At 53.4% G+C, this 138,530-nt stretch overlaps 5 protein-coding genes and 1 pseudogene across 10 annotated transcripts in view; all 6 read left to right on the top strand.

Moving 5' to 3' along the window:
* Positions 1-2,509, top strand: part of BCL3 (BCL3 transcription coactivator) — a 12,170-nt gene extending 9,661 nt beyond the window's left edge. For 2 of the 3 annotated variants that reach the window (XM_063620043.1, XM_055247374.2), the window contains exons 6-9: positions 57-134; positions 661-828; positions 1,142-1,259; positions 1,896-2,509. In XM_063620043.1, coding sequence (XP_063476113.1) covers positions 57-134; positions 661-828; positions 1,142-1,259; positions 1,896-2,083 — 552 coding nt within the window. In that variant the 3' untranslated portion in view covers positions 2,084-2,509. The remainder of the gene's footprint in view (positions 1-56; positions 135-660; positions 829-1,141; positions 1,260-1,895) is intronic. The other variant, XM_055247375.2, reaches the window with a different exon arrangement.
* Positions 2,510-7,521: 5,012 nt separating this feature from the next.
* On the top strand, positions 7,522-7,646 carry LOC129467139 (uncharacterized; annotated as a pseudogene).
* Positions 7,647-20,681: 13,035 nt separating this feature from the next.
* CBLC (Cbl proto-oncogene C) lies at positions 20,682-42,459 on the top strand. Of its 2 annotated transcripts, XM_055249515.2 has the most exons (11): positions 20,703-21,097; positions 22,712-22,858; positions 23,024-23,180; positions 23,850-23,971; positions 25,656-25,793; positions 31,333-31,420; positions 33,692-33,823; positions 34,801-34,947; positions 35,669-35,746; positions 42,188-42,257; positions 42,358-42,459. In XM_055249515.2, exons 1-10 carry the CDS (start codon positions 20,745-20,747, stop codon positions 42,248-42,250), a joined length of 1,425 nt encoding a protein of 474 aa, XP_055105490.2. In that variant the 5' UTR covers positions 20,703-20,744; the 3' UTR covers positions 42,251-42,257; positions 42,358-42,459. The 2 variants fall into 2 exon arrangements, with proteins under 2 accessions (XP_055105491.2, XP_055105490.2); XM_055249516.2 differs by lacking the exon at positions 25,656-25,793 and having other exon boundaries at positions 20,682-21,097; positions 42,358-42,452.
* An 8,211-nt stretch (positions 42,460-50,670) lies between these two features.
* On the top strand, positions 50,671-64,533 carry BCAM (basal cell adhesion molecule (Lutheran blood group)). 2 transcript variants are annotated; one of them, XM_063620042.1, is made up of 15 exons: positions 50,671-50,795; positions 52,819-52,940; positions 54,357-54,585; positions 54,672-54,742; positions 55,460-55,556; positions 55,648-55,830; positions 56,358-56,413; positions 56,810-56,966; positions 61,320-61,435; positions 61,539-61,680; positions 61,854-61,990; positions 62,144-62,288; positions 62,380-62,524; positions 63,825-63,942; positions 64,036-64,533. In XM_063620042.1, the coding sequence occupies exons 1-15, from the start codon at positions 50,714-50,716 to the stop codon at positions 64,039-64,041; spliced, it is 1,806 nt and encodes a 601-aa protein (XP_063476112.1). In that variant the 5' UTR covers positions 50,671-50,713; the 3' UTR covers positions 64,042-64,533. The 2 variants fall into 2 exon arrangements, with proteins under 2 accessions (XP_063476112.1, XP_055105558.1); XM_055249583.2 differs by having other exon boundaries at positions 56,358-56,494.
* Positions 64,534-79,351: 14,818 nt separating this feature from the next.
* Positions 79,352-122,764, top strand: NECTIN2 (nectin cell adhesion molecule 2). 2 transcript variants are annotated; one of them, XM_055249505.2, is made up of 9 exons: positions 79,352-79,695; positions 98,137-98,526; positions 105,502-105,798; positions 107,572-107,689; positions 107,949-108,097; positions 115,526-115,679; positions 119,166-119,229; positions 119,362-119,448; positions 121,651-122,764. In XM_055249505.2, the coding sequence occupies exons 1-9, from the start codon at positions 79,602-79,604 to the stop codon at positions 121,918-121,920; spliced, it is 1,623 nt and encodes a 540-aa protein (XP_055105480.2). In that variant the 5' UTR covers positions 79,352-79,601; the 3' UTR covers positions 121,921-122,764. The 2 variants fall into 2 exon arrangements, with proteins under 2 accessions (XP_055105480.2, XP_055107124.1); XM_055251149.2 differs by lacking the exons at positions 115,526-115,679; positions 119,166-119,229; positions 119,362-119,448; positions 121,651-122,764 and adding an exon at positions 111,843-112,561 and having other exon boundaries at positions 79,365-79,695.
* A 1,988-nt stretch (positions 122,765-124,752) lies between these two features.
* TOMM40 (translocase of outer mitochondrial membrane 40) lies at positions 124,753-137,701 on the top strand. Its single transcript, XM_055249543.2, has 10 exons — positions 124,753-124,864; positions 124,960-125,239; positions 125,931-125,998; positions 126,370-126,462; positions 127,313-127,414; positions 127,494-127,599; positions 134,876-134,998; positions 135,134-135,210; positions 135,314-135,416; positions 137,093-137,701. Exons 2-10 carry the CDS (start codon positions 124,966-124,968, stop codon positions 137,230-137,232), a joined length of 1,086 nt encoding a protein of 361 aa, XP_055105518.1. The 5' UTR covers positions 124,753-124,864; positions 124,960-124,965; the 3' UTR covers positions 137,233-137,701.
* Positions 137,702-138,530: the final 829 nt, after the last annotated feature.

The raw sequence follows: 138,530 nt of genomic DNA, 5'->3' as shown, positions 1-138,530 counted from the left end.
TCGCCGGCTGCTGGAGCAGAGCTTGGAGAAGCTAAGACCTTCCCTCCCCGCCGCAGGACATTAAGAGCGGCCGCTCCCCGCTCATCCACGCCGTGGAAAACAACAGCCTTAGCATGGTGCAGCTGCTGCTGCAGGTGCGTACAGCCCCCCTGAGCCTCGCGCCCACCCTATCCTCTGACCCCCAACCGGCTCTGGCCCCAGCCCCTAGCTCTGACCCCGCCTTCCAGTTCTGGCTTCGGCTCCTGCTCCGCGTCCAGCTCTGATCCTTCCTTTAGGGCCTAGTTATCTCGACGCTAGGGCTCCACGCCCCTGGCTACGAACTTGTCCCATTCCTCCCCTGCCACCTCAACGGCCTAGGCCCCGCCCTGCGATGGCCTGGCTGACCTCGCCTTCCAGCTAGGCCCTGTCCACGCATTGTCCTTCCCCCCTCCAGCCCCCCGGACCCTTTGGGGCGCGGGCCTCGGTGTCCAGCCCCAGTTCATTCAGCGCCGCCAACGCAGTCCCGCTTGGCCCGCCCTTGGCTCTCGCTCCTACCTTCCTGTGACCCCACCCCGATCCGGTGCCGCCCCACGTGCCGGCCACCCACCCGGGCCTCCAGCCTCTGTTCCCTTGCCCCGGGTGGCCCGCGCGCCCTCTTGACCCGGCCCTCCCGCCCCGCAGCACGGCGCCAACGTGAACGCGCAAATGTACTCCGGCAGCTCCGCCCTGCACTCAGCGTCCGGCCGCGGGCTCCTCCCGCTGGTGCGCACGCTCGTCCGCAGCGGCGCTGACAGCAGCCTCAAGAACTGCCACAACGACACGCCACTCATGGTGGCGCGCAGCCGCAGGGTGAGCCGGGGCAGCTGTGGACATGCCCCTTGCACACGTGTGTCCGCGGGCTGGTGGCAGGCGAGTGTGCCAGAGCGCAGAGGAGTGCGGGTGTCTGTGCCGTTGCGTGGAGGGGAGTGGGTGAGCCTCTGAGAGCGCGGGTGTGAGTTCCAGAAATGAGGAGAGACTGGCACCAAGAATAAAAGTGCCTTGCCCAGCTTTCCTTACTGAGAAATGGAGAGGCCACCACCTGGATCCGGTGAGCTAGGAGGGATAGAAGGAGAGAGGGCTGTGAGGCATGGGTGGCTCTGTGGTCACGCCCATCTTCCTACAGGTCATCGACATCCTGAGGGGGAAGGCCACCCGGCCTGCTTCCACCTCCCAGCCAGACCCCTCCCCTGACCGGAGCGCCGACACCTCCCCCGAGAGCAGCAGCCGCCTCAGCTCCAATGGTGAGAAACCGTTCCCAACCTCCAGCCCTGGCGCCTCCTCCCTCAGACCCAGGAATCCCAACCCACAGCCCCTCCTCCCTCAGATCCAGGAGTCCAGGCTCCTAGCCTCCTCCCTCTGACACAGGAATCCCAACCCATAGCCCCTCCTCCTTCAGATCCCTGGCCCCTCCTCCCTCAGACCACAGCCCCTCCTCCTTCAGACCCCCCCAGCCCCTCCTCCCTCAGACCTCAGCCCCTCCTCCCTCATACCCTCAGACCCTCTTATCTCAAACCTCAGCCCCTCCTCCCTCAGACCCAGGAGTCCAGATTCCCAGACCCTCCTCCCTCAGACCTCAGCCCCTCCTCCTTCAGATCCCCGGCCCCTCCTCCTTCAGACCCCCAGCCCCTCCTCCTTCAGACCCCCAGCCCCTCTTCCTTCAGACCCAGGAGTCTAGGTCCCCAGATGCCTCTTTCCTCAGACCCGGGAGTTTAAATCCCCAGCCCCTCCTCCCTCAGACCCAAGAGTCCAGACCCCCAGCCCCTCCTCCCTCAGACCCCCAGCCCCTCCTCCCTCAGACCCAGATCTCAGGCCCCAGCCCCTGCTCTCTGGGTCTAGCCTCTCACCACCCTCCCCTTCTGTCTCTCTTCCTTCCTCAGGTCTTCTCTCTGCATCACCATCCTCCTCACCCTCCCAGTCTCCCCCTAAGGACCCCCCTGGATTCCCCATGGCTCCTCCCAATTTCTTCCTTCCTTCCCCATCTCCACCTGCCTTCCTGCCCTTTGCTGGGGTCCTCCGAGGCCCTGGCCGGCCGGTGCCCCCCTCCCCAGCTCCAGGAGGCAGCTGAGGGGGATGGGGGGGCAGATCTTGGACTCATGAGGAGGGGCCCCCCTGCCCTGTGGGGTCAACCCTTCTGGAAACTGTGAAGATCTCACTCTGCCCCCCCCCATCTTCGGGACCAGGATTTGCACAGAAGCACATGCACCTACCCATACACTTCCACTTCTGAGCACAGATGTTCCCCCATCTCGCTCCCTCCCAGGACTCTGACCCCAGCATTCTCAGGCACCAGTCCCTGTCCGGAATGCCACCCACATCTTCCATTTCCATGTCCCCTCCCAGAGCTGGTGGACCCAGGAAACAGCCACTCCCCTCCACTCTCTACCAGATAACTGAGGAGGGGAGAGGTGAGCCGTAACGGGCACGAATCACGATGTAAATTATTAAGCATTTTGGTTGGATTTCTTTTGTAATAAACTATTTTTGTACCATATCCCTTGGGTGCATGGGCCTCTTTCATGAGATGGACCTGGCGGAAGTGCCTTCGTGTGTGTGCACAGGCGTGCACTGAATCCAGCTGACTCCCACAGTGATGTTGTGAGTCTCAGACAATCTCCTGTGTGTCACTCTGGGACTTCTGGTGTGTTTGGTTGTGAATGTTGCCATCATTGTCACTGTACCATTGTTTCTAAGGAGGACATGGTGTGTGATATCTTTTTTTTTTTTTTTTCCGAGACAGAGTCTTGCTCTGTCGCCCAAGCTGGAGTGCAGTGGCACGATCTCGGCTCACTGCAACCTCCACCTTCCCGGTTCAAGCGATTCTCCTGCCTCAGCCTCCCGAGTAGCTGGGATTACAGATGTGCACCACCATGCCTGGCTAATTTTTGTATTTTTAGTAGAGACAGGGTTTCACCGTGTTGGTCAGGCTGGTCTCGAACTCCTGACCTCATGATCCTCCTGTGTCGGCCTCCCAAAGTGCTGGGATTACAGGTATGAGCCACAGCACCTGGCCGGTGTGTGATATCTTTCCAGGACACCCTGCTGGATTCCGTAGTGATCCTGGGCATGTGTGTTTCTGTAGTGTGGGGGTCCCGGTGATAACCCACAGTTGACTTCAGCCCCAATCGTCTCTGGCTGTCCTAGTGCGTGGTGTTTGGGAGTGTTCCTAACATTGAGATCCGGGGTGATGCTGTGATTGTTGCCCTGTGACTGCCTCACATGGTGTGACACAGTTTTACTCAGTGGTTCCACAGGGCCCCTCTAATGGACCACATATGTGGTTTTTTCGTTGTTTTTTTGTTTTGGGATGGAGTCTCACTCTGTCGCCCAGGCTGGAGTGCAATGGCGCGATCTCGGCTCACTGCAACCTCCGACTCCTGGGTTCCAGAGATTCTCCTGCCCCAGCCTCCCGAGTAGCTGGGATTACAGGCACCCACCACCATGCCTGGCTAATTTTTGTATTTTCAGTAGAGACAGGGTTTTGCCACATTGGCCAGGCTGGTCTCAAACTCCTGACCTCAGGCAATCCGCCTACCTTGGCCTCCCAAAGTGCTGGGATTACAGGCATGAGTCACCGCGCCCAGCCACACATCTGTGCTTTGACTCTGGGGTATGTCTCTGTGTGTCAGTCAGGGTTTGTAATGGTTTCCTGTTGCCACTATAACAAATCACAAATGCAGTGGCTTGAAATGATGCTAACTTTTTTTTTTTTTTTTTTTTTTTTTGTGAGACAGAGTCTCACTCTGTCGCCCAGGCTGGAGTGCAGTGGCACAATCTCAGCTCACTACAAACTCCACTTCCCTGGTTCAAACCATTCTCCTACCTCAGCCTCCCAAGTAGCTGGGACTACAGGCGTGCACCACCACACCAGGTTAATTTTTTGTATTTTGACTAGACACAGGGTTTCGACATGTCGGCCAGGCTGATCTGGAACTCCTGACCTCAAATGATCCACCCACCTCAGCCTCCCAAAGTGCTGGGATTACAAAAGGTGTGAGCCACCATGCCAGCCAAACAATACTAATTTATTCACTTACAGTTCTGGGCATAAGAAGTCCAAAATCAGCCGGGCGCGGTGGCTCACGCCTGTAATCCCAGCACTTTGGGAGGCCGAGGTGGGCGGATCATGAGGTCAAGAGATCGAGACCATCCTGGCTAACAGGGTGAAACGCTGTCTCTACTAAAAATACAAAAAATTAGCAGGGCATGGTGGCGGGCACCTGTAGTCCCAGCTACTTGGGAGGCTGAGGCAGGGGAATGGCGTGAACCCGGGAGGCAGAGCTTGCAGTGAGCCGAGATCGCACCACTGCACTCCAACCTGGGCGACAGAGCGAGACTCCGTCTCAAAAAAAAGAAGTCCAAAATCGAGGCCAAGCATGGTGGCTCACACCTGTAATCCCGGCACTTTGGGAGGCTGAGGCAGGAGAATCCCTTGAGACCAGGAGTTTGAGACCAGCCTGAGCAGTATAGTGAGACCCTGTCTGTACAAAAAAAAAAAAAAAAAAAAAATTAGCTGGGCATGGTGGCAGGCACCTGTAGTCCCAGCTACTCAGAAGACTGAGGTGGGAGGATTGCTTGAGTCTGTGAGTTCGAGGCTGCAGTGAGCTATGATCGCACCACTGCACTCCAGCCTGGGCAACAGAGTGAGGCCCTGTCTCAAAAAAATAAATAAATAAAAGAACCATGGTGTCAGCATCTGCTTCTTGTGGTGAAGGCTTCAGGCTGCTTCTACTCATGGCAGAAGGCCAAGGGAACCACACGTGTGCAGGGATCACGTGGCAGGAGGGGAAGCGAGAGAGAGAGAGAGAGAAGAAGTGCCAGGCTCCTTTTAACACCCATCTCTCATGGGCGTTAACGGGGAGAACTCATTCACCCGCCAGGGAGGACATTAATCTATTCATGAGGGATCTGCCCCCATGACCCAAACACACCTCACATCAGGCCCACCTCCAACCTTGGGAATCAAAGTTCTTTTTTTTTTTTTGAGACAGAGTCTCGCTCTGTCACCCAGGCTGCAGTGCAGAGGCCCAATCTCGGCTCACTGCAGGCTTTGCCTCCAAGGTTCAAGCGATTCTCCAGCCTCAGCCTCCCAAGTAGCTGGAATTACAAGCATGCATCACCATGCCCAATTAATTTTTGTATTTTTAGTAGAGATGGGGTTTCACCCTGTTGGCCAGGCTGGTTTTGAACTCCTGACCTCAAGTGATCCACCCGCCTCAGCCTCCCAAAGTGCTGGGATTACAGGTGTGAGCCACCGCACCAGGCCCAAATTTCTTCATTTTTGTGGACACAGAGTCTTACTCTGTCACCCAGGCTGGGGTGCAGCGGGAGATCCTAGCTCACTGCAACCTCGACCTGAGGTCAAGTGAGGGGATCAGATTTCAACATGAGGTTTTGAAGGAAAAAATATTCAAACCATAGCACTGAGTGTTTTTTGTTTGTTTTTATGGGGTTTTTTGGTTTGTTTCTTTAATCTGTGGGGGCTTCTCTGGGTCGTCACATGAATTGCCGATAGTGAACATTTAATCCCCATCACTCTGTAATGTAGTTGCATCTATGGGGCCAACTGCCTTAACGACTTCCTGGATGGCATCACTGGGGTCCGTGAAGGGCTGTGTGTGTGCACACAAACACTCGTGCACACGCACTTCTGGATGGCCTGTGTGAGCACTGACCGGGTGACCTGTGTGTGCCTGGCCCGCCTGACTGGGACGTCCATGCATCTTTCTTTTTGCAATTGTGTTTCAGTGTTTCTGACCCAGACCCTGTGCTCTGGTATCTCTGAAGCTGCCAGGCTTGAAGGGTATGTTAATGTCCTGTTGCTGGCCAGGCATGATGGCTCATGCCTGTAATCCCAGCACTTTGGGAGGCCGAGGCGGGCAGATCACTTGAGGTCAGGAGTTCGAGATCAGCCTGGCCAACATGGTGAAATCCCGTCTCTGCTAAAAATACAAAAATTAGCCAGGTATGGTGGTGTGCACCTGTAATCCCAGCTACTCAGGAGGCTGAGGCAGGAGAATAGCCTGAACCCGGGAGGCAGGGGTTGCAGTGAGCCAAGATCACGTCACTGCACTCCAGCCTGGGAGACAGAGCGAGAGTCCATCTCAAAAAAATAAAAAATAAAAATAAAAAAATCCTGTTGCTGCCATACAAACTGCCACAAACTAGGTGGCTTAAAACAACAGAAATGTATTCCTTTACAGTTCTGAAGGCCAGAAGCCCAAAATCAAGGCATCGGCAGGACCACGCTCACCAAAAACTGCAGGGGACAATCCTTCCTTGCCTCTTCCAGCTTCTGGTAGCCCCAAGCATTCCTCAGCTTGTGGCTGCATCAGTCCAGTCTTTGCCTCTGTCTTCACATGATCTTCTCCTTTGTGTGTCCATGTCTTCTTCTCTGTCTCTTATAAGGACATTTGTCACTGAGCACAGTGGCTCACACTTGCAATCCCAGCACGTTGGGGAAGGCAAGGTGGGAAGATCACTTGAGGCCAGGAGTTCAAGACCAGCGCAGACAACATAGTAACACCCTGCCTTGAAGGGAAGGGAAGGGGAGGGGAAGGGAGGAAAGAGGGAGAGGAAGGAAGGAAGGAAGGAAGGAAGGAAGGAAGGAAGGAAGGAAGGAAGGAAGGAAGGGAGGGAAGGAGGGAGGGCGGGAGGGAGGGAGGGAAGGAGGGAGGGAAGGAGGGAGGGCGGGAGGGAGAGAAGATTCTTTCTATGTTTCCTGGTCAACATAGTGAGACACTGTCTCTACAAAAGATCAAAAAATGTATTGGCTGAGCATGAGCATGGTGGTGGGTGCCTGCAGTCCCAGCTACTTAGGAGTCTGAGGTTCAAGCATCACTTGAGCCCGGGATGTCAAGGCTGCAGTGAACTATGATCACACCACTGCATTCCAGCCTGGCTGCCAGAGGGAGATCCTGTCTCTGTTTTGTTTTGTTTTGTTTTGTTTTGTTTTGTTTTGTTTTGTTTTGTTTTGTTTTGTTGTTGTTACCAAGTCTCACTCTGTCACCCAGGCTGGAGGAGTGCAGTGGTGCAATCTCGGCTCACTGCAACCTCCGTCTCCCAGGTTCAAGTGATTCTCCTGCCTCAGCCTCCCAAGTAGCTGGAATTACAGGCATGCACCATCATGCCCAGCTAATTTTTTATTTTATTTATTAATTTTTTTTTTTGAGATGGAGTCTCACTCTGTCGCCCAGGCTGGAGTGCAGTGGCGCAATCTCAGCTCACTACAAGCTCTGCCTCCTGGGTTCACACAATTCTCCTGCCTCAGCCTCCCGAGTAGCTGGGACTACAGGTGCCCGCCACCATGTCCAGCTAATTTTTTGTATTTTTAGTAGAGACAGGGTTTCACCATGTTGGTCAGGCTGGTCTCAAACTCCTGACCCCAGGGGATCCGCCCACCTCGGCCTCCCAGAGTGCTGGGATTACAGGCATGAGCCACCGCACCCAGCCAATATTTATGTTTAATCCTTAGAGCAATTTACAGGTTTGCTCCAAGGTTTAAACATGAATACTAGTCAAGCTAATCGTGCTCCTCTCCTCGTATGCAGTGGCGGCAAACAGCAGTGCCCTCAGTAGTATACGCAGCCTGCTGTGTGTAGGGGTGGCCTTAAGGGACCTTGGAGATAGCCCTTTCCAATGTATGTTCATGTTTCTGATCTTGACCTCACCCCAGTCTAGACTCCAGACAGGTATGGGAGGCGCCTTTGGAAAGCCCCAGGGTGTGGTGGCCAGGGTTCACGTTGGCTAAGGCATCACGTCCGTCCGCACCAAGCTGCAGAACATGGAACATGTGACTGAGGCCCTACCCAGGGCCAAGTTCAAGTTCCCTGGCCACCAGAAGACCCACATCTCAAGGCAGTGGGACTTTACCAAGTTTAGTGCAGATGAATGTGAAGACACGGTGGCTGAGAAGTAGCTCATCCCGGATGGCTGTGGCATCAGATACATCCCCAATCATGGGCCCCTGGAATAGTGGCGAGCCCTGCTTACTCACACCCATCAATAAATCCTGCTTCCTGTCCAAATCGAAAAAAAAAAAAAAATGAATGGGACACAGTGGCTCACGCCTGTAATCCTAGCACTTTAGGAGCTGGAGGTGGGCAGATAGATTGAGCCCAGGAGTTCAAGACCAGCCTGGGCAATATAGTGAAACCCTGTCTCTCCAAAAAAAACAAAAATTAGCCGGTGTGGTGGTGCACGCTTGTAGTCCCACCCACTGGGGAGGCCGAGGTGGGAGGATCACTTGAGCCCAAGAGGTCAAGGCCGCAGTGAATCAAGATTGCGCCACTGCATTCCAGCCTGGGTGACAGAGAGAGACCTTGTCTCAAAAAAAAAAAAAAAAAGCGGAGGGGAATAAATTTGTGCAATATTTATTACAAGCCATGGTGCTGAGTAAGAACTTCATAAATGGGAATTGCTGTTGCCATCATCTAAGAATTTTTGACAGTTTTGAGGTCAGAGGAAACAAAGTAGAGATGATGAGACCTATTCTTTGTCCTGGTGCAAAAATGGAGCAGTGAGGTCATAGCCTAGATATGTGTTTTCGCTACATTTTTTTATTCCACGGTTGTAACCAAATTAAAGAATATAGCTGGGCATGGTGGCACACACCTGTAGTCATAGCTACTCGGGAGGGAGGCTGAGGCATGAGGATCACTTGAGCCCAGGAGTTTGAGACCAGCCTGGGCAACACAGTGAGACCCCATTTCTTGAAAGATTGAAGTGGCTCGCATCTGTAATTCCAGCACTTTTGGAGGCCAAGGCAGGAGAATTGCTTGAGTCCAGGAGTTTGAGATCAGCCTGGGCAACATCGCAAGATCCTGTCTCTAAAAAAAAAAAAAAAAAAAAATTATATTAGGTGCCTGTGGTCCTAGCGATTCAAAGGCTGAGGCAGGGCGCAGTGGCTCATGCCTGTCATCTCAACAGTTTGGGAGGCTGAGGCGGGCGGATCACGAGGTCAGGAGATCGAGACCATCCTGGCTAACATGGTGAAACCCCGTCTCTACTAAAAATACAAAAACAAAATTAGCCAGGCGTGGTGGCAGGCACCTGTAGTCCCAGCTACTCGGGAGGCTGAGGCGGAAGAATGGGGTGAATCCGGGAGGTGGAGCTTGCAGTGAGCAGAGATCACACCACTGCACTCCAGCCTGGGTGACAGAGAGAGACTCCATCTCAAAAAAAAAAAAAAAAAAAGGATGAGAGGAGTTTGAAGCTGCCATGAGCTATGATTGCACCACTGCACTCCAGCCTAGACAACAGAGAGAGACCCTATCTTTAAAAAATATATAAAACAAAAAGCCTGAGTAACATGGCAAAAGCCTGGGTAATATGGCGAAACCCTATCTCTACAAAAAAAACACAAAAATTAACCAGGCATGGTAGCATGCATCTGTAGTCCCAGCTACTCAGGAGGCTGAGGTAGGAGGACCACTTGACACCAAGAGGTCAGGGCTACAGTGACCTATGATTGCACCAGTATGCTTCACCCTGGGTGACAGAGTGAGACCCTGTCTTTAAAAATATAATAAATAAAAGAAGAAATATAGTAGCTTTTTTTTTTTTTTTTTTTGAGACAGAGTCTTGCTCTGTCACCCAGGCTGGAGTGCAGTGGCAAAATCTCAGTTCACTGCAACCTCTACCTCCCAGGTTCAAGCGATTCTCCTGCCTCAGCCTCCCAAGTAGCTAGGATTACAGGCCCTTGCCACCACACCTGGCTAATTTTTGTATTTTTAGTAGTGATGGGGTTTCACCATATTGGTCAGGCTAGTCTTGAACTCCCGACCTCAGGTGATCCACCCACCTCGGCCTCCCAAAGTGCTGGGATTACAGGCGTGAGCTACCATGTCCAGCCTATAGTAGCTTAAATAAGATGAAAGTCTATTTTTCTCTCACGTAAAGGCCCAGTGAACACCCACATCTAGAATAGTAGCCAAGGATGTCAGAGATCGAGGCTCCTTCTACCTGGTTGTTCTGCTGCCCTCACCGCACACTTCCATTGTGTGGTCCAAAATGGCTGCTCCGGCTCCCACCATCACATCCACATTCCAACAATTGGAAAGAGGAAACAAAAGTCAACTGTATGCCCCTACCCTTTAAAGCTACAACCCAGAAGTCATACACATCATACACATCACATCCTATTTGGCCAGAATTTAGTCACATGACCACACCTATCACAACAGACGCTGGGAAATGTGGTTTCATCTGGGCGGCATGTACCCAGCCAAAATTCAGGGGTTCTGTTACAAAAGGAAGAGAAGAGAATGGCTATTGAGGGGCCACACGTGTATCTGTCACAACCAGGGCTCTGCTACCAAATGACTGAATGACTCAAGATGAAGTGACTTCACCACACTGAGCCTCAGTTTCCTCACCTGTAAAATGGGAATCCCCCCGACCCCTTGGGGTTGATGGGTTGTTGGGCATCTAACAAGAGTGTGGGTGTCAGGCACTTAGCACAGGACCTGGCCCATCATCAGCCTGGAGTGTGTTGGAAGTCCTCTTGTGCTTGTGGATCTAGGCTGTGGGTGATGTGGCTTTTCGTGTATGAGAAACTGTCCCCGGGCCTGAGAGCTGAACCCAGCACTGAACTTTGTCAGTAACTTCTCTAAAACAAGGGATCTGGCCTCTGTACACATGGAAATCCCCTCTCAGCCTCCTAGACCTTGGGACTGGCCACATGTCCTTCCACACTCTTCCCCCTTCCGCTGGAGAAAGGCAGACTCCAAAGATGGGGGAAGGGTTCTGCTTGGGGTCTCCAGCCTCCCAGCCTTCATAGAATTAAGCACTCATAGCCTGGCCAACATGGTGAAACCCCATCTGTACTAAAAATACAAAAATGTGCTGGGTATGGTGGCACACATCTGTAGTCCCAGGAGACTGAAGTGGGAGGATTGCTTGAACCTGGGAGGGGGAGGTTGCAGTGAGCCAAGATCGTGCCACTGCACTCCAGCCTGGATGACAGAAAAATAATAATAATAATTTAACCACTCGCCCCTCAACTTCCAAAGCTCCTCATGGGTGACTGTCCTAGCATTCCAGGGACAGCTCCTACGCCAGAAGTCATACCTTCAATGCATTTCTCGGGGCCCCACTCACTTGTTCTCACCACATTGAGTAAACCCAGAAAGGCAGAGGACATCTCTCCTAGATGCGTGCATGAAATCTGCCAGATTCTAAATGCCTGTGACATTCCAAAAAATGACTTTAAGAGCATTGGCCGGGAGCAGTGGCTCACACCTATAATCCCAACCCTTCGGGAGGCTGAGGTGGGAGGACAGACTGACCCCTGGAGTTCAAGACCATCCTGGGCAACATGGGTAGACCCCGGCTCAACCCCAAACATGGTGGCACGTGCCTACAGTCCCAGATACTCAGAAGGCTGAGGTGGGAGGATCGCTTGAGCCCAGGAGGTTGAGGCTGCAGTGAGCTGTGACCATGCCACTGCACTCCAGCCTGAGTGACAGCGAGAGACTTTGCCTCAAACACACACACACACACACACACACACACACACACACATAGAGTCAGGGCACAGTGGCTCACACCTGTAATCCCAGCACTTTGGGAGGCCAAGGTGAGTGGATTGGCCAGGAGTTCAAGACCAGCCTGGGCAACATGGCAAAATCCCATCTCTACAAAAATTAGCCAGGTATGGTGGCACCCAGCAACTTGAGAGGCTGAGGTGGAAGGATTGCTTGAACCCAGAGGCAGAGTTTGCAGTGAGCTGTGATTCAGCCACTGCACTCCAGCCTGGGCGACAGAGGGAGACTCTGTCTCAAAAAAGAAAAAGAAAAAAAAAAGAGTGTGAGAGGTAAACAGAACACATCTTTTGTTTTCATTGTTTGTTTGTTTTTTGAGACAGAGTCTCGCTCTGTCGCCCAGGCTGGAGTGCAGTGGCGCGATCTCAGCTCACTGCAAGCTCTGCCTCCCGGGTTCATGCCATTCTCCTGCCTCAGCCTCCCTAGTAGCTGGGGCTACAGGCGCCCGCCACCACGCCCGGATAATTTTTTGTATTTTTAGTAGAGATGGGGTTTCACCGTGTTAGCCAGGATGGTCTCCATCTCCTGACCTCGTGATCCGCCCGCCTCGGCCTCCCAAAGTGCTGAGATTACAGGCATGAGCCACTGCGCCTGGCGAACACATCTGTTCTTTATGTGTGTTTGCAGACCTTCACATAATCCAGACTTTTATTTTATAGAAAGGGAAACTGTGGCCCAGGGATGGAAGAGACTGACTTGGTGAATCGAAAGGTCTGGGATTCCATGATTCACCATAACCAACCGACCAAATCTGTCAGCATTCATGGGACAACCAGTATCATGTGCCTCCCAATATCGTGTACAGAGAAGAACACAGCATCACTTCTGTAACACTCCTGCCACCAGAATCTAATCACAAGGAAACATCACACAAACCCAAATCAAGGAGACCTTCTCCAAACAACTAGCCTATAATCTTCAAAAATGTCAATTCCATGAAAAACAAAGAAAGGCCAAGGAACTACACCAGACTGAAGGAAACTGAAGAGGTGAAAACTTTTTGCTATGACAGATAGTTTGGGGACAGCTGGCAATTTGCATACAGGCTGCACTGTTGGATAGTAGCGTCACTGAGAAATGTACACTGCTCCTCTGTACTGTGGTGGTGTAAGAGAGCATCCTTACACTTGGAAATGCAACTGAAGCATTTAGAGGCAAAGGGACATAATGTCTGAAACTATTCTTGCAACTTCTCTGTAACTTTAAAATAATTTCAAAAGAAAAACAAATGATTTCAAAGTAAAAGTCATGGTTTAAGAGTCTGTGATTCTGGCCGGGTGCGGTGGCTCTCGCCTGTAATCCCAGCACTTTGGGAGGCCGAGGCGGGCAGATCACTTGAGGTCAGGAGTTCGAGACCAGCCTGGCCAACATGGTGAAACTCCGTCTCTACTAAAAATACAAAAAATGATCCGGGCGTGGTGACATGCGCCTGTAATCCCAGCTACTCAGGAGCATGAGGCACGAGAATCGCTTGAACCCGGGAGGTGGAGGTGGCAGTGAGCAGAGTTCATGCCACTGCACTCCAGCCTGGGCGACAGAGTGAGACTCCGTCTCAAAAAAAAAAAAAAAAAAAAGGCTATGGTTTAAGGTTCTGTGTTTCCGCGGATCTCTAAGTCTGTGCAAGCATTTGTGGTCAGAGTCTGGGGAGTTGGGGGCGTGAATGGGCTGCTTCAGACACTGCTTTGAGGGTGTGACCAGGACCTTAGGGTGTGGTTAAGGTGTAGGGGTGGGGCTAGGGCCTTGTGGGTGTGACCACAGTCCCAGAGGCGTGGCCAGGGCCTCGAAGGTATGGCCACAGTTTGAGGCGTGGCCGAGAAACTCCGTTCCCAAGGGAGGAGGTAACCCTGTGCTCAGGGCGCCCTCTTGTGGCTATCCTCAGGTCTCCACTTTTTATTTAATAGCTGTATTTCTTTTTTTTTTTTCAACTTTCATTTTAGATTCAGGGGATACATGTGCAGGCTTGTTACCTGGGTATATTGCATGATGCTGAGGTTTGGGGTACGATTGATCCCGTCACCCAGGTACTGAGCATAGTACCCAACAGTTTTTCAACCCTTGCCCCCTCCCTTCTTCCCTCCCCCTTTTAGAAGTCCCCAGTTTCTATTGTTGTCATTTTTATGTCCCTAAGTACTCAACGTTTAGCTCCCACTTACAAGTGAGAATGAGCGGTATTTGGCTTTCTGATCCAGCCTGTTTTATTGAGATATAATGTGTATACCATACAATTTACCTCTTTAAAGTGTACAATTCTGGCGGGGTGAGGTGGCTCACGCCTGTAATCCCACCACTTTGGGAGGCCGAGGTAGGAGAATTACTTGAACTCAGGAGTTCAAGACCAGCCTGGGCAACACAGTGAGACCACGTCTCTATAAAAATAAAAATAAAATTTTAAAAAGTGTACAATTCAGTGACTTTAGTATATTCACAGAATAGTGCAATTATCACCAGAGTGTTTTTGTTTTGTTTTGTTTTGTTTTTTGAGATAGAGTCTCACTCTGTTGCCCAGGCTGGAGTACAATGATTCAATCTCGGCTCACTGCAACCTCTGCCTCCCAGGTTCACGCCATTCTTCTGTCTCAGCCTCACGAGTAGCTGGGATTACAGGTGCATGCCGCCATGCCCGGCTAATTTTTTGTACTTTAGTAGAGACGGGGTTTCACTGTGTTGCCCAGGCTAGTCTCGAACTCCTGAGCTCAAGCAATCCACCCGCCTCAGCATCCCAAAGTGCTGGGATTACAGGCGTGAGCCACCACGCCTGCCTCACCAGATTCCATTTTAAAACATTTGTTCACCCCCAAAAAGAAACCTCATACCCATTAGTAGTCATTCCCTATTTCCCTTCAACACCCTTCCAGCTCTAGACAACCCCTAACACACTCTCCCTTTTTTGCATTTTTTGACATAACATAGTTGTACATATTGTGGAGGTACATGTGATGTTTTGATACATGTATACAACGTGAAATGATGAAATCAGGGTGACTGGGATATTCATCACCTCGTTTATCTTTTCTTTGTGTTTAGAACATCACAATTATTCTCTTCTAGCTTTTTTTTTTTCTTTTTCTGAGATGGAGTCTCGCTCTGTCGCCCAGGCTGGAGTGCAGTGGAGCGATCTTGGCTCACTGCAAGCTCCGCCTGCCGGGTTCACGCCATTCTCTGCCTCTGCCTCCGGAGTAGCTGGGACTACAGGCGCCCGCCACCACTCCCAGCTAATTTTTTGTATATTTAGTAGAGACAGGGTTTCACCCTGTTAGCCAGGATGGTCTCGATCTCCTGACCTCGTGATCCACCCGCCTCGGCCTCCCAAAGTGCTGGGATTACAGGTGTGAGATACCACGCCCGGCCCTTTTTTTTTTTTTTTTTTGAGATGTAATCTTGCTCTGTCACCCAAGTTGGAGTGCAATGGCACTATCTCAGCTCACTGCAACCTCCACCTCCCGGGTTCAAGAGATTCTCCTGCCTTAGCCTCCCGAGTAGCTGGGATTACAGGCGCATCTCACCATGGCTGGCTAATTTTTGTTTTTTAGTAGAGAGGGAGTTTCACCATGTGGCCCAGGCTGGTCTCGAACTCCTGACCTCAGGTGATCTGCCTGCCCTGGCCTCCCAAAGTGCTGGGATTACAGCTGTGATCTGCCCAGGCTGGCCAGTGACTGGCTTCTTTCACTTAGCATTATGTTTTCAAGGTTCATCCACATTGCAGTGTGTAACGATACTTCATTCCTATTAGCGGGGAGTGACATGCACCTGTGGTCCCAGCTACTCGGGAGGCTGAGGCAGGAGGAGTGCTTGAGCCCGGAAGATCGAGGATGCAGTGAGCTGAGATTGTGCCACTGTGCTCCACTCTGGGAGGCAGTGCAAGACCCTATCTCAAAACAAACAAACAAACAAAAAATCATTCCTTTTAATGGCCAAAGAATTTTCTGTTGTATGAGTAGACCACATTTTGTTTATCCATTCTTCAACTGATGGACATTTAGGTTGTTTCCACAAGTCTTTGGGTAGATATATGCTTCCAATTCTCTGGGATATATATACACGTAGGAATGCTCTAGCCCTGTGTTTAACATTTTCGGGAGCTGCCAAACTGTTTTCCAAAGCAGCTGCAACATTTTACATTCCCACCAACAGCGTAGAGGGTTCCAATTATTTCTCCATACCCTTGCCAACACTTGTGATTGTCTGTCTTGTTTATGACAGTCATCGTAGTGGGTGCAAAGCAGCATTCACTGTGGTTTTGATGTTCATTTCCTTAATGGATCACATTGTGGAGCATCTTTTCATGTCATTCACTTCATTTGTATCCACTTTGAGTCAAATCTGGAAAAAGAGTTCTTATAGTTGCAAAGTGGATACAAAAAAACCTGTCAAATCTGGGAAAAGAGTTCATATAGTTGCAGATTTTTTTTTTTCTTTTTTAGACAAGATCTCACTGCGTCATCCAGGCTGGAGTACACAGCAACACAATCATAGCTCACTGAAGCCGAAGCTGGGCGCGGTGGCTCACGCCTGTAATCCTAGCACTTTGGGAGGCTGAGGCAGGTGAATCACAAGGTCAGCTGTTCGAGACCAGCCTGGCCAACATGGTGAAACCCCGTCTCTCCTAAAAAGAGAAAAGAATTAGCCGGGCATAGTGGCAGGTGCCTGTAATCTCAGCTACTCGGCAAGCTGAGAGGCAAGAGAATAGCTTGAACCTGTGATGCGGAGGTTGCAGTGAGCCAAGATCACTCCACTTCACTCCAGCCTGGGCAACAGAACGAGACTCCGTCTTAAAAAAACAAGAACAAAAACAAAAAGCTCACTGAAGCCTCAAACTCCTGGACTCCAGCAATCCTCCCACCTCAGCCTCCCAAGTAGCTGGGACCACAGGCAGCATCCCAGCACACCCAGTTTTTTTGTTGTTGTTTTTTGTTTTTGTCTTTTTCAGACGGAGTCTCACCCTGTTGCCCAGGCTGGAGTGCAGTGGCATGATCTTGGCTCACTGCAGCCTCCGACTCCTGGGTTCAAGCGATTCTCCTGCCTCGGCTTCCTGAGTAGCTGCGATTACAGGTGCGTGCTACCACACCCGGCTAATTTTTGTATTTTTGGTAGAGATGGGGTTTCACCACATTGGTCGGGCTGGTCTCGAACTCCTGAGCTCGTGATCCGCCTGCCTTGGCCTCCCAAAGTGCTGGGATTACAGGCGTGAGCCACTGTACCCAACCACTTTTGGTTCTTTGGTTTTGCTTTGTTTGTTTTTGTTTTTGTTTGTAGAGACAGGGCCTTGCTATGTTGCCAGGTTGGTCTCAAACTCCTGGCTTCAATCGATCCTCCCACATCAGCCTCCCAAAGTGACAGGATTGCAGGCGTGAGCAGCACACCTCTTCCAGCTTGTGGTGTTCACTGGTAATCTTTGGTGTTATTTGGCTTATAGATGCATCATTCCAATCTCTCTGCCGCCATCATCATATGTTGTGTGTGTGTGCACCTTAACTGTATCCAAATTTCCTTTTCATAAGGACATCAGTCAGATTTAGGACCCACTCTAATCCAATAGAAACTTATCCTGATCTGATTACATTCGCAAAGACCTTATTTCCATATAGGGTCACATTCATAAATTCCGGTGAACATGAACTTGGTGGGGAGGGGAATGATTCAACCCAGGCCACTCATTATTATATGTTTATGACACACACTGTTGGTATTTGTGTCCAGTTCATTCACCTTGATTGCTGCACAAGAGTTTATTGTGAGAGTACACCACAATTTATGTCAGGCTGCTGGTGGTGAACACCCACCTTGTTGCCACTTTCCTCCACTTCCGACAAGAATGCAGTTGACATCCCTGAACACGTCTCTTGGAGTTTCTTAGGGCAGTATTTTTCAAATGGCCCAACAAGATCCATTAGTGGGTTGTGAAATCAATTTAGTGGGTTATAAACAATTTTTCCTTTAATGAAATGGAATTAACTAGAAGCTATTAGAGTGCATGCTCATAGAGTGAGGGATCTTCTGTGAAACTTTTGCTCCAGGTGCCTATAGCTGTATTAATGTCCGGCAAAAGTGTTTACGAGCCACAGCTCTGAAAGAGGTAGCTGGATAAATGACCTGTCCGTTTGTCCAAAGGTCTCGTGGATGCTGCTAAATTGCTCTCCAATGTAGTTTGTCCATTTGCACTCACGGCAGCTCCTTGACAATACTTGCATAGTCAACACTTTGAACTTTTTCAGGCTAATGGGTTTTCATCCTGTTTTGTTTTGTTTTGTTTTTTGAGACAGAGTCTTGCTCTGTCGCCCAGGCTGGAGTGCAGTAGCATGATATCAGCTCACTGCAACCTCTTCCCCGCCCAGGTTCAAGCAATTCTCCTGCCTCCGCCTCATAAGTAACTGGGATTACAGGCACACCACCATGCCCAGCTAATTTTTGTATTATTTTTATTATTTATTTATTTTTATTTATCTATTTATTTATTTTTGAGGCAGAGTCTCACTCTGTCGCCCAGGCTGCAGCACAGTGCCGCAGTCTTGGCTCACTGCAATCTCTGCTTCTTGGATTCAAGCGATTCTCCTGCCTCAGCCTCCTGAGTAGCTGGGACTGCAGGCACGCAACACCAAGCCCAGCTAATTTTTGTATTTTAATAGAGAGGGGGTTTTGCCATGTTGGCCAGGCTAGTCTCGAACTCCTAACCTCAAGTGATCCACCCACCTCGGCCTCCAAAAGTGCTGGGATTACAGGCATGAGCAACTGTGCCCAGCCTAATTTTTGTATTTTTAGCAGAGATGGGGTTTCACCATGTTGGCCAGGCTGGTCTCGAACTCCTGAACTCTAGTGATCTGCCCGCCTTGGCCTCCTAAAGTGCTGAGATTACAGGCTACAGGCATGAGCCATCGCACCTGGCCTGATCTTTTTTTTTTTTTTTTTGGTCGTTTTTTAATTTAAAGAAAAATTTTTAAGATTTTCAATTCCTACAAGATGGGGGTGGGGCTAAGGAGGGGCTCAGGGTATATTGGGAGTTTCAGCTCTCATCCTATGCCCCCTACCCTCCAACTTCAAAGGACTTTTGAGAATTCAGCGTGCAAATGTTGGCAAAGCATTACACACAGGGCCTGATAGACAGCAAGCATTCAATAAATGCTAGGTATGGCCAGGTGTAGTGGCTCATGCCTGTAATCCCAGCATTGTGTAAGGCCCAGGCTGCAGAATCGCCTGAGCTCAGGAGTTCGAGACCAGCCTGTGCAACACACTGAGACACTGTCTCTACTAAAAATTAAAAAAAAAAAAAAATGGCCAACGTGGCAGTACATGCCTGTAGTCCTAGTTACTACAGAGGCTGAGACGGGAGTATCACTTGAGCCCCGGAGGCCAAGGCTGCAATGAGTGGTGATCAAACCACTGCACTCCAGCCTAGGAGACAGATCAAGACCCTGTCTCAAAAAAATAAAATAAAATAAAAGTTAGTTATTCCTATTATTCTCTGATTCAAAGTTTTCTAGATATGTGCACATTTGCAGTCAGAACTTGGCCTGGTCTGACCACGCATGGTGGCTCACGCCTGTAATCCCAGCTCTTTAGGAGGCCAAGCAGGCAGGATTGATTGAGCCCAGGAGATCCAGGCTGCAATGAGCTATGATTAGGCCACTGCACTCCAGCCTGAGCAACAGAGCAAGACCGAGCAGAACCCTGTATCACAGGAAAAAGAAAAAAAAAAAAAAAAAACCTTGGCTTGGCCTGGGATGGGGCGTGGCCAGAATGCCTTGCTTAGGAGGCGAGGCCCACAGCACCCCGATGGCTGCCCAGCGAGCAACCGAGCAACCAGGCTGATGTTACAGGTTCTACAGGTTGGGTGAAAGCCACGCCCGGCCACCCCTATACAAACGAGTTGCTCCCCGCCCCTGCAGTCTTGAACCCCATCCTCCCGCCTGGCTTCTTCGGGACTCAGGAGTATCTTAACTCTGGCCTGATTTCTCCCATGTCACACCATTACGGGACCCAGAAATCTTGTTGCCAAATTCCTGTCCCCGCAGACACCCACTTTCCAACCCTTGCTTCTAGGGAACCCACGGGCCTGGTGGCTCTGTGCCTCCTTCCTCGGAAACAGAGAGATAACAATGCCTCCCTGACCGTTTCCTCCTTGAAATCTCAGTTATCTGACCTTTAACCCCATGCCACGACCAAAGTCCCATACCACTCGACAAAGTGCTGTGTCCAAGTCCCACCTCTGGGCAGCTCCCAGCCCTTCCCCTCCCCTCCCCAAGAAGAGACCCACGGCAGGGCAAAGTGGCTCACGCCTGTAATCCCAGCACTTTAGGAGGCCGAGGCGGACGCATCGCTTGAGCTCAGAAGTTCAAGACCAGCCTGGGCAACATAGTGAGACCCCCGTCTCTACTAAAAATACAAAAAATAAAATAAAATAGCCAGAACTGCTGACGCGCGCCTGTGGCCCCAGCTACTCAGGAGGGTGAGGTGGGAGGATCACTTGAGCCTGGCAGACAGAGGTTGCAGTGAGCTAAGATCTCACCACTGCACTCCAGCCTGGGTGACAAAGCAAGACCTTGTCTCAAAAAAAAAAAAAAAAGTCCCAGGCCTCCCCTAGCCCTTTGCCCCTCTCTGAAGGGACCCAGACATCCTACCTGCACTTCCCACCCACCCACTGAGAAGCCCCCTCCTACCGCTACCCACCAAAGCCACCCCACCCTGCCCCTTTTTGAGAATCAAACTCAAACCGCACCAGCTAATTTTTTTTTCTTTTTTGTATTTTTATTAGAGACACGGTTTCACCATGTTGGCCAGGCTGGTCTCGAACTCCTGACCTCAGGTGATCTGCTTGCCTCAGCCTCCCAAAGTGCTGGGATTACAGTTGTGAGCCATCGCTCCTGGCCACATTTTATTTTTTTTAAAAAACATTTTTTAGAGATGGGGCCTCACTGTGTTGCCCAGGCTGGTCTTGAACTCCTGGGCTCACGTGATCCTTCCACCTCGGCCACCCAAAGTACTGGGATTACAAGCGTGAGCCACCGCTCCCGGCCTCCAAATCCCACCTCTTGAAGACCCACGTGCCAGGTCCTCCAGTCCCCGCCCCCTTTGGAGACACTGGTACCTGCAGGCCCCTCCCCGGTTCTCTAGGACCCGCCCTCTCCTTTCACTCTGGGCGAGGCCGTGCCTATCCCGGGCGCACCGGTCCCTGCCGGCACACGCTAGGCTCCCATGGCTCTAGCGGTGGCCCCGTGGGGGCGACAGTGGGAAGAGGCCCGCGCCCTGGGCCGGGCAGTCAGGATGCTGCAGCGCCTAGAAGAGCAGTGCGGCGACCCCCGGCTGTCCGTGAGTCCCCCTTCGCTGCGGGACCTGCTGCCCCGCACAGCGCAGCTGCTTCGAGAGGTGGCCCATTCGCGGCGGGCGGCCGGCGGAGGCGGCGCCGGGGGTCCCGGCGGCCCCGGGGACTTTCTACTCATCTACCTGGCCAATCTGGAGGCCAAGAGCAGGCAGGTGGCCGCGCTGCTGCCTCCCCGGGGCCAAAGGAGTGCCAACGACGAGCTCTTCCGGGCGGGCTCCAGACTCAGGTGAGCCTTAGCCCCAGAACAAAGTCCTCAGGGGTGAGGTCCAGGTCTTGCTGCCAGCTCCTCCTCCCTCAGACCCAGGAACTCAGGCCCCCCACCCCCTCCGACCCAGGAACTCAGGCCCCCATCCCCTCCTCCCTCAGACTCAGGGGTCCAGGCTCCAGTCCCTCTTCCTTCAGACCCAGGGGTCCAGCCTTCAGCCCCTCCTCCCTCAGACCCAGGGGTCCAGGCCCCAGCCCCTCCTCCCTCAGACTCAGGGGTCCAGCCCCCAGCCCCTCCTCCCTCAGACCCAGGGGTCCAGCCCCCAGCCCCTCCTCCCTCAGACCTAGGAATCCAGGCCCCAGCCCCTCCTCCCACAGACCCAGGGGTCCAGCCCCCAGCCCCTCCTCCCTCAGACCCAGGGGTCCAGCCCCCAGCCCCTCCTCCCTCAGACTCAGGGGTCCAGCCCCCAGCCCCTCCTCCCTCAGACCCAGGGGTCCAGCCCCCAGCCCCTCCTCCCTCAGACCCAGAGGTCCAGGCCCCAGCCCCTCCTCCCTCAGACCCAGAGGTCCAGGCCCCAGCCCCTCCTTCCTAAAGGAACCTGGAACATGGGCCACCCAGTTTTCTCCTTCCTTGGGCACCCATGCCCTCAGCCCCATTTTGCCATTTCTTTGGTCACCCAGCAGCCCAATTCTGGTTCCCACTATCCCACTATCTCAGAATTCGTGGACCCCGTGGGGCTTCCTACATTGAGGATAAAATAAAAGTTAGCTATTACTATTATTCTCTGATTCAAAGTTCTCTAGATGTGTGCACATTTGTGATCAGAACTTGGCCCGATCTGGCCGGGTACAGTGGCTCACACCTGTAATCCCAGCTCTTTGGGAGGCCCAGCTGGGAGGATCAGGCCTCAGAATGTGGAGACCCCATGGGCTCCTAGGTGGAGGAGAGGTAGATGGACACACCCAAAGAAACTGATCATTAGGCCCCCATCTCGGTTTCTGCCTGGACTACCCACTTGGTCTTTAGTTCCTGAGGAACAGCTGGCTGCAGACCCAGGACCTGCCTGGAGGCCACCCCTCTGCTGTTCTGCACTGAGGAAGGCATCTCAGAGTGACAGGGCAGACAAGGTTTGGGGCCCAGAACCCAGAACAAGGTCTAGTTCAGTGACCCATGCCACTTCTTTATATTAAATATTTTGTAGTGTCTCTTTATTTTTTTGGACACAAGGTCTGGCCCTGTCGCCCAGCCTGGAGGACAGTGGCACCATCATGACTCACTGCAGCCTCCAACTTCTGGGCTCAAGTGATCCTCCCACCTCAACCTCCCATGTAGCTGGGACCACAGACGTGCACCACCATGCCAGGCTAATCTTTTTATTTTTTTGGTAGAGAGGAGGTCTTGCTCTGTTGGCTAGGCTGGTCTCAAACTCCTGGCCTCGTGCAATCTTCCTACCTCAGCCTCCCAAAGTGCTGAGATTACAGGCGTGAGCCACCACACCCAGCAGGAATGGACTCTTACCTTACACTGATGAGAGAGAGTCCAGAACCTTATCCCTGCAGGTGTTCCCCATGAGGGGAGGAAGAGGGTGTCAGTGGGAGCCCCAAGGATAGCTGGAGTCCTTGCCCATCCCCACAGGCGACAGCTGGCCAAGCTGGCCATCATCTTCAGCCACATGCACGCAGAGCTGCATGCACTCTTCCCCGGGGGAAAGTACTGTGGACACATGTACCAGCTCACCAAGGCCCCAGCCCACATCTTCTGGAGGGAGCGTTGCGGAGCCCGGTGAGTAAGCCCTTGTCCTCAGGGACCCTCAGCTCCCGGAGCTCCATCCTGCCCTGGCCCAGGGACCCAGGAGTCCGGGCCCACAGCTGCTTCTTTCCTGGAGAGCCTCCCATCATAGGCTCCAGGAGGCCTCAGCGGTGTCTCTCCCACCCCTCTCCCACCCAGGTGTGTGCTGCCCTGGGCTGAGTTTGAGTCCCTCCTGGGCACCTGCCACCCTGTGGAACCAGGCTGCACAGCCCTGGCCTTGCGCACCACCATCGACCTCACCTGCAGCGGGCACGTGTCCGTCTTCGAGTTCGACGTCTTCACCAGGCTCTTTCAGGTCAGGGAAGGCCAAGGCTGGGAGCTAGACTCGTGTCCAGGAGGAAGAAGAGGGCTGAATCCTGGATTCCTGGGTCTGAGGGAGGAGGGGCTGGGGCCTGGACTCCTGGGTCTGAGGGAGGAGGGGCTGGGGGTCTGGACTCCTGGGTCTGAGGGAGGAGGGGCTGAGGGAGAAGGGGCTGGGGGTCTGGACTCCTGGGTCTGAGGGAGGAGGGTCTGAGGGAGGAGGGGCTGGGACCTGGACTCCTGGGTCTGAGGGAGGAGGGGCTGGGACCTGGACTCCTGGGTCTGAGGGAGGAGGGGCTGGGACCTGGACTCCTGGGTCTGAGGGAGGAGGGGGCTGGAGGCCTGGACTCCAGGATCTGAGGGAGGAGGGGGCTGGAGGCCTGGACTCCTGGGTCTGAGGGAGGAGGGGGTGAGGGCCTGGACTCCAGGGTTTGAGGGAGGAGAGGGCTGGGGGCCTGGACTCTTGGGTCTGAGGGAGGAGGAAGCTAGGGTCCCAAACTCCTGAGTTCTGGAGAAAGAAGAGCTTGGGGTCTTGTAAAAGGGGTATGCCTGAGGCCCACCATGGGTGTGAAGGAGGTGGTTGGATTCTCGGGCCCTAGGGACTACTTAGGGATGTGAGCTGCTTCCCTGGTCTCTCCTTGACCCAAGTCCTGCCCCACCCCAGCCATGGCCAACACTCCTCAAGAACTGGCAGCTCCTGGCAGTCAACCACCCAGGCTACATGGCCTTCCTCACCTATGATGAGGTCCAAGAGCATCTGCTGGCCTGCAGGGACAAGCCAGGCAGGTAAAGCGTCCAGGGCTCAGCAGAACAAGGCTGCAGGGCTCAGGGATCTGGGCTCTGGGCTGGTGCGTGGTGGAGACCAGATGTCCTTCCAAGAATGGGAACAGAGGTACCCAGGACCCCAGAGAGTTGATAACTCGGAGGCAGGACACTGAGTGCCCCTCCCAGCCCGCCTCTTCTCTCGAGGCCTCCTGTACTGTCCCATAATCCTGCAGCTAAGGGAGAGTGCCCGCTCTAGCAAGGAGCCCAAAGACCCTGCTTGAGGGTAAGGTCTGTTTCTGGTAGGTCAGAGCCGTGTTGCACCATCTGTTCAATATTTTGAGTATGAATTTCCTACCTGTTGGCATAGGAGACTGAAAAACAAGACATATGAGTCCTTACATTATTTCAACCAGGAGTTTTGAGCTGTTGGGTCCCCCTAGAGGGCTGAGAATTGAGCTGTCTAGGTACCAAGAGAATAGAAGGTCAGGTTTGTGAGTCTCTGCAGGGCTGAGGTGCAGGGGTAGGACGGTGAGTGCATTAGCATTCTTCCAGTTACACTTCAAACTGATTTAAGGGGGAAAAAAAAGGAAAGAATAAATTCCTGTAATTGAAAAGGCCAGGCCAGGCACAGTGGCTCACACCTGTAATCCCAGCACTTTGGGAGGCCGAGGTGGGTGGATCACCTGAGGTCAGGAGTTCAAGACCAGCCTGACCAACATGGTGAAAACCCCATCTCTACTAAAAATACAAAAAAATTAGCCAAGCGTGGTGGCATGTGCCTGTAATCCCAGCTACTTGGGAGGCTGAGGCAGGAGAATCACTTGAACCCGGGAGGCGGGGTTGCAGTGAGCCAAGATCACACTATTGCACTCCAGCCTGGGCAACAAGAGTGAAACTCCATCTCAAAAAAATAAAAAAAAATACAAAAATTAGCCTGGCATGGTGATGCGCGCCTGTAGTCCCAGCTACTTGGGAGGTTGAGGCATAAGAATCACTTGAACTCAAAAGGTGGAGGTTGCAGTGAGCCAGGATCCCGCCACTGCACTCCAGCCTGGGTAACAGAGCAAGACTCTGTCTCAAAAACAAAAAGGAAGAAAAGAAAAAAAAAGAAAAGAAGGCCAGGGTGTGGGTTTCAGGCACAGCTAGATCCAGGTGCTCAACGGCTACTGTCAGCAATCAGTTCCTGTTCATCCCCTTTCTCTGCTTTCCTCTGTTTGCTTCATTCTTAAACATAGTTTCTCCTCATGGTGGCAAATGACTTCTAGAAGCCCCAGCTGTGTACCCTACCTTCTTAGCAACCTCTGTAAGAAAGGGGGCACCTTGCTCTGACGCTTCCAGCAAAATTCCCAGAATGGACTCCTATCACTGTGAGTCCATGAAATGCACTGATTGGCCACCCCAGCCTTGGGTGGTCCTGAAATGCACTGATTGGCCACCCCAGCCTTGTTTAAACTCCAGTGAAGCGGGGAGAGATCTCCAAATGGAAGCAGGGCTGTTTTTATCATAAAAGAGCCAAGCAGGTACAAACAGCATATATCCCCTACAGAGGCAGGCAGGGATCTCGCACATGCCATTGCCTACAAGATGGGAAGCTGGGGGTGAGGACTTAGACACCTGGATTCCCAACAGGGCGGGGGACTGGGAGTTTGCAAAAGCGACGGCGGTGACCACTTCCTCACCCCATCCTACCTACCTCTCCCTCCAGCTACATCTTCCGGCCCAGCTGTACTCGCCTGGGGCAGTGGGCCATCGGGTATGTGAGCTCAGATGGCAGCATCCTGCAGACCATCCCTGCCGACAAACCCCTGTCCCAGGTGCTCCTGGAGGGACAGAAGGACGGCTTGTGAGTCTCCATTCTGGTAGGAGGAGGGTGTCAGCAAAATCTGGTTGGAAAGATCTTGCATGTTGAGCACTGCCGGCGGCCACCACGTTTGAGGGTGCAACCATTCACATAGGGGACATCTCAAATCTGCAGTACTAGAAGGTTCCAGCAGGTGGCAGTCAAAGGTCTTGAGGAAGGGGCTCCTCTGAGGTTTGCACAAAATGGCCATAGGTCGGGCCCAGCCACAGCCCCGAGAAGTGTGTGGGGCATTGGGCACAACCGCAAGAGCTCCATTCCTTGGAACTGAGCTCAAGAGCGTTTGTTTCTATTTTCTTTCTCTTTTATTTTAGTTAATTTTTTAAAAATGAGATGGGCTTTCGCCATGTTGCCCAGGCTGGTCTCGAACCCCTGGGCTCAAGCCATCTGCCCACCTTGGCCTCCCCAAGTGTTGAAATGACAGGCGTGAGCCACCGTTCCCGGCCAGCTTTTGCTTCTAGATATCAGATCCTGCTCTAGAATCTAGATTGATGGGGCAGAAACAGAACTGGAGAACTTGCTAGACACGTGGGGTTTTTTTGTTTTTTTTGTTTTTTTTTTTTTGAGACGGAGTCTCGCTCTGTCGCCTGGGCTGGATTGCAATGGCATGATCTCGGCTCATTGCAACCTGTGCCTCCCGGGTTCAAGCGATTCTCCTGCCTCAGCCTCCGGAGTAGCTGGGATTACAGGCACGCACCACCACGCCCGGCTAATTTTTTTTTGTATTTTTAGTAGAAATAGGGTTTCACCATGTTGGTCAGGCTGGTCTTGAACTCCTGACCTCGTGATCCACCCACCTCGGCCTCCCAAAGTGCTGAGATTACAGGCGTGAGCCACCATGCCCGGCCCTAATTTTTGGATTTTTAGTAGAGATGGGGTTTTGCTATGCCAGGCTGGTCTCAAACTCCTGACCTCCAGTGATCTTCCCTCCTTGGACTCCCAAAGTGCTGGGATTACAGGTGTGAGCCACCGTGCCTGTCCAAGAAGGCAGGTTTCTTTTCAAAGTTTCACCTTTAGCCAGAACTTTCTTATCAGTCATATCTATATGACTGACATACAAGAGAGGAGATAGGAGGGTAGGTAGCTAGCTAGATAGCTAGCTAGATAGCCAGATAGATAGATAGACAGATAGATAGATATGCTGTTATTTGCAATAATTGTTATTTATTTTTCAATATATAATTTTTTAAACATTTTTGGCGGGGCACAGTGGTTCATGCCTGTAATCCCAGCACTTTGGGAGGCCAAGGCGGGCGGATCACCTGAGATCAGGAGTTCAAGACCAGCCTGGTCAACATGGTGAAACCCCATCTCTACTAAAAATTAAAAAAAAAAATTAACTGGGCGCAGTGGCGCGCACCTGTAATCCCAACTACTCCGGAGGCTGAGGCAGAATTGCTTGAACCTGGCAGGTGGAGGTTCCGGTGAGCTGAGATCACGCCACTGCACTCCAGCCTGGGTGACAGAGTGAGACTCCATCTGAAAAAAACAAAACAAAACAAAAAAATTTTATTGTATATTTCGTAGAGATGGGGGGGGAGGTCTGACCATGTTGACTAGGCTGGTCTCGAACTCCTGAACTCAAGCAATCTGCCCCCCTCAGCCTCCCACAGTGCTCAGATTACAGGTGCGAGCCACACGCCTGGCCAATTTGCAGTAATTATCTTCTATAAAGTCACCACACACCCTGAATTGTTGAATACCAAGCCATTGCTCCCAGGGGAAATACATTCTTGGGTCCTGAGTAGCTAGGACTACAGGTGCACGCCACCACGCCCGGCTGGGTCACGACATTTTTGTCAACCAATCACAACATAGTAACCTTTATGTATGTTTTTGTTTAAAAACACTTTTTCAAGGCCAGGCGCGGTGGCTCACACCTGTAATCCCAGCACTTTGGAACGCCGAGACGGGCGGAACATGAGGTTAGGAGATCGAGACCATCCTGCCTAATACGGTGAAACCCCGTCTCTACTAAAAACACACAAAAAAATTAACCTGGCTTGGTGGCGGGCACCTGTAGTCCCAGCTGCTCAGGAGGCTGAGGCAGGAGAATGGCGTGAACCCGGGAGGCGGAGGTTGCAGTGAGCCGAGATCATGCCACTGCACTCCAGCCTGGGCGACAGAGCGAGACTCCATCTCAGAAAAAAAAAAAAAAAAAAAAGACACTTTATTCAGTACCTATTGTTGCTTCATTAACATTGAACTCACAACCAACAACAGTATAACTTGTGTCTCAGCGAAGCTTATACGACACACACGTTTTCTCCATAAGACACATCACAGCCTTCTTTCACTTAGGAACAGGAGACAACACTTCAGCTACTCTTGGGGACCATTTAAAACAGAAAAATCAGACGCTGGGCATGGTGGCTCATGTCTGTAATCCCAGCACTTTGGGAGACTGAGGCAGGCAGATCACTTGAGGTCAGGAGTTCAAGACCAGCCTGGCCAACATGGTGAAACCCGGTCTCTAGCCAGGCGTGGTGGTGTATGCCTATAATCCCAGCTACTCGGGAGGCTGAGACAGGAGAATCGCTTGAACCCGGGAGGTTGAGGCTGCAGTGAGCCAAGATCACGCCTCTGCATTCCAGCTTAGGTGACAGAGTGAGATTTCATCTCAAAAACATAAAAATAAAGTCAATCATAAGCCAGGCGCAGTGGCTCACGCCTGGAATCCCAGCACTTTGGGAGGCTGAGGCGGGTGGATCATGAGGTCAGGAGATCGAGACCATCTTGGCTAACGCTGTGAAACCCTGTCTCTACTAAAAATACAAAAAATTAGCTGGGCACAGTGGCGGGCGTCTATAGTCCCAGCTACTTGGGAGGCTGAGGCAGGAGAATGGCGTGAAGTCAGGAGGTGGAGCTTGCGGTGAGCCGAGATCACGCCACTGCACTCTAGCCTGGGCGACAGAGCGAAACTCTATCTCAAAAAATAAAAATAAGAATAAAATAAAGTCAATCATAGAAGTCCCTTCTTATTGGGTGTTTATGCACAGAGGAGGATGCTGCATTTAAAATTTTTTTTTTAATTTAAAAAATTTATTTGCACCGGGCACTGTGGCTCATGCCTGTAATCCCAGCACTTTGGGAGGCCGAGGTGGGCAGATCACCTGAGGTCAGGAGTTCAAGACCAGCCTGGCCAACATGGTAAAACCCCGTCTCTACTAAAAATACAAAAATTAGCCAGGCGTGGTGGCAGGCGCCTGTAATTCCAGCTACTTGGGAGGCTAAGGCAAGAGAATCGCTCGAACCCAAGAGGCAGAGGTTGCAGTGAGCCGAGATCACACCATTGCACTCCAGACTAGGGGATGAGAGTGAGACTTCATCTCAAAAAAAAAAAAAAAAAAAAAATTATTCACCAGGCGTGGTGGCTCATGCCTGAAATCCTAGAACTTTGTGGGAGGATCACTTGAGCCCAAGAGTTTGAGACCAACCTGGACAACATAGTGAGCCCCCATCTCAATAAAAAGAAAAAAAGAAAAAAAAATAGAGACAAGATATCACTATGTTGTCCAGGCTGGTCTCAAACTGCTGGGCTCAAGCGACCCTCCCTCTTTGGCCTCCCAGAGTGCTGGGGTTACAGGTGTAAACCACTGCACCTGGCCAGTGCTGCTTTTTTTTTTTGGGGGTGGGTTTTTTTTTTGTGTGTGTGACAGGGTCTCACTGTCACCCAAGCTGGAGTGCAGTGACATGACCACGGCTCACTGCTGCAACCTCGACCTCCCAGGCTCAGGTGATTCTCCCACTTCAGCCTCTCCTGAGTAGCTGAGACCACAGGCACATGCCACCATGCCCAGCTAATTTTTTTAATTTTTTTTTTTTTTTAGACATAGTGTCTTTCTGTGTTGCCCAGGCTGGTCTCGAACCCCCGGGCTCAAGCAATCCTCCCCCTCAGCCTCTCAGAGTTCTGGGATTCAGGCATGAGCCACTGCTCCCAGCCAGGGCTGCATGTTTTATAAGCACTAGCTTTCTTATTTATTTTTAAAATTTCTTCTTCTTTTTTTTTTTTTTTTTTGAGACAGAGTCTTGCTGTGTTGCCCAGGCTGGAGTGCAGTGGTGTGATATCCATTCACTACAACCTCTGCCTCCTGGGTTCATGAAATTCTCCTGCCTCAGCCTCCCAAGTAGCTGTGATTACAGACACGCACCTCCATGCCTGGCTAGTTATTATTTTATTTATTTATTTATTTTGCTATTTTTAGTAGAAACGGGGTTTCACCATGTTGGCCAGGCTGGTCTCAAACTCCTGGCCTCAAATGATCCGCCTGCCTCGGCCTCCCAAAGTGCTGGGATTACAGGTGTGAGCCACCGTGCCCGGCCAGCACTGTCTTATTTAATCCTCATCACAAATCTTTGCCTCAGGCGTGATCATGTCCATGTCACAGAAGGGGAAACTGAGGCCAGAAAAGTAGAGTGGCCCCAGCCAGGTCACACAGTGTGTTAGTGGGAGAGCCGCTGCGGGGCTCAGGTCAGGGATCCTGCACTGCTCCACATGACAGGCCAGGCAGGGCCACTAGCCTCAGGGACTCATGACCCCGCCGGGATAATTGGAGTAGCGTTGAGACGTGCCAGATAGGCCGAGGAAATGGTCCAGTGGGAGACCCAGGGAGCCCAGAGCTTGCTTCTCCGGCGTCCTGGAGCCCAGTGCTGAGATCTGGCCTACGACCCTGGTTCTGAGTCTCTCTGATCCTTGCTGTGTGACCTTGGGCAGGCGCCTTTCCCACCCTGAGCCTTGGGTCACTGTCTGTGAGGGAAGAAGTGGTACAGGTGTTCTCAGAGGGTCTTTCCATCCTGATACTATCAGATTCTAGGATTTGATCACTTTCATGATCTGTGACGCTAAAATCTGTTATGCTTGGGCATGGAGGAGAAGAGTGAGGTTCTAGAAGAGCTAAGCCATTTTCCTTTTTTTTTTTTTTTTTTTTGCGACAGAGTCTCACTCTGTCGCCCAGGCTGCAGTGCAATGGCATGATCTCGGCTCACTGCAACCTCTGCCTCCCGGATTCAAGCAATTCTCCTGACTCAGCCTCCTGAGTAGCTAGGATAACAGGCATGCACCACCACGCCCAGCTAATTTTTATATTTTCAGTAGAGACGGGGTTCCACCATGTTAGCCAAGCTGGTCTTAAACTCCTGACCTCAGATGATCCACCCACCTCGGCCTCCCAAAGTGCTGGGATTACAGGCGTGAGCCACCACGCCTGCCCTAAGCCAGAAATTTTCATCCCATTTTCTGGTTCTTATTCTATCTCATCCTTGTTTCTGAAGCTTGAGTCACTGAGGTTTCGTGTGCCCTACCTTGGGAGTCTGAGGGGACATAGCCCTGCCCTGGGGTATCTGAGAAGACACAGTGCCAATTAGAGGCGGGCAGAGGGAAAATAACCCCAGGCCAGCAAAGGATTTGGGGCAGATCCTCATCTCAAGGGAAATATGGGGCCCTGTAGAGGGTAAAGGTCTTTGTTCATCTGGGGGTGGGAGATACTGGATGGCCCCCCAGTCCCCCTCTCTTCCCTTCCCCCAGCTACCTCTACCCAGATGGAAAGAACCACAACCCAGACCTGACTGAGCTCGGCCAGGCAGAACCCCAGCAGCGCATCCACGTGTCAGAGGTGAGACCCGCACCTGCACCTGTGGTCCCCATTCCCTGACCCTGCCACCCCCACGTCGCCTTGGCTCAGAGGCCTGGGGTTGGAGGGTTGGCTTGGTGGCTGTGTGACCTTGGGTAAATCACCTGACCTCTCTGAGGCTCAGTTATTCTTCCAGAAAATACGGCTCCTCCTGCCTCTTTCCCAGGGGTGATCACGGGGATTAAATAAGGAACTGATGCTGCTGAGATCATCAGGACAGCTAATGCATTTGAGCATTTGCCAGCGATAGCCCCATGCCAGCTCCTAATCTTCACAGCCACCCCACGAGTGAGAGAGACACAATAAGAAATAAATAATTTATTTTTTATTTATTTTTATTTTTAGAGACAGGATCTCTTCTGTCACCCAGGCTGGAGTGCAGTGGTGCAATCATGGCTCACTGCAGCCTTGACCTCCGGGCTCAAGCAATCCTCCCACCTCAGCCTCCCGAGCAGCTGGGGGTACAGGTGTGAGCCACTGCACCCAGCTAATTTTTGTATTTCTCTGTAGAGATGGCGTTTCGCCATGTTGCCCAAGCTGGTTTTGAACTCCTAGCTTCCAGCAATCCTCTCGCCTCCACCTCCCAAAGTGCTGGGATTATAGGCATGAGCCACTGTATCTGGCCCTAAATTTGTTTTAGTATAAATATATCCTGTGCAATATTTGGGACATCCTTATACTTCAAATTGTATTCACTGTTTACATGAAATTCAAATTTGGAGGCCGGGTGCCACCGCGCCCATAATCCCAGCACTTTGGTAGGCCAAGGCAGGCAGATCACCTGAGGTCAGGAGTTCAAGACCAGCCTGGCCAACATGGTGAAACCCATCTCTACCAAAAATACAAAAATTAGCTGGGTGTGGTAGCTCACACCTGTAGTCCCACCTGAGGCACTTGAGTTGGGAGGCTGAGGCACGAGAATCACTTGAACCCAGGAGGCGGAGGTTGCAGTGAGCTGAGATCACACCACTGCACTCCAGCCTGGGCAACAGAGTGAGACTTGGTCTCAAGAAAAAAAAAAAAAAGAAAGAAAGAAATTCAAATTTCGATTAGGCACAGTGGTTCATGCCTGTAATCCTAGTACTCTGGGAGGCTGAGGCGGGTGGATCACTTGAGCCTGGGAGTTAGAGATTGCGGTAGGCCAAGATCGTGACCCTGCACTTCAACCTGGGTAACAGAGTGGGGCTCTGTCCCACAAAAAAAAAAAAAAAAAGAATGAAATTCAAATTTAGCAGCATTCAGTACTTTTATTTGCTAAATCTGGCACCACTGGGCGTAGACAACTGGGGAGAAGAAGTCTCATAACAAGGAGCGAAGACATGGCCGGGCGAGGTGGCTCACACCTGTAATTCCAGCACTTTGGGAGGCCAAGGCGGGCAGATCACTTGAGGTCAGGAGTTCGAGACTAGCCTGGCCAACATGGTGAAACCCCATCTCTACTAAAAATACAAAAATTAGCCAGGTATGGTGGCTCATGCCTGTAGTCCCAGCTACTCAGGAGGCTGAGGCACGAGAATCACTTGAACCCAGAGGCAAAGGTTGCAGTGAGCCAAGATTGCGCCACTGCACTCCAGCCTGGGCAACAGAGCAAGACAGTCTCCCAAAAAAAAAAAAAAAAAAAAAGTGAAGACATGTAGGAGGCCGTTGGACATGCCAACCTTGGACTTAGGAGAGGGTTCAGGTCTGGCACAGAGGTTTGTTTTTTTTTTTTTTTAAATAGAGACGGGGTCTTACTATGCTGCTCGTGCTGGTCCAGAACTCCTGGGCTCAAGCATTCCACCTGCCTTGGCTGCCAGAAGTGCTGGGATTACAGGCATGAGCCACAGCACCAAGACAGAGGTTTGGGATTTTCTTTCTGTCTTTTTTTTTTTTTTTTTTTTTGAGACGGAGTTTTGCTCTTGTTACCCAGGCTGGAGCTCAATGGTGCAATCTCAGCTCACTGCAGCCTCCATCTCCCGGGTTCAAGCGATTCTCCTGCCTTAGCCTCCCGAGTAGCTGGGACTACAGGCATTCACCACCATGCCCAGCTAATTTTTGTATTTTTAGTAGAGACGGGGTTTCAACATGTTGACCAGGTTGGTCTCGAACTCCCAACCTCAGGTGATCCCTCCACCTCGGCCTCCAAAGTGCTGGGACTACAGGCGTGAGCCACCACAACCAGCTGAGGTTTGGGATTTTCTTCCTGTGGCCCAAGTTGTGTCCCCGTGGCTGAAACATGCCCCTCGCTGTCTTCTCTATCCTCTCACCTGCCAGGAGCAGCTGCAGCTCTACTGGGCCATGGACTCCACATTTGAGCTCTGCAAGATCTGTGCTGAGAGCAACAAGGATGTGAAGATCGAGCCGTGCGGGCACCTGCTCTGCACCCGCTGCCTGGCTGCCTGGCAGGTGGGTCTGACCCCTGCGGCGCCTTCCCCTCTGGTCTCCCCCTCTCTACAGGGAAAGCCCCAAAAGGATCTCCTCTATGCCTCATTGATCATATGGGGAAACCAAAGTCCAGAGAGGGCAGAGACCTGATGGCGACCACTCAGGAGCCTGGCTGTCTTTCCCCGGGCCTCTGGTTCCATCCCACTCTGCACACGCTGCCTCTCTTTCTCCCTCTCTGGCAATGTTATCAGTGGAAAGCTCTCCTTCCTTCTCTGCCTGGGTGATCCCCAGCCAGTGGCTTCACCTCTCTGAGCCTTAGCCTCGTCCCCTGAAGAACGGGGCTGAGAATAGTGACCTCCCAAGGGCCACAGTGAGGCTGGGCACGGTGGCTCACGCCTGTAATCTCAGCACTTTGGGAGGCCGGGGTGGGTGGATCACTTGAGGTCAGGAGTTCGAGACCAGCCTGGCCAACATGGGGAAAACCCGTGTCTACTAAAAAAAAAAAAATAACAAAAATTAGACGGGTGTGGTAGGTGCCTGTAATCCCAGCTGCTCGGGAGGCTGAGGCATGAGAATCACTGGAACCTGGGAGGCAGAGGTTGCAGTGAGCAGAGATCGCCCCACTGCACTCCAGCCTGGGTGACAGAGCGAGACTCCGTTTTTTTGAAAAACAGCAACAACAACAACGAGGGCCACAGTGAGGGTCTGAGCCCAGAAAGGCCTGGTCTGGAAGCTGTGGCCACGGCTCCATGGGGGAGGATCCCTGGCCTGTGTGCCCCCTCCTGACCTCAGCTCTGGTTCCGTTCCTCTCTCACCTTCCCTCCCAGCATTTCCCTCCACATTCCCCTGCTCTCCACGACTCCTATTCTCTCCTTCCGTCTCCCTTCCTCTGTCTGTCTTCCCCACATCGATCTTTTGGGCAGGGAGCTCCTCGTTGGCCCAAAAGACGGGATGGAGAGCAGGGGGGCACTGACCCTTTCCCTCCCGACCTCCCCCAGCACTCGGACAGCCAGACCTGCCCTTTCTGCCGCTGCGAGATCAAGGGCCGGGAGGCCGTGAGTATCTACCAGTTCCATGGTCAGGCTACTGCTGAGGACTCGGGGGACAGCAGTGACCAGGAAGGCAGGGAGTTGGAGCTGGAGCAGGTGAGCAGGGCCAGCCGGGAGCTGGAATCCACATTCCTGAGGCCTGAGGGAGGAGGGACTGGAGCCTGGACTCCTGGGCCTGAGGGAGGAGGGATGGGGGCCTGGAATCCTGGGTCTGAGGGAGGAGGGCTGGGGTCTGGACTCCTGGGTCTGAGGGAGGAAGGGCTGGAGTCTGGACTCCTGGGTCTGAGGGAGGAAGGGCTGGGGTCTGGACTCCTGGGTCTGAGGGAGGAAGGGCTGGGGTCTGGACTCCTGGGCCTGAGGGAGGAGGGGCTGGGGTCTGGACTCCTGGGCCTGAGGGAGGAGGGATGGGGGCCTGGACTCCTGGGTCTGAGGGAGGAGGGATGGGGGCCTGGAATCCTGAGTCTGAGGGAGGAAGGGCTGGGGTCTGGACTCCTGGGTCTGAGGGAGGAAGGGCTGGGGTCTGGACTCCTGGGTCTGAGGGAGGAAGAGCTGAGGGCCCGCACTCCTGGGTTCTAGGAGAGGAGGGGGCTGATAACAAGATTCTCAGGTCCTAGAGAAGTGGTCTTTGGCTTCCCCAAGGGCTGGGGCTGTGGATTTCCCTGGCTGTAACCCTCCTAAGTGTTCATACGTTGTCTTGGTCTCTGTTATATCTTGAGTCTAGAACAGTGCCTGAGTGCTGAGTCCCAGGCAGGAGAACATGGAGGCGAGAAGAAAATGGCAGCTCACAAGCCCCCTCTCCTTCCTCTGTCCCCTCCAGGTGCCCCTTTCGGCTCCTCCATTGCCCCCACGGCCAGATCTGCCCCCCAGGAAGCCCAGAAATGCCCAGTCGAAGGCGGTGAGTCAGGCGCTGGTCTGAGGTTGGGGGCTGGGGCCTCCCTCACCTCCAGGGTCCCTGGTTCACCTGTGCACTCAGGGTGCCAGGGCAGGGACTCATCCTTGGCACCCATTTCCAAGGCCCCCGTCCCCTCTGTGACCTCTTTCCTTGTTTTCTTCCTGGTTCATTCCCCCTCTAGGACTTTCTTTTCTTTTCTTTTTTTTTTTTTTGGAGACGGAATCCTGCTCTGTCGCTCAGGCTGGAGAGCAGTGGCGCAATCTTGGCTCACTGCAACCTCCACCTCCCGGATTCAAGCAATTCTCCTGCCTCAGCCTCCTGAGTAGCTGGTATTACAGGTGCCTGCCACCATGCCCCGCTAATTTTTGTATTTTTAGTAGAGACAGAATTTCACCATGTTGGTCAGGCTGGTCTTGAACTCCTGACCTCGTGATCTGCCCTCCTTGGCCTCCCAAAGTGCTGGGATTACAGGAGTGAGCCACCGCGCCCGGCCTCAAGGACTTTCTTGCTCTCCTTCCAGCATCCCAGATGTGTCCTACCTCAAGGCCTTTGCACAAGCCCTTGGCCTGCATGGCCTTTCCTGAGGCTCGCTTTCCCATTCCTTCTCAGGGAGGCCTTCCCTGATCACTGTGTTCAAGATGGCACCCCCAGCTGGGGTGGTGGCTCACGCCTGCAATCCCAATACTTCTTTTTTTTTTTTTTTTGATTCGGAGTCTCACTCTGTAGCCCAGGCTGCAGTGCAGTGGCATAATCTCGGCTCACTGCAACCTCTGCCTCCCAGGTTCAAGCAATACTCCTGCCTCAGCCTCCTAAGTAGCTGGGACTACAGGCACCCGCCACCATGCCCGGCTAATTTTTGGATTTTTAGTAGAGACGAGGTTTTGCCACGCTGGCCAGGCTGGTCTCGAACTCCTGCCCTCAGTTGATCCACTCACCTTGGCCTCCCAAAGTGCTGGGATTACTGGCATGAGCCACCATGCCCAGCCTGCAATCCCAGCACTTTGGGAGGCCAAGGCAGGAGGACGGTTTGAGCCCAGGCATTTGAGACCAGTCTGGGCAACATCACAAGACCCCAACACTACAAAAAAATTTAAAAATTACCCCAAAGTTGTGGCGCATGCCCATAGTCCCAGCTGCTCAGGAGGCTGAGGTGGGAGGGTCCCTTGATCCCAGGAGTTGGTAGCTCCAGTGAGGCGTGATCACACCACTGCACTCCAGCCTGGGCAACAGAATGAGACCTTGTCTCTAAACCAATAAAGAAAAAAAAAAAAAAGAGTCTATAATCCCAGATCTTAGGGAGGCAGAGGCAGGAGGAAAGCTTGAGCCCAGGATTTTTTTTTTTTTTTTTTTTTTTTTTTTTTTTGAGACAGAGTCTCGCTCTGTCGCCCGGGCTGGAGTGCAGTGGCTCAATCTCGGCTCACTGCAAGCTCCGCCTCCCGGGTTCACGCCATTCTCCTGCCTCAGCCTCCGAGTAGCTGGGACTACAGGCGCCCGCCACCGCGCCCGGCTAATTTTTTGTATTTTTTAGTAGAGACGGGGTTTCACCGTGGTCTTGATCTCCTGACCTCGTGATCCGCCCGCCTCGGCCTCCCAAAGTGCTGGGATTACAAGCGTGAGCCACCGCGCCCGGCCAAGCCCAGGATTTTGAGACCTTTCTGGGCAATATAGTGGGACCCCATTCTCTAAAACAAAAAAAAGAAAAGATGAAAATAGCACCGCTGTCCCTCCGGCCCCTGCTCTGCTGTATGTTCAAAGATCTTTCGCCACCCGGCAGAGCTTAGGGTTGGTTTTGTTGGCTTTTATCACTGTCAGGTTGCAACCTTCCTGCAGGTCAGCCCTTTGTTGTCTTTTACAACATATCTCCAGAGTCCAGAACAGTGCCTAGCACACACACACATCATAGGTGCTCAATAAATAGATGCCAAATGAATACACTGAAGTGAGTCTTCCCAATAGCCCTATGAAGTCAAAAATGTTCCTCTCCCAGCTGGGCGCGGTGGCTTATGCCTGTAATCCCAACATTTTGGGAAGCTGAGGCAGGTGGATCACTGAGTTCAGGAGTTTGAGACCAGCCTGACCAACATGGTGAAACCCTGTCTCTACTGAAAATACAAAAATTAGCTGGGCGTGGTGGCGCACGTCTGTAAGCCCAGCTACTTGGAAGACTGTGGCAGGAGAATCACTTGAACCCGGGAGGTGGAGGTTGCAGTGAGCCAAGATTGCGCCACTGCACTCCAGCCTGGATGACAGAGTATGAGACCCTGTCTCAAAAAACAAACAAACAAATGTTCCTCTCTCCATTTTCCAGAGGAAAAAAGTTCAGAGAGGTGACAGTACCTGCCCAAAACCACACAGCCTGAAAGAGGAAAAGCGTGTTGGAGTCTTTAAGGCCCCCAAACCGTCTACTTATTTTTTTGTTGTTTCTTTGTTTGTTTGTTTTTCTTTTGAGATGGAGTTTCACTCTTATTGCCCAGGCTGGAGTGAAATAGTATGATCTCGGCTCACTGCAGTCTTCGTCTCACTGCAACCTCCGCCTCTGGGGTTCAAGCGAATTCTCCTGCCTCAGCCTCCTGAGTAGCTGGGATTACAGGCATGTGCCACCACGCCTGGCAAATTTTGTATTTTTTAGTAGAGACGGGGTTTCTCCATGTTAGTCAGGCTGGTCTCGAACTCGCGACCTCAGGTGATCCGCCTACCTTGGCCTCCCAAAGTGCTGGGATTACAGGGGTGAGCCACCGTGCCCGGCCTACTTATTTTTTAATGAGCCCTGTCCTGGCTTTCTTTTCTCCCCACGCTACCACCCCAGGATTTTGGGGACCCTGGATTGCTAGGGAGAGGCAGATCTCAGTATCTCCGGCTGAGTACACACAGGCTTTGATCAATACTGGGCTGTCTTCAAACAAACAGCTCAGGAAGTCCGGGAACATTATTCGACCACAGCAAACAAGAGAGCCAGCAGGAAGCGGGGGGGGTGGCGGTGAAACCAGCCAGGGAAGCTAAAAACAGATCCAACCTGCCGCCAAAAGCAAATGGAAACATTAGGAGGCACTCAGCCGTCTCCCAGAGGACAGTGATGGGGGACACAGCCAGGACAGCAGGCTGACAGGGACCTCGGGCCTGATGGTGACACTTTTGCCTAGGCCGTACCCTCTGCCTCCCCCGCCCTTTCCTCCTCTCCCCAAACCCTGCCTGATTAAAATTCCAGTCCACTCCCACCTACCCTTTCATTCTTCAAAACATACCACGAAAGAGACAGCCTTGGGTTTGCTACTTCTCAGCAAAGCACTGTCATAACTTTTTTTTTTTTTTTTTTTTGGGATGGAGTCTCACTTTGTCACCCAGGCTGGAGTGCAGTGGCACAATCTCGGCTCATTGCAACTTCCGCCTCCCAGGTTCAAGCGATTCTCCTGCCTCAGCCTCTCGAGTAGCTGGGGTCACAGGTGCCCGCCACCATGCCCGGCTAATTTTTATATTTTTAGTAGAGACGGGGTTTCATCATGTTGGCCAGGCTGGTCTTGAACTCCTGACCTCCAGTCATCTGCCCGCCTCAGCCTTCTAAAGTGCTGGGACTACAGGCGTGGGCCCCGCCTGTCATAACTTTTGCTATGTGCCTGGCATTGCTTTTTTTTTTTTTTTTTTTTTAAGATGGGGTCTCTGTCTAGTGGAGTGTGGTGGCATGTACCTGTAATCCCAGCTCTCAGGAGGCTGAGGCAGGAGAATCACTTGAACCCAGGAGGCAAAGGTTGCAGTGAGCCGAGATAGCGCCATTGCACTCCAGCCTGGGCGACAGAGCGAGACTCCGTCTCAGAAAAAAAATGGGGTCTCTGTCAGCCAGGCTGGAGTGCAGTGGTGCAGTCACAGCTCACTATAACCTCAATCTCCTGGGCTCAAGTGATCCTCCCTCGTCAGCCCCCAGAGTAGCTACTAGGTGCATGTCTCCACACCCAGCTCATTTTTAAATTTTTTTTGCAGAGGTGAGGCTGGGGCTGCTGTGGACACTGGATGTGATGGGACTGCGTCAGTGGTCAGTGTCACTGTGGTTGTGATCTGTGTATGGTGCAGTGGCCCCTGGGGTTGCTGTCTACACACTGCTATTCTCCATCTGAGAAACCTCCCTTTAGGGGACGACACTGCCATTGAGCTGGATCTCATCACCCCACTGACCACTGGGGACCTCTCTGACCCTCAGTGTTTTCATGGGGAAAATGGGGACCAGTCTGACGCAAGCCCCACGAGCTGGGTTGTTTTTTTTTTAATGTTTTAATTTAATTAGAGACATAGTCTCACCATGTTGCCGAAGTTGGTCTCTAACTCCTGGGCTCAAGTGATCCTCCTGTCTCGGCCTCCCGAAGTGCTGGGATTACTGGCATTAGCCACTTCGTCTAGCCTTCCCATGAGTTTTGATGAAGCCAGCAAGCTCAGTCATCTCTAACCTGAGTCATATCCCCTCCCTCACCTCTCAGAAATCTCCACTGGCAGCCAGGTTCGGTGGCTCACACCTATAATCTCAGCACTTTGGGAGGCCGAGGTGGGCAAATCGCTTGAGGTCAGGAGTTTGAGACCAGCCTGGCCAACATGTTGAAACTCCGTCTCTACTAAAAAATACAAAAATTAGCCAGGCATGGTGGCAGGCACCCATAATCCCAGCTACTCGGGAGGCTGAGGTAGGAGAATCGCTTGATTATCGCTTCCGCCAGGAGGCGGAAGTTGCAGTGAGCCAAGATTGTGCCACTGCACTCCAGCCTGGGCGACAGTGCAAAAACTCCGTCACAAAAAAGAAGAAAAGAAAGAAATCCCCACTGGCTCCCCAGGGCTCTAAGATCTCAAGCCAAAGTCCTCTCCACTGCCCAAAGACCTGGGGCTGGGGATCTGACCCTTCCCCACCTCTCTAATCTCCCCCACTCCAACTCCTTTCCAGCAGCATTGGACCCTTGCTGCTCTTCTAACTTGCCAGCAAGCCCCCACTCACATGGAGCCTCTGTCTGCCTTCTTGCACTCAGGCATCGGCTGGGTCATTTCCACCTCCAAGAGGCCTCCCCGGCATCTTCCCTCTCCCAGGCACTTTGAAGGACATGGAACATGCTCTGGGACGTTTCCTTGTTCAGGAGCTGATCAGTCACTGCAAGGCTCGGGTTCAGTGGAGCATCAGCTCCACCAGGACAAAGATAGTTTTCTGTCTTGTTCACAGCTGTCTTCTCAGAGCGAAAAACAGGGCCTTGTACTGGCGCGGTGGGTCATGCCTGTAATCCCAGCACTTTGGGAGGCTGAGGCAGGAGGATGGTTTGAGCCCAGGAGGTCAAGGCTGCAGTGAGCTATGGTCACATCACTGCACTTCAGACTAGGCAAGAGAGTGAGACCCTGTTTTGCTTTGTTTTGTTTTGAGACAGTTTCGCTCTTGTTGCCCAGGCTAGAGTGCAGTGGTGCAATCTTGGCTTATGGTAATCCCCACCTCCTGGGTTCAAACGATTCTCCTGCCTCAGCCTCCAAGTAGCTGGAATTACAGGAATGTGCCACCACCCCTGGCTAATTTTGTATTTTTCATAGAGACAGGGTTTCACCATCTTGGCCAGGCTGGTCTCAAACCTGACCTCAGGTGATCCACCCACCTCAGCCTCCCAAAGTGCTGGGATTACAGGCGTGAGCCACCACGCGTGGCCCCTGTTTTTTCGGTTTGTTGTTGTTGTTGTTGTTTTTAAAAAAAGAAAGACAAGGAAAGAAAGAGAGAAAGAAGGAGGGAGAGAGAGAGAAAGAAAGGAAAGAAAGAAAGGAAAGAGAGAGAAATAGAAAAAGAAAGAAAGGGAGGGAGGGAAAGAAAAGGAAGGAAGGAGAGAGCGAAAGAAAGAAAAGGAAAGAAAGAAAGAGAAAGAAAGAAAGAAAGAAAGAAAGAAAGAAAGAAAGAAAGAAAGAAAGAAAGAAAGAAGAGAGAGAACAAAGAAAAAACAAAGAGAAAAGGAAAAGAAAAGAAAAGGGCCTGACCCACTGGAGAGGCTTGGGGACTGTCTGTGGGGCACATGAGTGAGCAGAAGCATGGGCACATGGATGGACAGGCGGACAGACAAACTGAAACTTCATCCTACACGAGTTAGAGGTGAGAGGGAAAAGGCAGCATGCACTAGGGACAAGGCCAAAGGTCCTGTCAGATGGTGGCCGCCACCACTGTGTCACCCCTGTCCAGGGCCTGTGAAAGGATGTCCACCCAGGCTGCAGCCTAGCAGAGACATTTCTTAATCTCCTCCCCCGAGGCACTTCTGGCCCTCCCCAGACTTCGGGCCCCTCTTCTCTTGCCAAGAATTAAGGCTGTGGCCTCAGCTGCGCAGGAAGCCACCTCCAGCCCCCAGGTGGTCTGGGACTCCCAGGTCTAAGACAAAGGGGACAGGGAAGAGGGGCAGAGGGAAAGGTTGGATGCCGGCAATCAACCGCCCTCTCAAAATATCTCCATTGCAGCGACTCCTAAAGGGGAACTCCCCTCCAGCTGCCCTGGGACCCCAGGACCCTGCCCCGGCCTGAAGGCCAGGTGAGTCCACTCCCTAACCCTCCCTGGCCCACTCCACCCCACTCCACCCTCCTCCACCTGGAGGTGACCTCATCTAACCCACCCCTCTCTCCGCCTACAGGGCACCGAGATGTGCTGCTAAAGGGAGCCCCAAGGGCTGGAAGGGGGTTGTGAAAGTGAAATAAACTGCCAAGCCTGGTCTGTCCTCCAGGGTGCGAAGGAAGAGTGCAGTGGCCAGCAGGGGGCAGCAGAGGGCAGCGGGCACTGGGAAAGGGCTGTCCCCAGGCCTGGTCCCGACCTGAACAACAGGAGTCCAGGCCCCAGCCCCTCCTCCCTCAGACCCAGCAGTCCATACTCCAGCCCTCCTCCCCCAGACCCAGCAGTCCATACTCCAGCCCTCCTCCCCCAGACCGAGCAGTCCATACTCCAGCCCCTCCTCCCTCAGACCCAGAAGTCCAGACCCCCAGTCCCTCCTCCCCCAGACCCAGGAGTCCAGACCCTAGTCCGTCCTCCCTCAGACCCAGGAGTTCAGACCCCCAGCCCCTCCTTCCTTGGACTCAGGAGTCCGGACCGTAGACCCTCCTCCCTGGGACCCAAGAGTTCAGACCCCAGCCCCTCCTCCCTCAGACCCAGGAGTCCAGGCCCCCAGCCTCCTCCACCCTCAGATCTTCAAATGGAAGCTGGGGCCAGGCACGGTGGCGCACGCTTATAATTCCAAGGCTTTGGGGGGCCAAGTGGGAAAGATTGAGCCTAGGAAGCTGAGGTTGCAGGGAGCTGCGATTGTGCCACAGCAATCCAGCCCAGGTGACAGACCGAGATCCTGTCTTAAAAAAAAAAAAGAAAAGAAAAAGAAAGAAACTGGGCCCTCAGCCTTCTCTGTGATACCCAGGAGTCCTGCTCTCAGGATTTAGAAGTCCAGAATCCCAAGTTCTCTGAGAATCAGGCATCCAACCCTCCTCCTTCATCATGGCAAAAAAAATCCCTGGACCCAGACCCAGATATCCAGGTTAAGTCCCTGGTCAAAATGGCCACACGTTTCCCTGATGGTTATCCACCTTGCCTTGCCACGGTCTGTTCTTATTCCTCTCTCTGTCCTTCATTCCTCTCTGACATCTTTCTCCCAGAGTAACTGCTAACTTCCAGTCTAAATCTTGCTGAGGAAGAAGAGATGCCACCTCATGATTCATCTTGGAGTGGCCCAAGCCTCCCTCCACCTTGTTTAAAATGCCCCATTCCTGGAGACCTTGCCCTGTGTCCAGCCCTGGGCTGAGCAATGCTGATCAGGAAGCAATGATCACTGCCCCACTAGGGCTCACCTTCCACTAGAGGAAAGAGACCTGTCCCTAGATAGTGATGACCCAGAGTGGGCATGGCTGGGGTAGGGAATCCCAGGGGGCTACAGGAACCCAGAGTGGGCACCTGACTCAGCCTGGGAGGTCAGGGAGTGCTTCCAGGGGGAGGCGATGTCTGAGCTGATACTTAAAAGATGATGAGGCCAGACGTGGTGGCTCATGCCTGTAATCTCAGCACTTTGGGAGGCTGAGGCAGGTGGGATGCTGGAGCTCAGAAGTTTCAGACCAGCCTGAGCAACGTGATGAAACTCCATCTCTACAAAAAATTTTGGAAAAATTAGCCAGGCATGGTGGCACATGTCTGTAAGTCCTAGCTACTCAGGAGGCTGAGGTGGGAGGATGGCTTGAGCCTGGGAGATCAAGGCTTCAGTGAGCCGAGATTGCACCACTGCACTCCAGCCTGGGCAACAGGGCAAGACCCTGTCTCAAAAAAGAAAAGAAAATTTTTTAAATGATGAGAAAGTATTCCAATGGACAGGAGGCTTGAAAGAATGTATCAGGGCCGGGCGCAGTGGCTCACACCTGTAATCCCAGCACTTTGGGAGGCCGAGGCAGGCAGATCATCTGAGGTCAGGAGTTCGAGACCAGCCTGGCCAACATGGTGAAACCCGGTCTGTACTAAAAATACAAAAATTAGCCAGGCATGATGGCGGGCACCTGTAATCCCAGCTACTTGGGAGACTGAGGCAAGAGAATCACTTCAACCCAGGAGATGGAGGTTGCAGTGAGCCGAGATTGCGCCATTGCACTCCAGCCTGGGCAACAAGAGCGAAACTCTGAAAAAAAAAAAAAAAAGGAAGGGAAGGAAGGGAGGGAGGGAGAGAGAGGGAAAGAAGGAAGGAAGGAAGGAAGGAAGGAAGGAAGGAAGGAAGGAAGGAAGGAAGAGAAAGAAAGGAAAAAGAAAAGAAAGAGAGAAAGAAGAAAGAAAAGAAAAAGAAAGAAAGAAAAAAAAAGAAAAAGAAAGAAAGAGAAAGAAAGAAATAAGAAAAAGAAAAGGAAAGAGAAATAATTATCACAAGCAACAGACGCTACCTCGGGCAGAAAGGGAATTTATTGAGAGGATTTGGGGTCACTCACAGAATCCCAGGAGTGAACTGGGGAATCAGGATTGGAAAGTGAGCAGGAAGAATACTGGCAACTGGCCAGCAATGGTAACCCAGCCACAGTGACACCACAGAACCGGTCTGATGAGGCCATGCTGGCGATGGCCACTGGACACTGTAGTTGTCTTGCTGCCTCTGCTGCCCCAGAAATAGGATATGGCTGCTGTTCTCATTAGCTGTTGCTGGTAATAAATCACTTCACAACTTAGCCGCAAATGACAGCAATCATTGCATTAAGTCTCATGCTTGCTGTGGGCTGGGATTTGAAGAAAGGCGTGGCTGGTTTGTTTTGGCTCAGGATGCAAACAAACGGTGCAATCAGTGATGCTTGCCACAGGGCGGCTGGGGATGCTGGACAAGTGGGCATCTCTCTGTGGTCTCAGGGCCTCCCCCACCATGTGGTCTCTGCACTGGCCAGCTTGGGCTTCCCCACAGCATGGCTGCCTCAAGGTAGTCAAACTTTATATGGCCACTGAAGACCCAGGCAGAAGCTGCATGGCCTTTTCTAGCTCATTTTGGGAGTTTCGCAACTTCACTTCAGCTGAATTCTGTTGGTTGCATGCAAGTCACCAAACTGCACAGATTTGAGAGGAAGGTGCCATAGACCCCAGCTCTTGATAGAAAGAGTATCAAGCTCTGATTGTGGAAACACATGTGGGATGAAAGACACTGTCACAACATGGCAAAACCCCATTCCTACAAAAAAAAAAAGATTTAACTAGGAGTGGTGTCACACACCTGTACTCACAGCTACCCAGAAGGCTGAGGTGAGAGGATCACTTGAGCCCTGGAGGACAAGGCTGCAGTGAGCCATGATCATGCCATTGCACTCCAACCTGGGTGACAGAGCAAGACCCTGTCTCAAAAAGAAAGAGATTGTTGTAGCCATCTTTGGAAAACAGAATCTCTCCCAGCTGCCATGCATGGCTGGAAGAGATGGCCGATTCCTGGTACTCAAAAGTGTGGAAGGATTTGCCAAGCTTAAGTCACCTTAGCTCCAACAGATGCAGGAAAGCAAACATCCATTCTTGTTGGCTTCAACAGTGGGCAACAGAGGCTTTCAGACAGTAGGAATTTCCTTAAATGTGGGAAGGGGCTGCAGAAGCTAGATAATCCTTCCGGCAAAATATCTACTATAGCCCACTCCTTTGGTTTTTTGTTGTTGTTGTGTTTTGTTTTTGAGACAAGGTCTCACTCTTTCACCCAGGCTGGAGTGCAGTAGCACGATCTTGGCTCATTGCGGCCTTCATCTCCCCAGTTCAAGCGATCCTCCCACCTCAGCCTCCCGAGTAGCTGGGACTACAAGCACAAACCACCACCACACGCCTTTAATATGTATTTTTTGTAGATACAGGGTTTTGCCATGTTGCCCAGGCTGGTCCCAAATTCCTGGGCTCAAGCGATCCGCCTGCCTCAGCCTCCCAAAGTGCTGGGATTGTAGGTATGAGCCACCACAGCTGGCTTTGAATGTTCAGTATCAATAGGCTCTTTGCAGAAGTTCTTATCGAAACTTTCCCTGCACAGCCGTCTCTTGTACAATCAAAAATGCATTCACACTGCCACCCAAGACAAAAAATTTCAATAGTTCCATTTTCCAGATCTGAGACTGGAATCAGGGAAGAACCATTCCCCTCCAAATGTGTCATTCTCCCCATATTCCGCAAGCTGTGAGCTAGTTGTAAAGTTAATCGTCACACGCTGTGTGAAAAATAATGGGATAAAATGTCAAGAAAAGTCAGCAGGGTGCTGTGGCTCCTGCCTGTAATCCCAACATTTTGGGAGGCTGAGGCTGGTGGATCACCTGAGGTCAGGGGTTCGAAACCAGCCTGGCCAACATGGTGAAAACCTGTCTCTACTAAAAATACAAAATTAGCCAGGCTTGGTGGCGCATGCCTGTAATCCCAGCTACTTGGGAGGCTGAGGCAGGAGAATCGCTTGAACCTGGGAGGCGGAGGTTGCAGTGAGCCAAGATCGTGCCATTGCATTCCAGTCTGGGCAACAAGAGTGAAACTCCATCTCAAAAACAATGAAAAGGTAAGTCTGGCCAACGGTGGTGGCCCACACCTGTAATCCCAGCACTTTGGGAGGCTGAGGTAGGAGGACCTCTTGAGCCCAGAGTTTCCGAAAAGATAAGCCTTGTTAGTTAAAATATATGAGGATATACACCTGCAGCAGCATGGATGGAATTAGAACTTTTTTTTTTTTTCTTTTTTGAGACTGAGTGTCGCTCTGTCACCCAGGCTGGGGTGCAGTAGCATGATCTCAGCTCACTGCAACCTCCACCTCCTAGGTTCAAGCAATTCTCCTGCCTCAGCCTCCTGAGTAGCTGGGATTACAGGCGCGTGCCACCACGTCTGGATAATTTTTGTATTTTTAGTAGAGATGGGGTTTCACCATGTTAGCCAGGCTGGTGTCAAACTCCTGATCTCATGATCCGCCCATCTCGGCCCCCCAAGTGCTGGGATTACAGGCGTGAGCCACCATGCCCCGCCTTAGAACGTGATTTAATTCAGTCCACAAATATTTACTCATCTCCTCCTCATGCCAAGCACTGTTCTAGACACAAGATACAGTGATGAACAAAAGCAAGTTACTGTTCTCTTGCACCTTAAATTCTGGATAAGATTAACAATAACAAATAACTAAATGTAATTTATCTGACAGCAATAAATGCTACCAAAGAAAATGTAAGATAAGAGAAATAAGGAGAGGCTGGGATAAAAGGAGTTGCCATTTTATTTTATTTATTTTATTTTATTTTATTTGAGACAGGGTCTCACTCTGTCACCTACGCTGGAGTTCAGTGGCACGATCATGGCTCACTGCAACCCTGACCTCCCAGGCTCAAGCAATCCTCACACCTCAGCCTCCCATTTAGCTGGGACTACACGCATGCACAACCACGCCCAGTTAATTTTTGTTTGTTTGTTTTTTTGTTTTTGAGATGAAGTCTCGCTCTTGTCCCCCAGGCTGGAGTGCAATGGCGCGATCTCGGCTCACTGCAACCTCCGCCTCCCGGGTTCAAGCAATTCTCCTCTCTCAGCCTCCCGAGTAGCTGGGATTACAGGCGCCTGCCACAACCCCTGGCTAATTTTTTTATTTTAAGTAGAGAGGGGGTTTCACCATGTTGGCCAGGCTGGTCTCGAACTCCTGACCTCAGGTGATCTGCCCACCTCGGCCTCCCAAAGTGCTGGGATTGCAGGTGTGGGCCACCATGCCCGGCCATTTTTATATTTTTTTGTAGAGACGCAGTTTCGCTATGTTGCCCAGGCTGGTCTCAAACTCCCGGGCTCAAGCAGTCCTCCCGCCTCAGGCTCCTAAATTGCTGGGATTACAGACATGAGTCCCTGCGGCTGACCTGGACCTCAGCTTTTACCCTAAATGAGACAGAAGTCATGGGAGGACCCTGGGGCAGAAGAGTGACATGAGTTGATTCACATTTAAAAGGAATCCTTCAGGCTGTTTTGTGAGAATAAATTACAGGGGACAAAGGCAGATGAACAAGACTAGTTTCTGCAAGTCTGCAAGGGGCCACGGCTGCTGTTTTGGTGTTTCTGACTTTTCTCCTTCATATACGTGCCGTAGAGTTCTCCTCCCTCACCCAGAACCTCAGATGGCTAGGTGGTTCTTCTTTTTTTTTTTTTTTTTGAGACAGAATTTCACTCTTGTTGCCCAGGCTGGAGTGCAGTGGCACGATCTCAGCTCACTGCAACCTCCACCTTCCAGATTCAAGCGATTCTCCTGCCTTAGCCTCCTGAGTAGCTGAGATTACAGGCATGTGCCACCATGCCCAGCTAATTTTGTATTTTTAGTAGAGATGCGGTTTCACCAGGTTGGTCAGGCTGGTCTCGAACTCCTGACCTCAGGTGATCCACCCACCTTGGCCTGCCAAAGTGCTGGGATTATAGGCGTGAGCCACTGCGCCAAGCCTCAGCTGGCTGGGTTCTTGAGGGAGGTGGAAGCGGGGGATGGCTGCTGAGAGGGCATGTACCAGGGTCCAGCCCAAACAGAAGGTGCACAGGCCGGGGACAGAAGAGCTAGGGTGTGGGTGTCGGCGCTCAGAGTGTGTGAGCTTGACAGCACCTGGGACTGTCTTGGAGTGCCGCCGCATTCCCCATGAGTGAGTTTGTATTGTGTATCCTGGGATGCTCCAGTCTGGGTGGAATCTGCACGTGAGCTTGTGTGCCTTGCAAACCTTCCCTGAGCACCTGCACTGTGTCTGGTCTTGTGCTGGGCGGGGTGCCCAGGGGAGGAGCCCTTAGCTCACCACAGTGATCAAGACATCCCTGGCCCTGCCCTCACAGGCTCACAGTCCACTGAGGGGGACAGACCCATCCCCAGCCAGGGACCCCCAGAGTGTGCAGGGCTCAGGTTGGGGAGCCCAGAGGGGGAAGGTGACCCAGCCAGGGAAGGCAGAGGGGACTTCCTGGAGGAGGGGATGGTACAGCTAATCCTAAAAGGTCATCTTTCCCCATGTAACAGTTGCTCTCTAGGATGGACGCAGTGGCTCATGCCTGTAATCCCAGCACTTTGGAAGGCGGGAGGATCACTTGAGCCCAAGAGTTGGAGACCAGCCTGGGCAACATAGTAATACCCTGTTTCTATTACCAAAAAAATACAAAAATTAGCTGGACATAGTAGCACAAGCCTATAGTCCCAGCTACTTGGGAGGCTGAAGTGGAAGGATTGCTTGAGCCCAGGCGGTTGAGGTTTCAGTGAGCTATGATTGTGCCCACTGCACTCCAGGCTGGGCAACAGAGTGAGACCCTGTCAAAAAAAAAAAAAAAAAAAAAAGTTGCTGTCCTGTGTGACCAGCGGATAAAGTAACCTTGACCAGTCTAATAACTCCCAGGCTGACCTGTAATCCAAGCCTTCTCTGTGTGTCTGAGCAGGCAAAGCCCAGCTCCAGGGCTACCTCAACCCCCAGGCTGATCAGAAGCCTGGGGAACCTCTCCCAGTGTGGCCAGCGACCCCCCACCCTCCCACGTTCTGACCACTGTCCTGGGCAACTAGTGACATCTAGTGGGGGATTTTGTCCCAGTCTGACCTGGCCTGTAGGGGCCTTGGGCGGTCGGACCTGTGACCCACCCTTCCTAGCAGTGGCTGGACTCCTCCCCCTTCCCGCAGGTGCCCTGGCCTCTTCCCCAGCCCTCCTCACCTGCTCCGGCCAGCCTGACTCCTCCCCTCCCCACAAGGTTGGGAGGGAATGAAGGAGAGAGCGGGAAGGAGGAAGGGAGGGTGGCATTCCTGGGATTCCCTGGATAGGGGGAAGAGTGGGAGGGCCTTCCATGGGTGAGCAAGCAGAGAGGGCACCCCGTACCCCACCCCCAGCTCCATCATCAAAGCGGCCTAGGAGGACCTGGATTTGAAGACCATTGAAGATAAGAGATTAAACCGGTTGATTCCAGGCTACTGGTCAGCCGAGGAAAGCAGCCCGGAGCACTGACCACAGGGGAAAACATCTCCGGGCATACTGGGAGCAGCTGCTGGGGGCCACTGATCAGGCTGCGGGGGTCACTGGTTGGACTGGGAGAGGCCAGTGCAGGCCACCCGGACGGCACGCTTGGGGCCTTTAGTTACACTGGGAGAGGCCATCGCAGGCCACAGGTTGCAGTGGGGTCCTCTGGTTAAAATCGACGATGCCAGCCCAGGCTGCTGGTCACAGTGGGGACGAGTCCCCAAGGCCCCTGGTCAGAATAACGAGGAGAGGGTCCGTGATTGCCTGGTGAGATCCCAGCTCGGGTCGCTGGCTACACTGGTCGATCAGGCCCCCCACTGCAGGCGCTGGTCAGTAAGCCCGGACAGCCCTAGGCTTGGGGGCGGACGAGCCCCGAGCCTGGCCCCGTGCACTGGGAGGTCCGCTCCGGGCAGTGGGAGGTCCTGGCCCCGCGCCCGGGGATGGGGGGACGAGGGGGGCCTGGAGGGCGGGGCGGGGCGGGGCTGCCGGGGGCGGGGCCTCTGGCTTCCAGCCCCGCAGTGGCCGAGCTGCAGCCGGGGCTCAGTCGCCGCCGCTGCCGTGAACATGGAGCCCCCGGACGCACCGGCCCAGGCGCGCGGGGCCCCACGGCTGCTGTTGCTCGCAGTCATGCTGGCGGCGCACCCAGGTATGGCTTGGGCTGAGGGCAAGGTGGGACTCGGGGGAGGCCCCTGGGGACCCCGGGAAAGCGAGGAGAAAGGGCTTTACCCTGACCCCAGGAAGCAAAATGTGGGGACCCCAAGGAGGAGAGATATGGGAGTGTTGGAAGCTACGCCTTCCAGTGAGAGATATGGGGACAGCCAGGCAGGAGAGCTGGGGATACCCAGGCAGTGGATCAGAGACAACCAGAGAAGTCAGCCCCCTTCCCACTCAGCACCCTGGAATCTGGGTCCCACCTGCCTCCTCCCTCAGACACTGGAATCTGGCCCCCAGCCCCTCTTTCCTCAGACCCAGGAGTCCAGGCCTCCAGTGGCTAGAATAGCTTCCCCCAGGGCACAGAGGATCAAAACCCCAGGGCTTCCTCCCCCAAAGGTCCTCAAGTTTTGAGAGGTCCAGGGACCCCGTAGAGAAGCGAGGACCATGTGTCCCCACACCAGCGATCCATACATATTTAGGAGTTTCCAGAGTCCAGTATAAAGAACCCGCCTCCCTCAGGAAAGGGCCGGAGCACCAGCCCTGGGCAGTGACAGTGGAACAAAGTGTTTCCAAGTGACAGGCCCCCTTCCTGGGGCCTCAGCTACATTTACACACCTGCATGGGGATAGAAGGAGAGGAGGCCCGGGGCGGCGGGGGTGGGGGGGGTGGGGGTGCTGGGGACAGAGGGACAGAGAGATGAGAGAGATTGGGGAAGAGGGAGGAACTCTCTGCCTCCACTTGTTGTCTGCAGCTCAGACCCAGCCTTAGGCACCAGCCTGGACCCCGTCACCCCTCCCTGGGGACAGGCTGGGGCCAGAGGTGAGCGCTTGGGAATCCAGGCCCCTGGCACACTCATGGTCAACAGTGGGTCCCCAGGGGTAGGACTGGGCCAGATTGAGCAGAGAAGGGAAGGGAGTTTCTAAGAAGCACTGAGAGCTGATGCCAGGATGCCAGCCCAGAGGGTGAGGGAGGGTGGTGGTTTTTCTGCAAGAGCTACTCCACCAGGCCCCAGCCTCCTCTTCCCTCTGATCCCAGGAGTCCAGGTGCCCAGCTTCCCGAGATCCTGGGCCCCAACCTTATCCTGTTGCAAGATGACTCAACTTATCCCGTTTGCTGTTGTAGCAAACAGAGAGGGGGGCCAAGAGGCGGTTGGGGGCTCTGGCTCCAGGCCGGGCAGGTCTCAGCCAGCCTGTCCCTCCCACATTCCTGAAACCTGCCCAGCCCTGTCCCCCCTCACCGCCCCCACACACCCATCCCGCCTAAGCTCCGGGCCCAGCCGCAGCCCACACCCCAGCCCCTCACTCATGGGAGAGCGGAAGAGACCCAGGGACTGAGTGGTCCCGGTGCAGAGAGAGGCAGAGACAGGGACAGAGATGGAGACCCAAGAGGAGAGACACACGCAAAGGTGGAGACCAGGATAGAGAGAGACATTTATCCATCATCATGGAGGTGGCCCTGCTCAGGGTGCTGGAGGCGAATGGCTGAGCCAGGCCTGGCCCTGCCCTGGGGGGTGGCGTGTGCTCTGTTGGGAGAAGCAAGGGCCAGTGCGGTATTACCCCAGGAGTGTTCAGCGGAGGCCACAGGGCCCTGTGCAGCCCAGAGGAGGAGCCCTGAGCTCTGCAAGTGCAGGGAGAGGGATTTGAGACCCAGAGATGCAGGGAGAAGGGATGGAGGGCGAAAGGATCTCAGGGAGGAGGGGCTGGGGCCTAGACTCCTGGGTCTGAGGGAGGAGGGGCTGAGGCCTGGACTCCTGGGTCTGAGGGAGGAGGGGACAGGGGCCCAGACTCCTGGGTCTGAGGGAGGAGAGGCTGGCACCTGGACTCATGGGTCTGAGGGAGGAGGGGACAGGGGCCCAGACTCCTGGGTCTGAGGGAGGAGAGGCTGGCACCTGGACTCATGGGTCTGAGGGAGGAGGGGTGGGGACCGGGACGCTTGTGTCTTGGGGGAGAGGGGACCCTGTCTGGAGGGCTTTTCTTGTTGGTGTGGTGGACGATAGCTCAGTTGCCCTCTTGCAGATGCCCAGGCGGAGGTGCGCTTGTCTGTGCCCCCACTGGTGGAGGTGATGCGAGGAAAGTCTGTCATTCTGGACTGCACCCCTACGGGAACCCACGACCATTATATGCTGGAATGGTTCCTTGTGAGTGCTTGGGGCTGGGGGGCCTGGAGTCTGGGCACAGCAGGGCAGCAAAGGTTCATTGTCTCATCAGTGCCTAAGGCCTGTAGAGATCCACCAAGCCACACTCCTTGTTACAGATGGGGTCACTGAGTCCCACTGAGGGGAAGGGATCTGCAAGGTGCCCCGTGTCTAGGCACAGCCGAGTCTAGAAGGACATTGACCTGCTCTGGACTGCGGGCTCTTGAGAGAGAGGACAGAGATAGACACCAAGAAAGCAGAAGCCGGGCGCGGTGGCTCACGCCTGTAATCCCAGCACTTTGGGAGGCCCAGGCGGGTGGATCACCTGAGGTCAGGAGTTCGAGACCAGCCTGGCCAACATGGCGAAACCCCGTCTCTACAAAAATACAAAAATTAGCTGGGCGTGGTGGCGGGCACCTGTAATCCCAGCTACCCAGGAGGCTGAGGTAGGAGAATCGCTTGAACCTGGGAGGCGGAGGTTGCAGTGAGCCGAGATCGCGCCATTGCACTCCAGCCTGGGCAAAAAGAGCAAAACTCCATCTCAAAAAGAAAAAGAAAAAAAGAAAGCAGGAGACTCGAGGGGTCAGGGAGGGCTAAAGAGGAGAGAAGACCAGGCGCGGTGGCTCACGCCTGTAATCCCAGCACTTTGGGAGGCCGAGGTGGGTGGATCACGAGGTCAAGAGATCGAGACCATCCTGGCTAACACGGTGAAACCCCGTCTCTACTAAAAATACAAAAAAAAAAAAAAATTAGCCGGGCGAGGTGGCAGGTGCCTGTAGTCCCAGCTACAAGGGAGGCTGAGGCAGGAGAATGGCGTGAACCCCGGGGGGCGGAGCCTGCAGTGAGCCGAGATCGCGCCACTGCACTCCAGCCTGGGTGAAAGAGCGAGACTCCGTCTCAAAAAAAAAAAAAAAAAAAAGAGATCAAGACTGTCCTGACCAACATGGTGAAACCCCGTCTCTACTAAAAATACAAAAATTAGCCGGGCGTGATGGCATGTGCCTGTAATCCCAGCTACTCAGGAGGCTGAGGCAGGAGAATCGCTTGAACCTGGGAGGCGGAGGTTGCAGTGAGCCGAGATCGAGCCACTGCTCTCCAGCCAGGCGACAGAGCAAGACTCCATCTCAAAAAAAAAAAAAAAGAGGAGAGAAAATGAGAGACAAGTGGGAGAGGGAGAGATGGAGAGGAGGAGGGATGGGACCGGAATGAGATGGAGAAAAGGAGACAGGAAAAATCAAGAACTGATAGGGAATGGGGGCAGGAGAAGGGGAAGCGGGGGAGGGACAGAGGGACCAGGGAGACCCATAACAAGAGGAAAAGAGGCAGAGCCAGGAGCTGCAGAGAGAAAGGGCCCAGAGAGAGAGAGAGACTGAGGAGCGCTGGGACACCCGGAGCTGAGAGCCTGCCCCGCGCCCGCAGACCGACCGCTCGGGAGCTCGCCCCCGCCTAGCCTCCGCCGAGATGCAGGGCTCTGAGCTCCAGGTCACAATGCACGACACCCGGGGCCGCAGTCCCCCATACCAGCTGGACTCCCAGGGGCGCCTGGTGCTGGCTGAGGCCCAGGTGGGCGACGAGCGAGACTACGTGTGCGTGGTGAAGGCAGGGGCGGCAGGCACTGCCGAGGCCACCGCGCGGCTCAACGTGTTTGGTAAGTGTCCACGGGCATCCCCCGAAGGGAGGCAGGCAGGGAGAGGCGCAGGGCACGGGCTCCTGACGTGAACGTCTTCTTCACAGCAAAGCCAGAGGCCACTGAGGTCTCCCCCAACAAAGGGACACTGTCTGTGATGGAGGACTCTGCCCAGGAGGTACTCTCGGGTGGACCTTGGTCCCAGGGTCCTGGAGGAGGAGGGGACAGGGCCCTGGACTCCTGGGTCTGAGGGAGGAGGGGCTGGAGACCCCTGGGTAATACAGGAGGAGGGGCAAGGCCAGGCGAGGTGGCTCATGCCTGTAATCCCAGCATTTTGGGAGGCAGAGGCAGGCGGATCACCTGAGGTCAGGAGTTCCAGACCACCCTGGCCAACATAATGAAACCCCCTCTCTACTAAAGATACAAAAATTAGCCGGGCGTGGTGGTGTGCAACTGTAATCCCACCTGCTCGGGAGGCTGAGGCAGGAGAATCACTTGAACCCAGAAGGCAGAGGCTACAGTGAGCTAAGATCACACCACTGCACTCCAGCCTGGGCCACAGAGCGATACTCTGTCTCAAAAAAAAAAAAAAAAAAAAAGAAGACGAAGAAAAGAAAAATAAAAGAAAAAAAAAGAAGGGGCAGAGGGGGAAGACTTCTGTGTCCTGGGAAGGAGAGAGGTGGGGGACCCAGAATCCTTGGTCCCTGGAGGATGGTGCTGGAGGCCTGGACTCTTTAGTCTGAGTCGGGGACTAGGAATTCGGACTCCTGGGTCCTGGGAGAGTTGGGAGTTAAGAGCCTGGCTCCTGAGTCTGAGTGGGGAGAACTCCTGAGAGAGGAGCCCCGAATTCGGAGTCCCAGCTCCAAGCCCAGGGCCGTGCCTGTGTCTGCCTCAGATCGCCACCTGCAACAGCCGGAACGGGAACCCGGCCCCCAAGATCACGTGGTATCGCAACGGGCAGCGCCTGGAGGTGCCCGTAGAGATGAACTCAGGTGAGCAGCGCGGGAGCGCGGCAGGACGTGGGCTGGGGTGGGTGGCAGGGCTAGGGCCTGGCTGACTGCCACCTCCTCCGATCTCTCCCAGAGGGCTACATGACCAGTCGCACTGTCCGGGAGGCCTCGGGCCTGCTGTCCCTCACCAGCACCCTCTACCTGCGGCTCCGCAAGGATGACCGAGATGCCAGCTTCCACTGCGCCGCCCACTACAGCCTGCCCGAGGGCCGCCACGGCCGTCTGGACAGCCACACCTTCCACCTCACCCTGCACTGTGAGTCTGTGCTGGCCTTTGACCTCTGACCTCAGGCTCCACACCTCATGAGGCCTGACCCTCCACCTGGTGGCCTCACACTCCCCTCTGACCCTCTACCTCCCTACTTCATGCTAAAAAAAATGTGCTAGTGCTGGCCACTGACCTCTGACCTCAATTGGTCGCACAAGCCCCATCCTGACCTCTGACCTCCGACCTCCACTTAGCACCCTGGACCTCATGGAGTTTATGACTAAATGGTGCTTTCCACCTTCTCACACTGAATCGGGTCCCCCTGTGACATCTGGCTCCAAGTCTCACACTGACCCATCACCCCGGACCTCTGACTCTTGACCTATACTCTTAGTTTATTTCAACCTCTGAACTCTGGCGCTCGGAATAAGTGTGAACCTGAGGCTTGAAACCTATGACCCCTAACCTTTGACCCGCCATAACCCTCACCTGGGATGCAGGGCAGACCTCTCGCCTGTCCTCTAGCCTTGACCCTTCCCCTGATCACAATTCCCATCTCCCTGCCCTTCCCTTAGATCCCACGGAGCACGTGCAGTTCTGGGTGGGCAGCCCGTCCACCCCAGCAGGCTGGGTACGCGAGGGTGACACTGTTCAGCTGCTCTGCCGGGGGGACGGCAGCCCCAGCCCGGAGTATACGCTTTTCCGCCTTCAGGTGACCCACCCAAGGGTCCCTCTGGGATCCACACCCCAGCCCCTGACCTCTGTGACCTACTAACCGGCATGTCTTCTAATGTGGGACCTGGGAGGCCCCATGGTTTAGGCAGCCACCTGATCTGGTGGCCCACGAACTAAAAGGACCTCTGACCCCTGATTTGATAGAGCCAGCACTTAGCATGCCACCTGACTTGATGACCCCTGACCCCTGATTCTGGCTTAGCATGACACTAACCTGGTGGCTTCTGACCTAGCATAAGCCCGCTGAACTGGGGTGGCTTCTGAGCCTGGTTCCTCGTCGCCCGTCTCTCAGGACGAGCAGGAGGAAGTGCTGAATGTGAATCTCGAGGGGAACTTGACCCTAGAGGGAGTGACCCGGGGCCAGAGCGGGACCTACGGCTGCAGAGTGGAGGATTACGACGCGGCAGATGACGTGCAGCTCTCCAAGACGCTGGAGCTGCGCGTGGCCTGTGAGAGCCCTGGGGGAACGGGCAGGCAGGAGGGGCCCTGGCATCAGTGCCTCTGCGCCCTGCTCCCTATAGCCCTGAAGTTGCTCCGTCATCCCAAACACTCTGCCTTCAACCCTTTCTCTGCATTTCTTGTTTTGTTTTGTTTTGTTTTGTTTTGTTTTGTTTTGTTTTGTTTTGTTTTGTTTTGTTTGTGACGGAGTCTTGCTTTTGCCACCTAGGCTGGAGTGCAATGGCGCAATCTTGGCTCACGGCAACCTCCACCTCCCAGGTTCAAGCAATTCTCCTGATTCAGCCTCCCAAGTAGCTGGAACTACAGGCATGTGTCACCACACCCAGCTAATTTTTTGTATTTAGTAGAGACGGGGTTTCACCATGTTGGTCAGGCTGGTCTCGAACTCCGGGCCTCAGGTGATCCACCCACCTCAGCCTCCCAAAGTGCTGGGATTACAGGTGTGAATCACTGCTCCTGGCCTTTCTCTGCATTTCTATGGTGTTTGTCCTGGTTCTCTGAGCCGCCGCCCCCATCCCCCCTAATCTATCCCACACAAGGCAGCCAGAGAGCTCTTTTTTTTTTTCTAATTTTTATTATTTTTTTTAGAAATAGGGTCTTGGTCTGTTGTCCAGTCTCGAGTGCAGTGCCATAATCGCAGCTCACTGCAGCCTTGACCTCCTGGGCTCAAGTGATCCTCCCGCCTCAGCCTCCCAAGTAGCTAAGACCACAGGCACACACGCCACCACACCTGGCTAAATTTTTTTTTTTTTTTTTTCAGAGACAGGACCTGGCTATATTGCCCAGGCTGGTCTTGAACTCCTCATGTGATCCTCCTGCCTTGCTCTCCCAAAGTGCTGGGATTACAGGAGTGAGCCACCGCATCTGGTCGAGAGCTCTTTCCGTAGCACAAACCTGACCCTCCTCTGCTCAGAATCTGCCATGGCTCCCCAGTACCCTTTGGAGAAGCCCAGGTGTCTCACCACGGCCTTCAAGGTCCACCTGTCCAGCTCCACCATTAGCTGATCCTTCTCCTCAGTCAAGGTTATCTCCTCATCACCCCCCAGGCTCCTCTGGTTCCTACCTTCACTGTCCATCCTCCCTACTGTCTATTTCTCACCAATCCCTTGAATCCCAGGCTTCTAAGAACGCTTTTCAGTTCACTTGCATCCAGACCCTGGGGAAAGGCTGTATTCTCCCTTGGCACTTCTTGCATATCTCTTCCTGGGGTAGACCCTGCGCCAGATGCTGGGGACACATCTGTGAACAAGACAGACCACCCCTGTTATTTCAGTACGGGAGACAGATGGTAAATGCTAACTAAGCCCTTTCGTAACAATAGTGTATCTACAGGTGATATCACCAGTGAGAGAAAGCAGGAGAGGGGATTATTTTAGGTGGCGGGTGTTGCAGTCTGCTTTCCTGGGAAGCAGATTCTGACTTGTATGTTTTCAGGCAAGAAGTTTACGGGAATTACCCTGGGATCCGCACCTCTTGGGTCTAAGGAGGTAAAGGAAGCAAGATTTGGCAAGGGGAGAAGTTGGACTGAAGTCTAAAGAAGGCCTCGGGCTGGGTGCAGTGGCTCATGCCTATAATCCCAGCACTTTGAGAGGCCAAGGCAGGAGGATTGTTTGAGCCCAGGAGTTCGAGGCCAGCCTGGGCAACAGAGGGAGACCCCATTTGCACACGCACACACAAAAATTAAAAATTAGCCAGGCATAGTGGCACACACCTGTAGTCCCAGCTACTCGGAGGCCCAGGTGGGAGGATCACGTGAGTCTGGAAGGTTGAAACTGCAGTGAGCCAAGATTGTGCCACTGCACTCCAGTCTGAGCAACAGAGAAAGACCCCGTCTCAGAAAAAATAAAAAAGTAGTCCGGGCCCCGTGGCTCGTGCCTGTAATCCCAACACTTTGGGAGGCCAAGGTGGGTGGATCACCTGAGGTCAGGAGTTAGAGACCAGCCTGGCCAACATAGTGAAACCCCCTCTCTACTAAAAGTTAGCCGGGTGTGGTGGCACGCACCTGTAATTCCAGCCACTCAGGAGCCTGAGGCAGGAGAATCGCTTGAACCCAGGAGGCGGAGGTTGCAGTGAACCGAGATCATGCCATTGCACTCCAGCCTGGGCAAGAGAGTGAGACTGCGTCTCAAAAATAATAAAATAAAGAAAGAGGGCCTCGGTCAGCCCCACGGGGCACTTGGAATCCAGGATGGCCCTTCACAGTTGTCCCCAGTAGGGGTGAGGGGGCTGGGCCTTAATAACCCGTACATCAGCCAGTCCTCAGAGGTGTGCTGGCCTTAGGCAAGGGGCTCTCAGCAGCTGAGGCAGTTCCCAGAGAGGGCTGACAGCTGCGGGCTGACAGCTGTCATCCTTCTCAGCAGCTGGTGGAATAAGTCCTTCCGTGCTGTAGGAAAGATCTGGGTGTCTACAATAGGGGAGGTCAGGGAAGCCTCTGAGAAGAGACATTTGAGTGAGAAACCAGAGTGGACTCAGAAACGCAGAGGGGAGCCAGGCACGGTGGCTCAGACCTGTAATCCCAGCACTTTGGGAGGCCGAGGTAGGTGGATCACCTGAGGTCAGGAGTTTGAGACCAGCCTGGCCAACATGGTGAAACCCCGTCTCTACTAAAAATACAAAAATTAGCCAGGCATGATAGCTGGTGCCTGTAATCCCAGCTACCCAGGAGACTGAGGCAGGAGAATCACTTGATCCTGGGTGGCGGAGGTTGCAGTGAGCTGAGATCGTGCCACTGAACTCCAGCCTGGGTGACAGAGCAAGATTCTGTCTCAAAGAAAAAAGAAATTGGCCGGGCACTGTGGCTCACGCCTGTAATCCTGCACTTTGGGAGGCCGAGGCGGGCGGATCATGAGGTCAGGAGTTTGAGACCATCCTGGCTAACACGGTGAAACCCCATCTCTACTAAAAATACAAAAAATTAGCTGGGCATGGTGGTGGGCACCTGTAGTCCCAGCTACTCGGGAGGCTGAGGCGGGAGTGAACCCAGGAGGTGGAGCTTGCAGTGAGCCGAGATCCTGCCACTGCACTCTAGCCTGGGTGACAGAGCCAAACTCTCAAAAAAAAAAAAAGAAAAAAAGAAAAAAGGAAAGAAATGCAGAGAGCTACAAGAAGAGCACTGCAAGCAGAGTGAGCAAGTGCAAAGGCCCTGAGGCAGGCCCCACCTTGGTCTACTCAAGAAAAACAGCAAGAGAACGGGGTAGCTGGGAGCACAGGAGGAATGGGGAAGAGTGGGAGATGGTTCAAGAGGTGGGTGAGGGCCAGACCAGGCAGCATCTCTTAGGCACCCTCAAGAAGTTTGGCCTGGATGCCAAGGGTACTGGGGAGCCACTGCAGGGTTTTGTGCAGAGGGGAGGGATGACCAGTGGGTGGTTTTTTTTTTTTTTTTTTTTTTGAGTCAGAGTCTCACTCTGTTGCCCAGGCTGGAGCGCAGTGGCATGATCTCGGCTCACTGCAACCTCCACCTCCCGGGTTCAAGCGATTCTCCTGCCTCAGCCTCCCAAGTAGCTGGGACTATAGGCACGCACCACTATGCCCAGCTAACTTTTGGATTTTTAGTAGAAATGGGGTTTCACCATGTTGACCAGGCTGGTCTCGAACTCCTGACATCAGGTGATGCACCCGCCTCAGCCTCCCAAAGTGCTGGGGTTATAGGCATGAGCCACTGCGCCCAGCCTGACCAATGGATGTTTTAAAGAGGTCCCTCTGGATGCTCAGTGGAGGATGGACAAGAGGGAGGAGCAGGCTAGTGAAGATGTGGTCGGGACGGTCAAACCTGCGGCCAGAGATGGAAGGAAGCCAGAGCATTCATCCTGGGAGCAGACCAGATAAAGACTTGCTGAGGCCAGGAGCAGGGGCTCACACCTGTGATCCTAGCGCTTTGGGAGGTCAAGACAGGAGGATCACTTGAGGCCAGGAGTTTGAGACCAGCCTGGCCAACATAGCAACACCTTGTCTCTATTCAAAAACAAAACTTTGCAGAAAAGATGTTTGGGGGTAACAGGGAGGTTACCCCACGGGTTGGGGTTTGAGCAAAAGGTTTGGGTGCTAAAGTCACAGAAGGGACGCCTTCCACACCTAAGGTTATTCATTAACCTTGGGCTCAGATGTCAGCTCTGAAGAAAAGTAATCGACTCGGGCATGTATTTTGGAGTGAGACTGCTAGATTTTTGGTTGGAGGGCCTGGATGGGAGAATGGAGATTTCATGGAGATGGGGTAAAACAGGAGGAATACTTGCTGTTTTCTGCTTCTAACTGTCCATTCATGTTTGCACCCCCACAGCCCCTGGAGAGCCCCTAATTGAGTGGGTGGGGGCCTGGGAAGAGTGACAGACTGTCCCCTACTGCAGATCTGGACCCCCTGGAGCTCAGCGAGGGGAAGGTGCTTTCCTTACCTTTAAACAGCAGTGCAGTCGTGAACTGCTCCGTGCACGGCCTGCCCACCCCTGCCCTACGCTGGACCAAGGTGAGAGGGAAAGGAGCCCCCTCGGGCCCCGCACTCACACCCTCCTCTCTCCTCTCGCTCCTCGCCCTCTCACAACGTCCTCCTCCTCCTCTGCCCTTCCCAGGACTCCACTCCCCTGGGCAATGGCCCCATGCTGTCGCTCAGTTCTATCACCTTTGATTCCAATGGCACCTACATATGTGAGGCCTCCCTGCCCACAGTCCCGGTCCTCAGCCGCACCCAGAACTTCACGCTGCTGGTCCAAGGTTCAGGGGGCAGGGAGGGGGTGGGCTTGGATGGGGACAGTGTGGGGTGTGGGACCTGGACAGACAGGACGGGTCCCTGAGTCCCTGGCTGGGGACTCCGTCTTCTGCTGGATTCCTCTCTTCTCTCTCTCCCTCCTTTCCCTTCACTTTCTTCCCATCCCCACCACCCACAGGCTCGCCAGAGCTAAGGACAGCGGAAATAGAACCCAAGGCAGATGGCAGCTGGAGGGAAGGAGACGAAGTCACACTCATCTGCTCCGCCCGCGGCCAGCCAGAGCCCAAACTCAGCTGGAGCCAATCGGGGGGCAGCGTAAGGGACCTTCCTCTCCACCCTGAGCCCCCTCTCACTCATCCAAGTATCACGTCCTCCTTTCCACTTCCTGGGAGACTGGATGTCTTTCACCTCTGCCCTTGCCCCCACCCCTTGACCCCACCAGCCGGGGCCTGATCGGAGCCTCCACAGCCCGCAGAGCCAGTCCCCGGACAGCAGGGTTGGGTGAGCAGTTCTCTGACCCTGAAAGTGACCAGCGCCCTGAGCCGCGATGGCATCTCCTGTGAAGCCTCCAACCCCCACGGGAACAAGCGCCATGTCTTCCACTTCGGCACCGGTGAGTGACTGAGGTGGTGGCAAAGGAGCCAGGTGTGGGGCAGACAGAGTCCACTGCCTGACCCGTGCCTCTCTCCATCCTGTCCCTGCAGTGAGCCCCCAGACCTCCCAGGCTGGAGTGGCCGTCATGGCCGTGGCCATCAGCGTGGGCCTCTTGCTCCTTGTCGTTGCTATCTTCTACTGCATGAGACGCAAAGGGGGCCCCTGCTGCCGCCGGCGGCGGGAGAAGGGGGCTCCGTGAGTGGCCTGCTATCTGCAATGACCACCATAGCTTTACCCCATCCCCACCCTCAACCCCAAGCTCAACCCATAACCAACCTCAACCACATCTTATCCTCCACCCCGCATCCCACCACATCCACCTCCATCCCCAACCCATCCTCATCCCCAACTACAGCCCCAAACCCAACCCCAGACTAATCCACAGCCATCCCCAACTACAGCCCCAAACCCAACCCAGACTAATCCACAGCCATCCCCAACCCATCCTCATCCCCAACTACAGCCCCAAACCCAACCCAGACTAATCCACAGCCATCCCCAACCCATCCTCATCCCCAACTACAGCCTCAAACCCAACCCAGACTAATCCACAGCCATCCCCAACTACAGCCCCAAACCCAACCCAGACTAATCCACAGCCATCCCTGATTCCATCCTCGTCCCCAACTACAGCCCCAAACCCAACCCAGACTAATCCACAGCCATCCCCAACTACAGCCCCAAACCCAACCCAGACTAATCCACAGCCATCCCTGATTCCATCCTCGTCCCCAACTACAGCCCCAAACCCAACCCAGGGCCATTCCCAAACCCATCCCCAAGCCAAACTCAACGCCATCCCCTTCCCTAATCTCTCCTGCCCCTAGCTCAGCCTCATCCCCAACTCCATGCCTGTCTCCAATCCCAACCCTGCCCCCAATCTCCCCTCAACTCCAATCCATAACCCCCTTCAAACCGTCCTCATCTAAGCTCCCCTCCAGCCCTGGCCACATCCCCATCTTCCCCCAACCTCCAGCCCCAACACCCATCACCCCCCTGAGCTCACCCTTAACTCCAGTTTACCCTCCAATCCCATCTCTCACCATCCAGCCCTCACCTAGCCATTTCCCAACCCTAGTCCTCCACCATCCCGAAGCCAACTTCACCCATGTCCTCATCCCCAATCTTGTCCCCATTCCTGACTCCAAATCCAACCCCTAAGCCTCCCCAAGCCCCTCCTCATCTAACCTTATCTCCAGCCCCAACCACATGGCTGTCCTCACCCAATCCGTAACCATCCCAGACTGATCCCAAAGCCAACTCCAGCTACATTCCCATCTCCACCCCCAATAGCATCTGCATCCCCATGCCCAATCCTAACCCCAGTGCCATTACCAGCCCCTACCCCATCCCTATGCCATCCCCACCCAGCACACACCCATCCTCACCTCCATCCCCAGCCGCATCCTAGTCCCACCCACCCCCATCCTCAGTTCCTCCCCCTGCCGTGTGCACCTCCAACACTACGCCTCCGCCCGCTGCCTCCTCCCCACAGGCCTCCAGGGGAGCCAGAGCTGAGCCACTCAGGGTCGGAGCAGCCAGAGCAGACCGGCCTTCTCATGGGAGGTGCCTCCGGAGGAGCCAGGGGTGGCAGCGGGGGCTTCAGAGACGAGGTGGGTGAAGGCCTGGGCCCCTTGGTGAGAGGGACCTGCTGGGCAGTGGAGCACGCCCATGGGCACAGGCTGACCTCTCCATCCGCTCCCCAGTGCTGAGCCAAGAACCTCCTAGAGGCTGTCCCTGGACCTGGAGCTGCAGGCATCAGAGAACCAGCCCTGCTCAGGCCGCGCCCGCCCCCGCCTTCCCTCTTCCCTCTCCCTGCCCAGCTCTCCCTTCCTTCCTCTGCCGGCAAGGCAGGGACCCACAGCGGCTGCCTGCCTCCGGGAGGGAAGGAGAGGGAGGGTGGTTGGGTGGGTGGGAGGGGGCCTTCCTCCAGGGAATGTGACTCTCCCAGGCCCCAGAATAGCTCCTGGACCCAAGCCCAGGGCCTGGCCTGGGACAAGGCTCCGAGGGTCGGCTGGCCGGAGCTATTTTTACCTCCCGCCTCCCTTGCTGGTCCCCCCACCTGACGTCTTGCTGCAGAGTCTGACACTGGATTCCCGCCCCCCACCTCGCCCCTGGTCCCGCCCCTGCCCCCGCCCTACCTCTGCCCCACTCCATCATCTGTGGACACTGGAGTCTGGAATAAATGCTGTTTGTCACATCGACACTATGCTATGGCCAGAGCTTCCTCTGGGAGTAGGGAGGGGAAGGGCGATGCAGGTGATTCCCGCCTCTCAGCTGCCCCCCACCCCCTCCCCGTCCGTGCCCTTGCAAGACCTCAGAAGACGCCTGATGTCATGGAGAAGGAAATGAGACAGGGCTGGGCGCCGTGGTTCATTCTTGTAATCCCAGTTGTGGTGGCTCACGCCCATAATCCCAGCACTTTAAGAGGCTGACACTGGATGGTGGCTTCAGGCCAGGAGTTCAAGACCAGCCTGGGCAACATATCGAGACCCCATCGCTACAAATAATAATACTAATAATACAGAAATTAGCCAGGTGTGCCTATAGTCCCAGCTATTCAGGAGGCTAAGGTGGGAGGATTCATTGAGCCCAGGAATACGAGGTTACAGTGAGCTATGATCACGCCATTGCACTCCAGCCTGGGCGACAAAGCGAGACTTCATCTCTAAAAAAAAAGAAAAAGAGGCCAAGCTCAGTGGCTCAAACCTGTAATCCCAGCATTTTGGGAGACCAAGTCAGGCAGATCACTTTAGGTCAGGAGTTTGAGACCAGCCTGGCAACATGGTGAAACCCCGTCTCTACTAAAAATACAAAAAACTTAGCTGGGCATGATGGCGTGAGCCTGTAATCCCAGCTACTCGGGAAACTGAGGAGGAGAAAATCTTGAACCCAGGAGGCAGAGGTTGCAGTGAGCCGATATCGCGCCACTGCACTCCAGCCTGGGCGACAGAGTGAGACACTCCGTGAAAAGAAAAGAAAAAGAAATGACAGCATGAGAGCGAGTGAGCACGCAGAGGGTGACTTAGCTCACAGAGGGTGACTTAGCTGGCTGAGGGTGGACGGAAAGACGCCGGGTCCCAAGGGTGCTGGCTTGGCCCCCGAGGACCAGTGCCTGCCTGGAGGTGGGGTGCTGTCCCCTTAAGTAAAAGTTCCCAGTCTGTCTCTCCAGAGCCCCAGAGGGAATTGAAGCTGGGCGAGGAAAACTCCCTCTTAGCTGTAGAGTCGATAGAATTAGGGATGGAGCCACCTCCTCTGGGGAGGAGTCCCTGGGGAAAGGGGGGAGCTGGGAGGAATCCAGAGAAAAGGGGGCCTGGCGCAGAGAGGACACAGAGACATTACAAGGCCAAGAAAGAGGGACGTGAGAAAGGGATGGAAAGATTTAGGGGGAGGCAGGAGGGATGGGTTGGGAAGCTCCGAGAGAGCCCTGGAGTAAGAGACAAAAATAAATCTGGGGAGACAGAGAGACAAAAAGAGTAGTGGGCCAGGTCCAGTTGCTCATGCCTATAATCCCAGCACTTTGGGAGGCTGAGGCAGGAGGATCTCTTGAGGCCAGGGGTTTGAGACCAGCCTGATCAACATACCAAGACCCCATCTCTACAAAAAATAAAATATTAGCCGGGCATGGTGGCACACGACTGCAGTCCTCAGCACAGGCAAGAGGATCACTTGAGGCCAGCAGTTCAAGACCAGCCTGGGCAACATAGTGAGACCCCATCTCTACAAAAAAAAAAAAAAATTAGCAAGGCATGGTGGCAAACACCTGTGGTCCCTGCACTTTGGGTGACCAAGGCAGGTGGTTCACTTGAGGCCAGCAGTTCAAGACCAGCCTGGGCAACATAGCAAGACCACATCTCTGCATAATTTTTTTAAAGAGAAATACAGAGAAAGAAGAACTGGAGTTCAGAGAGATCATTGCAGTCAGAAAGGGAGAGAGGAAATGCAAGCAGCAGCCTAGAAGGATGGAGGAGGGTAGCGGGAGGTCAGCACGGGTGACTGGCTGGCGACCTCACCTCTCTGAGCCTTTCTTGTGCCTCGAGTGGGGATCAATTGCACTTTGGCCACGGCGGGCTGCTGCGAGGTGTCAGTGCACTCACACACCACCCAGGGCCTCCTAGCATTGCCTCCTAGCATTGCCTCTTCAAATCTCAGGCACACAACTCCACTGTCTGCTCTCAGTCGGCTTAGCCACAAAGTGGACAGAGTGGGATCTGTCACCACAGAAAATTGTTCGGATGCTACAGAAGCCTCCTTCCTGATAGGTTAACCAAGCAGCCTGCCCAAGCAGAAGAGCTCATGGGCCACGTTAAGGCGCTCAGATCCCATGGTTTATTGTTTGTTTTTCAACTGTGTGGTGGTAGGAAGTGCTCCTGGCGGTTTTCCCATGGCAATAATTTACTCCTTGATTTCACCCACCACTACTATGACAGCTTTCTCTACTGATTTACCAAAAATTGGGCTTTTCTTTGTCATTCTTTTTTTTTTTTTTTTTTTTTTTGGAGTGCAGTGGCAAAATCATAGCTCACTACCTCAAACTCGTAGGCTCAAGTGGTCCTCCTGGCTCAGCTTGTTCTGCAGCTAGAACCACAGGTACATGCCATCACACCCAGTTAAATTTTTATTTTTATTTTTTGTAGAGACGAGGTCTCAAACTCCTGGCCTCAAGCAATCCTCCTACACAAAGTGTTAGGATTACAGGTATGAGCCACCATACCCAGCCTAAAAAAAAATTTTTTTTTTTTTATTTTTTTGAGACAGGGTCTCACTCTGTCACCCAGGCTGGAGTTCAGTGGCGAGATCTCGGCTCACTGCAACCTCCACTTCCCAGGCTCAAGCGATTCTCCAGCCTCAGCCTCCTGAATAACTGAGTCTACAGGCATGAGCCACCAACTCCTGGCTAATTTTTGTATTTTTTGTTGAGACGGGGTTTCGCCATGTTGCCCAGGCTGGTCTTGAACTCTTGAGCTCAAAATGATCTGCTTGCCTTGGCGTCCTAAAGTGCTGGGATTACAGGCCTGAGCCATCGAGCCCGGCCTCTAAAAAACTTTGTATTAACAACTTACTTCCTCCAAAAAACTTGCAGTTCACACTCCTGTCAATGTGTGTGAGGTGCCCATTACTCCATACTTTGGCCGGCACTTGTAATTATCCTGTAAATTTTTGCCTACTTGATGGGTAACAAAATGGCTCTCATATTTGTTTCTTAATTTTTTTTTTTGTTGTTTTTTTGAGGCGCAGTTTCACTCCTGTTGCCCAGGCTGAAGTGCAATGGCACAATCTTGGCTCACCGCAACCTCTGCCCCCTGGATTCAAGGAATTCTCCTGCCTCAGCCTCCTGAGTAGCTGGGATTACAGGCACCCGCCACTACGCCCAACTAATTTTTTGTATTTTTAGTTGAGACGGGGTTTCACCGTGTTAGCCAGGCTGGTCTTGAACTCCTGACTTCGTGATTCACCCACCTCAGCCTCTCAAAGTGCTGGGATTACAGGCATGAGCCACTGTGCCCAGCCTAATTTTTGTATTTTTAGTAGAGATGGGGTTTCACCATGTTGGTCAGTCTGGTCTTAAAACTCCCGACCTCGGCGGGGCGCGGTGGCTCACGCTTGTAATCCCAGCACTTTGGGAGGCTGAGGCGGGCGGATCACGAGGTCAGGAGATCGAGACCACGGTGAAACCCCATCTCTACTAAAAATACAAAAAATTAGCCGGGCGTGGTGGCGGGCGCCTGTAGTCCCAGCTACTCGGAGAGGCTGAGGCAGGAGAATGGCGTGAACCCGGGAAGCGGAGCTTGCAGTGAGCCAAGATCGCGCCACTGCACTCCAGCCTGGGCGAGAGAGCGAGACTCTGTCTCAAAAAAAAAAAAACTCCCGACCTCAGGTGATCCACCTGCCTCAGCCTCCGAAAGTACTGGGATTACAGGTGTGAGCCACCGTGCCTGGCCGATAATTTGGTCTTGAGGTCCCTTTCATGAGCATGGCCACAGACTCTGGCTTTGCCCTGCCTGGGCTCCAGGGGATTAGATCATAAGTGTTTACAGTGTGCTTTTCAGCAGGCACATTGTAACTGTATCCTGGCAGGCAGCTCAATGCCTAAGTGTCTGACTTGTACACAGGTGTCCCTCTCACAGGAAATGTGTTTATACTGGCCAAGACCCTTGTGGCGCTTATCTGACCTGTGTCCAGTTTATTCCTAACCAGGAAAGAGATTAGATTCAGTTGTGTCAGTCAAGTGAGACACAAAGGAGGCAACTCAACAAAAGACATGAAATATCAGAAAGAGGCAGGGTGCAGTGGATCACGCCTATAATCCTAGCTCTTCAGGAGGCCAAGGCAGGAGGATCACTTGAGGCCAGGAGTTTGAGGCCAGCCTGGCCAACATAGCAAAACCCTGTCTCTACTAAAAATACAAAAATTAGCCCGGCGTGGTGGTGGGCACCTGTAGTCCCAGCTACTCAGGAGGCAGAGGCAGGAGAACCACTTGAACCCAGGAGGTGGAGGTTGCAGTGAGCCAAGATCACACCACTGCACTCCAGCCTGGGCGACAGAGGGAGACTCTGTCTCAAAAAATAAAAGAAGAAATAACAGAAGCAGAGGCTGGGCACAGTGCCTAACACCTGTAATCCTAGCACCCTGGGAGGCCAAGGCAGGAGGATCAGTTGAACTCAGGAGTTCAAGACCAGCCTGTGCAACATAGTGAGACCCTGTCTCTATTTAAAAATAAAAAATAGAAGAAGGAAAGATATAACAGAAGCAGTTTATTACTTATGGATCCCAGAGAGAAGAGAGCAGCACACTTCCCCGGGCCAGTGGGAAGGGGGCAGCTGCCTGAGACATGCAGGCTCAACCAGCAGGTGGAGAGAGACCCCCCAAAGCCTTTATTGGGGTCCAGGGCATGGCGGAGACGGAGTTCCCCAGGAGAGTTCTAACTGATGGGTTTAGAACAAGCAGGCACAAGAGTTCCATAGAGACACGCTGTGACGGAGGTTGTCATATCTGCACAGTCCATTCATTGGAGGTGTGGGGATCAGTACGGTGGGTCAAGTAGTTTGTATCTATCTAGCTGTCCCGTACAGAGATGGTCCCATACAGGAGGAGGTTAGATAAAGCTGACACCTTGATCAACTCCAGTAAGAAACTGGGAGGAGAGCCGGACATGATGGCTCACACCTGTAAACCCAGTGCTTTGAGAGGCTAAGGCAGGAGGATTGCTTGAGGCCAGGATTTTGAGACCAGCCTGGACAACATAATGAGACCCTGTCTCTAAAAAAGAAATAGAGAGAGAGAAGGAAGAAAGGCAGGGAGGGAGGGAGGAAGGACTGGGAGGAGGTGTAGAGCTGGAAACTGTGTCAAGGGTAACTAAGTCCAGATTTTGGCATAAGAAAGTTAAACTTATATTCAGAATGGATGCTAAAACAATATACAAGTATACAAATTCACCATAATGGCATATTAATTTTGTTTTCATTTGAATTTCTGTGACCTCTAGTGTGGAAGTGGTGTTTCTCCGTATGTTCATTGGCCATTTGCTTTTCTTGTTTGTGAACTGTCGTATACTCTTGCCTACTTTTCTCTTTGGTTTTTTTACCTTTTCTTATTAATTTGTAGGATCTCTCTACACACCAGGAATATTAACCTCTAATCTTATAAAGCTTTTATCTCAGACTGGGTACCGTGGCTCGCGCCTGTAATCCTACCACTTTGGGAGGACGAGGTGGGTGAATCACTTGAGTCCAGGAGTTCAAGACCAGCCTGGCCAACATAGCGAAACCCTGTCTCTACTAAAAACACAAAAAACTAGCCAGGCAGGGTGTAGCCAGGCATGCCTGTAATCCCAGCATTTTGAGACACCAAAGCAGACAGATCGCTTGAGCCCAGGAGTTCGAGACCAGCCTGACCAACATAGTGAAACCCTATCTCTATTAAAAATACAAAAAATTAGCCGGGCATGGTGGCGCACACCTATGATCCCAGCTACTCAGGACGCTAAGGCGGCAGGGTTGATTGAGCCCGGGAGTTCAAAGCTGCAGTGAGTCGTGATTGCACCACTGCACTCCAGTCTGTGTGACAGAGTGAGACCCTGTCTTTAGATAGATATAGACAGATGATAGATAGATGATAGATAGATAGATAGATAGATAGATAGATACATAGATGATAGATAGATAGATAGATGATAGATAGATGATGATGATAGATAGATAGATAGATAGATAGATAGATAGATAGATGATAGATAGACAGACATCCACATAGAGGCCAGGCGCGGTGGCTCACGTCTGTAATCCCAGCACTTTGGGAGGCCAAGGCGGGCAGATCACAAGGTCAGGAGATCGAGACCATCCTGGCTAATGCGATGAAACCCCGTCTCTACTAAAAATACAAAAAATTAGCCGGGCGTAGTGGCGGGCGCCTGTAGTCCCAGCTACTCCGGAGGCAGAGGCAGGAGAATGGCGTGAACCCGGGAGGCGGAGCTTGCAGTGAGCCGAGATCGTGCCACTGCACTCCAGCCTGGGTGACAGAGCAAGACTCCATCTCAAAAAACAAAACAAAAAAAAAACAAAAAAAAAAAGATATCCACATAGATACCTCAAACCTATTATGTCCCAAATCGACCTCCAGTCTTTCCTATTGCATAAATGGTATCCCTGCCCTCCAGCTGGGTGAGCCCAAAACTTAGAATTTATCCTGGATTCCTCCATTTCCTTTACCTCCCACTCACATAACCCAAAGGCACATCCCATGGGTCCCCTCGCATACAGCTCTCTTTCCTGACCACTTATCCCCTGGCTTCCCATATTCAATAAACCTTTTAACTCTATACCCTGCCACAGGGCATAGAGCTGCGGCTAGCTCTTTCTACAAATGGTTTCACGTCCATCAGTCAAAACATACATCTTCTTTCACCTGGATCAATGCACTTATAAAAGCAAACGCTCAACAGCAATCTTTGATGGCTCTAATACTCACATCAATTAAAAATTTAAACATTACCTTTCAGTCATCCTTCCCATCCTTTTAAAGTGGAATTCCTAAATCTAAAATGGTAAAAATTAAAAATAAAATAAAACACCAAGCTCATATGGCTCCATAAAATACAGAATAACTTTAAAATGTATCTTATAGGAGGGGCCGGGCGTGGTGGCTCACGCCTGTAATACCAGCACTTTGGGAGGCTGAGGCGGGCGGATCACGAGATCAGAAGATCGAGACCATCCTGGCTAACATGGTGAAACCCCGTCTCTACCAAAAATACAAAACATTAGCCGGGTGTGGTGGCAGTTGCCTGTAGTTCCAGCTACTCAGGAGGCTGAGGCAGGAGAATGGTGTGAACCCGGGAGGTGGAGCTTGCAGTGAGCCGAGATCATGCCACTGCACTCCCGCCTGGGTGACAGAGCAAGACTCCATCTCACAAAAAAAAAAAAAAAAAATTATCTTATAGGCAATACTGTCACTTGTCAATTCTCTCTCTCTTTTTTTTTTTTTTCTGAGACGGAGTCTCGCTCTGTCGCCAGGCTGGAGTGCAGTGGCGAGATCTCGGCTCACTGCAAACTCCACCTCCTGGGTTCAAGCAATTCTCCTGCCTCAGCCTCCTGAGTAACTGGGACTACAGGCACATGCCATCATGCCCAGCTGATTTTTTTATTTTTAGTCGAGACGGGCTTCCACCATGTTGGCCAGGATGGTCTCAAACTCCCGAGCTCAGGTGATTGGCCCACCTCGGCCACCCAAAGTGCTGGGATTACAGGTGTGAGCCACTGCGCCCGGCCAATTTTTTTTTTTTTTTTTTGAGATGGAGTCTCGCTCTGTCGCCCAGGCTGGAGTGTGGCGGTACGATCTCAGCTCGCTGCAACCTCTGCCTCTTGGGTTCAAGCAATTCTCCTGCCTCAGCCTCCCAAGTAGCTAGGACTACAGGCGCCCACCACCATGCCCAGCTAACTTTTGTATTTTTAGTAGAGATGGGGTTTCACCATATTCGCCAGGCTGGTCTTGAACTCCTGACCTCAGGTTATCCTCCTGCCTCAATCTGCCAAAGTGCTGAGATTACAGGTGTGAGCCACCACACCTGAGACATGGTTTCTTAAAACAAGGGAAAAAAAGAGACAGGGTTTCACTCTGTCACCCAGGCTGGAGTAAAGTGGCACAATCACAGTTCACTGTAGCCTCAACATCCCAGGGCTCAGGTGATCCTCCCATCTCAGCCTCCTGAGTAGCTGGGATTACAGGCACACGCCACCACACCTGGCTAACTTTTGTATTTTTTGTAGAGATAGGGTTTCACCATGTTGCCCAGGCTGGTCTGGAACTCCTGGGCTCAGGCAATGCACCTGACTGGGCCTCCTCCCAAAGTGCTGGGATTACAGGCATGAGCCACCACACCTGGCCTAAATTATTAAATATTTAAAATTGCCGGCCCTGGCCGGGCGCGGTGGCTCACGCTTGTAATCCCAGCACTTTGGGAGGCCGAGGCGGGCGGATCACGAGGTCAGGAGATCGAGACCACGGTGAAACCCCGTCTCTACTAAAAATACAAAGCATTAGCCGGGCATGGTGGCGGGCGCCTGTAGTCCCAGCTACTCGGAGAGGCTGAGGCAGGAGAATGGCGTGAACCCGGGAGGCGGAGCTTGCAGTGAGCCGAGATCGCGCCACCGCACTCCAGCCTGGGTGACAGAGCAAGACTCCGTCTCAAAAAAAATAAAAAAATAAATAAAAAGTAAAAAATAAAAAATATAATAAAATAAAATTGCCATGTTCCTTGGAGAAACTCTATTTGACTACATTGTTTATTTTTTTAATATGCTGCTTCATAATATCTATTTATTTAAAAATTTCTTAACATACGATGCAGCAACTCCCCTTCTGGGTATATATCAAAAAGAATTGGGTCGGGCGTGGTGGCTCATGCCTGTAATCCCAGCACTTTGGGAGGCTAAGGCAGGAGGATCACCTGAGGTCAGGAGTTCGAGACCAGCCTGGCCAACATGGTGAAACACCATCTCTACTAAAAATACAAAAATTAGCCAGGTGTGGTGGCACATGCCTGTAATCCCAGCTACTAGAGAGGCTGACGCAGGAGAATCACTTGAACCCAGGAGGCAGAGGTTGCAGTGAGCCAAGATCGTGCCATTGCATTCCAGCCGGGGGGTAGAGCCAGACTCTGTCTCAAAAAGAAGAAAGAATAGAAAGAAAAGGAAGGAGGGAGGGAGGGAGGTGGGAGGAAGGAAAGGAGGAAGGGAGGGAGGGAGGAGGAAGGAAAGGAGGAAGGGAAGAAAGGAGGGAAGGAAGGGAAGGAAGGGAATTACAGGCATGAGCCACAGCGCCCAGCCTACGTTATACTTTCTAACCTACTAATGACATCAAATAAATAGGAACCAGTATTTGAGAAGCACATACTATAATTGGAGGCTGCAGTGGCTCATGCCTGTAATCCCAGCACTTTGGGAGACAGAGGCGGGCAGGTCACCTGAGCCCAGGAGTTCAAGACCAGCCAGGGCAATGTGGCAAAACCCCATCTCTACAAAAAAATAGAAAAATTAGCCAGGCGTAGTGGCACATGCCTGTAGTCCCAGCTACTCGGGAAGTTGACATGGAAGGATCCCGAGCCAGGGAGGTCATGGCTGCAGTGAGCTGTGGTCATGTCACCGCACTCCAGCCTAAGCAACAGAGTGAGACCCTGTCTTAATTAAAAAAAAAAAAAAAAAAGACTGAGAGGAGGAAGTGATTGGGGGGGCCGCTGCTGCTAAAAGAAAGGAGAGGTTGCCAGGCAGTTAAAATACTTGGCATCAGCTCCATAGCTCCGTCAGGATGCCTTTGTCCCTACCTATGCCCCTACCTCCTAGTGGTTATGGCTCTTCAGTGAAGTGCCACCTCTGGGACTCCTTGACACTAAAAGTCAACTCCCTAGGCGGGCGTGGAACCCACCCAGTCATTTGTCAACAAACTTGGTGCTCAGCCTCATGCTTGTGACCCAAGGGTGTGAAACGCCAGCCTACACCTCTGGGGCATTTTTTTCTTTCTTTTTTTTTTTTTGGCAGAGCCTTGCTCTGTCGCCCAGGCTGGAGTGCAGTGGCGCAATCTTAGCTCACTGCAACCTCTGCCTCGCAGGTTCAAGCGATTCTCAGGCTTCAGCTTCCCAAGCAGCTGGGATTATAGGCGCCCGCCATCACATCCTGCTAATTTTTGTATGTTTAGTAGAGACGGGATTTCACCATGTGGGCCAAGCTGGTCTCGAACTCCTGACCTCAGGTGATCCATCTGTCTGGGCCTCCCAAAGTGCTGGGATTACAGGCTTGAGCCACCATGGCCAGCCTCCTGGGGCTTTCTTCCTGGGTTCATCCCTGCTCACAAAGAACAGCCAGGAGGGAGCTAAACCCACTCATTGGTAGGCCAGGAGAAAGGCGGTGCTAGAGGGCCTTCCTAGAAGAAGACTCCCTGGGGACTGGTTATTTTGTTCAATGGATAAACGGGGGTCCCAGGATTTTGCAAAGCAAGTTAGTAGCAAGGCTGGCACTAAAACCCAGAGGTCCTGGCCCACAAACCTGGCCTCAGATTGGGGAGAGAAGGTCAGAGAGATCTAAAGCACATTTATTGCCAGGCGCGATGGCTCACACCTGTAATCCCGCACTTTGGGAGGCTGAGGTGAGAGGATCACTTGAGGGCAGGAGTTCAAGACCAGCCTGAGCAACAAAGCAAGAATCAAATTCTACAAAACATTTAAAAATGCACCAAGCAGCCGAGTGCAGTGGCTCATGCTTGTCATTCCAGCACTTTGGGAGGCCAAGGCAGGTGGATCACGAGGTCGGGAGATCAAGACCATCCTGGCTAAGACCGTGAAACCTCGTCTCTACTAAAAATACAAAAAATTGGCCGGGCGCGGTGGCTCACGCTTGTAATCCCAGCACTTTGGGAGGCCGAGGCGGGTGGATCACGAGGTCAGGAGATCGAGACCACAGTGAAACCCCGTCTCTACTAAAAAATACAAAAAAAAATTAGCCGGGCGTGGTGGTGGGCGCCTGTAGTCCCAGCTACTCAGAGAGGCTGAGGCAGGAGAATGGCATTAACCCGGGAGGCGGAGCTTGCAGTGAGCCGAGATTGCGCCACTGCACTCCAGCCTGGGCGAAAGAGCGAGACTACGTCTCAAAAAAAAAAAAAAAAACAAAATACAAAAAATTAGCTGGGCGTGGTGGCGGGCACCTGTAGTCCCAGCTACTCGGGAGGCTGAGGCAGGAGAATGGCATGAACCCGGGAGGCGGAGCTTGCAGTGAGCCAAGATCGCGCCACTGCACTTCAGCCCGGGGGACAGAGCAGAGACTGTCTCAAAAAAAAAAAAAAAAAAAAAAAAATGCCCCGAGCATGGTGGCACATGCCTGTAGTCCCAGCTACTCAGGAGGCTGAGGCACAGGATCCCTTGAGCTGGGAAGTTTGAGGTTACAGGCAGCCAAGATCTGCACTCCAACCTGGGCGACAAAGCACAACCCTGCCTCAAAATTAAATACATAAATTAAGCACGTTTATTTATTTTACTGTTTTATTTTATTATTATATATATTTTAAGAGACGGGGTTTTACCATGTTGCCAGGCTTGTCTCGAACCCCTAAACTCAAGTGATCTGCCAGCCTTGGCCTCCCAAAGTGCTGGGATTGCAGACATGAGCCACTGCGCCAGACCTATTTGTGTATTTATTTATTTTAGAGACAAACTCTCTCTCTGTCTCCCAGGCTGGAGTGCAGTGGCTCAATCACAGCTCACTGCAGCCTCAACCTCCCTGGGCTCAGGTGATCCTCCCACCTCGGCCTCCCGAGTAGGAGTAGCTGCTATGCATTTATTAGGTGTGCACCTATTTGTCCAGCCACCCTCACATCCAGTTTGTGCCAAGCCTGAGACACAAGCTCTCTGGAGCTCACATGGCATGGAGGTTAAAAGCACAGACTGGCCAGGTGCAGTAGCTCACACCTGTAATCCCAGCACTTTGGGAGGCTAATGCAGGCAGATCACAAGGTCAGGAGTTTGAGACCAGCCTGACCAACATGGTGAAAGCCCGTCTCTACTAAAAATACAAAAATTAGCCAGGCGTGGTGGTACACACCTGTAATCTCAGCTACTCAGGAGGCTGAGGCAGGAGAGTCACTCGAACCTGGGGGGCAGAGGTTGCAGCGAGCTGAGATTGATTGCACCACTGCACTCCAGCCTGGGCGACAGAGCCAGACTCCGTCTCAAAAACAAAAAGAGCATAGACCATCCGGGCCCAAAAGAAGCACCCGGCCTGCTATGTGTCTTTGCTGGGTGGCTTGGGGCAAATAACCACCCTGCGCCTCAGTTTACTTTTCAGTGAAATGGGGATCACCATGGTGTCCCCTTCATGGGATCCCTGTGAGGAACTAACTAAGAGAAAATAAGGTGCTTACAAGAGTCGGCTCTGGCTCTGCCATTTTATTTTTATTTATTTTTAATTTTAATTTAATTTTATTTTTTTTAGACAGAGTCTCACTCTGTTGCCCAGGCTGGAGTGCAGTGGTGTCATCTTGGCTCACTGCAACCTGCATCTCCCAGGTTCAAGCAATTCTCCTGCCTCAGCCTCCCAAGTAGAGACAGGGTTTCACCATGTCGGCCAGGCTGGTCTTGAACTCCTGAACTCAAGTGATCCTCCCGCCTTAGCCTCCCAAAGTGCTGGGATTACAGGCGTCAGCCAGGGCGCCCCGCTCTGGCTCTGCCATTTTGTGACTCAGTGAGTCACTTCATCTCTCTGCTTCAGTTTCCCTATCGCCCGTGGCGCTGCATGGCTTATATGAGATAATATTCACAGTGCACTTAGATCAGTGATTGGCACACGGTAAGTGCTGACTACATGTATGAATAGTATCGTAAGTGCCGGGCGCGGTGGCTCACGCCTGTAATCCCAGCATTTTGGGAGACCGAAGCGGGTGGATCACGAGGTCAGGAGTTTGAGACCAGCCTGACCAACATGGTGAAACCCTGTTTCTACTAAAAATAAAAAAATTGGCCAGGCATGGTGGCGCCCGCCTGTAATCCTAGCTACTCAGGAGGCTGAGGCAGGAGAATCGCTTGAACCCAGGAGGCAGAGGTTGCAGTGAGCCGAGATCGCGCCACTGCCCTCCAGCCTGGGAGACACAGTGAGACTCCGTCTCAAAAAAAAAAAAAAAAGTCTCATAACTAAGACTTGAACGCGGAGAGATAACAGCCTCTGCTACTTGAAACCTAGTCCTTCTGGGGAGCAAAGCCCAGGTGTGTGGCAGGTGGAAGGGAGGGCGAGCCTAGGTGGTCCTCTTGCTAGGGCAAGAAGCCCCCAAGCACCTGCCCCCAGCTGAGCCGCTCCGCGCCTCCCGGCCCTGGACGAACTTGGGCCCAGACTGGCGCTCAGTGGCACCCCCTCCTCCGGCCTCCCGCTTCCCGCCCTCATCCCGCCCCGCGGCGCGGCCGCACCAGCTCCCCCGGGCAGCCCAAAGAATGCGAAGAGGTAGGTGGGGGTAGGGAGGAGGGCGAGCGGCCGGGAGAGACAAAGGGCCCGAGTCTGAGCGAGAGACACAAAGAATCGAGGAGGCTGGGGAGATAGGGGAAGTGGGACAAGGACGCGGGGAGGGTCCAGGTCCGGAGGCCGGACTGGAGCCCAGCCCCACCCAGCCCGGCGGGGCTAGCGCAGCGCAGGGGCCGGTCTCTGCTGCCCCCTGGCGGGTGGCTGCGGTGAGAAGGCGGCGCGGAGCAGCTGTTGGGAGGGGAGGACCAGGGCGCGCAGGGAGGTAGGGAGGGAAGGAAGCAGCGAACAGAGCAGGGACGGAGAGACAGCGAGAAAGACTCGCACGCAGAGACAAGAGACGCCTCGAGGGAGACACAGAGAAAGAGACAGGGACAGAGAGACACAGATAGAGGCAGAGAGAGACACACAGAGAGAGACAGAGAAGCACAGAGATAGAGAGGCACAGAGATAGACAGAGAGAGAAACACAGAGAGAGGCACAGAGACAGGCCGATAGAGACAGAGATACACAGAGATAGAGGCAGAGACAGGCACATAAGGAGACACACAGAGACAGAGAGGCACAGAGTTAGAGACAGAGAGACACAGAGACAGAGTCAAAGGATGGAAACAGACGTGGGGATCAAGTGACCCAGAAACAGTGACAGACAGGCCGGGCTTGGTGGCTCACGCCTGTAATCCCAGCATCTTGGGAGGCCGAGACGGGAGGATCGCTTGAGGCCAGCCTCAGCAACATAGTGAAACCCACCCGCCGCCCCCCCCGCCCCATCTCTTTTATTGAAAGAGAGAAAGAAAACAGTGACAGACAAAGGAAGACCAGAAACAGAGCGACACCGAAGCATGGGGACGGAGAGACCCAGAGAGGCAGAAATACGGGGACAGAGAGGAAGACCCAAAGAGAGTGAGAGAGACACAAAGACACCTAAGAGAGACAGAGAAATCCAGAAAGAAACGAGTGCAGCGACACCTAGAGCCCGGGGCAGAGATTAGAAAAGCACGAGGGTACGAGAAACAGGCTCAGGGCGATGGGCTCGACCTGCGGGGAGGTCGCACAACCGCAACGTGCTGGGGGCAGAACAGTAAGGCCCCACGTGCCTTAGGCAACTGTGATGAGAGGACTCGGGTAGGCAGGAGAGGGCAGGATTCGAACTGTCGGCGGGACCGAGGCCAGGACGGACTGAGCTAAGAGACCGAGCGAACTCCGGCTAGAGCGAGGGGCGGGGCTGGTGGGGGCGGGGCTTCGTGGGGGCGGAGTCGGCCGGAAGGGCCGAAGGGGGCGTGGCAAGACCTTGGAGAGGCGGCCGGTAGGCAGGGGGCGGGGCGCGGAACCTACTCGGGAGCAGAGGGGGCGTGCCTAGACCTTAGGGAGCGTGGCTTGACGCCGGGAGCGAAGAAGACAGAATTCTTTGGCAGGGGCGACCTTAGAATCCTGGGGAGGAGCGAGAATGGAATCCCGGGGAGGAACAGGCGTGGAATCCGGGGGGCGGGGTCAGAACGCCAGGAGGGGGCGGGGCCGGAGCCGGGGTCGGCTCCACTCGGGGGAGCAGCGGGTGGATCCTGTGACGTCAGCGGGTTCGAACCGCCGGAGCTGAGCGAGGGGCCGGGGGTGCCGAGCCGGGCGGGGAGAGCTGGGCCGGGAGAGCAGAACAGGGAGGCTAGAGCGCGGCGGGAACCGGCCCGGAGCCGGAGCCCCACAAGCACCTACTCGCCCGCCCAGCCGATCGGCCCCCACAGAGTGGCCCGCGGGCCTCCGGCCGGGCCCAGTCCCCTCCCGGGCCCTCCATGGCCCGGGCCGCTGCCCTCCTGCCGTCGAGAACGCCGCCGACGCCGCTACTGTGGCCGCTGCTGCTGCTGCTGCTGCTGCTCCTGGAAACCGGTGAGATGAGCGGACGGCCCCCTGCCCCCGCGCGGACCCCCTCCAACCTTACCTTCCGAGCTGGGGAAGCCGAGCACCTTCCCCGCCCACCCCCGGCTCCCCGAGCCCCCTCTCGCCTACCCCCTTCCTGGCTGGCCCCACCGACTCCGACCCCCTACACGTCCGATTCTCTCGAGGAGACTCTGACCCCTCCTTTCTGCATCTCTCTCACCACCACCCCCATCCTTCTTAATCCAACTGCCCATCCTACGCCGGCTTGTCTGTCCCCCTCCCCATTTCTCGGATTCCCGCGCCGAAAGGGTTAAATCCCAGGAAGGCCTGGCGCCCCCTCCCCACCCCGCGCCGAGCAGTGCACCCGGATCTGGGTCTCTATCTCCTCTACCCCTCTCAGGAATGTGGGGAATGTTCCCCCCACCTCCCGCAGTAAGGTCTCGAGGAAGAGGCGAGACCACCTCCCTCACCCATTTTTCCTTCTTCCCGGCTTGGGCGTCTGAGGCCCGGAGAGAACTGAGGACAAGGGGACCTGATTCGGGTCCCTTGGAGGGCGAAGGATAAGAGTTCTGGCGACTTAGAGGGAAGGGCCTGAGCTCGGAGCTCCAACCCCGAACCTCAGGGAGTTGGGGGCTCTAACTCCGTGGACTCCAGAAAAATTGGGGGCCGGGGGCTCCGTCTTCTGGGTCCCTGGTAGAATGGAGGCTACGCGCTACGTCTAACTGGGATCTAGGTAAAACTAGGGGCGAGAGAGGATCAAACTTGTAGCTTCTGGATTTAATTGTGGGCAGGGGGCTTCGTTTTCTGGGTTCCCGGCAGAACCGGGGGACAGGAGACTCGATCTCGTGGGCTTCAGACTTCATTGTAGGCAGAGGAACGTCTTCTGAGATCTAAATAGAATTGCGAGCAGCGGGCCCCGTCTCTTGGGCTCCAGATATGATGAAGGGGTCGAAGGCTCTGTCTTGAGGTTGGAGTCTCAGTCGCCTGAGTCCCAGATAGAAAGGGAGGCCCCGAGTCCCAGAGGCTGGGAGACTCCTCCCTTTCCCTGTGAATGGTCGGGGGCGACGGAGACGTCGCCGGGGAAGTTTTCCTGGTTTCACTCTCGCCGAGCCAGGGAGGGGTGGGGCGGGCGCTCCTGGCGTCGGGTTCCGGACTCCCCGGTTTCGGGACTTTATCTATCCTCTGGTAGCGCCTTTGTCCTCAGAGCCGTAGCAGGAAGTGGACGAGTGGAGCCGCCGCCCTTATTCCCCGTCCCTCTCACTGCTATGCCTTGGACCCCCTGGCGTCCTTCCATCCACCCCACTAGGGGAGGAGAGCGGCCCCCCTGGGGAGGGAGGGGCTGGGAGGGAACCCTTGAAAGAGGCGCTGGCCCCGCCCCTTGCAGGTGACCCGGTTGTGTATTCCCAGCGACAAACTCTGGGATGCTAGAGTTTCCCAAGGGTTTGCGCAGAAAAAGAGCTCAGGGGTATCTTGGGGAACCCCGGCCACCTCTCTGGCCTCATTTCCCCCAGGATGGCTCTCACTGGCCTCCCAGCTTTGACCCAGAGCTGGGGACTCCCCTTCCATTCCCTGCCTCTCCCTTCAGGCAGAAATAGGCAGATGAGATCAGAACTAGCACCTCTGGGTGAATTGTCCGAACCCACTAGACCCTGAGCCGACTGTTGGCTTGGTGCATGGTCTCACCGAAGGCTCCAGCTTGCCCTGGGAAACAGGTCCTCTTTCTGTTTCCATCTTACAGATGAGGAAGCAGGCTCAGCAAAGGCAATCAGCCTTCTCAAGGTCTCACAGCAGGTCCCAGGGAAGCCCGGCTCCGGTTCTTCAGAGCCCCACACCAGGTGGGCTCCAGGAAGTGCCTCTGAGTTTCCATTTCCTCCCTCGTAAAAAAACTGAGATAACAATCCTTTCCCTGCGGACCATCCGGAAGGCTCCGAGGCCCCACTGATTCCCTGTGAAAGCTCTTAGCACCTGGAGAAGATGTCAGCGCCTTTCTTGACCACCCCCCACCCCAATCCTTCGCCTCTGCTGTCCGCTGGCTGACTGGCTGGCCTGTGCTCGCCCTCCCTCTAGCTCTCTCTCCCCTCCCCCTCCCTGTTTTCCTCCTTCCGTCACTTTCTTTCCCCCTCTTCATGTCTCTTCGTTTCTCACCCTTTCTCTCTCTGTCCCTCTCCAAGCTCTTTCTCTCTTCCCCTCTTCCCATCTCTCTCTCCTCTCCGTCTTTCTCTGTATATCCTGTCTAGCTCCACTGCCTCCCCCGCTTGGCCTCCTCAGGGAATGCGGGTGCACCACCTGGGCCCCCAGCTGGGCCGGCTCCCCTCCCCCAGCCTTCTTCCCTGCCCATCCATGTGTCCATGTCCGCCAGGCAGCCCCACGTAGTGGAGGGGGAGGGGAGCAGAGGGACGGCAGCCTTGCTGTCTCCTCTCATTAGGGAAGGGGGATTGGGCAGAGGAGAAGTTGGGGGGTGGGTATATAGAGAGGCTGGAGCTACAAGGACGGGTACAGAGGCCAATAGAGGGAAGCGGTCAGACGCAGATTTAGGAATGGGGCCAGAGACACGTCTAGGAATGGAATCAGAGGATGGAAGGGGAGTGAAATGCCGCCACAGGGTGGGGGGAGTAAAATACCGTCACAGGGATGAGGCTGAAAGTCACTGGAATGGGACGGAGGAGGGTGGGGGAAGGGAGCTAGACATAGATATCAGATGAAGGCAGGGACAGCAAAAGGAAAGGGGTTTGGTGACAGGCAGGGAGCCCCAAAGACTCCAGCTGTGGGACAGCGGAGGTGCCATGACCCACGGAGGTCAGGGTACAGGGGGCCTCAAGGCCAGCAACATGTGGGGGCCACAGGGAGTGATGAACACAGAAGGGACAGGGAGCTGAGCACATGGGCCAGCTCCCCCGCCCCTGCCTGGGACACTGTTACATTTTTAATGTCCCAGCAGTGCTGACAAATGGAGCAGGAGGGGGAGGAGAAGAGGGGACCCAGCAAGATGGGCCACGCTGTGAGAAGGTGTGTCAGAGATATGGGGAGACAGGGCACTGGAGACCCAGGATGCAGGGAGTCTCCACAGTCAGAGACAGAAACAGACACCCTTAGAGACGTAGTCCAGAAGGCTTGGGAGAGGAGAACCCCAGGAATCGAGGCAGAGAGCGAGGTTCCAGAGACAGGGAGAACCAGACGGAGAAAGAGACCGCAGATGTCAGACACACAGAGGAAAGAGGAAGAGAGTGACTAACGGGGACAGGGTATCTTCTCAGGCTAATGAAAATGTTCTATAATTGCTCGGGTGATGGATGGCCAACTCTGAATATACAAAAGCCACTGAACTGTACACTTTAAATGGGTAGATTGTATGGTATGGGAATAATGTCTCAATAAAGTCATTACAAAGAGACAGAGAATATAAGAGGTACAGAGCAGAGACCAGAGACTCTGGGACACACAGATAAGAGTGACAGAGGCCAGGCACATTGGCTCATACCGGTAATTCCAGCACTTTGGGAGGCTGACGCAGGAGAATCGCTTGAACCGAGTTCAAGGCTGCAGTGAGCCCTGATTGCACTACTGCACTCCAGCCTGGGCCACAGAGCAAGACCCTGTCTCAAAAGAGAAAAGAGCCGGGCGCGGTGGCTCACGCCTGTAATCCCAGCACTTTGGGAGGCCGAGGCGGGCGGATCACGAGGTCATGGTGAAACCCCGTCTCTACTAAAAATACAAAAAATTAGCTGGGCGCAGTGGCGGGCGCCTGTAGTCCCAGCTACTTGGGAGGCTGAGGCGGGAGAATGGCGTGAACCCGGGAGGCCGAGCTTGTAGTGAGCCGAGATTGCGCCACTGAACTCCAGCCTGGGCGACAGAGTGAGACTCCGTCTCAAAAAAAAAAAAAAAGGAGTAACAGAGACCCCAAGAGAGACCCTGGGAATTGGAGACACAGAGGGACAGGGACCCTAAGAACTAGACACAGAGAGAGAAGAGACGCTGGAAGACACAGATAAGAGATGCTAAGAGACAGCAGAGAGACCATTAAAAGACTTTCAAGAAGCCAGGCACGGCAGCTCACACCTGTAATCCCAGCACTCTGGGAGGTCCAGGCAGGTGTATCACTTGAGCTCAGGAGTTCGAGACCAGCCTGGGCAACGTGGCGAAACCCTGTCTCTGCAAAAAACTTAAAAATTAGCCAAAGGTGGTGGTGCGCGCCTATAGTCCCAGCTACTTGGAAGGCTGAAGTGGGAGGATCGCATGAGCCAGAAAGGTTGAGGCTGCAGTGAGCTGAGATCACACCACTATACTCCACTCTGGGCAACAAAGCAAGATCCTATCTCAAAAAAAAACAAACAAACAAAACAAAACACACGGATTAGAGGAGGCCAGGGGGCAGGTGCAGAAATCCAGGCGCAGACAGACAGCCCTACATCCCGGCTGCTGCAGCCGCTGCTCACCCCCCAAACCAGCTCCCGGATTTCCGCTGTGGGGGGTGGGCACTGTGATTAATGCAATTAATTAACTAACAAGGTGACTGAGGCAGCAGCTGAGACCAGTACTCAAAGCCTCTGGCCTTCAAGGGCCTGCTCTAGTCCCGATGTGCCTTGCCATGGGAAGGTGGGTCGCTGTGCTTTATAGATCTGCGGGGGAAGCCTGGCCCTGTGGAGCCAGCCAGGCAGGAGTCCAGGAGCCCAGCTCCTCCTCCCATAGACCCAGGAGTCCAGCTTCAGGCCCCGCCTCCCTCAGACCCAGGAGCCCAGGCCCCAGCCTCTCCTCCCTCAGAGGCAGGAGTCCAGGCCCCAGCCCTCCTCCCTCAGACCCAGGAGTCCAGGCCGCCATTCCTCCTCCCTCAGACCAGGAGTCCAGGCCCCCATCCCTAATCCCTCAGACCCAGGAGTTCAGGCCCCCATCCCTCCTCTCTCAGACCCAGGAGTCCAGGCCCCCATCCCTCCTCCCTCAGACCCGGGAGTCCAGGCCCCCATCCCTCCTCCCTCAGACCCGGGAGTCCAGGCCCCCATCCCTCCTCCCTCAGACCCGGGAGTCCAGGCCCCCATCCCTCTTCCCTCAGACCCAGGGGTCCAGCTTCAGTCTCCTCCTCCCTCAGACCCAGGAGCCCAGGCCCCCAGGCCCCCTGCTCTTCCTCCCTCAGACCCAGGAGACTAGGCCTCCAGCTCCTCCTCCCTCAGACCCAGGAATCCAGGCCCCCAGCCCTCTCCTTTCTCAGACCCAGGAGTCCAAGCCCCCAACCTCTCCTCCAGGGTTCCATAGGTCACTGTGCACCCTCCTCACTGCCTTGGCCTACCCATCCCTGGATCTCGGGGTCTCAAGCTGTGTCTGTCCCCGTAGTTCTCCCATGGGCTCACCCTACGCTGTGGGCAGCCTCCACTCTGCCACCACAGGAAGCCTGCAGGTGCAGTCCACAGGGAGAGGAAGTGTGTCTGGAGACCCAGCTCACACTTCATGAAGGTGTCACCAGTCTGGCTTGCCCAGTGATGCTGATGGAGGCTGGTGTTCCCATGGCCACAGTCCCGCGGCTATGGTGCTGGCCATGTCCTGGCCAAGTTCATGGCACAGCCCCTGCCTAGCAGTGTGCTGGATGATGGGGGCTCACTCCAGGCCGGCCAACCTCCTGGCTATATCTCCCTTGCCTCCACCTGACATGCAGAGTGTCTAGGCAGCGGCCCTCACCCCTGTCCCCCTTACCTCTGCAGCCCTGTCAACCTCCAAGTCCCAACCCTCCCAGCTTCTCCCTGTCACCCCCACCGCTGGTCCTGCTTTCCCATTCCAAGTTCTGAGTGTGTTTCCAATCTAGCCCTCCTCCATCCCCACAGCCCCTACCCTGATCCCGGTGCCTCTTCCCCCAGATCCCTGCCCCCTGAGGGCTCTTTTTTTTTTTTCTTTTTTCTTTTTTTTCTTTTTTTGAGACAAGAGTCTCACTCTGTTGCCCAAGCTGGCAACAGTGTCTCACTCTCTCACTCTGTCGTCCAAGCTGGTACAGTGGCGCCATCTCAGCTCACTGCAACCTCCGCCTCCCAGGTTCAAGCAATTCTCGTGCCTCAGCCTCCCAAGTAGTTGGGATTACAGGTGGATGCCACCATACCCAGCTGATTTTTGTATTTTTAGTAGAGACGGGCTTTCACCGTGTTGCCCAGGCTGGTCTCCTGAGCTCAGGTGAGCCACCACACCCAGCCTGTGAGGGTTTTTCCTTTGTCTTTTTTTTTTTTTGAGACATGGTAGCAGGCACCTATAATCCAAGCTACTCAGGAGGCTGAGACAGAGCAAGACTCCGTCTCAAAAAAAAAAAAAAAAAAAAACAGAAAAGACTTGAGCTTGTTTCCTGAGGGCTCTGTGCAGAGGAGGGCGTGTTCTGCAGTTTCCAGCAGGCTCCTTCTGGTTGTGCATAAGAACAGACCACAAGGACAACTGCAGTCCTCCAGGTGGGAAATGGCAGTGGATTAGACCAGCGCAGGGACTGGGGAGGCATCAGAGGTGATCTAACTAGATAAATGTCAAAGAAGGAGGTGACAGGGTTTCCTGATAAATTGCTTATGAGGCGAGAGAGAAAGAGGTGAAAATGCCTTAAAAATGGACTGTAGGCAGGACACGGTGGCTCACGCCTGTAATCCAAGCACTTTGGGAGGCCAAGGCAAGAGGATTGCTTTAGTTCAGGAGTTTGAGAACAGCCTGGGCAACAAACAGTGAGACCCTTATCTACAAAAAAAAAATTTTTTTTAATTAGTCAAGTATGGTGGTGCCCGCCTGTAGTCCCAACTACTGAGAAGGCTGAGGTGGTAGGATTGCTTGAACCCAGGAGGTTGAGGCTGCAGCATGCTGGGATCCTGCACTCCACCCTGAGCAACGCAGTGAGATCCTATCTCAGAAAAAAAAAAAAAGGAACGTTAACCCCACAGGGCCTGAACTATCCTATTCATTCATTTGGAATTAGAAACTCAGAATGGGGAACTTATAGCCATAGGATTTTTGTTTTTTGAGACGGAGTCTCGCTCTGTCCCCCCGGCTGGAGTGCAGTGGCGCGATCTCAGCTCACTGCAAGCTGCGCCTCCCGGATTCACGCCATTCTCCTGCCTCAGCCTCCCGAGTAGCTGGGACTACAGGGGCCCGCCACCACACCCAGCTAATTTTTGTATTTTTAATAGAGACGGGGTTTCACCGTGTTAGCCAGGATGGTCTCGATCTCCTGACCTCGTGATCTGCCTGCCTTGGCCTCCCAAAGTGCTGGGATTACAGGCGTGAGCCACCATGGCTGGCCCTTTTTTTTTTTTTGAGATGGAGTCTCACTTTGTCCCCCAGGCTGGAGTGCAGTGCTGCAATCTCAGCTCACTACAACCTCCGCCTGCTAGGTTCAAGTGATTCTCCTGCCTCAGCCTCCTGAATAGCTGGGATTACAGGGGCCCGCCACCATGCCCGGCTAATTTTTGTATTTTTAGTAGAGATGGGGTACCCCCACGTTGGCCAGGCTGGTCTCAAACTCCTGACCTCGTGATCTGCCCGCCTCGGCCTCCCAAAGTGTTGGAATTACAGGCATGAGCCATTGCGCCCAGGGATTTTAGAACCTCATTCACTCATTATTCAGCAAGTACTGAGCATCTACTAGGTACCAATCTCTCTTGCAGATACTGAGGGTAGAGGCGTGAGTAAAACAGACCGAAGATCCCTGCCCTCGTGGCGCTGGCAGTCAGTTTCCAGGAGGATGTGACATATCTATTGTGTGAGATGGTGAGAAGCACTATGCAGACAGAGAACATAACAGGGCAAAAGGGCGGAAGAGCAGCCAGCCAGGGAGGGGAGAGGAGGTGGCAGCTGAGGTGGAGTACCTCGGGGTAAAAGAACCCCCTGAGGAGTGTGCCCCACAAGAAGCTAAAAGTGGTGGGTTTGAGACAGTCCTCACTTTGTCACCCAGGCTAGAGTGCAGTGGCGCAATCTTGGCTCACTGCAACCTCCACCTCCTGAGTTCAAGCTCCCTAAAGTAGCTGGAATTACAGGCATGCAGCTAATTTTTGTATATTTAGTAGAGACAGGGTTTCACCGTGTCGGCCAGGCTGTTCTCGAATTCCTGGCGTCAAGTGATCCGCCCACCTTGGTCTCCCAAAGTTCTGGGATTACAGGCGTGAGCCACCACCCCCAGCCTAAAGTCGGTTTTTTTGTTTTAATCCTCCAAAGCCAGTAGTGCTCAGATGCCATCCTAAATGGAGGATTGGCGGGGAGCCTCCCTTAGAAGGAAGATCCAGGCCCCTGGAAGCCACAGGACTGCTCCTTAGGTCAAGAACTCTGAATCCGGCCAGGTGCAGTGGCTCATGCCTATAATCCCAACACTTTGGGAGGCCGAGGCGGGTGGATCACTTGAGGTCAGGAGTCCGAGACCAGCCTGGCTGACATGGCAAAACCCCATCTCTACTAAAAATACAAAAATTAGCTGGGTATGGTGGTGCATGCCTGTAATCCCAGCTAGTCGGGAGGCTGAGACAGGAGAATCACTTGAGCTGGGGAGGCGGAGGCTGTAGTGAGCCCAGATGGTGCCACTACACCCCAGCCCGGGCAACAGAGTGAGACTCCACCTCAAAAAAAATTTTTTTAAAAAGAACTCTTGAGTCGCCGGGCGCGGTGGCTCACGCCTGTAATCCCAGCACTTTGGGAGGCCGAGGCAGGCGGATCACGAGGTTAGGAGATCGAGACCATCCTGGTTAACATGGTGAAACCCCGTCTCTACTAAAAATACAAAAAAATTAACCAGGCGTCATGGCGGGCGCCTGTAGTCCCAGCTAGTCGGGAGGCTGAGGCAGGAGAATGGCGTGAACCCGGGAGGCGGAGGTTGCAGTGAGCCGAGATAGTGGCACTGCACTCCAGCCTGGGCGAAAGAGCGAGAATCTGTCTCAAAAAAAAAAAAGAACTCTGAGTCCCAGAGACCTAGGGACTTGGAGTGGGTGAAGGGTGTGGGGCTCCAGGGACCTGGGGCTCAGCTTTTCAAGTCTCCTCCTCCAGGAAGCTCTTCGTTCATCGTCCCTCCCTCCTTCAGACAGGTCAAGCCTCTTCAGGTTCCTCCCACACCACCCCTACTCCATCTTCCAGGCATTCTTGGTGATAATTATTTGTGCAATATGTGTATCCCCTGCAATCCGGATGTCAACCCTGGAGAAAAAGCACCTGATTAGTACTGTTACTTCTGCGGCATCCACACTCAGCAACATTCATTCACTTGGCAGTGTTTATTGAGCACCTACTACGCGCTAGGCCCTGTTGTAGGTGCTGGGGATACAGTAGGGGAATAACACAGACAAACCTCGGGGCTGGAGAGGGCAGACCCTCTAGCACCCAGGACCTGTTTGTTGAGTAACTATTTGTTTTTTGGATTTGACCTATAAGATGTGAAAGAACGGCCAGATTATTCCAGGTTCTGCCTTTTCCTGATCCCTCCCTCTCTCCCTACTACTAAATCCCCTCCATTTTAAAATTTTAAATCCTGGTGGGGCACAGTGGCTCACGCCTATAATCCCAGCACTTTGGGAGACTAAGGTGGGAGGATCACCTGAGGTCGGGAATTCGAGGCCACCCTGGCCAAGATGGTGAAACCCTGTCTCTACTCAAAATACAAAAATTAGCTGAGTGTGGTGACACATGCCTGTAATCCCAGCTACTCAGGAGGTTGAGGCAGAATTGCTTGAACCCAGGAGGCAGAGGTTGCAGTGAGCCAAGCTGGCGCCACTGCACTCTGGCCTGGGTGATACAGCGAGAATGTCTCAAAAAAATAAAATCCTAAGACCTATTACCCTCCTCCCCGACACTCAATCTCAGTCTTAACCTCTTGTTCTTTTCATTGCCAACTTTTTCTGTCATTTTGCTGTCTGGTCATCTATCTCTGCTCAGCCCACCACCTTCCCCTCAGGCCTCCTTGGATGAAGTTAAGTCATTCTCTATTTGAAGAACCCTCAACGGCTCCCACTTGCCACAAAGAGGAAACTAACTTCCTCTGCCCCAGCCTACTTTGCTGTCTCTGCAGTTCATACACAGGCCCAAATGGCCTTCCTTGACCCTCATTGAGTGGCCTTCCCCCCTTGCCCAGCTAGGAAGGGGCCAGAGCCCCTAACCACTCTGATCCCAACCTTAGTGCCTTTGGGGTCCAGGCGGGTGATAAGTGTCAGCACCTGGGGGATCTGGAGGAGACGGAAGGGAGTGTGCCCTGTCGGGGGGGTGTCCTTCCTCAGCCCCACCCAGCTGTTACCCCCAGGAGCCACATATCCGGACTTCTGTCTGAAGCTTTAGACAGCAATCTCCAGGCCTTCTGTGTGGGCCGCTACTTCCCATCTGAAATAACACTCTGTGGGCCAAAGCAAACATGCACCACAGCCAGATCTGGCCTGCAGCAGGCGGCTGACCCCCGCTGCTCTGCTCACCTGGGCCACGCCCCGTGAAGATCCCCCATGAGCAAGTCCTTCCATGGAACTGGCACAGGGAGCCTGGAAGGCGGCTGAAACATCCCCATTTTACAGATGGAGGAAGTTGGGCTTGGAGACAAGGTTGCCAGCTGGAAAGGGTGTCAACGTTAAATAACGAGATTCAGAAAATATGATTAAGTATAGAGTATTCAAGCCTAAAGCTTGAGGATGGCCACCCAGGAGTGTGGATTCAAGTTGCCCCAAATAAACCCTTTGACTAGCTGTGATTACAAGTGGACTTTTTTTTTTTGAGACAGGGTCTCACCCTGTCACTCAGTCTGGAGTGCAGTGTGTGATCATGGCTCACTGCAGCGTCAGTTTCTTGGGCTCCTGGCCTTGAGTGATCCTCCTGCCACAGCCTCCCTAGTAGCTGGGACTACAGGCCCTAGCCATCTTGCCCAGCTATTTTTTTTTTTTTTTTGAGATGGAGTCTCGCTCTGTTGCCCAGGCTGGAGTGTAGTGGCACAATCTCTGCTCACTGCAACCTCCACCTCCCGGGTTCAAGCGATCCTCCTGCCTCAGCCCCCCTAGTAGCTGGGATTACAGGCACATGCCACCATGCCCGGCTAATGTTTATATTTTTAGTAGAGACGGGATTTCGCCATGCTGGCCATGGCTGGTCTAGAACTCCTGACCTCAGGTGAGCCACCTGCTTCGGCCTCCCAAAGTGCTGGGATTACAGGCGTGAGCCACCGCACCCAGTCTGCAAGTGGATTTTTAAGGAACGAAGAAGAGAGAGTTCCTAAATCGTTAGCAAGAATTTACATTAAAATAGCATAAGGTATCTGCAGGTCTGGCTGAGAAAAAAAGATAACAGAAGGTATTGATTGGCTATGCACTGTTTATTGTATCACAAATTCCAGGAACAAGAAGCTAATGGGGAGAGCAGCTGGGCAGGAACCGCTCCCCGGGCATGGGTGGAGGAGGCGTGTGACTGAAGTCCCCTATTCACTGTACAGTCTCCCTGGGCCTGATACATTTTGCATAGCTCAGACTGATCTGAGCTATTTTTCTTTTCTCAAGGTGGATAGGGGTGGCCCCTCCGGACTGGAAAACCTCATTTTTCCCCCAAGTGACACACTTGAGTTTGTTTGAGTTGTGGGACTTGTGTGGAGATGATGTATTTATGTCACACTTCAGTCTTCGCCGATGGCTTTTTTTTTTTATTTAAATTTTTTCTTTTAAGGTAGGCAGGGTCTCCTTCTATCGCCCATGTTGGAGTGCAGTGGCGAGGTCTCCGGGTTCAAATGATTCCCTTTCCTCAGCCTCCCAAGTAGCTGGGAATACAGGGGCCCGCCACCACGCCCAGCTAATTTTTGTATTTTTGGTAGAGACGGGTTTTCACCATGTTGGCCAGGCTGGTCTCGAACTCCTGACCTCAGGTGATCCACCTGCCTCGGCCTCCCAAAGTGCTGGGATTACAGGCATGAGCCGCAGCACCCAGCCTTTTTTTTCTCTTTCTTTTCTTCCCCCACCCTGAGACCGAGTCTCTCTGTCGCCCAGGCTGGAGTGCAGTGGCATGATCTCAGCTCACTGCAACCTCCACCTCCTGGGTTCAAGCGATTCTCCCACCTTAGCCTCCTGAGTAGCTGGGATTACAGGTGCCTGCCACCACACCCAGCTAATTTTTGTATTTTTAGTAGAGATGGGGTTTTGCCATGTTGGCCAGTCTGGTCTCAAACTCCTGGCCCCAAGTGAGCCTCCCCCCTCGGCCTCCCAAAGTGCAGGGATTACAGGTGTGAGCCACTGCACCTGGCCTTATTTTATTTTTAATTTCTGTTCTTGTATTGCTATAATTCACTGATGACTTCTTACCCAAAGATCCTCGGCCTATCCCCACCCAAGGGGACTGCCTTCCACCGGGGACCCCTCATAAAGCTTACTCATTAGGGTGGTGTTCCCTGGGCTTCCTGTGTGTATGACGCCAGGGCCTGTGCACCGCCTCCATGGCCCATCTCCATCAGACAGAGCTGGGCAGTGGTGTTGGCCTTCGAAATGAGGCTTGTGCCCTGGGCCTTTCCTGGCCTGGGGGCTGAGTGCCAAGGCCACCTGTAATTAAACTGAGCTTCCTATGTTTACTTAGCAAGCACTGACCTCTCATTTCCTAGGGCCCTATGCTGAGTGTTCCACAGCTATTCTTTAATCTTTAAACAGCCCTTGGGATGCAGGCACTATTATTAACTTCATTTTACAACTGGGGAAACTGAGGCACAGAGCGCTTAAGTGACCTGCACAAGGTCGCAGAGCCAGGATTCAAACCCATGAACTATGGGCCACTTAGTCGCCATGCTGTACCGCCGTGCACAGCAGAGGAAGATGTGTTCTTGTTCTTGTTTATATTAAAAGTGAGAAAACATGGGCCATGCACAGTGGCTCACGCCTGTAGTCCCAGCACTTTGGGAGGCCAAGGCGGGTGGATCACCTGAGGTCAGGAGTTTGAGACCAGCCTGACCAACATGGTGAAATCTGATCTCTACTAAAAATTCAAAAATTAGCCGGACATAGTGGCTCGCACCTGTAATCCCAGCTACTCAGGAGGCTGAGGCAGGAGAATCGCTTGAACCCAGAAGGCGGAGGTTGCAGTGAGGTGAGATCGCACCACTGCACTCCAACGTGGGTGACAGAGCAAGACTCCGTCTCCAAAAAAAGAAAAAAAAAAAAAAGGTGAGAAACCACTTAGGCTGGCTGAGAACTGCAAACATGCGTCCACATAAAAACTTGAACTCGCATGATCCCAGCAGCTTTATTCATCAGAGCCAAAAAGCCAAACCTAAATGCCCATCAGCGGCTGAATGGATACACAAAATGTGGTCCGTCCGTGCAGTGGAATATTATTGAGCCTTAAAGAAGAGTGAAGCGCCAACACGTGTTACAGATGGATGAACCTGGAAAACAAGATGCCAAGTGAAAGAAGCCAGACACAAAGGCTACATAGTCTATTACATGAAACGTCCAGAACAGGCACATCAACAGAGACAGAAAGTCGCATCGTGGCTGGGGGAATGGGAAGTGACTGCTTAATGGGTAAGGGGGTTACTTATGGGAGTTATAAAAATGGCCGGGCTAGACGCAGTGGCTCATGCCCGTAATCCGAACACTTTGGGAGGCCGAAGCAGGTGGATCGCTTGAGCTCAGGAGCCTAAGCAACGTGGTGAATCCCCATCTCTACAAAAAATACAAAATTAGCCACGTTTGGTGGCTCACACCTGTAGTCTCATCTACTTGGGGGGCTGAGGTGGGAGGATCACTTCAGCCCCAGAGACAGAGTTTGCAGTGAGCAGAAATCGCGCCATTGCACGCCAGCATGGACAGAGTAAGATCCTGTCTCAAAAAATAATACCCTAAAACTGATTATAGTAACAGATGTAAAACTCCAAATATACTTAAAGCCACTGAATTGTACTGTATTTTTTATTTATTTTACTTTTTTATAAAAAAATTATATATATATATTTTTTTCCTTTTCTTTTTTTTGAGACAGTCTCACTTTATCACCCAAGCTGCAGTGCAGTGGCGCGATCTCAGCTCACTGCAACCTCCGCCCCCTGGGTTCAAGTGAACACGTCCAGCTAATTTTTATATTTTTAGTAGAGACAGGGTTTCACCGTGTTGGCCAGGCTAGTCTCAAACTCCTGACCTCAAGTGGCCCACCCGCCTCGGTCTCCCAAAGTGCTGGAATTACAGGTGTAAGCCACTGCACCCAGCCTTAGTTGTATACTTTAAATGGGTGAATTGTGTAGTGTAAGAATTTATATCTCTATAAAGCTGTTAAAAAAAAAAAAAAAAAAAACGTAAAAAATGAGCAAAGGACCCGAAGAGACATTTTTCTAAAGACATACAGGCAGCCAACAAACATTGAAAAAATGCTCAACATCATTAATCATCAGAGAAATGCAAATTTAAACCACAGTGAGGTGCCATCTCACCTCAGTCAGAATGTCTGTTACTAAAAAGTCTAAAAAAACAGATGCTGGCAAGGATTTGGAGTAAAGGGACCGCTTACCCACTGTCGATGGGAATGTAAATTAGTACAGTCTCTATGGAAAACAGCATGGAGATTTCTCAAAGAACTAGAAATAGAACTACCATTCGGTCCAGGATTCCACTGAGTATCCTCCCAAAGAGAAAGACATCATTATATCAAAAAGACACCTGTGCTTGTATGTTTATTGCAGCACTATTCACAATAGCAAAGATATGGAATCAACTTAAGTGTCCATCCATGAATGGAGGATTGGATAAAGAAAATGTGGTATATATCTACAAAGATTTCATGAAGAAATTGCCAAAAGCAATGCAGCAAAAGCAAACATTGACAAATGGGATCTAATTAAACTAAAGAGCTTCTGCACAGCAAAAGAAACTATCCTCAGAGTGAACAGACAACCTACAGAGTGGGAGAACATTTTTGCAATCTATCCATCTGACAAAGGTCTAACATCCAGAACCTACAAGGAATTTAAACAAATTTACAAGAAAAAAAAAAAAAAACCTTAAAAAGTGGGCAAAGGACACGCACAGACACTTCTCAAAAGAAGACATTCATGGAGCCAAAAAACACGAAAAAAACGCTCAACATCACTGATCACTGAGAAATGCAGATCAAAACAACAATGAGATACCACCTCACACCAGTCAGAATGGCCATTATTAGAAAGTCAAGAAACAACAGATGCAGGCAAGGTTGTGGAGAAACAGGAATGCTTTTACACTGTTGGTGGGAATGTAAATTAGTTGAACTATTATGAAGACGGTATGGCAATTCCTCAAAGATCTAGAACCAGAAATACCATTTGACCCAGCAATCCCATTACTAGGTATATACCCAAAAGAATATAAATCATTCTATTACAAAGATACATGCATGCGTATGTTCATCGCAGGACTATTCACAATAGCATAGACATGGACTCAATCCAAATGCCCATCATGGATAGACTGGATAAAGAAAATGTACAGGCTGGGTGCTGTGGCTCATGCCTGTAATCCCAGCACTTTGGGAGGCCGAGGCCGCGGATCACGAGGTCAGGAGGTCGACACCATCCTGGGTAACATGGTGAAACTCCGTCTCTACTAAAAATACAAAAAAATTAGCTGGGCGTGGCAGCGTGCACCTGTAGTCCCAGCTGCCGGGGAGGCTGAGGCAGGAGAATGACATGAACACGGGAGGTGGAGCTTGCAGTGAGCCAAGATTGCGCAACCGCACTCCAGCCTGGGTGACAGAGCAAGACCCCGTCTCAAAAAAAAAAAAAAAAAAAACTACATATACACCATGGAATACTATGCAGCCATAAAAAGGAACAAGATCGGCCGGGCGCGGTGGCTCACGCCTGTAATCCCAGCACTTTGGGAGGCCAAGGCGGGTGGATCATGAGGTCAGGAGATCGAGACCATGGTGAAACCCCGTCTCTACTAAAAATACAAAAAAATTAGCCGGGCGCGGTGACGGGCACCTGTAGTCCCAGCTACTCCGGAGGCTGAGGCAGGAGAATGGCGTGAACCCGGGAGGCGGAGCTTGCAGTGAGCCGAGATTGCGCCACTGCACTCCAGCCTGGGCCACAGAGCGAGACTCCGTCTCAAAAAAAAGGAACAAGATCATGTCCTTTTCAGGCACATGGATGGCACTAGAAGCCATTATCCTCAGCAAACTAACATAGGAACAGAAAACCAACCACCACATGTTCTCACTTGTAAGTGGGATTCACACAATGGGATCACATGAACACGAGGAGGGGAACAACACACACTGGGCCTGTTGCAGAGGGGTGGCAGGCGAGGTAGGGAAAGGGAGACCATTAGGAAAAACAGCAAATGCATGTTTGGCTTACTACCTAGGTGATGGGTTGATAGGTGCAGCAAACCACCATGGCACGTGTTTGCCTATGTAAGAAACCTGCACATGGGCCGGGCGCGGTGGCTCACGCCTGTAATCCCAGCACTTTGGGAGGCCGAGGCGGGTGGATCACGAGGTCTCGAGATCGAGACCATCCTGGCTAACACGGTGAAACCCCATCTCTACTAAAAATATAAGAAATTAGCCGGGCGTGGTGGTGGGCACCTGTAGTCCCAGCTACTCGGGAGGCTGAGGCAGGAGAATGGCGTGAACCCGGGAGGCGGAGCTTGCAGTCAGCCGAGATTGCGCCACTGCACTCCGGCCTGGGTGACAGAGTGAGACTCCATCTCAAAAAAAAAAAAAAAAAGAAAAAGAAAAAAGAAACCTGCACATGTATCATGTATCCTGGAACTTACAATAAAAAAAAAAAAAGAAAGAAAATGTGGTATAGATCTACTATGGAATACTACACAGCCATAAAAAAAGGATGGGATCATGTGTTTTGCACCAACATGGATGGAACTGGAGGCCATTATCCTAAGTAAAATAGGAAGTCAAATACCACATGTTCTCACTTATAAGTGGAATCTAAACAGCAGATATACATGGACAAAAAGATTAGAATAATGGACAGTGGAGACTACAAAAAGTGGGAGGGAGGGAAAGGGGTGAGGGTTGAAAAATTAACTGTTGGAGGCTGGGCACAGTGGCGCACTGCCTATACTCCCAGCACTTTGGGAGGCTGAGGTGGGAGGATCACTTGGGTCCAGGAGTTCAAGACCAGCCTGGGCAACATAGCGAGACATTGTCTCTACCAAAACAAACAAAAAAAAATACAAATTAGCCAGGTGTGGTGGTGCATGCCGGTAGTCCCAGCTTGAACCTGGGAGGTCGAGGCTGTAGTGAGGTGGGTGGCCTACTGCACTCTAGCCGGGGTGAAAGTAAGGCCCTGTCTGAGAAAAAAAAATTTAAAGAAAAGAAAACTTTTATTTTTTTATTTTCATTTTTAATTGTAAAGGCAGGGTCTCACTCTGTTGCCCAGGCTGTTCTTGAACTCCTAGACTCAAGCATTCCTCCCACCTTGGCCTCCCAAAGTGCTGAGATTAAAGTCTTGAGCCACTACCCTGGCCATCATGTCAACTTTTAAACATACAAGTATAGGTAAGAATGGCCTGGTGGCCAGGCGTGGTGGCTCACGCCTGTAATCCCAGCACTTTGGGAGGCTGAGGCAAGCGGATCACGAGGTCAGGAGATTGAGACCATCCTATAACACAGTGAAACCCTGTCTCTACTAAAAATTCAAAAAAGAAAAAAATTAGCCAGGCATGGTGGCAGGCACCTGTAGTCCCAGCTACTCAGGAGGCTGAGGCAGGAGAATGGCATGAACCCGGGAGGCAGAGCTTGCAGTGAGCCGAGATCGCGCTACTGCACTCCAGCCTGGTCAACAGAGCAAGACTCTGTCTCAAAAAAAAAAAAAGAGGGCCGGGCGCGGTGGCTCACGCTTGTAATCCCAGCACTTTGGGAGGCCGAGGCGGGCGGATCATGAGGTCAGGAGATCGAGACCACGGTGAAACCCCGTCTCTACTAAAAATACAAAAAAAATTAGCCGGGCGTGGTGGCGGGCGTCTGTAGTCCTAGCTACTCGGACAGGCTGAGGCAGGAGAATGGCGTGAACCCGGGAGGCGGAGCTTGCAGTGAGCAGAGATTGCGCCACTGCACTCCAGCCTGGGCGACACAGCGAGACTCCGTCTCTAAAAAAAAAAAAAAAGAAGAATGGCCTGGAGCCTCCCTCACCCTCCCCACCTAGACCCACTTGACAATGGGTGACATATTTTGGTTTTTGCTGAACCATTTAGGAATAACTTGAAATCATGACATTGCGACTTCATATCTTCTGGGGAAAATGGTGTGCACAGCCACAATTTAATTATCACACCTAGGAATATGAACAGCAATTCCAAAATCATATGGAATATGAACTCATAGTACATGTTATAGTAATATAATAGAATAGTCATTTTAGTCTTCCCTAAAATGTCTTTCCCAGGTGGCTTTTTCGGAATCAGGATGCTGCCTACATTGCATGTGGAGCCTGCATTTCCCGTGGGGCCCCCTTCGTGGTGGCCCTGCCTGGAGGTGTCTGGGTCCCTCCCCCACCCGACTACTTCACTCTCTGTCCTCTCTGCCCAGGAGCCCAGGATGTGCGAGTCCAAGTGCTACCCGAGGTGCGAGGCCAGCTCGGGGACACCGTGGAGCTGCCGTGCCACCTGCTGCCACCTGTTCCTGGACTGTACATCTCCCTGGTGACCTGGCAACGCCCAGATGCACCTGTGACCCACCAGAATGTGGCCGCCTTCCACCCTAAGATGGGTCCCAGCTTCCCCAGCCCAAAGCCTGGCAGCGAGCGGCTGTCCTTCGTCTCTGCCAAGCAGAGCACTGGGCAAGACACAGAGGCAGAGCTCCAGGACGCCACGCTGGCCCTCCACAGGCTCACGGTGGAGGACGAGGGCAACTACACTTGCGAGTTTGCCACCTTCCCCAAGGGGTCTGTCCGAGGGATGACGTGGCTCAGAGTCATAGGTGAGCAGGGTAAGGGCGGGAGGCAAGGAGATGGGAGGGCCATGCTGTGGGAGCATCCCCTTGCGGGTCAGTTTCTCTCTTGGCTTCAGCTGTGAGGTTCACATTCTCTGTGGGTTTCCATCCATCAGCAAATGTTCATTAAGCACCTACCGTGTGCCAGATGCTTTTCTGTGTGCTGAGGATGCGGCAGGCAACCAGGCATTCTTGGAGAAAACAAAAAAATAAGTATTGGCGGGGCGCAGTGGCCCACCCCTGTAATCCTAGCACTTTGGAAGGCCGACATGGGCAGATTGCCTGAGGTCAGGAGTTCAAGACCAGCCTGGCCAACATGGTGAAACCCTGTCTCTACAAAAAATAAAAAATTAGCCGGGTATGATGGCCCACGCGTATAATCCCAGCTACTCAGGAGGCTGAGTCAGGAGAATCACTTGAACCCAGGTGGCAGAGGTTGCAGTGAGCCGAGATTGTGCCACTGCACTCCAGTCTGGGTGACAGAGCAAGATTCGGTCTAAAAAAAAAAAAAAAAGTATTGAGGTTGGGTGTGGTGGCTCACAACTATAATCCAAGCACTTTGGGAGGCTGAGGCAGGTAGATTGCTTGAGCCCATGGTGGTGCACAGATGTGGCCCCAGCTACTTGGGAGGCTGAGGTGGGAGGATCACTTGAGACCAGGAATTTGAGGCTGTGGTGAGCTGTGATCATGCCACTACACCATAGCCTGGGTGACAGAGTGAGAACCTATCTCTAATAAATAAAAGAGTAAGTCAGGCAGTTAAAGGGGCCGTGGGGCCGGGCGCGGTGGCTCAAGCCTGTAATCCCAGCACTTTGGGAGGCCGAGGCGGGCGGATCACGAGGTCAGGAGATCGAGACCATCCTGGCTAACACGGTGAAACCCTGTCTCTACTAAAAATACAAAAAATTAGCCGGGCGTGTTGGCGGGCGCCTGTAGTCCCAGCTCCTCGGGAGGCTGAGGCAGGAGAATGGCCTGAACCCGGGAGGCAGAGCTTGCAGTGAGCCGAGATCGCGCCACTGCACTCCAGCCTGGGTGACACAGCAAGACTCCGTCTCAAAAAAAAAAAGGGGCCGTGGAAGTTGGAGGGGGCCAAGTTGCAATTCTAGGTAAGGAGGTCTGGGGATATTTAGGCAGAAACTAGGAGAGGAGGAGCCCTGTGGGTATCTAAGGGAAGAGCGTTCCAGGCAGACAGAATGGCAAGTACAAAGGCCCGGAGACAGGAATACCTGAAGTATTTGAGGGCCAGGAAGGAAGTCAGGGTGGCTGGAGACATATGAGTGGGGGGAAAGTAGGAAGCAACAAAGTCAAGGAGAGGATGGGGACAGATTGGCAAAAGCCTTGTGGACTATGAGAAGGCTTTGGCTTTTGCCCAGGGAGGATAAGAGCTGTGGTAGGTTCTTAGCAGCATACAGGTTTGACTTGGCTTGGGTTCTCACCAGCTCCTCCTGGCTGTGTTGGGAGGGGAAAGGGTGGGAGCTGAGAAACCACAGGGTAAGGCAGCTGCAAAGTCCGGGCGGGGCCGGGTGCTATGGCTCACGCCCATAACCCCAGCACTCAGGGAGGCGGACGTGGGAGGATCCCTTGAGCCTAGGAATTTGAGACCATCCTAGGCAACATAGTAAGACTCTTGTCTCAATGACAAAAAAAAATTTTTTTTTTGTTTTGAGACGGAGTTTTGCTCTTGTTGCCCAGGCTGGAGTGGAGTGGCATGATCTCGGCTCACTGCAACCTCCGCCTCCCAGGTTCAACCAATTCTCCTGCCTCAGCCTCCCAAGTAGCTGGGATTACAGGCTCCCACCACCACACCTGGCTAATTTTTAAAATATTTTTAATCATGAAGTGACAGTTCAGCCTCCAGGTGAGGATCAAGCTCATTATAACTTGCCCAACATTACAGTTAAACCTGCAGATGTGAAGGTTACGATGCCTTCAGAGCCATTCAAGTATGCATCATGTCCCTTCTGTTTTCCTATGGATTTGTTGCCTTTTCCCATACTAGAGGCAGAGGAAAAAGAAATCTGTATCCTTAGCTTCTCTCCTTCCTCATTTCTTTTAGTAGAGACGGGGTTTCGCCATATTGGCCAGGCTGGTCTTGAACTCCCGACCTCAGGTGATCCATCCACCTGGGCCTCTCAAAGTGCTGGGATTACAAGCATGAGCCACTGCGCCTGGCCAGGAAAGAAAAAAATTTGTTTTAATTAACCAGGCTCAGTGACTCACACCTGTAATTTCAGCTACTCGAGAGGCTGAGGTGGGAGGATCACCTGAGCCCAGGAGGTTGAGGCTGCAATGAGCTGTGATTATGCTACTGCACTCCATCCTGCACAATAGAGTGAGACTCTGTCTTAAAACAAGTCCAGTCCAGGTGGGAAGTAATGGCTTAGAAGTAGGGGACACAGTGGCCTCATTGAGATAGGATGTGCAGGGAAGGCGTCTTAGTCAAGTCCTAGAGTCTGAGAAGGAGCCATCTTTGGGCATAGCAGAGGGGCACGGGCACAAAAACCTGGGAGGTGGGCATGAGCTGGGAGCTGCGCACGTTCCAGGAATGGAAAGGGGGCTGGTGAGGATAGGCAAGGGCTTGGGTGACCCTCAGCGGGGCCACATTACACGGGCTTCACAGGTGGAGGCGAGGAGGCTGGACTATGCCCTCAGTATGGTTAAGAGCCATGGGAGGTGTCAAGCCACAGGAGAGATCTGGACAGACATTTGAGGTTGGAAAAAATGACCGGCAGCTGTATGAGGAGTGATTGGAGGAGTGGACGGAGGTAGAAGGGAGCTGGGGCGAGAGGCAAGAGGAGGCATTGCTGGGAAGACAGATGAGGCAGTGGGGGCAGAGGGAAGCGGGTGGCATATAGAGGTGTTTTTAGGAGATAGTAGGTGCTGGGCTTGCCCATGGACTGAGGCGGAAACAGGATCAGAGAGGAGTCCCAGGCCTGGTGCGGTGGCTCATGCCTGTAATCCCAGCACTTTGGGAGGCCAAGGTGGGCAGATCGCTTTGAGGTCAGGAGTTTGAAACCACTCTGGGCAACATGGTGAGGCCCCATCTCTACAAGAAAAAAAAAATTAGCTGGGCATGGTAGCACGCACCTGTAGTCCCAGCTACTCAAGAGGCTGAGGTGGGAGGATCGCTTGAGCCTGGGAAGCAGAGATTGCAAGTAAGCCAAGATTGCACCACTGCACTCTAGCGCAAGACCCTGTCTCAAAAAAAGAAAAAAAAAATAGGACTCCCAGCAGGAAGGTGACTGACACTTGGGAAAAATAGAGAAGGCAGGGAAGATTTTTTTTGAAGGATGCTTTTTTTCGAGACAAAAGTCTCACTACATTGCCCAGGCTAGACTCGAACTCCTGGGCTCAAGGGATCCCCCTACCTCCGCCTCCTGCATAGCTGGGACTACAGGCATGAGTCACGACATCCAGCTACAAATGCTCTTTCTTTAAATCTTTTTTTTTTTTTTTTTTTTGAGACGAAGTCTCGCTCTGTCGCCCAGGCTGGAGTGCAGTGGCGCAATCTCGGCTCACTGCAAGCTCCGCCTCCCGGGTTCACGCCATTCTCCTGCCTCAGCATCTCCGAGTAGCTGGGACTACAGGCGCCCGCCACCACGCCTGGCTAATTTTTTGTATTTTTAGTAGAGACGGGGTTTCACCGTGGTCTCGATCTCCTGACCTCGTGATCCGCCCGCCTCGGCCTCCCAAAGTGCTGGGATTACAAGCGTGAGCCACCGCGCCTGGCCCCCTTTCTTTAAATCTTGAGGCCAGGCTTGGTGGCTCACGCCTGTAATCCCAGCACTTTGGGAGGCTGAGGCGGGCGGATCACGAGGTCAGGAGATCGAGACCATCCTGGCCAACACGGTGAAACTCCGTCTCTACTAAAAATACAAGAAATTAGCCGGGCGTGGTGGCAGGCGCCTGTAGTCCCAGCTACTCCGGAGGCTGAGGCAGGAGAATGGCTTGAACCCGGGAGGTGGAGCTTGCAGTGAGCCGAGATCGCGCCACTGTACTCCAGCCTGGGTGACAGAGCGAGACTCCGTCTCAAAAAAAAAAAAAAAAAAAATATCTCGGAAGTCCCCTGGGAGCCCACCTTCCCTAGGTAACTTCCCAGAAGCCACGTCACCCTGGATGCCTTTTTTTCCCCCTTCTCAGCCCAGAGCGTCTGAGAAGGTCACCCTGTGCTGTCCTTGAGTAAACACTTCCCTTTCCAGTGACACATGAAAGCTGTTTTCCATAACACAAAGGACAGCTCTTCTCCCCACCCTCACGAACGCCTCTCTTCTTGTGCAATCATTTGTTCTCATCCAGAGATAACTTCAGGGCTGGGCACGGTGGCTCACACCTGTAATCCCAGCACTTTGGGAGGCTGAGAGGCAACAAGAGCAAAACTCCGTCTCAAAATAAATAAATAAATAAGTAAATAATGAGACTCAGAAAATATGATTAAGGGCCGGGCGCAGTGGCTCATGCCTGTAATCCCAGCACTTTGGGAGGCCGAGGCAGGCAGATCACGAGGTCAGGAGATTGAGACCATCCTGGCTAACACGGTGAAACCCTGCCTCTACTAAAAATAGAAAAAATTAGCTGGGCGCGGTGGCGGGCGCCTGTAGTCCCAGCTACTTGGGAGGCTGAGGCAGGAGAATGGCGTGAACCCGGGAGGCGGAGCTTGCAGTGAGCCGAGATCGTGCGACTGCACTCCAGCCTGGGTGACACAGCGAGACTCCGAGACTCTGTCTCAAAAAAAAAAAAAAGAAAATATGACTAAGTGTCGAGTTTAATCAAGCCCAAAGCTTGAGGATGACCACCTGGGAGCATAGATTGAAGTTGCCCTGAATATACACTTCAAGCAGGGGCCAAGGCAAGCAGCTCTTGCAAGTGAGCTTTTGTTTGTTTGTTTGTTTCTTGGAGAGAGGGTCTCCAAAACTACAAATAAAAATTAGCTAGGAATGGTGGCACACACCTGTAATCCCAGCTACTCGGGAGGCTAAGGCAGGCGAATCGCTGAAACCAGCAAGGGGAGGTTGCAGTAAGCTGAGATTGCACCACTGCACTCCATCCTGGGCAACAGCAAGACTCTGTCTCAAATTAATTAAAAAAAAAAAAAAAGAGAGAGAGAGAGAACTTCAAGAGCTTCCATATACACACTGGGGCGGAAGTAAGGAACAAAACAGCCAAAGCCTCTGTCTTCATGATGCGTGAGCCACCAAGGGATAGTTGGCCAGAGTCGGCGGTCAGGAAAGTGCCCTTGAGGAAGTGGGGCTTGGAGTGGGGTCTGGAGAAGGAGGCCAAAGCAATCCAGGCACAAAATCACCAACCAAAACCCCAAAGTGGGTGGAGGCAGAGACTGAGGAGGGCATGGATGGGGAGCACGTGGAGTGGCCAGGGGTGGTGGCCATGGGGAAGTGGTGGGCTCGAGCCCTGAGTCACTATTCTAACAGCTTGGAGGGCGGCCAGGAGGATGTAGGGAGGCTTGTTGGATGCTCCACGATGGTCAGGGGAGAAGGTGGTGGGAAGGGAGAGCTGGGAAGAAGAGGAGAGTCAGACCGTGTTGAGAAGTTCAGAGATGGATACCCAGGTCCAGAAAGCAACGGAAGATGTGAGTCTGGTGGGGGACACACATCGTAAGCATGAGCTGCTGTTCTTCCTGGAGGTTTGTTTTTGTGATTTTTTTTTTTCCATGTTTTCCAAGAGGATGAGGTGGAAAGGGTATAAAAAAAAGAAACAGCTTTGAGAATTTTCTGCCTTTATCACACTTCCGGTCATACAATCATCTAATGGTGATTACAGGAAAAGGAACAGGGGGCCTTTTCAGCTGGACCTTTGAACCACATTACTCAGTTACTCGTCCTTGATTTGCTTTTTTTTTTTTTTTTTTTTTTTGAGACAGAGTCTCGCTCTGTTGCCAGGCTGGAGGGCAGTGGCACGATCTCGGCTCACTGCAACCTCCGCCTCCCAGGTTCAAGCAATTCTCCTACCTCAGCCTCCCAAGTATCTGGGATTACAGGCACCTGCCACCACACCCAGCTAATTTTTGCATTTTTAGTAGAGACGGGGTTTTACCGCGTTGGCCAGGCTGGTCTAGAACTCCTGACCTCAGGTAATCTGCCCACCTGGGCCTCCCAAAGTGCTGGGATTACAGGCGTGAGCCACTGCGCCCATCCTAATTTTTGTATTTTCACTAGAGATGAGTTTTCACCATGTTGGCCAGACTGGTCTCAAATTCCTGGCCTCAAGTGATCCACCCTCCTCAGCCTCCTAAAGTGCTGGTATTGCAGGTGTGAACCACCACGCCTGACCAGCTTTTTTTTTTTAAATCTCAGCCTCCTCCAGGCTGTTGGACCCTGTCTCTGCATCTCTGGCAGGGCAAAGAGACAGTATACCGAAATGGCCAGGCCAGGCGCCTGTAACCTCAGAGCTTTGGGGGGCCGAGGTGGGAAGATGGCTTGTGCTCAGGAGTTTGAGATCAGCCTGGACAACATAGCAAGAACTCTTCTCTACAAAAAGATTTAAAAATTAGCCGGGCATGGTGCTGCATGCCCATGGTCCTAGCTACTCTGGAGGCCAAGGCGGGAGGATCACTTGAGCCTAGGAGGTGGAGGCTGCAGCAAGCTATGATCACACCACACCAGGTGACAGAGCGGACCCCTGTCTCTAAAAAATAAATAAAGTAAAATAAAATGGGCAACACTTGGATAGGGCAGTGCAGGCCAGACATTACCCTAAGCCATTTACCTATCAATGTATTATTTAATTCACACAGCAATCCTAGGGGTGGGTACTTTCATTCTCCCCGTTTTACAAAAGAAGAAACAGCTAGAGTTGCAAAACCACTTACCCCAAGCCAGGCCGCTGATAAGCAGCAGAGCTGGGATTGGAACCCCGGCAGTTAGGGCCTAACTTCCCTGCTCCTCTGCTGAGTGTTTGTTGAATGACTGCCAGTGAGGAGTGACGCACCCCCTCTCATCCTCTCCCCAGCCAAGCCCGAGAACCAAGCTGAGGCCCAGAAGGTCACGTTCAGCCAGGACCCTACGACAGTGGCCCTCTGCATCTCCAAAGAGGGCCGCCCACCTGCCCGGATCTCCTGGCTCTCATCCCTGGACTGGGAAGCCAAAGAGACTCAGGTGTCAGGGACCCTGGCCGGCACTGTCACCGTCACCAGCCGCTTCACCTTGGTGCCCTCGGGCCGAGCAGATGGTGTCACGGTCACCTGCAAAGTGGAGCATGAGAGCTTCGAGGAGCCAGCCCTGATACCTGTGACCCTCTCTGTACGCTGTAAGTGCATCGGGGTGACCCCTCCCCCATCAAAACTGCCTACACTGGCTTCTCTAAAGCACTGTCTACGTTGTCTCTGAATGTTGTCTACGTGGGTTCCCTGAAGCCAAATTCTGCACTACCTTCCTGCCACTGTCTACACTGGCTCCCATGGGCAAATCTACATACTTCCCCCTCATTGTCTACACTGGCTTTACTGGGTTCCTGCATGCCATGCCTAGTCTGTCGTAAGCTGGGATGGGCTTGCAAGAGCCAGTTTGATACATTTCTTTCCAATTCCACATCCAGTGAAGTCTTCCCGGTAGCTTGAAATCAACCTTGGGGAATATTTACACCAAGGAAATTGGCAAACCCTAGAAATGGGGGCTTCTTTTATTCCCCAGAGAGTTGGTTTACCAGCAAAGAGCTGCCCCCAACAGTGTCTTTTCTGGCTCCCATGGACCCCAGTTGACACTGCCCCTGGACCGTCAGATCAATCATGCTGGGCCACGTCTACATGTCTACACTGCCCAACCTAACATCGTCTGCACACCTTCCCATAGTTCTGCCTTGACTTCCCTAGGTGCCGTCTATACTGAGTCTCCCAGAGTCTCTACACCGACCCCGATCCCTGATATTATTTACATTGTATTTATTTATTATTTTTTATTTTTATTATTTTTTATTATATTTGTATATATTATATATTATATATAAAGTATATATTATATAAAATATATAAAGTATAAATTATATATGAAAATATATTTTATTATTTATTATTTAATGTAATATAATTACATTATATTATATATTACATTACAGGCTCCATCCTCCGGACCCTGTTGATCCTGACCCCTCCCACTGGGTTTTTTGCTAGCTCTTCCAGAAACTGCCTATACTCACACCTCGTAATGTTACCCAGAGAGGCCACCCTGGCACTCTTCACACAGAATCCCTCAAATACTGGCTTAACCATCTCTTCCACCACTATCCAAAATGACCACATACTCCAACTCAGTGTTGTCTACACTAGCTCCCCAGGCAATGCCTGCACTTACACAGATTCCCTAAGCCAAGTCTACACCAGCTCCCCCAGGCAACGTGCATCACGTGCGCCCATAAGTGCACCAGCTCCCCTGAGCCTCGTCTGTGCCACTTTCCTCCCAGGACCTACGCTGGTTGCCCAAACCCTGTTTTGACATCCTCCCTCCATGTCAAAAACACATACACAGGCCGGGTGCGGTGGCTCACGCCTGCAATCCCAGCACTTTGGGAGGCCAAGGTGGGCAGATCACTTGAGGTCAGGAGTTCGGGACCAGCCTAGGCAACATGGTGAAACCCTGTCTCTACTAAAAATACCAAAATTAGCTGGACGTGCTGGTACATGCCTGTAATCCCAACCACTTGGGAGGCTGAGGCAGGAGGATGGCTTGAGCCCAGGACGTGGAGGTTGCAGTAAACCAAAATCACCCCACTGCTTTCCATCCCGGGCAACAGAGCAAGATCCTGTCTCAAACACACACACACACACACACACAATTTGTAGTGGCTCCCTCAGGCACTGCCAGCACTGAACAATAACTCCCACAAAATTCTCCACAGTGGTTTCCCTGAACAGTGCCTACACGGACATGAGCATACACAGCCTGGACTGATTTGCTCCAGACGGTTTTGACTGCTGTACCTCCTGCCAACCCGCCCCGTTTCTTTAGCATTCCTGTCCATCTGCTAACCTGTCCACCAGCTCTGGGATTCTCTTCCTTGCTGATCCAGTCCCCCCATTTCCCCCAGACCCTCCTGAAGTGTCCATCTCCGGCTATGATGACAACTGGTACCTCGGCCGTACTGATGCCACCCTGAGCTGTGACGTCCGCAGCAACCCAGAGCCCACGGGCTATGACTGGAGCACGTGAGTCACGTGGTCTCAGAACCCTGGGTCTAAGGGAGGAGGGGCTGTGGGCCTGGACTCCTGGATCTGAGGGAGGAGGGGCTGGGCCTAAACTCTTAAGTCCTCCAGGATGAAGGGAGCTTGCATTTCAGCAATTTGGGGTCTCCGGGAGTACTTAGGTCCCTGGAGCTTGGCTCCTGGTGGGTATATCTTTAGGGATGAGGCCTGTGCTCCCCTCTCGACCTTGGCATCCCTCTCACCTGAGCCCACACCCCTCCAGGACCTCAGGCACCTTCCCGACCTCCGCAGTAGCCCAGGGCTCCCAACTGGTCATCCACGCGGTGGACAGTCTGTTCAATACCACCTTCGTCTGCACAGTCACCAATGCCGTGGGCATGGGCCGCGCTGAGCAGGTCATCTTTGTCCGAGGTGAGTGGGTCTTGGGGGCCGTGTGTGGAGACCTGGGTCCGCTCCCCTGGAGTTCTGCCCTTCAGGATTTGGGGCTGCACTGGGGGAGGCTGCGCCGCCGGCCTGGGAGGGATGCAGACCCGCCTGGCTGAGGGGAGATGAGGGTCAGCCTTCCCCTCGTGGCCTCAGATTAGGGTCTGGATTTGGGGTGTCGGGGTAGGTGAAGGCAGCAGAGTTGGGGGGCTGAGGACTTTGCTTGGGGTTCCTAGAAAGTAGAGGCCTGGATAGGGTCCTCACGAAGAGACCCAAGGAAGCTGCCCTGGGCTGCAGCTCCTGAGAAAGACACACACCTAGAGTCAGGCACACAAACCTCAAAGAGACAGAAACCAAGAGCTCCCGCCCCCAGAAACACAATCCGGCCCCAAGGCACGGAGCCAAAGAGGAAAAGCGCAAAGCCAGACCGTCATCCAGTGATGGAAACTGGGTCAAACTCACAACTGCAGAGCCACACACCTAGAGCCAGACCAGGATTGTTAACAGAGCCATGCTCCCTGGGACAGAGAGACCCCTGGGCCCCGGAGCTGGAGCCAGAGACGCCTCCTGTCAGAGCCACAGCTGGCAGGACCCACAGCCACAGACACTCCCTGTGCTGGGAAATTCTGTTGCAGAGATGCATCAGAATCCAGACACTCACCTGAATGGTAACCCTGCACACTCAAACCCATTGTCACCAAAACACACACCCAGGAGGACAGTGGCACCGGCCAAGACAGACTGAACGAAGCCAGATGACACCTGGAAAGGGACATTCTTTTTTTTTTTTTTGAGATGGAGTCTCGCTCTGTCACCCAGGGTGAAGTGCAGTGGCGCAATCTCAGCTTACCGCAACCTCCGCCTCCCAGGTTCAAGCAATTTTACTGCTTCAGCCTCCTGAGTAGCTGGGTCTATATGCGCTCACCACCAAGCCCAGCTAAGTTTTCTATTTTTAGTAGAGACAGGGTTTCACCATATTGGTCAGGCTGGTCTCGAACTGCTGGTCTCGAACTGCTGACCTCAGGTGATCCACCCGCCTCAGCCTCCCGAAGTGCTGGGATTACAGGCGTGAGCCACCGCGCCTGGCCAGAAAAAGAAATTCTTAGAAACACCCCAGGGCGATGGTCCATGCAGCACACCTGTGCAAACACGCAATGTGCAGGTCCCCCAGAAACATGACTGAAGGTGTAGGGACAAAATCCCAGACAGGGGCTGTCCCTGTCATGCAGACAGACTAGCCACGGAGGGACAGAAACAGACCCCCTTACTGAGTCATAATCTTAGAATGCACACACCCTTGCAGGGACACCCGAGGGAAAACAGACCCCTCTTCAGGAATCCAGATACAGCCAGGGACATAGGACACCCCTATGGGAAACACTGTCACAGACAGCAACCCAGAGAGACAGCTGTCCTGCTCTGGGCTCACCTGGCGCGCGAGGATGCGCACAAGTCCCCGGAGGGAGACATCACACAGACACACTGGGGGCAAAACTAATCCAGGACGGTGACGGCTGCACACGGAGGAATGTCATCCCTCACTCACAGACCCTCAGATGGAAAATCAAAGACACCCTGGGAGGCGCTTGTCCCTGGGAAATCTCCCGAAACTCCCCGAAACTCCTCCGAAATTCTCCAGAAACTCCGTTAGGGAGATTCTCATTCAACAAATATGTGTTTCCTGTTTGCTAGGCACTCTTGCTGAGGTTGGGAATACAATGGTGAATGAGCCACAGCCCCTGCCCTCAGTAGCACACCCAGGGGAGGGTCAGCTCCACCCGCCCAGACAGACACGGAACTGGAAATACACCCCTAACCTCTACCCCAGATACACCTGACAAGCTGATCCCCTGCCCACACACCCAGCAGGTGGCTCCAAGGTCGGAGCCTACAGAACACAGACGCAATAGAGACTCAGCGCTGCGGAAAGATGCCCCCACCTCCCCACGACGGTGTCCACAGGGCCACCCCTAGCCAACACCATTACAGAGACACGTGCCTACAGATAATGCCTGCAGAAACATGCATGCTCCAAGCACTGTAGAAATCCTGTCGCGAGCAGTGAGTGCCCCGACAGCCACAGCCAGAGGAGACATACTCAAAGCTCCTAGGGTCACTCTCAGAGGGTCTCTGAGCCACGAACCCACATCCAGGCACACACAGAGTCGTCACAGAGACACAGTATGGAGTCCACAGCAGCACGAACACAGGGTACGAATGCTGCAGCACAGGACAGATCTATCTTTAGGGAGACTCAGAGAACTTTTTATTTTTAATAGAGACAGGGTCTCGCTATGTTGGCCAGGCTGGTCTTGAACTCCTGGCCTCAAAGCATTCCTCCAGCTTCATCCCCCCAAAGTGCTGAGATTACAGGCATGAGCCACCACCCTAAGCCTGATTCAGAACTTTCAACCCTAGATATATGAACAGACTCAGCTTCGAGTTCCAAAACACCAATGCTACCTCCAGAAACAGGGACAGGCCTCCCGAGATAGGCTCAACCTGGTCCAGTTAGTGACCAGCACAGGAGAAAAATCTGTTTCACTCCTCAACCCGGTGTATAGTTACAGACATATATACCATCCTACCCCCGCCAAAAAAGATTTTATCCTCCTTTTTTTTAATGCTATTTGTGAGTCACTAAGCTGATTTGACAGCCCGCTGGGTCATGACCCCCTGTTTGAAAACAACAGAAACAGATGTCCATCCTTCCTGGGTCTGAGCCCCTCCTGTGTGTAGAGGTGTAGAGGGGGTCAGGTGTGGGTGAACCCCCCACCTCCGTCTGTCCCAGTTAGGCCTTGCATGCAGGGATGGGGCAAGTGGAGGTGGGAAGGTTCTGGTTACATTGATTTCTGTCCCCGGCTTGGGGCCCAGGAGCCCCATCCCTCCCTGCTCACACTTCCCTCCTCAGCACTTCCTGGCTTCCTCTCTCTCTCCACCTCCCCACTACCTCCCATCCCCCCATCCCCACCTGCTCATCCCCTGCAGGGAGCACTAAGGAAGTCCCACTGTCCCGGTCTGTGAGAACCTCATTTTACACACTGGGGATAAGTGGCCTAGAGAGGAGGCACTTGGAATAAATGCTCCCAGCCACTCGAGAGGGGCAGAATTATCAGGAATCTGTGGCCCTCTGCAGAAAGCTTTGGGATCAGAAAGCCTCCCACTGAAACCCAGCTGTCCTCCCCCAAGGGGGTGTGCCCCCGAGCTCGTAGCTTTGTGAGGACCCCACAGCACATTCAAGGAGGGCTGCGAAGTCAGATGGCACCAGGGTCCCGGCCAGTGACCAGGCGGCCAGATCTATTGCATCCGAATAGCCAGCTTCCACTCAGCTACAGCGATCACCAGACATGGGAGTTTGGTGTTGCTAGATCTGATTTTTCCCCCCTAAGAGAAACTGGATTTTTAAGTGAATGAAACCACCTGATTTTTGAAAGGTTGGCTAGCAATTTAAATTGTGCAAAACACTAACACCTGGGGACCACTGATTGGCCTCCCCCTCCTTGTACAAAGTGGTGCTCAGGCTGTAGTGAAGGGCAGAGGGCCTTCCCCTTCCCCCCTACTCCTCCTCCTCCTCCTCCATTCTTCTGCCTAGAGTCACCCCCTAATTCTGGTCACTCCCGCTCCCTCCATCCCCGCCTATCCTGCGTCTCCCCAACCCCTTAACTCCCCAGAGCTATCCTCGTGACCTTGTGTCTCCCTTTCTCTCTCTCTCACCCCTCCTCTCTCTCCTCAGAAACCCCCAGGGCCTCGCCCCGAGACGTGGGCCCGCTGGTGTGGGGGGCCGTGGGGGGGACACTGCTGGTGCTGCTGCTTCTGGCTGGGGGGTCCTTGGCCTTCATCCTGCTGAGGGTGAGGAGGAGGAGGAAGAGCCCTGGAGGAGGAGGAGGAGGAGGCAGTGGCGACGGGGGATTCTACGATCCGAAAACTCAGGTGCTGGGCAATGGGGACCCTGTCTTCTGGACACCAGTAGTCCCTGGTCCCATGGAACCAGATGGCAAGGATGAGGAGGAGGAGGAGGAGGAGGAAGAGAAAGCAGAGAAAGGCCTCATGTTGCCTCCACCCCCAGCACTCGAGGATGACATGGAGTCCCAGCTGGATGGCTCCCTCATCTCACGGCGGGCAGTTTATGTGTGACCTGGACACAGACAGAGACAGAGCTGGGCCCGGCCCTCCTGCCCCCGACCCGGCCACACCGGCCTAGGGTTCCAGACTGGTTGGACTTGCTCGTCTGGACGACACTGGAGTGGAACACTGCCTCCCACTTTCTTAGGACTTGGAGGGAGGTGGAACGGCACACTGGACTTCTCCCGTCTCTAGGGCTGCATGGGGAGCCCGGGGAGCTGAGTAGTGGGGATCCAGAGAGGACCCCCACCCCCAGAGATTTGGTTTTGGCTCCAGCCTGCCCCTGGCCCCGTGACACTCAGGAGTTAATAAATGCCTTGGAGGAAAACATTGGGGGTGTCTTGTAATACATCAGACCCCCTCCTTGGGCGGTGGGGAAAGAGGGGGTGGGACAGGGACTCCTAGGTCCCAGGGCTGGGAAGAGCTGATCCACGCCCCCAGGGAATGAGAGCCTGGCAGGGTTTAGACTGGGGAAGGCTGTGGGGCTCGGACCACTTGGATCCTTGAAAGACGCATTGGATGGCCAAGAACCGCGAGGCTCGTGGAACTAGGATTCAGGTCACTGGACTGGGGTCTCAGAGGCCTGGACATTTGGACTCCTGGGTCCCAGGACAGAGGCTGCCTTTCTGGATGGTGTGGCCAGACCCGTCAGAGGCGGGAGTTCTCTGGACTCCTGGGCCCTCGGGTGGAGGTGGGGGTGGGGACAGCAGGGGCTCAGCCAGGTTCCCTGCGTCCTGAGAGAATGGGAGGCCAGAGGGCTGTGATCCAATGGAGCCTCAGACCTCAACTCCCCCAGGTTGCTGGGGGTCTCGGGAGGGGAAGGCTGCTCCCCACTCCCATTCTTAGGGGCCCTAAGGGCATGGGGCAGGCGGGGGGGTGCTGGGGAAGTCCCACCTCTAGCCACCCCAACTGTGGCTTCCCCCACCCCCTTCTCCATCCTTGCCCCCAGGGATCACCCCAAGGGACTTTTCAGTGGCTCCCTGGGAGTGGTGGCAGCTCCCTCCAGCTCCTCTCAACTGGAAAAGCAAAGACGGGAGGGGGGGGTCCTTGAACTCCCAGGTTCAGTAAGGGGCAGGTTTTTACCCGCGTCACCTCTGCTCTCCCAAGCCTCCATGCCTCCTCTGTAACACGGGGCAGGTGTTTACATCGGCTTCACAAGGCTGTCGTGGGACCCAGTAAGGACGTGCCCGTGATGCCCTCATAAAGCCTCGTCGACCTCCACAGACCCCACCAAGCCCTGTGCCAGGCGGTGCTGGGGCTGCAGCTGTGACCTGCACAGACCCAGTCCCGTCCTCCGGTGCGCACGGCCATAATGACCACAAGAATAGCAGCAGTATGTTTAGGATGAAGGTGTGTGTGTGGACCGAGGGGCAGTCTCTCTCTCTCACTCCCCCACCCTCTGAAGCCCGCCAGAGGATGCCAGGCTGTGGAACGGGAGCAGTGGAGATCCAACAGTCCAGCGTCCTCTGGAAGCTTCCTCCTCATCTGGAGAGTGAGGCCGATGCATGCGTGACCCCCATGGGCTCTTCCATACTTGTTACTTCCTCTGGTTGTCTGTTGTCTGTACCCGCCCACCCACCCCACCCAGGCAACCGGAGGGCAGGGGCAGGGAATTGGGTCTGCCTGGCATACAGTGGATCCTTCAGTGCCATGCTGAGTCCTCCTTACACACCCACCAAACACCTACTGTGTGCCGAACCTCGGGCACACAGTCTAGTGTGGAAATTGGCAAATAAACGGGTAACCGCTCCAAAAACTCTTCCATTAGGAAAGACTTGAGAAATGGAAATGGGAGGTGCTAGCAAGGAAGGAGAGGCCCAGGAGCACAGGGGCTTCTCGCTTCTCCACCCCTTTTCCTGTCTTGCCTTTTTGTTGAGACGGTGTCTAGCTCTGTTACCCAGGCTGGAGTGCAGTGGTACGATCTCGGCTCACCGCACCCTCCACCTCCCAAGTTCAAGCAATTCTCCCGTCTCAGCCTCCTGAGTAACATGCCCAGCCTTTTTTTTTTTTTTTTTTTTTTTTTAGAAGGGGGGTGGTCTCCCTATATTACCCAGACTGGGCTCAAACTCCTGGGCTCAAGCGATCGATCCTCCCACTTCAGCCTCCCAAAGTGCTGGGATTATAGGCGTGAGCCAATGCACCCGGCTAGCCCCCGGCTAGTTTTTAAAATTTTTTCTAGAGATGAGGTCTTGTGCTCCTTGCCCTGGCTGGTCTTGAACAATCCGCCTGCTTTGGCCTCCCAAAGCGCTGGGATTACAGGCATTAGTCACTGCCCCCAGCCCTAACCCCTTTCCTGATAAGTGGAAGGAGATTCTAGTCCCCAGAGGTGATTCTGGATCCCAGAATTCTGCCCCCGCATTCTCTGCCTTCTAGCCGCCCCTGGTCCTGTCTCCTCTCCTCTCATCTCCCCATTCTCCCCCGCCTCATTCTGCCCCAGCTACATGGTCTACTTGCTGTCCTTTAAAAACAACACAAGGCAGGCCAAGCACGGCATAATCCCAGAACGTTGGGAGGCCGAGGCGGGAGGATCACTTGAGCCCAGGAGTTCAAGACCAGCCTGGGCAACATGGCAAAACCCCATCTCTACAAAAAATTTTAAAAAATTAAAAAAAAAAAAGCTGGGCCTGGCGGCACATGCATGTAATTCCAGCCACTCCGGAGGGTGAGGTGGGAGGATCGCTTGAGCCCAGGAGATTGGGGCTACAGTTGGTGGTGATAATGCCACTGCACTCTAGCCTGGGTGACAAAGCGAGACCATCTCAAAAAAAAAACCATAGAGCCCCGCAAGCCTCCTGCAGGGCCTCTGGCTGTTTGCGCTGCCTGCGATACCCCCAGACACTCTCATGACTCATCCCCGGTGTCTCTTTCAGGCCCTTGCTCAGTTGTCACCTTACAGTAAGGTAGAGGCCCTCCCACTACCTTTGGGGACCCCACTTTGCACCTATCACTTCCGCAGTCTATATTTTTGTATCGCCCGTTACTTAACTCCCATCTGGCATGCGAGCTATTGTACTGGTTTGCTTACTGTTGTTCTCCCTGCCCAACCAGAATCAAAGTTCCATGAAGGTAGACACTTTGTATGTTTCATTCTCCACTCATCTCCCATGCGGGACACACATCCTCCATCCTCGCTCCTTCCTCATGCTCAGCAGTTTGAGTTGAATGAAAGAATGTCCCCTGCCCGTGGGAGAGGACACAGACAGGCAGGCAATGACTTGGGGTGGAATGGTCACTTGGAATAAGGAGCTGTGGCTTCCTCCTGGAGACCCCCTCACGCTGTCCCTCTCCTTGCAGAGACCCCCAGCACAGCAGGCGCAGGGGCCACAGGCGGCATCATCGGGGGCATCATCGCTGCCATCATTGCTACTGCTGTGGCCACCACGGGCATCCTTATCTGCCGGCAGCAGCGGAAGGAGCAGACGCTGCAGGGGGCAGAGGAGGATGAAGAGTAAGTGATGGACCCTGAGACGAGGATGGGAGAGGGGTCGAAGAACTGAGGAGTATGGGGTAGGGGTGAGGGTGGGAGAAAATTCTCCATAATGGCTGTGTGAAACAGACAGACCTAAAGGAACTGGGATCTAAATGGAGTAGGGAGGTGAGGGTTTCTCTCCGCCATAAAGTATGGTATTGAATTTAAAAATTAGCTGGGGGCCAGGCACAGTGGCTTACACCTGTCATCCCAGCACTTTTGGAGGCTGAAGTGGGGAGATAGATCGCTTGAGCCCAGGAATTTGAGCCCAGTCTGGGTAACATAGGAAGACCACCCCTATTTTTTTTTTTTTTTTTTGAGACGGAGTCTCGCTCTGTCACCGAGGCTGGAGTACAGTGACGCGATCTCGGCTCACTGCAAGTTCCGCCTCCGGGGTTAAAGCAATTCTCCTGCCTCAGCCTCCGGAGTAGCTGGAAATACAGGCACCCACCACCACGCCCGGCTAATTTTTTGGATTTTTAGTAGAGACAGGGTTTCACTGTGTTAGCCAGGATGCTCTTGATCTCCTGACCTTGGGATCCACCCTCCTCCGACTCCCAAAGTGCTGGGATTACAGGCGTGAGCCACCGTGCCTGGCCTTGGCTAAGTTACTTGTTTTTAATAAAAGAAGAAAGGGCAGTTCCTAAATTGTTATGGAGAATTTACATTAAAATAACATAAGCTATTGATTGGCTATCCATTGCTCTTTGTATCACAAATTCCAGAAACCTGAAGATAAAGAGTAACACTGGTCAGGCAGGGTGGGTCAGGCAGGGTGGCTCCTGCCTGTAATCCCAGCACTTTGTTTTGTTTTTGTTTTTGTTTTTGTTTAAGATGGAGTCTTGGTCTGTCGCCCTGGCTGGAGTGCCAAGGCGCAATCTCGGTTCACTGCAACCTCCGCCTCCCGGGTTCAAGCGATTCTCCAGCCTCAGCCTCTCCAGTAGCTGGGATTACAGATGTGCGCCACCACGCCCGGCTAATTTTCGTATTTTTAGTAGAGACGGAGTTTCACCATGTTGGCCAGGCTGCTCTTGAACTCCTGACCTCAAGTGATCCACCCGCCTCGGCCTCCCAAAGTGCTAAGATCACAAGCATGAGCCACTGCACCCAGCCAATGCCAGCACTTTGGAAGGCCAAGGCTCTTGTTGCTAGTGTTCGAGATCAGACTGAGCATCACAGTGAGACACCATCTCTAAAAAAATAAACAAAATTAGCCAGGCAGAGTGGTGCACGCCTGTGGTCCCAGCTCCTCAGGAGGCTGGGGTGGGAGGTCACTTGAGCCCAGGAGCTCAAGCCTGCAATGAGCTATGATCATGCCACTGCACTCTAGCCTGGATGACAGAGCAAGACCCTGTATCTTAAAAAATAAGACTGGGCACGGTGCCTCACACCTGTAATCCCAGCACTTTGGGAAGCCAACCCAAGTAGATGACTTGAGCTCAGGAGTTCGAGACCAGCCTGGGCAACATGGCGAAACCTGTCTCTACAAAAAAAATACAAAAATTACCCAGACCTGGTGGCCCGTGCCTGTAGTCCCAGCTACTTGCGTGGGCTGAGGTGGGGGTGGGGGCATGTGGAGGCTGCAGTGAGCTATGATCACACCACTGTACTCCAGTCTGGCCAACAGAGTGAGACCTTGTAAAAAAAAAAAAAAGAAAAGAAAAATAGCTCAGAGCAGTCTGAGGTATGTGAGGTATGCAAAATTTGTTTTTTTGAGACAGGATCTCACTCTGTCCCTCAGGCTGGAGTTCAGTGGTACAATCTGAGCTCACTGCAACCTTCGCCTCCTGAGCTCAACCAATCTTCCTACCGCAGCATCCCAAGTAAATGGGACCACAGACACGCACCACCACACCTAGCTAGTTTGTGTATTTTTGTAGAGACAGGGTTTTGCCATGTTGCCCAGGCTGGTCTCGAACTCCTGACCTCAGGTGATCCGCCCACCTCAGCCTCCCAAAGTGCTGGGATTACAGGTGTGAGCCACCATGCCCGGCCTGGAATCTGTATTTACCACAAGCTCCCTAAGTTCTTCTGATGCACAGGAAGGTCTGTTTCACCACTGTCTTAATCATCTAGTTAGTTCAAACCAATAACTTGCTGCTGATCTCCTCTGTGTGCAGCTCCATGCCGTGACCCAGTGTGTCCGAGAAGGCCTGGAGCTCACAATATGGAGGAGGAGACAAAACTGTCTCCAGATAGTGATGGTGTAGTATGACCAGTGATGGGATAGGGCAGTTGACGGAGCTCTGAGAAGCCAGAGGGGGCATCTGACTCAGCATGGATGGTCAGGGAGAGCTTCCTGGAAGAGGGGACATCTGAGCTGACAGAAAGCATCGTAAGCACCTGTCATTACTGTATGCCTTGGTCTGTGGGTGTGTAGAATAAGGGACAGGAACTTTAACCTAATTTGAGGGACAGGAAGGCACTTCATTTATTCATTCATTCTTTTCACAAATATTTACTGAATTCCTTATAGTGGATTCTGGAGACACCTTGCTGACGACCCAGATCTTTCTTTTTTTCTTTTCCTTTTTTTTTCTTTTTGAGGTGGAGCTTTGCTCTTTTTTCCCAGGCTGGAGTGCAATAGCGTGATCTCAGCTCACCGCAACCTCCACCTCCCGGGTTCAAGCAATTCTGCCTCAGCCTCCCGAGTAGCTGGGATTACAGGCATGCGCCACCACGCCTGGCTAATTTTGTATTTTTAGTAGAGACAAGGTTTCTCCATGTTGGTCAGGCTGGTCTCACACTCCCGACCTCAGGTGATCTCCCTGCCTCAGCCTCCCAAAGTGCTGGGATTACAGGCGTGAGCCACCATGCCCGACTGAGCTTTCTTTTTTTTTTTTTTTTTTTTTTTTAATTTTTGAGACGGCATCTCACTCTATTGCACAGGCTGGAGTGGAGTGATCTCAGCTCACTGCAACCTCCGCCTCCCGAGTTCAAGCGATTCTTGTGCCTCAGCCTCCTGAGTAGCTGGGATTACAGGCGTGCACCACCACGCCCAGCTAATTTTTGTATTTTTTGGGGAGATGGCGTTTCACCATATTGGCCAGGCTGGTCTCGAACTCCTGACCTCAGGTGATCTGCCCGCCTCAGCCTTCCAAAGTGCTGGGATTACAGGCGTGAGCCACTGCCCCCAGCCCAACACATATCTTTTTTCCCTCCCAGAGCTCACAGTGGGGCATGATAATTATAAATAACATTTCAAGTACAAATTCAGTAAGTACCCTGAGGGGGAAGTACAGCTAGGTATGTCCATGTAACAGGAATTCCTGATCCGCTGGGGAAACCTGAAGGCTTCCGGGGAAAAAGAGGAATTCATGGAATGAATAAAAACTCTTACTCCAGGCAAGAAAAGGGGGCAGGGGAAAGGGAGATCCAGGTAGAGGGAACAGCATGTGCCATATCCCTGGAGTCAGAGGGATGCCCGGGTCTTAGTCTCCACTTGACCTACCTCCTACCCCACAGCCTGGAGGGACCTCCCTCCTACAAGCCGCCGACCCCAAAAGCGAAGCTGGAGGAGCAGGAGATGGTGAGCACTTTCCCTGGAGCCCAAGCTATCCCCACCTCCACACCCACCCCAGGGCTGGGAGGGGCCTGGCAGGGAGAAGCTGGCTAGGTGGTGGGGGCAGTTCCTGACCTCCCCGCCCCTCTCCCACTACAGCCCTCCCAGCTCTTCACTCTGGGGGCCTCGGAGCACAGCCCACTCAAGACCCCCTACTTTGACGCTGGCGCCTCATGCACTGAGCAGGTAGGAGTTCATGGGAAGACAAAGGTGGGTTGGGGGTCTGGGTTGAAGGGCCAGGGGTCAGGCCTGGCAGAAGAGGTCAAAGACTAAAGGTCATAACTCAAGGTCAAGGGTGTGTCCCCGGTTGGTGCTTAATGCATTGAGATGTGTTCAGGATTCCATGGGGGAGGTCGGGGTGAAAAGGCCCAGGGTCACAAGGTTAGAATTTAAAGTCACTTGGGGGCTGGGCACGGTGGCTCACGCCTATAATCCCAGCACTTTGGGAGGCCAAGGCAGGAGGATCACTTGGGGTCAGGAGTTCGAGACCAGCCTGTGCAACATGGTGAAACCCCATCTCTACTCAAAACACAAAAAATTAGTTGGGTGTGGTGGTGCGAGCCTGTAATCTTAGCCTCCCGGGAGGCTGAGGCGGAAGAATTGCCTGAACCCAGGAGGCCGAAGTAACAGTGAGCTAAGATCACACCACTGCACTCCAGCCTGGGCAACAGAGCAAGATTCCATCTCAAAAAAATACATAAAAACAAATAAATAAAATCACCTGGGCCAGGCGTGGTGGCTCTGGTCTATAATCCCAGTACTTTGGGAGGCTGAGGTAGCTGGACCCCTTGAGCCTAGGAGCTCAAGACCAGCGCGGGCAACATGGGCTGCCCAGCAACATTTTTTTTTTTTTTTTAATGGAGTCTCGCTCTGTCACCCAGGCTGGAGTGCAGTGGCGCTATCTCGGCTCACTGCAGCCTCCGCCTCCTGGGTTCACGCCATTCTCCTGCCTCAGCCTCCCGAGTAGCTGGGACTACAGGTGCCCGCCACCACGCCCGGCTAATTTTTTTGTATTTTTAGTAGAGACGGGGTTTCACCGTGTTCGCCAGAATGGTCTCGATCTCCTGACCTCGTGATCCGCCCGCCTTAGCCTCCCAAAGTGCTGGGATTACAGGCGTGAGCCATCGGTCTGGCCGCAATATTTTGTATCTACAAAAATACCAAACTTACCTGGGTGTGGTGGCAAATGGCTGTAGGCTGACGTGGGGGGATTGCTTAAGCCCAGGTGCTTGGGGCTAGGCCACTACATTCCAGCCTGGGCATCAGGGTGAGACCCTATCTCAAAAAAAAAAAAGGAAAAGTCTTTAGGTCAATGAAAATTGATTATCTGGTCAGGCGTGGTGGCTCACACCTGTAATCCCAGCACTTTGGGAGGCTGAGGCAGGCGGATCACCTGATGTCAGGAGTTCCAGACCACCTTGGCTAACAAGGTGAAACCCCTTCTCTACTAAAAACAAAAATAAGCCAGGCGTGGGTGACATGCTCCTGCAATCCCAGCTACTCAGGAGGCTGAAGCAGGAGAATCGCTTGAACCCAGGAGGCAGAAGTTGCAATGAGCTGAGGCCATGCCACTGCACTCCGGCCTGGGCAACAGAGCGAGACTCTATCTCAAAAAAAAAAAAAAAAGAAAGAAAGAAAAAGGCCGGGTGTGGTTGCTCACGCCTGTAATCCCAGCACTTTGGGAGGCCAAGGCAGGTGGATCACCTGAGATCAGGAGTTCCAAGACCAGCCTGGCCAACATGGTGAAAGCCTGTCTCTACTAAAAATTACAAAAATTAGCTAGGCATGGTGGCGGGCACCTGTAATCCCTGCTACTTGGGAGGCCGAGGCAGGAGAATCACTTGGACCCAGGAGGCAGAGGTTGCAGTGAGCCCAGATTGCACCATTGCACAACAGCCTGGGAGATAAGAGCAAAACTCCGTCTCAAAAAAAAAAAATAGAATGAAAGAAAATTCATTATCTACATTTGCTGGATACTGTGCCTGAAGCTGGGACAAGACAAATCAAGTCACTCCCCTCAGTGGTCTACTGGAGGTCAGGGGCCAGACACTGAGGTTGCGCTCAAGGTTCAAAGGACTGTTTAGAGCCCAAGGTTAAGTACTTGAGGTCAAGACTGAGGTGAAAGTTTCATGGGGAAACATTTGCAGAGATCGAAGGAAAAAAGTGAGTCCCAGGATTAACGGGGTGAGTTGCATGCGCTGGGCTTTGGGTTAGGGAAGGGCCGAATGAATGTCCCAGTGCAATATGGCCTCAGGGGACAAGGGGTGAGGTGGCATCTTGTTGGCATGGGGAGACAAAGTAGTCAGGATTTTGGGGTCAAGAGCAGATTGGTAATCTGTGTCATGCGTAGGAAGTGATCTTGAGTTCCTGTCCCCTCTCTACCTCCAGGAAATGCCTCGATACCATGAGCTGCCCACCTTGGAAGAAAGGTCAGGACCCTTGCACCCTGGAGCCACAAGCCTGGGGTCCCCCATCCCGGTGCCTCCAGGGCCACCTGCTGTGGAAGACGTTTCCCTGGATCTAGAGGATGAGGAGGGGGATGAGGAGGAAGAGTATCTGGACAAGATCAACCCCATCTATGATGCTCTGTCCTACAGCAGCCCCTCTGATTCCTACCAGGGCAAAGGCTTTGTCATGTCCCGGGCCATGTATGTGTGAGCTGCCATGTGCCTGGCATCTCACATCTCACCTGTTGATCCCTTAGCTTTCTTGCCAAGGATCTAGTGCCCCCTGACCTCTGGCCAGGCCACTGTCAGTTAACACACATGCATCCCATTTGTGATTTCTATCTTGGTGGCTCCACTATGACCCCTAACCCATGAGCCCCGAGAAATTCACCGTGATAATGGAATCCTGGCAACCTTATCTCATGAGGCAGGAGGTGGGGAAGGTGCTTCTGCACAACCTCTGATCCCAAGGACTCCTCTCCCAGACTGTGACCTTAGATCATACCTCTCACCCCCCAATGCCTCGACTCCCCCAAAATCACAAAGAAGACCCTAGACCTATAATTTGTCTTCAGGTAGTAAATTCCCAATAGGTCTGCTGGAGTGGGCGCTGAGGGCTCCCTGCTGCTCAGACCTGAGCCCTCCAGGCAGCAGGGTCCCACTTACCCCCTCCCCACCCTGTTCCCTAAAGGTGGGAAAGAGGGGATTCCCCAGCCCAAGGCAGGGTTTTCCCAGCACCCTCCTGTAAGCAGAAGTCTCAGGGTCCAGACCCTTCTCTGAGCCCCCACCCCCACCCCAATTCCTGCCTACCGAGCAAGCAGCCCCAGCCTAGGGTCAAACAGGGTGAGCCTCATACAGACTGTGCCTTGACGGCCCCAGCCTTGGGAGAAGAATTTACTGTTAACCTGGAAGACTACTGAATCATTTTACCCTTGCCCAGTGGAATAGGACCTAAACATCCCCCTTCCGGGGAAAGTGGGTCATCTGGATTGGGGGCAGCGATTGATACTGTTTTGTAAACTACATTTCCTACAAAATATGAATTTATACTTCGACCAAGTCTTGCGTTTTCTGTGGGATGTGAAGGGGATGGGGTGAGAACTGAAGGGGAATGAAGAAGGAGTCTAAGGGCTTGAGAGAATCAGTGAACTAGGGGCCAAGAGAGTTAAAGACAAAAACAAAGGGACCAAAGATACAAAATAAGAATTGAGAGAGTAATGAGCAAAAATGTATCAATCAAAAACAAAATGTTTTGGGTTTTTTTTTGTTTTTGAGGCAGAGTCTCGCTCTGTCGCCCAGGTTGGAGTGCAGTGGCGCGATCTTGGCTCACTGCAAGCTCCACCTTCTGAGTTCACGCCATTCTATTGCCTCAGCCTCCCGAGTAGCTGGGACTACAGGCGCCCACCACCACGCCCGGCTTATTTTTTGTATTTTTAGTAGAGACGGGGTTTCACCGCGTTAGCCAAGATGGTCTCGATCTCCTGACCTCGTGATCCACCCGCCTCGGCCTCCCAAAGTGCTGGGATTACAGGCGTGAGCCACTGCGCCCAGCCCTAAAAACAAAATGTTGAGTAATGGAATGGGGAGGGGTCCAGGGCATGCTGTTTAATGAACATTCATAATTGCAACAGCAGTATGATGAATGGGACAAAGATAAAAATAGCAATTGGCCAGGTGCAGTGGCTCATTCCTGTAATTCCAGCACTTCGGGAAACTGAGGCGGGAAGATCGATTGAGTTCAGGAGTTAAAAGACCAGCCTGGGAAACACAGTGAGACCCTGCCTCTACAAAAGTCAGCCAGGCGTGGTGGCACGCACCTGTAGTCTCAGCTACTCTGGAGGCTGAGGTGGGAGGATCGATTAAGGCCAGAAGTTCAAGGCTGCAGTGAGCTACGATGGCGCCACTGCACTCCAGCCTGAGTGACAGAGTCCAACCTTGTCTCTAAAAAAATAAAAATTAAAAAAGCAATAACGAAAGTATGAGAGGCTCAAGTTTAATGGATAAATGGCAAGAAAAACTAGCCTAAAGGCAAAATCATGAATAATGTTGTAATAGGAGCCCAAGGCATGACGGATAATAAACCTGAATGAATGAGCTTGAGGCAGAGTAATGAATAATGGAAAAATAGGGACCGGGGGCAAGGGAGGTAACGGACAGGAGTTCATGGATCCAAAACGATGGCTAATTAGAGAAGGGCCGGAAGAACGACGAAAGTGAGCAGGCAGGCTGGAGCTAAAAGTAGTCTGGGCAATGAAGCTCAAATGAATGGGGCAGAGGCATGATGGGTAATGGAGAGGAATGAATGGGCCAAAGATAGAAGCCGCAGTGACGCAAGGAACAAGAGGCATGATGGGTAACGAAAGGGGTGGGTCTAAGGCAACTGTTTCGCTAAGAGGTGATGAGGGCATTGTGGGTAACGAGGCGCAGCGCAGGGTTCGCAGAACAGATTAGAATTCTCCCGAGGCACTCTGGGAAGGGCCAGCACTTCCGGTTTTAGGTCGGCTACTCCGAAACAGAGGTGGGGTGGGGGCCCGGCTGCCGCAGTGCCTGGTGGGACGCGAGACCTGACCTTGCTGCCTAGCCGCCTCTGCCGCGCAACCCACCTTTACCTGTCCTTCGACCCTGGAACGTTAGCCAATGAGAGTACCAAGCTGATACGCCACCAAGGTCGGCCCCGTACAGGCTGGAGCCAATGAAAATGCTGCAAGGGTCAAAGCTGACCAATTATCACAGCAACCTCGCCGCGGGGCGGAATCAAAAGAGGGCCTCCTCCAGGAGAGAGGCGGGGCGAAGCCTCAGCGGGCGTGGCAAAATGCGCAGCACAGACCAATGGCGGGCTAGCACCGGAACCCGCGGCGACGTGAGCCAATAGGCGTAGGCTCTGCGAACCAATGGGAAGGGCGGGAGGGGCACCGTGACCACCCTGCCAGTGAGAACGAATACAAAAGGACATTTCAGGGAAAGTGGGCGGGACTTTATACACAAGCCCAATGGGAAGACCGAGTCTTGATGCTGGTGGGCGGGCCTCAGGGCACACTAAACCAATGGGCTAGGTGGGGCGGGGCGACGGTGGTGGCGGCGGCGGCAGCGGGTTCGGTTGCGCGTGGCGCACGGGGTGGGAGCGGAGCCCAGGCCGGGAGCAGGCGCCGCCGCCAGTGAGAACCGGGGACGGAGCCGGGTGCGGATTTACTGGGGCTGAGTCGGGGGCGCGCGGGCCCTGACCTCTGCCCTCTGACCTCTCCCCTCGCAGGCGACCATGGGGAACGTGTTGGCCGCCAGCTCGCCGCCCGCAGGGCCGCCACCGCCGCCTGCGCCGGCCCTCGTGGGGCTGCCGCCACCTCCGCCCTCGCCGCCGGGCTTCACGCTGCCGCCGCTGGGAGGCAGCCTGGGCGCCGGCACCAGTACGAGTCGAGGTTCGGAACGGACCCCCGGGGCTGCAACCGCCAGTGCCTCAGGGGCCGCCGAGGATGGGGCCTGCGGCTGCCTGCCCAACCCGGGCACATTCGAGGAGTGCCACCGGAAGTGCAAGGGTGAGGGGCGAGGGGCCCCGGCGGGGCTGCGATGGCCTGGATCTCAGGGGAAGGGGGGGACACTGGGGACTTTGGGATTTGGCGCGCACCATTGGAATTATTTAACAGCACTAGGAGGTGACGTTGGGATCGAATGGTGGAACGTTGGACTTGGGGCTTAGAATGATGGAATCAAATGGTGGAAACGGGATGGAATGTCATAGCAGTAGAGAAAAGCCTTAGGGACCTCAGGAGCCCCGGGAAAAGCCAAGCCAGACTTCTCTTGTGATCGGGAAGGCAACTGAGGCCCAAGGTCACGGTGTCAGCAAGGTTCCGTGGGAGTGGGACCCAAAGCCTCCGGATCCCAGCCTGGAGCAATTAGAGTAGTAATAGTGGCGGAGATTTATGGAGTTCTGTTCTGGTATTCATTATATGTTAACTCATTAGATCGTCGGGACAATTCTGTGTGGTGAGGGTCCCATCTTACAGATGATGAGTTTGACCTTAAAGTTGCTCAGCTTGGTGGCAGTGAGATTTGAGCAAGCAAAGGCTCTGGCCCTGTCTAACTAGGCTGTACTGCCTCTTTACAGGTGGAATCCTTTGTGAGATGTTCTGCTGTGGGTCTCTGGAGAGAACTGGGGGTGGTAGGGAAGGAAGAGATGAGAGTTGGTGTGGGGTTGGGCTGGAGTGTGACAGCGTTTTTCTTTTCCAGAGCTGTTTCCCATTCAGATGGAGGGTGTCAAGCTCACAGTCAACAAAGGGTTGAGTAACCATTTCCAGGTGAGCCTTCCTGGTGTCCTTACCACCAGAAATCGTCCCCGCTATCCCCCTCCCTGCATCCGCACACTTGGCCCTCTTACTCCTCCCTCAAGAGCTGGGCTCCCTGATACTTGAAAAGACTCGGAGATACAGTGCCAGACTGACTACTCAGTTTGGGGACCTAGAATCCAGAGGTACTGTCTCCCCATAGCAGCTAGGCTGGAGTGAAGGAACAGGTATGTGGGCCTACAAGCAGCACCTCCTTTCTCTGAGTCTCTTAGGCCATGCCTCCCAGTCTTCATCCCCTGCCCAGCCCAGAGACCTTGTCCTTGCCCTCTTCAGTGGGCAAGGCTATCTGTCCAGTATCCTCACAGCCCTCGCTGTCCTTCCAGGTGAACCACACAGTAGCCCTCAGCACAATCGGGGAGTCCAACTACCACTTCGGGGTCACGTATGTGGGGACAAAGCAGCTGAGTCCCACAGAGGTGAGCTTCCTTTTTCATCCATTCATTGTATCTTTCTAATAACAAATTTGTAGCCAAATGTCAAGCTGAGACGGCCTCATCAGGAAAAGGTCACAGCTACCGAGAGCTTGGAGATGGGGACTGCATCTCTCCTAGGTGCATTGGAACATGAGTAATTCCTTCATCCAGCAAACATCCGCCAAACCCCTGCTCTCTGCCTGGCCCCATGATGAGCAGTGCTGGGGATGTGACCACAGCCGCCCCATCACCAGACAGCGATGACCCAGGGTGGAAAGGGCTGGGCTGTAGATCATGCAGAACTTTGAATGCCCAACTAGGCTTTGGACTTCTCTAGGGGGTTGTGGAGAGTCATGGCATAGTTTGGTCAAGGGAAAGACGTGGTCCACAGGTTCCTGCTGTAGAAATCTCTGGGGCGTCTCTGGGGTGTCCATGTGGGGGCTAGTTATTAGGAAGGGCAAAACGGGAGGCCCAGACAGGGTTGGGGGGACTGAATGAGGTCTCTGCTTCTATCATTTCCCCTCAGCAAATGTGTTTATTCTGCAAACCTTCATTGCACACCATATTCTGTGCCCAGCCCTGTGCTGGCACACATGACTGAAACAGCATGGGACTCACCAGTGGGGCAGGGAACAGACCTGTTCCCAGAGAGTAACAAGCCACGATGGGCAAGGCTGATATGGGGGAACCCAAAGGTGAGGGAGCCTAACTCAGCCTAGGTGGTCAGAGAGGACTTCATGGAGGAGGGGACCCCCATTCGAGGCTTTCTGACCCTAGGCTTCTCACCCCGGCCCATCTCACATACTTCCACAGTGCGCAACCTCTGACCCCTGCCATTCTCTCTGCCTCACAGGCGTTCCCTGTACTGGTGGGTGACATGGACAACAGCGGCAGTCTCAACGCTCAGGTCATTCACCAGCTGGGCCCCGGTCTCAGGTCCAAGATGGCCATCCAGGTGAGTGGGGCTCGGAGGCTGCTGCTCCTCTCGGCCACCGTGAGCGAGGAGCCGCCTTCACACCCCCTCCTCTCCACAGACCCAGCAGTCGAAGTTTGTGAACTGGCAGGTGGACGGGGAGTATCGGGGTTCTGACTTCACAGCAGCCGTCACCCTGGGGAACCCAGACGTCCTGGTGGGTTCAGGTAAGAGGCGGAGGGCTTGGAGGGTGGTCACAAAACTGCAGTTCTGGCTTTGCCAGCAAATCCACCCCTTTTGTGAACCTCGTTTTCTGCCACTGGAGAAGTGGTTGAGCAGGAGTGATTTTGAAACATCAGGCAACATACTACAGTGGGTGAGATGGTCACCCACTGACCATGAGTGGGTGAGTCAGCGCAGTCTTTTTTTTTTTTTTTTTTTTGAGATGGAGTCTTGCTTCGTTACCCAGGTTGGAGTGCAGTGGCGTGATCTTGGCTCGCTGCAACCTCCATCTCCTGGGTTCCTGCAGTTCTCCTGCCTCAGCCTCCCGAGTAGCTGGGATTACAGGCATACGCCGCCACGCCTGGCTAATTTTTGTATTTTTAGTAGAGACGGGGTTTCACCATACTGGTCAGGCTGGTCTTGAACTCCTGACCTCAAGGGATCCACCCACCTCAGCCTCCCAAAGTGCTGGGATTACAGCGTGAGCCACCAAGCCCAGCCAGTCAGCACAGTCTTAACTGAGATTTTCTTTTGTATTAAAGAAATTTTTAAGGTGGGGTCTTGCTGTATTGGCCAGGCTGGTTTTGGAACTCCTGGCTTCAAGCAGTCCTTCCACCTTGAGCTCCCAAAGTGCTGGGGTTACAGGTGTGAGCCACCTAGCCTGGCCAGGGAAAGAGCTTTTCAGCCTGCAGGTAGCGCAATCGGGACTCGTGAAAGGAACCTGAGGGAAGATGGTCACCTGATTGCATAAGGCTTTGCAGAGCCTTGGCCTTCGCTCTGAGTGAGTCTGAGGCTTTCGGAAACCAAGGCATAGCTTCTCACAGGACCCTGCAGCTGGCATAGAGAGCAGACTCCAAAGGGTACCACTGGGAGAGAGTGGACGGGGAGAGGAGGTTGGATTCTGGATGTTGTTTGAAGGCAGAGCTGCCAGGATTTGTTGAGAGACTGGATGGAGGCAATGACTCCATAGTTTTTGGCTGGAACTGGAAGGATGGAGTTTCTGATTGCCAGCTTTGTGTCTTTGTGCAGCCATCCGCTGTGTCGTGGAGAGCAGGCTCTTGGGCGCTGAGTCTTGAGTGAATGACTCGTCCAGGCGGGGAGGGGAGCTAGGGTTGGCCTCGGACCCCTGGGATTGCCTAGGGAGAGTCACCACTTCTCCCTGCAGGAGCCCAGGGAGACTCAGAAGTGTTGACTTTTGAGCTGCCAGAGAAGGAGAAGGGGCTACCCCGGCTGGGGGACAGGAGCAAGAAGATTCCAGGCAGGGAGAAGTAGGAACAGGGGTGAGGGAAGGGAAGGGCCATGGCAGAAAACCCAGGAGACAGGGAAGCTGGAGGTGCAGCAGGTGCAGAGAGGCCTCCTAGGTGAGGCTGATCTGTAGGGGCCCCATGAGGAAGAAACCTTTCCTGTCCCCAGTTCACCTGGTGACATCACCCCATCTTCTCATACACTACAGTTGAGCCACGTGAGCCTCTTTTTTTTTTTTTTTTTTTTTTTTTGAGACGGAGTCTTGCTCTATTGCCCAGGCTGGAGTGCAGTGTTACAATCTCGGCTCACTGCAACCTCTGCCTCCCTGGTTCAAATGATTCTCCTGCCTCAGGCTCCCTAGTAGCTGGGACTACAGGCACACGCCACCATACCTGACTAATTTTTGTATTTTTAGTAGAGACAGGTTTTCGCCATGTCAGCCAGACTGATCTCGAACTCCTTACCTCAAGTGATCCACCCGCCCTGGTCTCCCAAAGTGCTGGGATTACAGGCATGAGCCACCGCGCCCGGCCGACCATACAAGCTTTTCTGACGGTTCCTGAAACCACCGAGTTGGTTCTGCCCCAGGACCGATGCACACTCTGTCCCTGCTGCATGGAATTCTTCCCTCTGGTCGTGACATGGCCGGGAAGGCTTGCATGCACATGTTGCCCTCTGAGCAGGCCTGCAGTGGCGAACACAGTAGCCATCCTTGCACCGCATCACCTCTTCCCGGCCCCTAGTCCTGGTCGCACTTCCTTCTGAAACGGTCTTGCTCACTGTCTCCAGGCCCGCACACAACAGTGTTAGCTGTTGGGGGTCCTGGACTTGCCTGTCTTCTCTACTGTCTGCCCAATGCCAGGAACCACACTGGGAACAGTGTGGGGGCTCAGGAAATACTGAAGGAAGGCGTGTGCAGGGGTCCTGGAGATCCCGCTTCTACCTTCTTTCCCTAAGCCTGTTGTGTGCGTCCTCTCCCTCGCTCAGGGTGGGCACTGGGGTAGAGCTGGCTGGGAGGAAGGCCGTCTCTGCAGCCCTGCGAGGTAGAGGCCACCATCGTCCCCATCTCGCAAGGCCAAGAGGAGGTTCTCCACTAAGGGCACATGGCCAGCGGGACTCCAGTGTCCCTGCTCTTCATGGCGCCAGCAACCCCGTTCCCTGTGCCGCCTCGCTAGCCTGGTCCTTTCATGCTCCCCAGCACTGGCCTCCTGGAGCCCAGGGCCACCGGTGACGCTTTGGTCTCCAGTTCTTTCCAGTGCCCCTTCCTTCCCCGGCACACTAGTGAGAACAGGGCCTGCCTTGTACCGGGTCAGGGCTGAGCTCTCGAGTCTCTTGCCACCAACAGCTCCGACTTGACTCGGCTTCTCCACCTCCAGGCGGCTCTGTGACCTCCGGCAAGTGGTTCCAGCCCTTCTGGGCCTCAGTCTCCTCATCTGTCACTTGGGTACAATAGAAGCAACTACCTCCCAGTGAAGGAGTCCATGAGAGGACCCGACTTCTCGGCCTCAGCACTGGGCCACATGCACAGTCACCACTGGCTCCACGCTAGCATCTCCATGGCACCAGAGCCCGCAGGCACCCCCATTTCACAGATAAGGAAAGCGAGGCCCAGGGGTGAAATCAGTTGCCCAGGGTGACACGGCCAGGAAGCGGAGGAGCTGGGATTTGAATGGAAGTCTCAGGAGCCCGTGAGCCTCCCCAGCTGCCCCCAATAGCGACAGCTCCTTTTCTGCTTCACTCTGAGCACCTCATGCGTGCCTAGTCCTGGGCTGGGACACAGTAGTGACCGAGACAGCCCATTCCTGCCCTCATGAGGGTCCCAGTTCAGGCACAGTGGCTCACACCTGTAATCCCAGCACTTTGGGAGGCTGAGGTGGGTGGATCGCTTGAGGTAGGGAGTTCGAGATCAGCCTGGGCAACATAGCAATACCCTGTCTCTACAAAAAAATTAGAAATTAGGCATATGGTGGTACATGCCTGTAGTCCCAGCTACTGGGGAGGCTGAGCTGGGAGGGCCTATAGTCCCAGCTACTTGGGAGCCTGGGAAGGAGAAGTGGTTCTATTCTGAAGCTGGGGCCAAGCCATCCAAGGCCTTGCAGCTGTGCTGAGGAACCCATATCTTCTCAGGGCACAAGGGAGCCTTGGCAGGTTCCGGGCAGGGGGTCAATAGGGTCAGGTTTGTGCCTTAACATGATCCCTCTGTCTGCTGTTTGTGAGGTCACTTGAAGTTGGGGCACGAGACTAGAGAGGAGGCTGTGGGTAGAGAAACTGCGAGGGTGGCCCAGGAGATGGGAAGGATGGTTAGAAAGATACTTGAGGGTCTCCTGGCCTCAGTTCCAACAGTTCCTGGAGCTCAGAGGCCGGAGATTCTAAGTCACTCGCTCTAGATGGCTGCTTTTCCCTCTGTGGGCTTCAGTCTCCCCCTTGACTGAATGAGGGGATCACACTGACCAGAGTGGTAATGGTAGCGATTTTTTTTCTTTTCTTCCCCTGCCCCCCCTCACATACCTCTGCCCTGAGACGCAGTCTCTGTTGCCCAGGCCAGAGTGCAGTGGCAAAGTCTCAGCTCACCTCAACCTCCACCTTCCGGGTTCAAGTGATTCTCCTGTCTCATCCTCCCAAGTAGCTGGGATTACAGGCACGCACCGCCACGCCCGGCTAATTTTTATATTTTTGCGTCGTGGCACATGCATGTAATCCCAGATACTCAGGAGGCTGAAGCAGGAGAATCGCTTGAACCCGGAAGGCAGAGGTTGCAGTGAGCCGAGATGGCGCCTTTGCACTCCAGCCTGGGCAATAAGAGCAAAACGCCCCATCTCAAAAAAAAAAAAAAAAAAAAAAAAAAAAAAAAAAAAAAAACAGAGGGAGAGATGGGGGTCTCGCCATGTTACCCCAGCTGGTCTCAGACTCCTGGGCTCAAACAACCCTCCTGCCTCCCAAAGTGCTAGGATTACAGGCATGAGCTACTGTGCCCCACCCGTGTGATGGTGATTTAACAACCAGTGGGGGGTTCAGGGATTCATTTCCTTCATCTCATCTAGGAAGGAGAGTCACACAGTCGCTTGCCCGAGCCCATGGGGACCGGCTGCAGCCCACTTCTGATCTCAGCCTCCCCAGAAGATGCCACCAGGGCACTGGCCATGAACTCATGGCCTCTCACACCCACCAGGCTCATCTTGGGGGGTGCCACCTAACACTCAGCCCCTCTGAGAGCTCCACCCAGCCATGCCTGCAGGTATGAAAGGCCGCTATTCCTGCAGCTCCAGAGAGCTGGCTCCAGGCCAGCTCCATGCTAGCAGGCCAGCCTGCTCCCCCTGTGGGGCCCCAAGTCTGCCCCTCTGGTCATCTTGGTCTGGGAAGCATCTTCGCATCTGCCTTACTCTGTGCTGTCTCAGCCTCTCTGTGTGCCCTCAGGCTGGTGGCCCCCAACCTCCCTTCCCTTCTCCACGGGTCTTCCTCTCCAGGGCTGCACCCTAGGAGATTGGAGATTGCTCGATCGTGGTGGATTTCTCAACTGTGAATCTTCAGTCCCTCTTCCCCCTTCATTTCTGTCCCTGCAGATGTCGTTTCTTGTTTCTTTTTTTTTTTTTTTTTTGTCTTTTTGAGATGGAGTCTTGCACTGTCTCCCAGGCTGGAGTGCAGTGGCACAATCTCAGCTCACTGCAACTTCCACCTCCCGGGTTCAAGCGATTCTCCTGCCTCAGCCTCCTGAGTAGCTGGGACTACAGATGTGCACCACCACACCCAACTAATGTTTGTATTTTTGGTAGAGACAGGGTTTCACTATGTTGGCCAGGCTGGTCTCGAACCTCCAACCTCAGGCGATCCACCCACCTCAGCCTCCCAGAGTGCTGGAATTAGGTGTGAGCCACCGTGCCCAGCCTTTTTTTTCCTTTTTTCTTTTTTTAATAGAACATTTTTTCTTTTTTTTCTTTTTTTTTTAATTTTATTATTATTATACTTTAAGTTTTAGGGTACATGTGCACAACGTGCAGGTTTGTTACATATGTATACATGTGCCATGTTGGTGTGCTGCACCCATTAACTCGTCATTTAGCATTAGGTGTATCTCCTAATGCTATCCCTCCCACCACCCCACAATAGTCCCCGGTGTGTGATGTTCCTCTTCCTGTGTCCATGTGTTCTCATTGTTCAATTCCCACCCTCTTTTTTTCTTTAAAAATTTTTTAGGCCGGGCGTAGTGGCTCACGCTTGTAATCCCAGCACTTTGGGAGGCCGAGGCAGGCGGATCATGAGGTCAGGAGATTGAGACCACGGTGAAACCCCCTACTAAAAATACAAAAAATTAGCCAGCCAGGCGTGGTGGCAGGCGCCTGTAGTCCCAGCTACTCAGAGAGGCTGAGGCAGGAGAATGGCGTGAACCTGGGAGGCAGAGCTTGCAGCAAGCCAAGATCATGCCACTACACTCCAGCCTGGGCAACAGAGCAAGACTCCGTCTCAAAAAAAAAAAAAAAAAATTAAATTTCTTACGTTTTGAGACAGGATCTCTGTTGCCCACGTTGGAGTGCAGTGGTATGATCATAGCTCAGTGTAACCTTGATCTTCCGGGCTCAAGTGATCCTCCTGCCTCAGCCTCCCAAGTAGCTGGGACTACAAGCATGTGCCATCATGCCTGGCTACATTTTTTAATTTATTTATTTGTTGTTTGTTTATTGAGACAGATTCTCACTCTGTCACTCAGGCTGGAGTGCAGTGGCACTATCATGGCTCACCGCAGCCTCCACCTCCTGGGCTCAAGCAGTCCTCCCACGTCCACCCCCTTAGTACCTGGGACTACAGGTGTGCACCACCACACCCAGCTAATTTTTGTATTCGCCGTGTTTCCCGGGCTGGTTTCGAATTCCTGGGCTCAGATGAACCCACTTTGGCCTCCCAAACTGCTGGGATTACAACAAGCATGAGCCACTGTGCCTGGCCGTGATTTTTTTTTATGATAATCTGTAGTTTGATGAAGTTTTTAAATTTTTTGTAGAGATGGGGTCTCACTATGTTACCTAGGCTTGTCTCCAACTCCTGACCTCAAGCTGTCCTCTTGCCCCAGCCCTCCAAAGCATTGGGATTACTGGCATGAGCGGCTGCATCTGGCTTTTTTATTTTATTTTATTTTATTTTTTTTGAGACGGGGTCTCACCATGTTGCCCAGGCTGGCTTTGAATGCCTAGGCTCAAGCGATCCTCCCTCCTCAGCCTCCCAAATAGCTGGGATTACAGGCACGTGCCACCACGCCAGGCTTGTTTTCTTTCCCTGTCCCTCCCTCTCTATTTCCCACTCTCTTCCTCCCCAATTCTTCTGCCCCTATAAAATCACATTTGTGGCATGTACCCTGCTAGGCTCGTAAGACACCAAAGTGAATCTGTCTCCATCCTGAGGCTTGAAAAGGCAGCCCAGAGGTGGCAGTTCTCTTGTTCAGCAAGCGCTCCCTACGGTGGAGGGACACAGGAACGCAGACTTGGACCTCAGTGCAGCAAGTCCCAGCCACAGCTGAGCGCTCCATTCCGCACAACCCCAAGAGGCAGTTAGGTTCACAGAGATGATGCCAGCGTCCATGGTCACCAGCTAGCCTGTGGCAGGGCTGGGATTCGAACCCAGGCTGTGCATACTTATCCACTCTACCCAGTGGCCTCTCAGCAGCAGAGTGGCTCAGAGCCTGGGTTTGGGAGGTGTGGAGGTTTGGATTCTGCCCCTGACACACTTTGTGAGCATGAGTGAGTGACTTACCCTGTAAGCTTCTATAAGTGGTGGTGGCCTCCTCTGTAAGGGAGTGGATAAATGCTGACCACATGGGCTTGTGTTGACCCGATGAGGTCCTTCAGGTAATGCAGTCATAGCAGGGCCTGGGACGCTAACCTCAGCGGTAGGGAACCCCTGGGCGATGGGTTAGGAGAAAGGAGCCCATGAGGGAGGCCTGATAGCAAGCCCAAGCCTCCAGCAGGGGTGAGCCTAGAGGGCTTCCTGGAGGTGGAGTCTAGCCTGGCACCCAGGGTGGGTGGAAACTGATCGTCATTTTGCCCACAGGAATCCTCGTAGCCCACTACCTCCAGAGCATCACGCCTTGCCTAGCCCTGGGCGGAGAGCTGGTCTACCACCGGCGGCCTGGAGAGGAGGGCACTGTCATGTCTCTAGCTGGGAAATACACATGTGAGCCTGGCGCCTGGGTCTGAGGGAGGACGGGCTGGGGCTCTGGACACTCAAGTCTGAGGGAGGAGGCCTGGGTTCCCAGATGCCCAAATCCCCTTGGTAATGAGCCCCCGCCTCCACCTCGCTCTCTGACAGTGAACAACTGGTTGGCAACGGTAACGTTGGGCCAGGCGGGCATGCACGCAACATACTACCACAAAGCCAGTGACCAGGTGAGTGCGTGCAGGGACTAGCTGGTGCTGCCAGGGGCTGCTGGGCCTGGAAGTCCAGGTGGGGCCACTCGCTAATTCTCATGTGTTGCTCCGGCCCCTCCAGCTGCAGGTGGGTGTGGAGTTTGAGGCCAGCACAAGGATGCAGGACACCAGCGTCTCCTTCGGGTACCAGCTGGACCTGCCCAAGGCCAACCTCCTCTTCAAAGGTAAAGGTCTCGGTTCACCTACGCGGGAAACAGGCAAGAGGTGACTCAACTCTGAGTGGGTGTGTGGCCCTCCACATTACCAGGGAACACTTGTTAAAAAGTAGGTGGGGCCGGGTGCGGTGGCTTATGCCTGTAATCCCAGCAGTTTGGGAGGCCGAAGCGGGCCGAGGTAAGGAGATTGAGACCATCCTGGCTAACACGGTGAAACCCCATCTCTACTAAAAATACAAAAACAAAATTAGCCAGGTGTGGTGGCGGGTGCCTATAGTCCCAACTACTGAGGCTGAGGCGGGAAAATGGTGTGAACCCAGGAAGCGGAGCTTGCGGTGAGCCGAGATCGCACCACCGCACTCCAGCCTGGGTGACAGAGCAAGACTCCATCTCAAAAAAAAAAAAGTAGGTGGACAACCCTTTACTATGTTTAATGCTTGGGAAAAAAAAGTAGGTGGAGCGGCCAGGCGTGGTGACTCACGCCTGTAATCCCAGCATTTTGGGAGGCCAAGCCAGGTAGAATACTTGAGGCCAGGAGTTGGAGACCAGCCTGGCCAACGTGGTGAAACCCGCTCTCTCCTAAAAGTACAAAAATTAGCCGGGTGTGGTAGCGTGCTGCAACTGTAGTCCCAGCTACTCAGGAGGCTGAGGCACAAGAATCACTTGAACCTGGGAGGCGGAGGTTGCAGTGAGCTGAGATTGCACCACTGCACTCCAGCCTGGGTGACAGAGTGAGACTCCATCTCCAAAAAAAATAAAATGAAATAATAAATGTTAAAAAAAAATCTGGTGGAGCATCTGATGGGTGTTTGGGCCGAGCTGGAGCTTTGCCCATCCCCTCTTATTTTTCTGCACTTGACCCTCTTATTTTTCTGAGACTGGTCTCCCTCTGTCACCCAGGCTGGAGTGCAGCAGTGCAACTGCTGCTCACTGCAGCCTCCACCTCCGGGGCTCAAGCAGTCTTCCCACCTCAGCCTCCTGAGTAGCTAGGACCACAGGTGTATGCCACCAGGCCCAGCTAATTTTTTTTTTTATATATTTGGGAGAGACGGGGTTTCACCATGTTGCCCAGGCTGGTCTCAAACTCCTGGACTCAAGCCTTGGCCTCCCAAAGTGCTGGGATTATAGGTGTGAGCCACCACACCCAGCCAGGGTAGAAGGCACTTTGGAAGCATCCAGCCTGCCCCATTCATCTTACATTCGTGGAAACAGGCTTCCAGAGGTTTCAAGGTCACAGCTAAATCCAGAACCTCATCTCAGGCTCACTGGCCGTAGTCCCAATGTCCAGTCTTAAGTCTTCTTGGATATCTGTGGCTCACAGATTTTGGGTATTGAGCCTCCTGCTGAGCATTGCTGGGGACACAGCCATGACCAGCCCTGTCTTCACGGGACTCAGTGAGAGGAACAGATTCATCCCCAGTGTGGGCAGGACTAGGTTGGGGGAACCCAGGGATCTGGAGGGCTTTTCAGAGGGCAGGGGTCACTGAGCGGAGAGCAGAGGGAGGAGTGAGCCATTTGCTCCAGCGTGAAGTTGTAGGGGGTGTGATGGGGTTTCAGGGTGGCAGGAGCAGTGTGGTTGGAGGTCTGGAAGCTGTCCACATGTGGCTGGTATCCAAGGTGGCCAGGAACTCTGCATGGATATGGTGGGAAGCTGGCACACCTCTCACCTCAGCTTCTCCCTGCAGGCTCTGTGGATAGCAACTGGATCGTGGGTGCCACGCTGGAGAAGAAGCTCCCGCCCCTGCCCCTGACACTGGCCCTTGGGGCCTTCCTGAATCACCGGAAGAACAAGTTCCAGTGTGGCTTTGGCCTCACCATCGGCTGAGCCCTCCTGGCCCCCGCCTTCCACACCTTTCCGATTCCACCTCCACCTCCACCTCCCCCTGCCACAGAGGGGAGACCTGAGCCCCCCTCCCTTCCCTCCCCCCTCGGGGGTCAGGGGGGACATCGGAAAGGAGGGACCCCGCCACCCCAGCAGCTGAGGAGGGGATTCTGGAACCGAATGGTGCTTCGGGATTCTGAGTACCAGGGGCAGCATGCCCAGTGGGCCTGGGGTCCCGGGAGGGATTCCGGAATTGAGGGGCACACAGGATTCTGAGCATCAGGGGCAGAGGCGGCCAGACAACCTCAGGGAGGAGTGTCCTGGCGTCCCCATCCTCCAAAGGGCCTGGGCCCGCCCTGAGGGGGCAGCGAGAGGAGCTTCCCCATCCCTGGTCAGTCCACCCTGCCCCGTCCACTTTCCCATCTCCTCGGTATAAATCATGTTTATAAGTTATGGAAGAACCGGGACATTTTACAGAAAAAAAAAAAAAAAAAAAAACAACAAAAAATATACGTGGGAAAAAAAACGATGGGAGGCCTCCGTTTTCTCAAGTGTGTCTGGCCTGTTTTGAGCATTTCATCCGGAGTCTGGCCGCCCTGACCTTCCCCCAGCCGTCTGCAGGGGGCGCCAGAGGGCCGGAGCACGGAAAGCAGCGGAGCCTTGAAGCTGCCTTGAGTCCGGCTCAGAGGGGCGCGGCGTGGCCTGGGGTCGCCGTCTCCCCATCTGGAACATATGCCCTGCTGAGGGACACCACGGGCCTTCACTTGCCCCCAGCTTGACCTGGCCGGAGTGGCTATAGAGGACTTTGTCCCTGCAAACTGCAGCAGCAGAGATGGGGGCAGGGAGCTGGGAGGGTTCAAGCTACTGGAACAGCTTCAGAACAACTAGAGTACTAGGAATGGGGAGAAGGCCTGGGAGGAGGGGCCTAGGCCAGACTAGGCTCCTCATGCAGCCATGGGGGTTGGGTCACCTGTGTCTGAGGACTTGGTGCTGTCTGGATTTTGCCAACCTAGGACTGGGGTCGGCTGATGCCCACCACCACTCCCGAGCCTCCAGGAGCTGGAGAGGGAGGCTGCTGAGTAGAACCAACCCCAGGTTACCCACAAAAGCCACCTCAGCCACCCCTTGCCAGCCAAAGCAAACAGGCCCGGCCCGGCACTGGGGCTTCCTTCTTAGGACCAGGAGTTCAGCCTCCCCTGACCCGCAGAATCCTCTGATCTGACCCGCTCTGGGAGCCAGGAATGAATCCCAGCCCCTCCCAGTTCTTGCTGTGTGGCTTTGCCATTCATCTTGCTGCTGAA

Source organism: Symphalangus syndactylus, chromosome 17 (assembly GCF_028878055.3).
Source record: "Symphalangus syndactylus isolate Jambi chromosome 17, NHGRI_mSymSyn1-v2.1_pri, whole genome shotgun sequence".
Lineage (NCBI taxonomy): Eukaryota > Metazoa > Chordata > Mammalia > Primates > Hylobatidae > Symphalangus > Symphalangus syndactylus.
The sequence above is the reverse complement of the archived record's forward strand: the minus strand, read 5'-3'. Positions and strand labels throughout refer to the sequence as shown.

What these genes read in the sequence shown, in the direction of transcription:
- CBLC (XM_055249515.2), top strand. Translation starts at nt 20,745, where the DNA reads ATGGCTCTAGCGGTGGCCCCGTGGGGGCGACAGTGGGAAGAGGCCCGC. An exon ending in AGCGCATCCACGTGTCAGAG is followed by an intron (nt 31,421 to 33,691) that starts GTGAGACCCGCA and finishes CTCACCTGCCAG; the next exon opens with GAGCAGCTGCAGCTCTACTG. An exon ending in GGGAGTTGGAGCTGGAGCAG is followed by an intron (nt 34,948 to 35,668) that starts GTGAGCAGGGCC and finishes TGTCCCCTCCAG; the next exon opens with GTGCCCCTTTCGGCTCCTCC.
- BCAM (XM_055249583.2), top strand. Translation starts at nt 50,714, where the DNA reads ATGGAGCCCCCGGACGCACCGGCCCAGGCGCGCGGGGCCCCACGGCTG. An exon ending in GCTGGAGCTGCGCGTGGCCT is followed by an intron (nt 56,967 to 61,319) that starts GTGAGAGCCCTG and finishes CCCCTACTGCAG; the next exon opens with ATCTGGACCCCCTGGAGCTC. An exon ending in CTGCCCTACGCTGGACCAAG is followed by an intron (nt 61,436 to 61,538) that starts GTGAGAGGGAAA and finishes TGCCCTTCCCAG; the next exon opens with GACTCCACTCCCCTGGGCAA.
- NECTIN2 (XM_055249505.2), top strand. Translation starts at nt 79,602, where the DNA reads ATGGCCCGGGCCGCTGCCCTCCTGCCGTCGAGAACGCCGCCGACGCCG. An exon ending in GCAGGTCATCTTTGTCCGAG is followed by an intron (nt 108,098 to 115,525) that starts GTGAGTGGGTCT and finishes CTCTCCTTGCAG; the next exon opens with AGACCCCCAGCACAGCAGGC. An exon ending in GCGCCTCATGCACTGAGCAG is followed by an intron (nt 119,449 to 121,650) that starts GTAGGAGTTCAT and finishes CTCTACCTCCAG; the next exon opens with GAAATGCCTCGATACCATGA.
- TOMM40 (XM_055249543.2), top strand. Translation starts at nt 124,966, where the DNA reads ATGGGGAACGTGTTGGCCGCCAGCTCGCCGCCCGCAGGGCCGCCACCG. An exon ending in AGCAGCTGAGTCCCACAGAG is followed by an intron (nt 126,463 to 127,312) that starts GTGAGCTTCCTT and finishes TCTGCCTCACAG; the next exon opens with GCGTTCCCTGTACTGGTGGG. An exon ending in TCTAGCTGGGAAATACACAT is followed by an intron (nt 134,999 to 135,133) that starts GTGAGCCTGGCG and finishes GCTCTCTGACAG; the next exon opens with TGAACAACTGGTTGGCAACG.